Source organism: Capsicum annuum, unplaced genomic scaffold (genome assembly GCF_002878395.1).
Source record: "Capsicum annuum cultivar UCD-10X-F1 unplaced genomic scaffold, UCD10Xv1.1 ctg1715, whole genome shotgun sequence".
In the NCBI taxonomy this organism is placed as follows: Eukaryota; Viridiplantae; Streptophyta; class Magnoliopsida; order Solanales; family Solanaceae; genus Capsicum; species Capsicum annuum.
The window spans coordinates 288,708-432,886 of NW_025822796.1; the positions used below are offsets into that span (position 1 = coordinate 288,708).

The 144,179-nt window shown below is 34.5% G+C and overlaps 3 protein-coding genes and 1 long non-coding RNA gene across 11 annotated transcripts; 3 read left to right on the forward strand and 1 right to left on the reverse strand.

Annotated features, from left to right (window-relative positions):
- Positions 1 to 24,654: 24,654 nt before the first annotated feature.
- LOC124890413 (ATP synthase subunit a-like) lies at positions 24,655 to 25,787 on the reverse strand. Its single transcript, XM_047402254.1, has one exon. The coding sequence runs from the start codon at positions 25,537 to 25,539 to the stop codon at positions 24,685 to 24,687; it is 855 nt and encodes a 284-aa protein (XP_047258210.1). The 5' UTR covers positions 25,540 to 25,787; the 3' UTR covers positions 24,655 to 24,684.
- A 32,641-nt stretch (positions 25,788 to 58,428) lies between these two features.
- Positions 58,429 to 61,568, forward strand: LOC107858702 (E3 ubiquitin-protein ligase RNF185-like). 3 transcript variants are annotated; one of them, XM_016703465.2, is made up of 2 exons: positions 58,429 to 58,798; positions 60,654 to 61,568. In XM_016703465.2, the coding sequence occupies exon 2, from the start codon at positions 60,697 to 60,699 to the stop codon at positions 61,354 to 61,356; it is 660 nt and encodes a 219-aa protein (XP_016558951.1). In that variant the 5' UTR covers positions 58,429 to 58,798; positions 60,654 to 60,696; the 3' UTR covers positions 61,357 to 61,568. The 3 variants fall into 3 exon arrangements, with proteins under 3 accessions (XP_016558951.1, XP_047258205.1, NP_001311680.1); XM_047402249.1 differs by having other exon boundaries at positions 58,521 to 58,798; positions 60,113 to 61,568; NM_001324751.1 differs by lacking the exon at positions 58,429 to 58,798 and having other exon boundaries at positions 60,697 to 61,356.
- A 15,811-nt stretch (positions 61,569 to 77,379) lies between these two features.
- On the forward strand, positions 77,380 to 80,348 carry LOC124890415 (probable galacturonosyltransferase-like 1). Its single transcript, XM_047402263.1, has 3 exons — positions 77,380 to 78,106; positions 78,515 to 79,070; positions 80,110 to 80,348. The coding sequence occupies exons 1-2, from the start codon at positions 77,588 to 77,590 to the stop codon at positions 79,067 to 79,069; spliced, it is 1,074 nt and encodes a 357-aa protein (XP_047258219.1). The 5' UTR covers positions 77,380 to 77,587; the 3' UTR covers position 79,070; positions 80,110 to 80,348.
- Positions 80,349 to 83,260: 2,912 nt separating this feature from the next.
- Positions 83,261 to 94,695, forward strand: LOC124890416. 6 transcript variants are annotated; one of them, XR_007049166.1, is made up of 8 exons: positions 83,291 to 85,200; positions 85,398 to 85,466; positions 86,150 to 86,248; positions 86,349 to 86,443; positions 86,778 to 86,890; positions 86,970 to 87,367; positions 87,517 to 87,591; positions 93,443 to 94,695. It is a non-coding gene; the product is annotated as an uncharacterized LOC124890416 (long non-coding RNA). The 6 variants fall into 6 exon arrangements; XR_007049164.1 differs by having other exon boundaries at positions 83,261 to 85,200; positions 86,970 to 94,176; positions 94,294 to 94,695; XR_007049165.1 differs by having other exon boundaries at positions 86,970 to 87,591.
- Positions 94,696 to 144,179: the final 49,484 nt, after the last annotated feature.

The following is a 144,179-nucleotide window of genomic DNA, read 5'->3' on the forward strand; positions in this document are numbered from 1 at the left end:
ATAGTGCTTGGGTCAATATATAGAGGAGGTATTAATCTCCCCATAAGCTCTGTAGGAACAACCCAAGATTCTTTGAAAGGCACCAGAGTAATATGCCCACTATACACCATTTCATATTTTTTCACCGAATAATATTGAGAGGAGTGCTCGTAAACTTTAGTTCCATATTTAAGAAAATATTGAACTCGAAGCACTGCCATAGCATGTGGATAGAGTATTTTGTCCGAGTTAAAAACTCTGCACGTACAAGATCTTATTTGAAGATCGATCGTGGTAACATCACCATAACCGGTGATACTGAATTTGTAATCTTCTATTTTATGAGATAATAACCTATTCCCCAAATTTTCGTTCGTTGATATTATTTTTTCAATTTTGAGAACAAATTGGGTTCTTTTTGGGCCCTTGAACTGTACACGCCTTTCGTTAAAAAATCGGCTATACTTTTTATTTATTACTTCAAACATATCCATGATGGAAAATTCTCTTTCATCACCAAACAATGAATTCACTGATTCATCTATGTTTGATGTCATAATATTGTACCTATACAAAAGAATCACTTAGTACGACATCATACTAAACTTGTAACTCAAATATGACATTAAATTCATAAGAATGTACCAATCTGCTAGACAAAATGCCCATCTCCATCTCTCAAAACTGACACGTACAAAAAATTCTGCTACCTTAGGATTCACATCCATTATTTGATTAAATGGTCTAAAAACTCCTCTCTACTATATGCTTTAGCTGCTCTATAAAAAGGGTCACGACCCTTTCGTTGTGATAGTTGGTCCGAATGTTCTCTCCAAGATGCCTGATGCAACAACCAAAGTAAGCTGAAGTGAAAAAAATTGAATCCATCTTTGAAATACTTGGATGCCTATCCGAAACAAAACATAACTCTTCGGTATCTTTGACGCAGCTTCACAGTTGTTCAAAAATAAATCCATAAGAGGCATCACATTCCTTGTCCGCTACACAAAAAGCGACAGGAAAAATGTAATTCTCCGCATCCTGTGCCACCGCCACTAGTAGAACTCCATTATACCTACTCCTCAAGAAGGTACCGTCAACGGCTATGCCTTTTCTCAAATGTCAAAAACCTTGAATCCAAGCACCATAGGATACCAAAAAGTACTTGAACCTTCCATTTTCATCAACATGCAATGCCGTCTTACTTTCAGGATTTGTGGACTCAATTATGTAACGGTAGGCTTCCAGGACTGCATACCCATGCTCGTGTGTCCCCCTAACCAAGTTCTTGGAAATTCCTATGGCCGTATATATCTTCCAATAACTGACCAGGACACTCAATTCCATAAGGAGTTGATTGACTATAACCCTTGTTGAAAGGCTTTTGCCTTTGGGGAAATAACTCCTGAAATATTCACCGAGGACCTTTGCCATGGCGTGAGGATTTTGGCCCAAGATGTGCTCCGAACCACATGTGTGATGCTTTTCATATTTATGAATGATGAATCTTTCAGAACTTGCATACTTCACCACTCTCAACCACCACTTGCAGTTCGAATTAGCATATTTGAAGCAAAAAATACTGCTTAAATTAATCACCTTCTTTAATCTAAAATGTTTTTTCAAGCAAGAAATAAACAAAGTGGTAGATAGTTCATTCTTGTCCTTGAATGACATTCCAATAAAAAAGTCAATCCCATCGTCTTGAAGATTTCCAGATTGTGTCGATTGAGAAGAACTATCCACCTTATTGATCGCATTAACGGGCGCAGGTGTTTGATCATCATTTGGAATATTTATGTCTAGATCATCCAACCTATCATCAAAGATGTCTTGTTGTTATCTTCTTCTATGTTCTGGTTCTCATTCTCTCTCATCTTTTAAACTACGTACACCCTTAACACCGACCTTGATAAATCACTAAGATAAGCACGCAACCGAACCTGATCGGTTATCTTAAAATGCAGTACCCTTTGATTTTCAAAGAAGTTATGCATGTAGTTGATGACGAGTTCTTCCTATTGACAATTCAATCCATAATAACTGATGATTAAGCTCACAAAATCATCATACGAAACATCACTTTGGACTGTCATAGCTATCGTCTCTAGCATTTCACCCTCATTCCAATGCCATACATGTCGATTGCTCTTCTCGATCCATTGACCATGACAATCCACCCCTATCATTATTGATCCCTCCATTAGTGGTACCTAAATAAAGTCATTTGTTAAAAAAAGTTAATAGTGATTTCATAGTGCCGTAAATGAATCCCAACAGATATGTAATCAGTCGCAATAGATTACTTACTTGTTGAGATTCATGTTACACTCCCAAATCTAATTTCAACAGATGAGTCATCTCTTGTAACATCTGAATCATATGTTGCAACAGACTATATATCTGTTGGAATTAATGTTACAGTATTGAGGCACCTTTGAAACTGATTCCAACAGATAAGTGACATATTGCAACAAATAATTAACCTATTGTGACGGATGACTTACCTATTGCAACAGATAGAGATTTGTTGGAATTGAGGTTAGTTTTATTGAAATAGGTTACTAATAAGTTGCAACAGATATTTATCGTCTGTTGGAATCGAGTTCAGGTTTTGTTTCAACAGGTTAATAATCTGTTGCAACAGATAATACGTCTGTTGGAATCGAGTTCAGTTTCTGTTGCAACAGGTTAATAATCTATTGCAACAGATATTTATCATATTGTACTAGATAACTAATCTGTTTAAACAAATAAATCATTTGTTGCAACAGATGACCCATCTGTTCGGTTTATGTTACGACCTACAGAACCATAAACATGAATCCAACATGTCAGTATTTCATTGAAATAGATGTCTTATCTGTCACAACAGATGATTTATCTATTTAAACAGATGGCTCTTATGTTGGATTTATGATCGGGTTCTATCCATTGTTAGAAAAACAACATAATAGCAGTTACCCAAATGGCAAATTCAACTAAAAATCATAATTTGACTTACCAAAGTCTCCTATGAAGTAATGCCAAAGTGAAAAGTGATGAACGAAATAAAATTTGACCTAAGAAATTGGTCAAATAACAACCATAATGGTAACAACAACAATAACGACAATGGTCAACAAGAAGAAGATGAAGATGATTATGAAGTTGAAGATGATGATAATGAAGCAGAAGATGATGAATAAAGCAGCAACAACAATGAACAACAAAAATCGCTAAGAGAGAAAACAACAATGGATGAGAAAAGAGAGAAAGACATTTTTTTTCTTCCGTTTTTCATTATATTAGGTAAACATTTAGACCAAATTATAAATTTAAAAACTTCTGGGCTATTCTCAAACTTACCAAATTTTCTTAATCCATAATAAAGTAATTGTCACCTCCACTCAATAATTAAGACTTGTGTCACCTACACCTCATTTTAAAACTCTTTTGTCACCTACAACTCAAAGGTCCGAGCGTGTTTGGATAACATTATAAGTTGGTTAAAATGGCTTTAAAGCTACTTTTTATTTTTAGGAGTGTTTGACATGTTTCAAAATTACTTAGAAAAAAGCCAAAATTTACTTTTTATAAGCCAAAAACTAAAATCTTCAATTCCTAACTTATTTTTTTTTTTGTTTTTAAGCCATTGTAGTTTGACCAATTAAAAGACATTTTTGTCTCTCAAAATTCTCCCTTATTCCAAAATTACCCTTGTGTAGCCCAAAATAACTTTTAATGCTTAATGCTTGTATTAATTGAATATTTCCACTTTTTATACTTGTGGCGAACTTAACTCTAACTATATTAGTACTTCTTTCGTATGAAACTTCTAATTTATGAAATATGAATTTTTATCTATTATTCTCCTTCTTTAATATATTCTTTTAAATTTAGACAACTATTATTGTACAACATATGAATTTCTCTAATAAAAAATAATTCACCAACCAAAATATATGGAGAATACTCATCGAAGATATACAACTTCATCGATGATTAGTGAATGATCCATCTATATTTAACGATGTAACATTCGTATTCGCCAATGTTTTAATAGTGATAGTCATTACTCAATCAACGAGTAATATATTTTCTAATTAAGTGTCATTTTATCAAATAAATAGTATCATTTGTGACCAACTATTTATCTATTAATGTAATTACAATAATTAGTAACATATATATTTTTCTTAATAATTTAAACTCTTTTAACGAAAAAAGAAGGTTTTTAGCGCACAAATTAATAGTCATTCATGAAAATATTTTTAATATATATATATATATATTAATTTTAATTTGAATCATTTTAGAAATAAAAATTAACAATAATCAACTCTGTATATTGTTAACAGCTTTAAAGGTATTTCAAACAGTTTGACCCAAAAAAAGTGCTTAAAAGCACTTGTTTACCAAACACATCAATAACTTTTTTTCAGTTTCAACACTTTTATCCAAACACGTAATTGCTTATTTTTAAAATATGTTCACCACTTTCAAAAACACTTTTTAAAAATCACTTTTTTTCATCCTATTCAAATGGGCCCTTAATCAATAATCAGTTTTTTTCTTATTTACTTTGAAAATAAGAATAATACTGTACATTTTATTTTTTATTGTTACAATAAAATAAGCATCCACAAAAGAAAAGCATAAGAATGAGGTAATGATTGTTTTAAAAAAACATTGAATATGTGCATTACAATCTCTTCGTAACCTTACGAGAACAAGTGAAAAAGTAGTATATATGCCTTAACTCTTATCAATGAATTAAGAGAGAGAAGGTCTGACTTCTCTCTAGATTTCTACTCATTTAACTAACAGATACTATTAATCCTCATGCTCTCCATACAGCTAGATCCATCAGATCCTATGATCTTGGACAGCTCTAAGCAGGAAAATCCTGTCTCCAGTTCACAACAAAAACACAGCTACCTCAACGGCCTATCCCAAATAGTTACTTCCCACTCCGCCATGTATCCCGAGATTCCATCAGCTACTGATAATATAGCTACTGCCATAGGGTGCACTTATCAAAACATTGAAAATGATATGGAGTGCGCAGTTGATCAAAACCCAAATAGTATATTATTGACAAAAGAGGATGCAGATAGAATACACAAACCATGGTCTTACTGTTGGATTCGAAATCGAGAGGGCATCATGCGGAAGCTATTAGTTGCAAACTATTGAGACGATAAATCAGATGAAAAGAAAAATATACTAAAAACATGATGATTATATAGTTTGGCCAATTGGCCTACATATAAAAACCTAATATAAAAGAAAACATAAAACTATTAGAGAGAAAATCTCCCCCTAAACAAAACTCTTTAAACAACTACATTGTGGATGCTATTGTGTTATGGTATGAGAAGGGGGCCTTTTATTTATAGATGTCCAAAACCTTTTCTCCAAGAAAGAGGTTAGCCAAATATGAAAAAGAATTATATTTTTTTCTTTCAGGAAAAGTAAAAGTAATTATGGTAATTTTTATTTTCCTTTTAAGAAAAAATAAAACTTAAATATAGTAAGAAAATCAGGGCAAAAATCCTAACAAATCTCCCATTTTTTGCTTGATTTTCTTCACTTGATCCGTCTTCTCTTCATATCACGTGCATGAACTTCGTTCTTGATATAATCTTCATAACTTCTACTTGTCATGGTTAAAAATAAGGTTTAAAATATCATGGTTAAAAATTGGTTTAAAAGTTATATTTTATTTTTATTTTTAAAGATGCAACAGCAGGAGTGTTAAAAATATGGTTGAAACTTGTTCTCCACATGTAGTTCGACAAAAATCTTTATTATCATCCAAATTGTTGCAATTTGATTTCGAAACCGCTTTGAACCTGTTTAATCTCATCTCACCACACCATTGGGCCATTGAACCGTAAATTTTGATACCACTTGTTGGATTCGAAATCGAGAGGGCGTCATGCGGAAGCTATTAGTTGCAAACTATTGAGATGATAAATCAGACGAAAAGAAAAACGTACTAAAAACATGATGATTATGTAGTTTGGCCAATTGGCCTACATATAAAAACCTAATATAAAAGAAAACATAAAACTATTAGAGAGAAAATCTCCCCCTAAACAAAATTCTTTAAACGACTACATTGTGGATGCCATTGTGTTATGGTATGAGAAGGGAGACCTTCTATTTATAGATGTCCAAAACATTTCCTCCAAGAAAGAGACTAGCCAAATATGGAAAAGAATTATATTTTTTTCTTTCAGAAAAAATAAAAGTAATTATGGTAACTTTTATTTTCCTTCTAAGAAAATATAAAACTTAAATATAGTAAGAAAATCAGGGCAAAAACCCTAACACTTACTTGGTCATAGTAAAATTGACCAAAGTTAAAATCAATCATGAGTACCTCAAACACAGATTTAAACAGCTCTGAAAGCCAAGCGGAGATTTAATACTCATCGACTTGGGGAACAACTATTTCATTGTTAAATTCATGAAAGAAGAAAACATGGTTATTATAATACAAAAAGGACCATGGTTCATAAATGGAGCATTTCTTTCTGTAAGAAAATGGCAACCAAATTTTGTTGCATCCGCAGCTACCAAAAGTTACTCCGCAATCTAGCTACGGTTATCTGAACTACCTACGGAGTATTACAATCACAATATTCTGTCAAAAATAGGCAGCAAACTAGGCAAGCCGGTTAAGACGGATATCTTTACGTCAGCTATACTCCGGGGTAGATACGCTCGAATATGTGTTGAAGTGCCTTTAGGGATTCCGATTAAAACCCACCTCTACATAGGACAACTAAAGCAAAAGATAGTCTATTAAGGGGCGGACATACTTTGCACTAGATGTGGCATGATAGGCCACACCTTTACAATCTGCGTCTCACCACCCACATCGTCCCAACCTAAGGAACAACCAACAACGAACACTTCAACTTTAAATGAATGCCCAAAAGTCACAATGGATCAGCAATGGCAAGTGGTGAATTTCAACAACCGTCAAAAATTTAAGCAAAAAAAGAATAAGCAGCCAATAGAGAAAGGTAAGACACATGCACAAAATAAGAACAATTCAACGGTTTCCCATGCTCCGACTGATGAAATTAACGTCAAAATCTACGACACCGATACAGGTAAGTATCTCAATCACCAATTTTTAAATATATCGCTAAGAACACAGTCCCATTAATCCCTCGAACTCACATCACTAGGCAGACCCAAAGTGATAAACAACAACCAATTTCCACTGATAAGAAAGCTATCAGTACTTTTAACTCCTTTGACATTTTGCTTAAAGAGGCGGCGGGTTCAATTATCAATACAAACTTGGTACATGATACATGAAGATCACAAAGAGTACAAGGTATTGTCAAAGGTTCAAGTTTCGGATTGAAGACCCTTTTGGAGCCTTTTCAAGCCTTGTTCATGTAAATGGGAGCTTATGAGAGCATGATGCCTTCAACCAAGGGAGTGTATTTGCTAAAATGTGAAGAAGAGCTTTGAATACACTCCAAGATAGCCCTGAATACACTTCAAAGGCGCCTCAAATTAGGGATATTATGGTCTTTTGAGACTTTCTTTTTACACTCCAAAGGAGCACCCTTCATTAAGGGTATTTTAGACATTGTCTTGTAATAGTATAAATAGACCTTTAGCTTTCATTTTTCATTAGTTTTTGAAGAATATTGAAAGATTACTCTTTAGAGTGTAGTTCTTAGTCTTAGTGTAGAAACTGAAACTTGAGTGTTTTAATGTAATTGAATGGACTTCCATGTGTGTTGAACATTTGGCAAGAAAGGTGTGATTGAGGGAAAGTGAATTCTTTTGGTTAACCTAAGAGTGAGGTTTGATCTTACATTGGTGAGGTGTGTTTGAAGGTTTGATATACCTTCTTGTGTTATCCATTGGTGTTGGTGGGGTCTCATTACCTATCTATCTTTACATTTATGCAATCTTCTTCTTCATCCCCTTTCTATGTGTGGTTTTCTTTGTCTGGTGGTTGCTGATTTTTGTTAATTGAGTCCTTAATTTTGGTTTTTAGGTTTATTTTTGTATCATTTGGTATCAGAGCCATGTTTTAGAGTTGTTCTCACAACTCTAAGTCTTGGATCTAATAAAATCTCCACAAAAAAAAATCTAGAGTCAAGAAAATTAAAAAAAGAGTCCAAATTTGAAAATTCCAAAAAAAAATATTGTGTCACGTTTTTGTTTTAGATTTGAATTTTAAAACTTAGATCTGTTTTATTTTGTCTTATTTTGTGAGTTTCTAGTGCTAGATCTTTGTTCCCTAGCACTAATAGAGTCTAGATCTAAGTTTTGAGCAAGATCCGGTTGTGTTTGTGCATTCCACCATTGTCGAAAACGTGTTTGAAGCTTTTTGTGGGTGGATTTCATGTGGCTTATGGTATTTGTGACATTTTTTGTCTGGTTTTGTGTTGTTTGTGCTTGGTTTGGCAAATGGAACCTATATCTAAAATAAAAATTGAAGTTAGGGTTCATTTGCCTAGTGGTCAAACCTTTGTCAACTTTTGAATATTCATCTTGTTCATCCACCATCTTCAAATCTTGTTGAAGAAGAATATTCAAGTAGCTTGTTTGATCCAAAAAGGGAGAAGAAAGAGAATGTACTAAGTGTTTGTACAAGAGTATTCCCTAGCATATTCTGAGTCTTCCAAAAAGGAAGAGGGGACAAGGGGACAAACAAATACAATTGAAAGTATACTTAAGGGGACCAATCCATTTTGAATTCATTTGAAGCTCCAAAAAGGATTCAAACCTTCATTTTTTTCCCTAAAACTGAAATTCTTCTTCCCTAAAGGAGTTTTTGGCTGAAACAAGCGATTTGGAGTTGAAAATTTTAAAAGGTGACATCCAACCACAAACTGCCACATCATCACTTGGGTGACCAACCGAATTGAGTTAAAATTTAGATTTTCTAGTTTCTAATTATTGTTTCTAGTTTCAATTTTGTTGGTTCTATCACTAATTAGCAAACTAGTAAGTACCTACTAGGTTGGTAATTAGTCTAGAGTCCATTTTTTGTGTGTCTTTGATTTTTGTATGGGCTTTTTCATTTTTAATTCGTAGTAGTTTGTTGGTTCAAGTTCGTACATCATTTTTACTTGAGTCATATCAAACAAAAATTGATTCCGGACCAAAGCATTTTCACCACTCAACTCACTTGTCAAGTATTGCCAAGTATTCAACACTTGTGAGACCAAGTGAGATCCAGTGTGAGTGTGTGAGGTTATTTGAACTAACTTGTTTGTTTTTTGGTAGGTTTTTTTTTCTTAGGTACCTTGACAATGGAAGGAACAATATCATCCACCCCGGATAGTTGTGCTATTTATACTACCTCGGATCCTTTTGAATCTTTCAATCGGAACCTTGAAAGTCTAAACCAGTTGATTATTCAAGCATACTATCAAAGCCGAATCACCACTAACCAAGATACTAGCATTTTACCTAGTATCAATTCTTCTTGTGTGCAGGTTCAAGATAATATACTTCCACCGGAGAATTCAAGGAGAGTTCCTCAAGAACACATGGTTACCGACCAAACGGAGTTCTTGGCTAGGAATTCCAACTTTGGAAAAAATGATAAAGAGGTGATGCAAGGATGAATTCTTGACAAACTCCCTTGTAATAAGAGCTTCCCAAAGGAACAAATGGGCTACCATGATCCAAACCTAGGAGAAGGCCATACCTCATGTGAGCTAAAAGGTAACAATGCTATCTCCTACACTCCTATAAACTTAGAATGTCGTCATATAGCTAGTAGTAGCCAAGTGGATGTAGTTGATGGTTTGCTTGGAGGATAATTACATGAGTCTTCCTTTTGTGCTACTCTTGGTATTGCTAGATTACATGAAGACCAAATTCTTGTTGTAAGTTTGCCAGCACTAGTTGATCCTATAGATGACAAAACTGATTCTTTTCGTAAGAATAATTTGTGTCCGTATAGTGCTAGCACTTATAACTTTAATAAGGTTCCACTAGCAAGTGATAAGAGTATTCACACACTAGTTGACCCTTGTGAAAACCAAGGTGAGTCTACGTTGGTATATGAGTTGCCAACAACTAGTGAGGATGTGAATGATGATCAACGTACTTATGAATGTAGTCCACTACTTGAGCATATGTGTGGTGTGTGTGATAAGTCTCAAGTTAGTAATGATGTTGATGGAGTTGATCATGGTATTGGAGATAATTCTTTGAGCATGTTATATGATGAAAGCCATATCGATAGCTTTGCTCAAAGAAACCAAGAAAAGGCACAATCGGATGAAGATGATCTTGAATTGCTTGAATATTTAGAAAACCCGAATTGTGATTGGTCTTGTGAAAATATTTTTGTGTGTGATTCCTTTGCTGCTCATGGTGATTTATATCTATGTGGGGATTACACTTTTAAATTAGAAGGGGCTGCATGCTTAGAAATTCCCTCTACTTCTTCTTTGTATGTTTTCTATGTTGAGCATCCTAGTGGTGATGAACTTGGAACTAGTGAGTACTTTCATAAGGGTACCATAGTTGAAGTCAATTTGTGTGACACCTTTATCCACTCTCTATTTTCCTTTGATGATGTGTATACTATTGTAGAGAGTACGTCTTTTAGATTGGGTGAAGCCTATGGGGAAAAAGAGTGTTGTCTAGATCCATGTCTAAGGCTACTCTTTCCATTTGGCCCCGGTGCAAAATATGCATATGATGATGTTGGCATAACCACCTTGTTTCTTGGTCTACATGACAAGCAAAGTATTATTCTTGAAAATCCGAAGCTAAAAGTTTCATTGTCGTCTTGGGATAATGCTTCTAAATGTGCATCCTTGCTTGACACACTCGTGCTTGAATTGAGTGAATCCCAACTTGTGGATACCAAGTTGATGTTTTACTTAAGGGGAAAAATTCATATGTTCTTAATTAATTTAATTTCATCCTTGTGTGCCTTATATGTTATATCTTTTGGACCAAGTGACCCTCTTGTAGATGATAGCACCTTGGGTGATGTCTTCACACATGATTCCTTCCTATACTACCTCTTTGTCTGATGATAACCATTTCAATTTTGAATTGGTATTATGTAGAGGTAGTAAGCTTGGTGGCTGGTTTCCTTGCTTGAATGATGATGATTGTGAGTTTGGTAGCCTAGTGAAAGGAGTGGGTCACCTCAGATTAATCCCTTGCCTTCTACTCGCATTTGACCCCGGAATACTTTTGAGTTGTGGAAGGTATAGTTTCTTTTAATGCTCAATTCCTTTTGATGTTTATGCCATCCACGTCTTTACACCCTCTTATGCAAAGTTTTTCATGTCAAATTTTAAAGATATGTGGGTGTATATCAAGTGTGAGCAATCATGGGTTGATGATATAAGTGTGGTACTAATACTAATCCTCCTACCAAGAGAATTGTGTGCTTGCTTTCTTCTCTTTTTGGTTTTGCAAGGTATGAATTTAAAGACAAATTTCTTTCAAGCTGGAGAGGATGATACAAGCATGAAGAGCACAAAGAGTACAAGGTATTGTCAAAGGTTCAAGTTTCAGATTGAAGACCCTTTAGGAGCCTTTTCAAGCCTTGTTCATGCAAATGGGAGCTTATGAGAGCATAATGCCTTCAACCAAGGGAGTGTATTTGCTAAAACTTTAAGAAGAGCTTTGAATACACTCCAAGGCAGCCTTGAATATACTCCAAAGGCGCCTTAAATTAGGGATATTATGGTCTTTTGAGACTCCCCTTTTATCCAAAGGAGCACCCTTCATTAAGGGTATTTTAGACATTGTCTTATAATAGTATAAATAGACCTTTAGCTTTCATTTTTCATTAGTTTTTGAAGAATATTGAAAGACTACTCTTTAGAGTGTAGTTCTTAGTCTTAGTGTAGTGTAGAAACTGAAACTTGAGTGTTTTAATGCAATTGAATTGATTTTTATTTGTGTTGAACATTTGGCAAGAAAGGTATGATTTAGGGAGTGTGAATTCCTTTGGTTCACCGAAGAGTAAAGTTTGATCTTACATTGGTGAGGTGTGTTTGAAGGTTTGATACACCTTCTTGTGCTATCCATTGGTGTTGGTGAGGGTCTCATTACCTATCTATCTTTACATTTATGCAATCTTCCTCTTCATCGCCTTTCACTTCCATCAAGTGATTAACAAAAGAAGATGTATCAAATCTCCAATCATACCTCACCAATGGAAGCTCAAACCACTCTCTTAGGCGATCCAAAGGACTCACACTTCCTCAAGAACACGTTTCTTGCCAAATATCCAATACAAGTGAAATCCTCTTTCAATTGCATTTAATGTTCAATTTCGTTTTTTCCTCTCTTAAGGAGAAGAGAAAGACTACAATCTAACACTAAGACTACAATCTAAAAGTTACTCAATTCATTATGTCAAAACTAAAGAAAATAGAAGGCTACTTGTCTATTTATACTTATTACAAACAAAGACTAAAATACCCTTAATGAAGGGTGATCCTTTGAAGTGTAAATAGAAAGTCTTAAAGGACCATAATAGCCCTAACTTAGAGCGCCTCTTGGGTGTTAAAATATAAGGTCTTCAAATGAGGCGCCTCTTGAGTGTATTGATTCCCTTCTCCTTCTTCAACTTGACAAAACTTTAAAAGGCTCCAAACACTTGCTAATTTCAAAGCTTGAGCCTTTGACCATGCCTTGTATTCTTTTTTTCTCTTCATGCTTGTATCATCCTCTCCATCTTGAAAGAAATTTGTCCTCAAATTCATACCCTGCAAAACCAAAGGGAGGGAAAACAAACACATAATCCTCATGGTAGGAGGGTTAGCATTAGTACCATAAGTGAGGTAAATATGCTAAGGGGGTACACTCTTAGAATACAACCAACAATCCTTTGTGAGGAGTAAGAAAATCTGACCACTAACATCATAAAGGACACACTTAAATCAAACATCAATGAGTAGAGGATACAATCTGAAATCAACAAATAGGCCACTTGTTTTCAAGGAAAGACAAACACTCAAAATTGGACATCTATAGCTTAGAGAGGTTCCCTTAACAACACATATCCTATCACTCACTACATTTCTATGAACATGATCACTATGAAGCATACTACTATCAAGGTCTTCATCAAACAAATTCAAAGAATAATATTCATCATCAAGACCTACATTATAAGCATCTACACTAACTTGAAAGTTTTCAATCATACTATCCTCATGATCAAATAGTGAGCTATCCTTAGGAGCACATGATTCATTATACACATCAAGAGAACTAACAATGGGAGAGACATGCACATCTATAACAAGAAAAACCGAGATCATTTCACGATGAATCACCATTAGTACCACACTCATATCATCAATCCTTGGTTGCTCACACTTGACATACACCCACATATCCATGGTATTCAGCATAAAAAACTTAGCATAGAGGATACCAAAGAAGGGGATAGTATCAACATTAGAATATTATAAGCATGACCAAAAACTACACTTCCAACACTTCTCAAGTACCTCGGGGTCAAAGGGAAGTAGTAGACATGGTTCTAGGCCGAAACTACCCACCCCTTGTACTTGAGGATCAAAATCATAAATTCCCAAGACATTACACACAATTTTGACATACACATGGTCACATTAAACATTACTAAATTCATGTATTTCATCACACAAGTTCAAAAGACCATACTCGTTGACAAGATCAACATGACAAGTATCCACACTAACTTGAAGGTTTTTAATTTCACAATTCACATATTCAAGTAGTGGACCATATGTAGGGGCACATTATTCATGGTACCAATTAAGAGAGCTATTAAGAAGAGAAACATGCACCCTTATGTCAAGAAAACCTGAGACCGATACACTATAGGGTACATCACAACATTTCAAGGTCAAAGAGGGGTAATGAGTAGCCTTAAGAGTAAGTTTATCATTTTTCATAACAAAAGATCTACTAAGGAAAAGTGTATGCACTTGTAAACCCGAAACTACTTCACAAGACTCTAAATCATACCATTTTGAACTCAAGGAAGTGTAGAGAGTAGTAAAGTTACCTCAGGATAAGCTTGGGCAGTCCACCTTTTTGGAGCTTTTGGCCAAGGATGCCACTAGCTCATTTCTCTTGTTTTCATGTGGAATTCCTTTTAGATCCTTCTTAGATATCATATCATCTTGTACCTACAAATAAGAAGGATCAAAGCTAAGCAAAATGCTAGCATTTGGGTTAATGACTAACAAGGGTCCTTTGTGGGCAAGATCCACAATCAAGTGTTCTTTTTCCCTTCTAATTTCACTACCCTCGATTTCCCTTTCCCTTTTCTTCTTTTCTTCACACTCTTCTTTTATATCACCCTCAAATTACTCTCCATATTGATACCCAACCTCATCACCCTCGTATTCTATCACAATCTCTTCTCTTAATTGAGTGAAGTAGTTTTCGTTTAGTGGATCTTAGGGAGGAGACATTGGATTTGATTGGTGATGGATTTAGATTTGTGGCATGGAATTTTGTGGAGTATGGGGTCTTTGGTTTTGAGGGATTTGGACTTGTGGAGGTTTTGATAGACATGGCCTATCAACCCCTGCTTTCATTCTAGCTACACCACTCTTCAAAGCATCCATTTCACTCATCATGTCTCTCCTCATAGCATCTATATACCCCTTCATGTCTCGGGCAAGGGCTTCAAACCGAGCCATCAAGATCCCTACAACATCATTCCCAAGTGTAGCATTAGAACTCTTGGGTTTTATGGTCAAGATACCTAATAAACAAACAAACAACCTACCAAATGAACAAACACGTTAGTTCAAATAAGCCTCACTTCCCTCACACTCAACCTCACCTCACACTTGGCTTCACAAGTATTGGATAATTGGCAATACTTGGCAAGTTACTTGAGTGGTGAAAAGCTTTGGTCCAGAATCGATCTTTGTTTGAAATTACTCAAATAAAGTGATGTACAAACTTAAACCAACATAACACTATGACTTTAAAATGAGAAACGTACACAAAAATCGAAGACACGAATTAAATGAACTCTAGACTAATTACAATCTAGTAGGAACTTAATAGCTTGCTAATTAGTGTTTGAATTAGCTTAAAAGAAACTAAAATAAAAAAGGTGAAACTAAGAAATCTAATTTTAGAGATTAATTTGGTTGATCACTAGTGATGACATGACACAATGTGGTTGGTTGACATTTTTTCAAATTTTCAATTTCCCAAATCTTTGTTTCGGACAAGTATCACTTTGGGGAAGAAAAGTCTCGGATTTGAGGGGGTAAGAAGGCAATTTAGAGTCCTTTCAAGCCTCAAATTGAAATTGAAATGAAATGGTCCCCCTTTGTACTTGCAAATGTACTTAATTTGTCCTTTGGTCCCCTCTTTCTTTTGGATGAAGTAGGAATATACTAGAAAATATTCTTGTACAAACTACAAGCACACTCTCTTTCCTTCCTCCTTTTAGATCAAACAAATACTTTGAATATTCTTTTTCACTAAGATATGAAGATGATGGATGAACAAGATGAATATTCAAGTGTTGACCAAGTTTGACCAACAAGCAAATGAACCTTAATGTTAATTTTTCTTTTAGATCTAGGGTCCTTAGGCCAAAACAAACTCAACCAACTAAAAACCAGCCACAAAACTAGTACAAATCACAAGGTCAATTTTGGATCTAACTCAAGAAGCTTCAAAACACCATAGCCATGGTTGATCTTAGCTCAATCTCAACCAAACTTCACTCTAAAGGTAGATCTAGACTCCCGAGGTACTAGAGAGCAAGGATCTAGTACTAGAAACTTCAAAGACAAAGTAAAATAGTGTAGATCTAAGGTTCTAAGTTCAAATCTACAACAACACAAGACTAGACACCATTTTTTTGTGATTTTCTATGACTTTTTGACTTCTTTTTGTGAGTTTTTCTTAATAATGACACTAAAATCGGGATTTAGAGATGTAGGAACACCCCTAAACAAGGCTCTAATACCAAATGATAGCCTAAAACAAGCTAAAAAAGAATCTAAGGACTTAAGACTCAAAAATCAGCAACCACACAAAAAGGAAAACAATACACATAGAAGAAAAGAGATGCATAAAGTAAAGATAGTAGAGAAAGACCTTTACTCCTACCAAGTGATTAACAAAAGATGGTATATCAAACCATCAATCACACCTAACCAATAGAAGTTCAAACCTTCCTCTTAGGTGGACCAAAGGACTCACACTTCCTCAAGTTCACTTTTTTACCAAATTACCCAATACAAGTGAAAACCAATTCAATTGCATTCAAGGTACAAGTTTCGAATTTAAGAGCTAAAACTAGGAGACTAAAGCTACAAACTATGAGTAATATTCAATTTCATTCAAAAACTATTGAAAAGAGTAAAGAAATTGTCTATTTATACTATTACATGCCAATTGACAAAACTACCCTTAATGAGCTAAAGAAAAGGGGCGTCCCTTGAGTGTTGGAATATAAAGTGGAAAGTCTATTCTAGTCCCTTGTAGAATATACTCTTTAAGTTCCTTCTTCACAAATCAATGCATTTCCTCCCCTCGATGAATCTACAACACCTTCACAAACTTTCAAGTGTATGAATAAAGCTTGAAGTTGTTGAAATTCCTTAGCTTGGATCCTTGTAAAGGGTAAAGGAAAATCAACAACAGGAAAACCCAAAAATTCCCTTAGGTCAAAGAAGAGTGAGCGACCCCTCTTGTAGCATAGGCCCTACTATGACCCCTATCTTTCTTCTGGGGGACAAAAATACTCAAAATCCCCTTACTTCTGCCCCACTCACCAATAATAATATGACACACAATCATAACTCCCACGTGAGTAATTCTGAAACCACAAATTCAATAGTCCAAAATTACACTTTAAGTGGATTACCACATACTAAAAGTAGTACCAACAGTAAACTAACCTCTAGTACAAACCTACTAGATTTATCTGAGGGTCCCACTAATTATCATATCCATTCTTTTTCCAAGACTCAAGGAACATTAGAAACTAAAATAAATACTCACTCCCTTCAATATATCTCAGCAAAAACTAACGAATTCACTATAAATAACAATGCCAAGGCGCCCAAGACGCTCATTCCTTCATCGAGCTGCCAGAAGAAACCAAACGTACCAAACAACCATGAATCCTCTCAATCCAAACACGACCCAGATCTACTTACCACCAGTCCATCTTTATCTGGTACCAGGGCTGCCAGAGGGCTCAACACCAATTTAGTCCACATCTGTGGCTCCAATAAATCCAAACCCAATGTCATGCGTAGAGATGACCTTGCAGGTTAAAGCTCTAGTGATGCATGCATTCATGGAGAATAGAGAGGTCATATTCATAATACACACTCCGAAGCTACTTGCATACTTTGCTTCGAAGGGGATGAGGCGTGCAATGAAGTTGTACAACAACCATTTATGGATGTCAATGGTGCTTCAACCGCCGATGAACTTCAATGCTCCATTCCTACCATTCTTCCACATTCCAACTTGGGAGACCCCAACAGCACCGGTGCAATAACCTCCACAGCCGCCATTGAACCCAGCCTCTCCGCCATATTTTCCAACTTATCACATCTTCATGGACATAGATCCATTTTACCACCACTGGAAGATACAGAGGTCGGTAAAAGAGGACATGATGCCATCCCAGTCGAGCCCAATGGATCCATTGGAGAATGTACCTGCCTAAGTTCCAAAGAATGTTGCTTTCAAATCCATGTTATTGTCAAGGTAAGGTATAAACATGAATCCTGGCTATTTAGTTGTATTTATGCTAGTATATAGAGATACAAACTCAGGCTTTTGTGGCAAAACATTAAGAACATAAAGGACAGCTTTAAAGGTAAGTGGTTGATATGAGGGGACTTCAACGAGGTCCTGTCAAATATGAAAAAAAGGAGGTAAGTTAGTAGATCGCTCTCGTTCCTCAGATTTTCTGAATATGATTAATTATTGTGAGTTCATAGGCATGGGTTTTAAAGGTAGCAAGTATACATAGTTGAACAATAGATTTACAAATCATAGTGCTCTAATGCTTGCTAGAATTCTTGCTACAAATGACTGGTTAGTTGCTTACCCGAATGCCCATGTAATTCACCTACCTCGTATACATTTGGATCACTGTCCTTTGCTTCTTACTATGTACGTCGATGACCCCTCCTTAAGGAAAAAAAATTTCAAATTGAAAATGTGTGAGAAATGCACCCGGATTTTCCAACTGTTATTGACCAAGTATGGGGAGCCAACCCTACGCTAGAAAAGGTTGTCCATTCTTTTGGACGTGAAGTGACTACATGGGCATGCAGTAATATAGGCAATATCTTTAAGCATAAAAATAAGTTAATGCGTAGAATTCAAGGCATCCAAAAATCGGATAGCTACTACTATAGCACTTTCCTAAGGAACCTAGAAAAGGATCTTATAGCTGATTTTAACTTAATCCTTTAAATGGAAGAAGACTATTGGAAGCTTAAATCGAGGGTTAATTGGATAAATGAGGGAGATGCTAACACTAAATTTTTTCATACAACGACCCTAATCCGAAGGAAAAAATAGGATAGTATCTCTGAAGTTAGAAAATAACTCATATATCCAGGACCAAACGGATATTATTAAACTTACTCATGATTACTTTAATAACCTCTTTAAATCAAATCATCATAAATCCTTACATGTGAGCATTCCTAAAATTAAGATTTGTCTTTCAGAGTTAGAAAAGGCTGACCTTGAGAAAATTCCTTCTGAAACTGAAATTAAAAATGCAGTCTTTACGTTTCAGCTCTATAAATCCCCGGGGTCAGATGGCCTCCACCCTTTTTTCTACCAAAAATATTGGGGCATTGTTAGTCATTCGATTTTCAACTTTTGTTTCAGAGCTTTTAAGGAATCAAAAATTGAGGAAAACATTAATACTACTCACATTTGTCTTATCTATATGTGTAATAATGCCCAATCTCTAAATAACTTTAGACCTATAAGTTTATGCAATACCTCCTATAAAATCATAACTAAGATCATGTCTAGGAGACTTCGTCCACTGATGGATAAAATTATAGGTCCCTGCCAGAGTAGTTTCCTTAAAAATAGGCAAACTGCTGACAATGCTACAATAATTCAGGAAGTCATTAGACACTTTCGAAAAATGAAGGGTAAGATGGGTAACCTCATTATGAAAATCGACCTCGAAAAAGCTTTTAACAAATTGGAATGGACCTTTATTCACCACATTCTTCACTACTTTAACTTCCCTCCTAACATCATTAACTTGATCATGGCTTGTATTTGTACTAGCTCTGTCGCTGTCTTGGTTAACGGAACTAGGAGTGAGTTTTTTAGCCCATTTAGGGGTATTCGACAAGGGGATCCTATGTCTCCGTAAATCTTTATTTTGTGCATTGAAGTTCTGGCCCACAATATTAACCAAGACCTCAATTACAATAGGTGGGACCCAATAAAAATATCAAGGAAAGGACCGTCGTTATCCCACCTTTTCTTCTCTGATGACTTAGTACTCATGTCAACCACTAATAGGAAAAGTTACCTAACCATGAAGGATACTATAGACAACTTCTGCTTATGGTCGGGTCAAAGTATTAACGCGGGGAAATCTAAAATCCTTTTCTCTAATAATTGTGATGAATCATTAAAAAAGGATATATCCTCCATTTTCAACATTGGCCCCTGTAAAAGCATCGGAAAGTACCTAGGATTCCCTATTTTCAATAATAAAACAAGAAATAGATAATATCAATTCATTGTTGATAATCTAAAAAAGAAGCTCACAGGTTGGAAGACTAGATTTTTAAATATTGGGGGAAGAACTACTCTTGCGAAAGCTTGCCTCAACAGTATTCTGACTCACATAATGCAGTATAATATACTTCCCAGTAATATTACAAAAGTCATTGATAAAATTCAGCATAATTCTATTTAGGAAACTACTGATGTCAAAAAGAAATTGCACCTTATTAATTGGAATACTTTAGATAACCCCAAGGAGGTGGGCGGATTGGGTCTTCAAAACACTACTCTAAAAAATGAAGCCCTTCATGCTAAGCTTGCTTGGAAATTCTTAGTAAACCAAACTCGCTTTGGGCCTCAGTTCTAATCCATAAATACACTAGAAATAAAAGTCTTGATATTAATACTACAAATCATAGCAAAACATGTAGTAGTACCTGGAAAAATATCATAAATAGTTGGAATATTTGTGTGAAAAAACATGAAATGGGATCTGGGTGATGGACAAAAATAAATTTTTTGACAGATACTTGGTCGTCCTTCAAGGAACCAATTGTTAACCAAGTCTATAACCCCCTAAATAAGGGAGAAGAAGACCTCACAGTTTATGACCTTATCAACAATGGCGCTTGGGACCTTAGTATACTAAGTTATATGCTTCCGAATACTATAACGAGTACTATTTACGCCACCATTATCCCAGTCTTGATGGATAAACTTCAATGTGCCTTGGTCACAAATGGTAAGTTCTTAACATCCAGGGCCTATCATTTCCTTCTTAGTAAACAGAAACCGCAGCTACAACCCCACGATAAGTTTAGATGGATTTGGAAGTCAGAATGTTCGAACAAATTAAAGTTCTTCATAAGGCTATCCTACCATAATCGACTTCCAACTGCTTCGTATCTGTCGCTTATTGGCATGAATGTCTATCCCCTTTGTAAACAATGTCAACAACTAGAAACCATTGATCATATTTTTTGGTCTTGCCCTGCGGTAGTAGCTTTCTGGAAGAAAAATAACCTGATGACCTTACCAGATATGTTCAGTTTGTTAGACACCAAAGAGTGGCTAATTCAATGCAATAAGATGAAATACTTTAATGTAGTGAAGTACCTTAACTGGAGAGATGTTTTTCCATTTTACCTTTGGAATATTTGATTTACTTGGAATGATAATCTTTTCAACAACAAAAGAAATCTTATTCCTATTAATTTAGCATGACACCAGGCCCTTGAGTTTAAATTTTTAGCAGGGAAGCATATAATTACCAAGCATGGTCTCGATACTGTTAAACAACTTAGTTGGGTTCCTCCAAATGAAGGTTTGAAACTCAACATAGATGGCTCTTTTGACTATATCAATAGCATGGGAGGAGCTGGGGATTAATTAGGGATAAGTATGGGAATTGGGTCTGCAGGTTTAGTGCAAAATTTACTGCCCAATCGCCCCTTGACACTAAAACAACTGCCTTATATTTGGGACTTAAAATGGCCTTAAAGTTGAAATGCAACAATCTGTGTATAACCATTGATTCTGCAACCTTGTCTACAACTATAAATGATGCATTAGAACTTGATAAAAATTTAACTATCATGTGTAGGGATCTTCTTCGGGAGTTGGGGAATCCACTGGTACGCCATGAAGGTAGGGGGCTTAATAGAGCTTCAGACATTTTAGCTAAGGAAGGAAAAAGAAAGAAGTACACCAGTTTTTTTGAAGAATAAGCAGTTCCACCTGTGTTTATTCGTAAAGCTATTACAATAGACAAAGATGGAATTTTTTTGCAAGGCGGTCTATCGACATGAACCCTAGTGTGAACTCTACTAGTAATCAACCTTTTGTACGACATGGTTTGCCGATAACTTCTAATGTATGTAATATTAGTACTCTAGACAAAGGCCCTATAGGGTCTAATCCGCAACTTTGTAATATGTGCGACGCATATTAAGTAATGAATAAAGTCCGTTTCAACCAAAAAAAAAAATCTTATCAGAAAATCAATCAATTGTAGCTACTATATGGCTTTAGTTATATGCTTTCATTATTATTCAGGGTGTGTCTTATAGTGAGGTTTCTTATTTCTCCATATTTAATAGGACAAAAATTTTTAAAAATATTTTCTCTCTAGAAAGGTAAATTTCTTACAAATGAGAAAAATGACTTGCTTAATTAATGAAAGTAGAAAAAATAAATTTTATAAATGACATTTTATGTTTATTGCATCTCTATACACCCAATGCTGCAACGCTTCCAAACCCTACCGGCTACCCCTTGACCATCTCACTTTCGCCATCCCGACGCCCCATATCCCACCCTTTCCAACTCGGTAGCTTTTTGCTAGATAGCTTTGATATAGATGATGTTGAGATTATTGTGTTTACACTTTTTCACAAACTAAGTTAGGGTTCATGCGTTGCACGTGAATTTTAACGGATCATCATCAAAATAATACTTTTAATATAATACAAAATAAATTTAGAATTCTAAATTTGGATATTTAGAAATTCTAACTAATCAAACTGAAGCTAACACACTGAAAATATTCATAATCTAGAACGAAATAACACGATTATACATATAGAGTAAAAGTGAAAATATACTTATATATGTTTTAAACTAGCAAATGAAACTGAAGAAACTACTATGTTTGAAAAACCTAGGTAGGTGTATGATTTATGAAAATTTCTAGCAACAAACTATTGTTTGCTCTACTCCAAAACTACTACAGACATAATGCTCTCAGACTCCCTTCAAATTTAAATCTATTGATAATGATCAAGTCAAAGTATAACTACTTACTACCCTTCTACCCTAATCCGTAGTTTAACCCTTTATCCTAATTCATGAGCTCCATACCCTCCTATCTAATGCACTCATACAGAGAAGAATCATAAATTTCTTAAAACAAATATACTACGGGCATGCAATGATATTAAAACTAAGTTGCATATAAAAGTTACGGCAACAAAAAACATGATTCATAAATTAAAGGAATTTAACCTTCTATCCTAATATGTGGCCTCCAAACCCTTCTATCAATTGCACCTGTATAAAAAACACAAATCTCTAAAAATAAATATACCATAAGCATGCAATAATATTCAAACTAAATTGCACATAAAAGCTATGATATTACAAAATACATGATTAATAAATCCAAAAAAAAAAAAAATTAGCCTTATACCCCAGCAACGAGTAGAGTCCATTCTGAAATAGCACTTTTTGTGGTGTTTTAAATTAATCATTCACATTTTACATTCTTCAAAGTTATATTTGACAACTTTTAATGAGGAAAAAAAAGACTTAAGAAGGAGATAATGGAAAAGAAAACAAATTATTTTTTCACAAATATTTGCAGATGTTGAAACTACCAATTTTCTTTACGTTATGTTTTTTCTCTTATTTCTTACAATTTATATGATTGTTTTTTTTTTTCTTTCTATAATTACATTGCACAACCTAAGATAGAGCATAAACATAGATTTTTTTATTTTTATTTTTCACCCGATGTTTGATAATCCGATTGAAGTTCCGATTAATTCGGGCAGGGTTCATTTTGGATATGACGCTCAATAGGATTTTCTCCATACTCAGAGTTCGAACTTGAGACCTTTGTTCAAGGGTGAAGCAGTCTCATCACTGCATCACAATCCATGTTGGTCATAAACATGGATTTAAGTAAACTGTAAATAGGAAGATGATGCTTACACTAATAATCACCATTTAGTAGATAAAAAAATGATTACAAAGTATGAAAGTAAAAAAAGTACATGAAAGAAATTTGGTTGGTCAAGAGACTTACCACATTCAGTGGCGGATTCATATAAATGAGTTGTTTCTTCATGAGATATAATTTTTTATAAGAAAAACTTCCCTGAAATTGCAATAAAAATTAGATATGATCGACTGATAACTTTAAAAATATAATAGGTTTGCATATACCAAAAGCATCAAATGACATTCTCGTGGATAAAGCAGTCGGTGAAGCTTTTTCTTATGTTGTTTAAGACCCCTTATGGGGAAACTCTGGCAAGGTATATTATTCCTTTTTCCTAGTGGGTGCAGGCTTCATCGAAAGGCTCTCCGCCTCGTGGCATTATTAGGTTCGCTTGCAAACAACACTTCTCCTCTCGCCTATTCCTTTCCGTTAACTATTGAGATATATCACAATTTGCATTATCCTCCTAGAAAGGATTCCTTGTTCTGACCGCAGCACCATATCTTGACCCTTTTCTCGAATTGGTCCATTTCGAGTTGGCCCATTCCCCTTCGACCGGTCGTAAAAGGAGAAGAACTGAGAGAGTATGCTATGCGCAGACTATTGCTGCTTGCTTTCTTTGAGGACTCTTTTGTAATAGCTTGATAAGCTGAACAAACAAGAGATATTACGTTCTACTCTCTGCTTCGAGCCCGGCCGAGAGTGAGCTTCCCGATAGTCTCTTCCTTCCTAGAAATAGAACTCTAACTATCAAACCTGTCCCGTCTCCTTACTCGAGATATCTGAGATAGCTCCATAAACTAATAACTTCTAATAGACGAGCCCATTATCCTTATGTTCTGAACTTGCTTCTTGGTACAGGGGGAGGGGCGAAGAATTCGAGTTCTAGTTCTTCTTCTGCCTAATCTTTAGTACCGCTTTGAGATTGAATCTTTAGAACCATGTGCCTAAGAGGGCGAGGACCTTTATAGCCATAATTCTTTCCCCGGTTCTACCTCCTTCTGCAATAGTGATCTATCCCGTCAATCCCACCCGCGAGCTATCCATTCTAACCTGTCTTTGCCTAGAAAGATACGTCTAGTTCTCCCTCCGCTTGCCTATCTCAGTAGGAAATTGGAACAGTCTCCGATTTCAAAGAAAAAGCTGAGGCGAGAGCTATATACCTTCTGGAACTGGAGCAATAACTGCTATAAAGTAAGGAGATGCGCAGGAACGATCCCTAAAGAAAAGACTCGGAATGCTCCACGACTAAGTATACCCATTCAGACTCGCTTTTGTTCAATTATAAAAAAATAAGCACTTTGATGAAGATTTATAGCATCATTCAAGTAAATACAGATTAAGATCGTAGAAACATGAGCTTGTGATATAGCTACACCTAATTCCAGACCGATTAATGCAAGAACTATAAATAAAGGACCAAGATCCCCTATGAAATATAAAAGATCATTCATACATAGCGTAGTCCAAGCGAACCCACTTAAAATCTTTAATGAACTATGACCGGCCATCATATTAGTAAATAAACGTATTCCTGAGCTTAATGCTCGAAAACAATAAGGGATTAGCTCAAGGAGTACTAAAAAAGGTGCTAATGGCAGTGGGACTCCTGCAGGTAATAAGAAGCTTAAAAAATAAAGCCCATTTTTTTGAAATCCCACTATAGTAATGCCAATAAAAATAAAAAATGAGAGACCCAAAGTAATGAGAAAATGACTTGTAACTGTGAAGCTATAAGGTATCATACCCTGGGGATTACAAAATAACGAAAAAGTAAAAGTGACCGAGATGCGAGGGGAAAACTTTTGTTTAACATTTTCGGAAAGACCACCTATTTGTTCGTTTACCGGGTTCAGCACGAAATCATAAATAAGCTCTACCAAGGATTGCCAAGCATTTGGTACTGAGTTTCCTCCTCCCTTTTTAGTAACAAAATAAACCAAAAGTAGGACCAAACTGAGAGTTAGTAGCATAAACAAAGATGGATTTGTGAATGAGAAATATAAGTTTCCTATTTTCATAGGAATCAATAGGATTATATCAAATTGTTCAAGTGGGCTGGAGACGATCTGCGCTAGATCCAGTGTGAAATAAGTGAATTTATCTAGTTGAGGCATTCTTGATTGATTGAGACAAAACGATTCCCTCAATACAGCTTAACTCCGTCAAGCCTGTAGGAGTAGTGAAGAAGTATAGAGCACTTTAGTTGGTTGTTGACCAACGGAAAGCATGGGATCAAAAAAGGCAGAATTGAGAATCTCAAAAAAATCTCTTTCTTTCTTTTTTAGAATAGCGAACACAACTCTGGGGATCATCTTAAAGCGTCTTCTTCTTTGGCTATGTGTTCCTGTATAAGGGAGATATTTTGATGACGTCAGAGATATTTCAGTCACTCCACCTCGACCAACTCATTTCTTGGTTGATCGACTGGCAAACGCCCGAGGAGCAAAAGATCAATGAAAGGTCGATGATGTTTATAGCCATTCTTTCTTTGCTTTTTCACAACTTTACAAGGTAGCCATAGGGGAACCTGTGGCTGGATTGAATCCTTATTTTATTTCGGCATCCCCTTCCTTGCGGTTAAGGTAAGGACTTCGGGCATGGCCAGCTAAGGCTAAAGTTCCATTAAAGAGTATTTCCACGTGCTAGACCTATCTTATCTATCTGATGTCTACTATAACCTTTTAGAGTGTGGATTTCATAGTTTCTATTGGGAGTAGGCTTTCGAATATATAAAACTCATTTATGGTTTTCAATAATTAGTTCCAAGTCAGCCATGTACTACTATCGGTCATACAATTGTTTTTTAATTGTCTTTCTTTTTTTCTATGCCCGTGGGCCACCTAATATTTTGGATCGTCCTGCTGATTCAGCTCCGGAAATATAGGTGGGATTTGCCGAACTGCGTCACCAAAGCGACTCCTCATGACAGGAGAGAAAGAAATTAGGGGAATTTAGAACGGATTCCACTTTTCTATATGCTAATTCGAATCTAGCGGGTCGCTCCTTTCTTCGTATGGGGAGTCTCGTGAGCTCTTTATGGAAAACTTATTCTTATTATTCTCCTTCCTTTTTTCCTATCCTATGGATCAAAAGCTATAATTAACTCAGCTCTGACCTAGACTATAGTTCCCCTAAGGAATGCACATTCTCTATTCTATCCAAAAAATAGGGATGCTTATTAATAGAAAATTCTTAAATAAAAACTCAAACTTTTTTACCACGCACCAATGTCCGCCTTCTCGTACTGATGTGGCAAAGTGAAAGTGTAATTAAGCAAGATTGACTGCCCTTTCAGTAGTAGTAGTGTCTACTGCCTGTCAGAATGGCTACTGACACATTGCACGAGGTGTCTAACCCGCGGAATAGCTTTTGGGTCGGCAGAATCTAAATAACCCCAATGGTGATTCCGAGACTTATCCTACCTACTCAAGCGGCAATCAATACACATTCAGTGATTTCGAATATCACTTACGACATTTCGAAATCAGGGTTTGGGGGTTCAAGCTATATATTCATTGATATTGAGAAAGTAGAGGCAGATTAAATCTGTGCCATCAACTTGACTACATGGAACTATCAATGACGCGTTCAAAGGAATCCTTTCTATCCTGTGACCTCGAACCGGAAGTTCAAGCCCTGCTCTTTCCCAGTCTCCCTTTATACACTGCCTGCTTTCTTCTCCTGATCCTCCTTCCGATGCGGATCCAACTCTCTGTTTTTATGAACCAGTTAAACTCTCCATCTATGTCTGCATCCGAGCGAGAAGAGAAGTCGAGTCCATCTTTTTCTCCACTCAACCCTAGCTTGCTAAGCTGTTGATTTCCATGGATCCTTAGAAACTTTGAGTAATGATGGAAAACATACCCTTGTGAGAGATTGAGATAAAAGAAAGGATGCTTTTGATGCGGGGAAGAGGGGAACGAGATGGCTAGCAAAGCTGCTCCACCAGGTCTCATTTCCGGCCGGGAGATGGTTTGTATGGATGGTTCGGGCAGCCGATTCCGAAACCACGAGCTTCTTGAGAGAGTTTGAATTAGATTCATTGTTTGAAAATGTGGATTTGGTTCACTGTCGGTCGATTGACCGGTGGTTTGGTTGTTCTTAAGGCTAAGGGATAGTGGATGGGGGAAAAGAGGAGAAGGGCTAAGGCCTAAAAATTCCACTGATTGATTCTTTGATCCCGTCCACAGGTTCAGTGGTAGGTGGTTCCCCTTGACCTAGCTTTTTCTCCGCGGAGAAAGAAAGGGATCAAAAGCAATAAAACCTACGATGTATCCTCAATCTTACGAGGGGTATGAACCGGCATCGGAGTAGCCAATAAGATAATCCGTTCCTAGTGACCCATCTAATTGATTCGATCCAGTGCAGAAAGAAGAGAGTGAGCGGTAAATGATCAAATATCGGACCTGGTGAATATCTGTCTCTCAATCCCAAGATTCCAATCCAAATTATGCATTTCCTGACCGCACTAGATTTTTTGATTCGCTGGGAGAGAGTAGAGAGTCAAGGTTCGTTGGCAAGTACTTCCTTTCTATTAGTGTCACCGAAAATGATGAAAAGAGATAAGATGCTGGTGGTTAGCCTGCCCCGGACTCGTAATTGATAGTTTTTGATGAATGGAGATGGCTTCAAGCCTTCACTAAACGATGGGAATACCAATTGAGACTAGGAAAGGTGGCTTCATATCTCGTCCCTGGTTTCGGCTCTCCGAAAGCAGAGTATACGGGGGCGGCAGATGGATTTGAAGTTGAGGGAAACCTAAAGGACAAAAGAAAGAGATTCATTTTGAGATGCGAATTACCGCTTCTGAGCTTCGATGACCGGGAGGGCTTGATAGCTTCTATCCAGCGAAGGGCAAGAGAGGAAGAAATAAATGGAGAACTGGTGCCCCTTCGGATGGAAGTTGATGGCGGCCTTCAATGGTTCCCAAAATGGGCAGTTCCCTTCTCTTGGTAGCCGCAGATGGGCTTTCACACTCCTTTTCTATATAAGATCCATAGCTTGAATAAGATAGATGCACTAAGATACTCAGAAAGAAGTAAAGCGCATCCACAACTGCCGAAGAAAGAATAGGAGAATCTATACTATCTTCCGTAACTTCCGAAAGAGCCACATCAAGAACAAGAGCTGGTACCGCATGTGCCACAGGACAGGCAGGAATGGGATATATATTTGAAATAACAATAGCAAGGAGATTCGCCAACAGGAGAGGGCAGGCCCCCCGCGTTATTAGTGTCTTCTATATAAGAAGAGAGTCGAGTTTGATGAGTGTCAACTGAGGTTGCGCAGAGCAAGCAAGGCGAGTTGCTCGCAATGGTTGCTTGCGTGCGAGGCAAGGTAGCGCAAGCAAGGCCACGGTATAAGCAAGGTAGCTTGCAAGTCCCACCTCGAGCAACAGGTTACCTAAAAATAAATCAAATTAGATTCCTTGATTCATTGTTCAATTGTTGAGATCAAATCCGACGGTAGCCGAAGGCTACTACAATGTTTTGTAAGCTCAGGTTATCGGCAGAAAATGTAGTGCAAGTGGAATTCTCGCCAGACGATGTCATGCAGCCCAGATGAGTAGAGACAAGCGTCTAGCAAATTCGAGTGAGCGACAGGCGAGCAAGCGCAAGGCCAACCGAAGGAAGAAGACCAGCTGAATGCGAGTTCAATCACGAGGAGATGGTTAAGTCAAGCCTGCTGGTAGCCAGTATTCAAACTAGGGGCAGAAGTTATCAAGTTGCTTTCAGTCGTCCTTCTCCTTATGTACAAGGCACTAAACTAGTGATGTTAAGCATTTGCCCTCGAGTGAAGTTCAACTCAGTTGATTCTCAGATAAATCCCACATGAAGCGAAAGTCTACGCACCACTACATAAAAGATCTGACTGTCTAGTCAGAAAGAGTCTTTCTAGAAGCTTTAATTTAGAAGCGTTTCATCAAACTAGAAAGATATGAATCTCAGACAGATGGTCACATAAGTAGTGGATCTCACGTCCTATCCTCAAGTCTTCTTAGTGATCGTCTGCTCTCAATGAATCAATGCCTGGTGGCTCTGAATTCAATAGAAATCCCGTGAGTGAAACTCTGAGTTGAAAATAACTAAGCTTTTTGCCTTGACCTTGACACTAGTCTGAGCCTTTCCCAGGGCACCTTGCCTTCTTTCCTTGGCTTGGCGGGACACAAAAATGATTTTTTACTATCTACAGGGAGTTTCGATTCCGCAGAACCTATAGGAGCAATAGACGGAGTGGAGTGTGGCTGTGAGTCAGGCACAGTTCCTCACTGTTCTTGTTACAGAATCGACTCTGAACGCTGTTCATGGTTAGCTGTAAGAAAGAATAGCGATTGTTGAAGAAGTTTGCTCTTTCGACGACTCTTATTGTTCTAAATAAGCTCTCAGCCTTTAGGAGTGCAGGCACGACTAGCTTACTCCAACCTTCTTGTGTGACCGCATGTTGGAGAAAAGAGTTCCACATCTTACTCTAACGGCAATTTCAGGATCTCAGTCTATCTCTTTCTCACATCTGACACTCTCTTCTATAGACTGCTAAGTCACATCCAACTACCTGTACTCTAAGAATGAAGGTTGCAAACTACCTTAACAAGCGACCACTGGACTTGTGAAAGAGAGCTCTTCTTTGCATCGAGAATCGACTGTTTACCCTCTCTTCTTGCATCTGTGCATTTTGGGCCTTAGGCAAGCTCCCGACATTCCTGGATCAGGCCCCTCTTTGCCGCTGTCCAATCCAATGTCTACTTCATCAAATTCCCTGTCTACCGAAAATGGATGAACCTATCCACAGGGATTTTGAGCATCACTTCTTTTTTTTCCCCAACGATAAAGGAACTTACGGGCGGGCCATTTTCGGGGACTAGCCCGCTTCCCATTACTAAATAGGGCAATCCCTCGCACATAATTAAGGGAGCCATTGAAAGGTGACTAAAACACTAGAAACGGGGACTAGCCGAGCTAATGATAGAGGCAAGAACACTTTCTGGCCAAGTCCCATTAATTGATCATAACGATATCGTGGAAATGCTGCACGGACCCATATATATAGGAACAGAAAAAGAATCACGGGATGCATACAAATGCTATTGTATGCATCATATCATATTTCAGACCAACACATAAAGCTTTGTTCTCATTAGCAATGGTCTACAAATTTATCGAAGACATTCAATGTCAAACCATCATTATCAAGATGAATTGTCTTGATTACATAATTTGAAAGTTATAATCTTAACAAAATTTTACTGAGCAAGCAACTTTATGAATGTCAAACTGCAGGTTGACGATAAACGTACATGTGATTATTTTATTGATGCATCTTTTCAAAACATATCACATGATCGGTGAACGGGCCCTTATTCACACTTTATACTTTTCAGATTTTAAGGGATCAAATCCTAACATTAGTTGGTCCAACCAACTTATCATGAGAACAAACAACACTGATAATTTTTGAAGAATCTTCTAGTTCTTCATTATATGTCCAATACTCAATATGCACATCTTCGAGATATCACAATTGTTCATGTCACTTTATGAACTTTTATTCTAGCAAACTCCAAGTTTTCCATGACATGTGCCTTTTACTTTAGTAAATTTCAGATTTTCTATTATATGAATAAATTTTTGAATTTACTACTTCAGAAGTAGATGTCTACAAAACTGTTCTCAATTATTCCGTCTCATTCGGAGGCGAGTTTTGATTCACTATAATGTAAATACATTTATAACACACACACACACACACACACACATATATATATATACTAGTTTAGGATACGTGCCTCGCGTGTGTACCTCGATTTAATAAGTTCAATTTTATAAAACCACTTCGATATTATACAAGAAAATATGTTTTGATTAAAAAGTAAATAACGAAAGTAAATTTGATGACTTAAATATGTTATAGATGCTCAAGAATACATATACATCATCACATTCATATATATATATATATAAACAAAAATCAACATTCAAATAAACAAAATACAACTACATTATATCACAACCAAGCTACACAACACTTTCTAAGTACCAATTCAACTTTATCAACGTGTATGAAAAATCAAACATGGAAATAGTAAATACCTTGCAAACATGAAAGGAATAATTATATAAACATTAAAGAAAAGAGATATAACTATTGAGATAAGCAATATGAACAAAGTTAAATTCTTTCACATAGGGAAACGACGAAATAAATAAATAAATAAATAAATCAGGCTACACATAGGTAGTGATTTAAATGAGAAACGCCAATATGCATCTTTGGTAATACCTTTCACACCCACCCGACTCCACTATCATCCCAAATCCTTGCAATACATCATTATTGAAGAACAATATTTTTTTTGGTTCTCTATATATAAAGAGTCTTCAATCGAATTTTCTATAAATATGGCATATGACAATAGATCATATAAATATAAAATAATACTTCCATCAAAAAGATAGATTGCTTTAGTCCAATTGTTAATTATGATCAAGGTGTTCAAGCTCAATCTTTTAATAAATCAAAAAAAGAAGTTCAATTACTTGCAAAAATAAACCCAAAAAGATAAAATTAAATCAATAGCTGGTAAAGTAGCATGCTCAATCTTAAGTTTCATAACTTAAATTCTTCAATTCGTACTCAATCTTACAATAAAATTTAAAAAAAATGTAAATCATTTGAAAAAAATCAAAATGAAATTTCAGTGGGTAAAGTGTTTAATTGTGAGCACCACTTACTACTCCTATTCTTAAGATTAGTGGGATGTTATTAGGGTAAATTACTAAAGGAACCGTATAAGGTATAAAACTTAATTGTTCAAAATCCTAGAATTCAGAATTTGTTACTTAGTATAATAGGAAAAGTTTTATAGGTAAAATTTAGTAAATATAAAAAAATAGTGAAAAGACGATTTTGTCTTAAGCGGGATCTTTTAATAAAGGTAAAAAAATTCAAACTGTTATAAATATATTTACATTATAGTGAATGTATATCAAGATCTATCAAGATCTACTTTGATATCTATTAGGATTTGAAGCATCCGCCTTTTACTCAGACTAGGAGTAAATTTCCCTATAAATAGAGGAGTTTTGTTTATTGTATTTACAATCTTATGATCTCTCATCCCTCAAGAGAAATAAGAATTACTCTCTCTATTCTATCTATTCTTCTTCTTTATTCTTTATTCTTTATTATTTTATAACACGTTATCAGCATGAGACTCTGCCAAACAAGGTGAGATTATAAATTTGAAAGATTTCAAGGTTAGTAATTCTTTATGTTATCTTTCTTTTGCTACTACTAATATAATTATTATTGGATTTGAGAAAAAATAATTGGTTTGGAACCATTTATATTTTAAATTTATTCCTCAAGAACAATATTATCAAAAAGGATGATAATATGTTGGGTTCAAGTCCCATTGATTCATGCCTAAGACGTCTTTATATGGATCAAATATTGAGTTTGAATCTCAATACACCATATTGATGATATTGTGATGGCTAACACAAAATAATGGGTGTTTGATGAAAAGTCATGAAATTCGACCCATTGAATATGCTCCCTTCCATGAAGTGAATGTGGTAGCAATATATGATAAGTCTAAAATATAACAACTTACTTCATTCTTAAGGTGTATGTGGTAGAAGTGCATAATATGTCTAAAAGAAGACAAGTGATTGAATGTAAGAATATATGCGTAGAGAGACAATATGATAATGATCATCAAAAGTGATGATATTTCCATACGCTTATATGATTATAAGATATGCTAGAGAGAAAAAAATTCTCTATATCGTATATATGCCTCGATTTGCTTCTGAAGTAGCAAAATCTTGAAAGAGGTTATAAGCTATCATAATTTGATAGGCTTACGGTACAATTATATTCCATTCCTGGGGAATGAGAAACTTAGTAATGCAAACGTTCACTTGATTGTGATTGTATCACAACTCACCTCCGAAAGAGGTTGAATAATTTTAAAATCTACTTCTGAAGTAGTAAATCTGAAATTTATTCATGTAATATTAAATCTGAAATTTACTAAAGAAAAAGTACATGTCATGATTAACTTGGAGTTTACTAGAATAAAAGTTCATAAATTGATATGAACGATTGTGACATCTCGAAGATGTGCATGTATTGAAGAACTAGAAGATTCTTCAAGAAATATTTATGTCGTTTGTTCTCATGATAAGTTGGTTGGACCAACTAATATTGGGATTGAATCCCTTCAAATCTGAAAATTATAAAAGGTGAATAAGGGCCCGTTCACCTATCATGTGATATGTTGAAAAGATGTATCAATAATATGATCACATGTACATTCATTGTCAACTTGTAGTTTGACATTCATAAAGTTGCTTGCTCAATAAAATTGAGTTAAGAACATAATTTTCAAATTGTGCAATCAAAAAAGTTATCTTGATGATGATGGTTTAGCATTGAGTGCCTTGGATAAATAGCTAAACCATCGCTAATGAGAACAAAGCTTCATGTGTTGGTTTGAAATATGATATTTTGAATACAATAACACTTGTATGCATTAGACCAATAAATTATAATTATTCCTTCCCTCTCAATTGGTTCAAGGTCGGGAACCAATTATTCCATCTAATAATTTTGATGTGCGATATATGATTAGTGAATATACCATAATGCACAAAGATGGATTCCTCAAAGAAGTAGAGAATGTATGTTAGTTTTCCTAACATAAGGGGGAGATTATAAGCGCTATAAAATATGTTAGGAATTATCACCAGATCCTCATCCAAAATATAATTTAAGTCAAATAGTGAAAGCATCTCATATTAAGCACAAGTGCTCTTATTTTGTGTTTCTAAAGGACAAGTCTATGCATGCATGAAGCTTGGTATACTAATCGGTTTCAAATGAAATAGTCTTTGAAAAATAAGGAGAAAATAATCATAATAAGAAGGCAATGAGCTCTTGAAGAGCCTATGACATAACACTTCATGAAATCTTATGGTTCATGTACCTAAAAATAATGAAGTGAGGAGATATCAAAATGTTATGTCGCATTGTGAACCGATACTAAATGATATATCATCAATATCTTTGACACAATATTGGCGCAATATTGTGAAAGATTACGAGGATCTTAATTCTACGTTAGTTTAAGCATGCTGACATAGAAACATTTATCAAGTGACATGAAAGGATGCATCTTGGTAAGTGAAAACTTATTTGATTTGCAGTCCAGACACTTGAAGATGTCACACATAAAATGTTGAATATCGTCACTTTGACAAAATTTGTATGAAAACTTCTTTAAAGATTCAAAATATAAAAGTTTCTGGGAAACTTATTGATAATCCTTATATTGTATAAGCTTATAGCTTGAAAATTATTAAAACTCTTGGAGAGTTTTCAAAAGCAATAAGATTATTTGCTGAAATAAGAAATATTCCAATTTGCATTGGTTATGAAGTACCATATCTTAGTATAATTGGTGCACTCATGTATCTTGTAAAAAACTATAAGACCCAATATAGTCTTTCGCTCAATTTGTTAGCAAGGTATATTTCTACTCCTACTAGGAGACATCGGAATGGGATAAGATACATGAGTTTATTTTATTCTAAATATTGCAGTCCCGATCTTACTAGTCATGCTGATGTTGGGTACTCATCTAACTCACATAAATCTCGGTCTCAAACATACAATGTGTTCACATGTGGGGATACTGTCATATCTTGGAGATATACAAAGCAGTCTATCGTAGCCACTTTATCAAATCATGCTGAGAAAATAGCTATTCATGAAGCAAGCCGAGAATGTGTATGGTTGAGGTCCATGATACATCTCATTCGAAAAAAATATGGTGTGAAATATGACAATCTACCCACAATTTTATACAGAGACAATTCAGCATACATAGCACATCTTAAGGGAGGATTCATAAATGTAGATAGAACGAAGCACATTTTGCCAAAACTTTTCTACATACATGAGCTACAAAAGAATGATGATATTAACGTGAAACAGATTTGTTCAACTGACAATACGATTGATTTATTCACTAAGTCTTCTCCAATTACAACTTTTAAGAAGATGGTGCACAAGATTGGGATGCACAGGTTCAAGAATGTTCTCATTAGGGGGAGTTAATACGCGTTGTACTGTTTTTTCCTTACGAGGTTTTGTCCCACTGGGTTTTCCTTGTAAGGTTTTTAATGAGGCAGCCGAAATGCGTATTATTAGAGATGTGTACTCTTTTTCCTTCACTAGATTTTTTGTCTGCTGGATTTTTTCTAGCAAGGTTTTAACGAGGCACATTATCTACCAATTAGACATTCAAGGGGAGTGTTATAAATGTATTTATATTATAGTGAATGTCTATCAAGATCTATCAAAATCTACTTTGATATCTATTAGGATTTAAAGCATCAGTTTTTTACTCAGACTAGGAGTAAATTTTTCCTATAAATAGAGAGGTTTTGTTCATTGTATTTACAATCTTATGATCTCTCATCCCTCAAGAGAAATAAGAATTACTCTCTCTATTCTCTCTACTCTTCTTCTTTATTCTTTATTATTTTATAACACAAATAATATTTTTAAGCCCTTCACACTTTTAATATATATATATATATATATATATATATATATTATAGATTATAGATATAGATAAACCATAATTGCACTACTAAAACCTCTCACGCGAAAATTGTGACAATTTATGTGATTTTATGAGGTGGAATCATGTTTGAATAGCACGCACGTATCCCATTTGATTTTTGCTGTACGACAATTTTTCTTCCAGAAGTTCTTGGTAATTATTATTATTTTTTAAGAAAAAAAAAACTACAACAGCTTGGACTGCCTTGATTTTTACTATATATTCCAAGGTTTAAAGCCTTATTGTATGAACGTCATTCCATATTGATTAGACCCAAGAATCAGGGGATGATGTTTTTTTTTTCTTTTTTTTTTTGGTTGAAGTTTTTTTTTTTGTTGCTAATAATACAACACTTCTTACGTTAATTAAATAACAAGGGCAAAATAGTTTGATGGATTCTTGTACTATGTCGATTTTGTAAGTTGAACACTTCTACTTATATGTCTGTCATCTGGACCTCTGAATCCATTAAAAAGCAATATTTCAAACCCTTTGATCATTGACCAGGCCTATGTGACATTAAAAGGGCTGACTAGGACGAGGCGCGTGCAGGCACGTACCTAGGATAAGAGTGGGGGTCAATTTTATATTAAAATAATTAAAAAAATTAAAAAATAAGTCCCCCAACTATAAATATATTTTTAAAAATTAAAAATAATAAATTTAAAAAATAAAATAAAAAAGGCCCTCCCCTAAACCCCTCCCCCGTCCAGAACCTCCTATACCCCACCCTACTGCCGTCTACCAGTCCCCTACCTCCACCCCACCCCCACCAGCTCCGCGCAACAATAGCCATGGCCATCAACTTCCAAAATTCCAATCTTAAACCAAGAACAACCTTAAACAGCCATGGCCATCAACTTCCAAAATTCCAATCTTAAATAAAGAACAATCTTAAACAAAGTGTATAATAAAATCAAAATTTTAATTTTTTTCACAATCCAACTTCAAAATTGTGAAAAACAAGATATGGGTATCAAAGAATAATCTTAAACAAAGTGTAGAAAAACATCAAAATTTTAATTTTTTCACAGCCCAACTTTGGGCACAAAAGATAACAAGTAATGAAATTATATCTTGTTAATTTGCTCTCCAATCCAAAATGTTATCGTCGGTTTTATTTCTAAAAATTATTGATGATATCATCAATTGTTTCCTCCCAATTTTCAGTTGCCTCAAGCTTCAAGTGAGAACGTGTATTGTTATTGAGAAACCAAGAAAAATTAATGAAGAAGAGAGAGTGGAGAGATGGAGAAGAGAGAAAAGGAAGAAGTTCGGCCTTTTTTCTTTTTTTTTTAATTTTTAATTTAAATTTTTTATTTTATAAATTTTTAAGTGGCATTTTAAAAATGATGTGAAATTTAATATAGTATTTAAAATGACGTGGAAGCTGATATGGGGCGAGTGTGTTACACTCACCAAAAAAGTGTTTAAAATGTTGTTTTTTAGTGGATTCAGGGATCTAGATGACAAAAATGTAAGTAGAAGTGTCCAACTTACAAAACCAACATAGTATAAGGGTCCACTGAACCATTTTGCCAATAACAAAAATACACCCTCAAAAATGAATCTTTAATAGCGTCAACAGCTTGTTCATCACATTTTGCATCTTTTATACATTGCATTTGATATGTATTATTATTGACATACATTAATTAGTTTAGAGTACATGTATTATAGAGTTCCTTGAATATTTTAAGTGCCATTCATGTGAGAAGCCCTACTTCTCCGAGCATTCACTCTTTTTTCTTGAAAAAGTAAAAAGTGTATACCTTGAGCTCTCGATGTAAATTCAAACATTTAAATTGAAATTTCAAAAATGGAATAACATTTACCCACCACAAGCTTTAAATCAAATATGTTCATAACATTGTCTACTCTAGGGTAAATGACATTATCATTCCATAGGATACTAGAAATAGGAGGGTGTAGGGACACACCTTTGGAGCAAAGACTTGAGCTTGCTCTCGGCTTGCTGAATATGGTGAAAAATAAGTGTTTGGTTTGGATACCAAGTCCTTCTTCTTGAACCCGAAACTCCTCACCTTCATCATTTAGGTTCTTCTTCATCAAAAGATTAAAATTCAAGACCTCTCCTTCTTCAGGCAAAACATCCTCATTAGGAGATTTCATCATCAACCCACAAGGTACAAAGACATCTCCTTCTTCCGCTACCAATTTGGCTTCACCATTATTGCCATCATCCTCTTGAGGGATTTTCTCACTATTTAGGGTCACTTTACCCCCAACAAAGTAAGGATCACCCTCCACCAACACAATATTCCTTCAATTGGGGTATTTATTAGCCTTATAACACCAACCTTGACATTTAAAGTAAATAATTCCTTTAGGATTGAGAGTGGAGGATAGGTTACTTTCAAGCCGTGGTGGATACCTTTGGGTTTCCCTATCAACGGGCTTCTTTTCTAAGGACTTGTAGGAGTTCTTGTTCTTGTTCCATTTGAAGGTCTTCTTAGCATTATTGTTCCTTTCAACCTCAATGACCGCTTCAACAAGATCCTCTATTCGATCAAACTTATGGACAGCTAGTTGAGAGATAATTTCATAATCTAAGCCACTTTTGAACCGAGCTATGCAATGATTTGGTGGTTTACCAATATCAAGATGAAGGATCAAGTTTTGAAACTCCCCATAGTAGTCCTCCATACTTCTATCTCCTTTCCTCAAATTGTAAAGCCTTTTTAGTTGCTCTTGCTTGAACCTTTCCATGACATATCTCTCTCTCATAAGTGATTTCAATTCATCCCAATCCGTAAGGTCAAGATTGTCATTTCTATCTCTTTGTAACTGTTTTATCTCCCACCAAGTAAATGCATACCTTTCAAGTTGAGCAATAGCATCGGCGGCTTTCTTGTGGGGAGTTAACTCACTAGTTCCTTTAAAAGTAGAAAGAGTGATCTTGATGGAATTAAGACCTGTGTCTCTACCCATATTCCCCCTTGATCCGCTTGAAGTCCTTTTTGAACTTGAGGATGGTGTCTCAAGTTACCTTTACCATGATGAGCCAAACCAAACCTTCCCCCTCGGCCTCTATGTCCTCCTCCATGAGCCCATCTTCTATTTCTCATAAATTTCATAAAGAGAGCCACTTTATCTAATTCTCACCTTCATAAGGACCCTTACCATCCATATCATTAATTTACATTAGTTGGTTTCGATTTAGCGGGGATCTCGGTATTTCTAGGGGTTCTCGGTTTTGTGGGGCTTCTTGGTGGATTTGGTTTTGGTTGTTTGGATAAGTAGGGGCTGGTTCGCGTACTTGTCTAGGTGGATTAAATATTTGGTGAAGTGTATCCGGATTTATAGCAGGGAAAGTATTGGGAGCATGTCCACTAGATGAGGCATGGTAGTTTTTAGGACTTAAATGGTTGGAGTCTAGACGAACTTCCAAGGTGTCCATTCATCTTGAAAAAGAACCTTCCATCCCTTTCATTCTTCCTTCCATTATTTCCATCCTCCCTTCAAAATATCCCAATCGGCAATCCATGGAAATGACAAGCTTTTTCATGAAAGAACTAACCCAACTAGGCATTTCCCCTTCATCCAATATTTCACCTATCAACAAATGCTAAACAAAAAAGAACAAGTTAAGGTTAGAAAAACAAAAAAATCAGCCTCACAATCTCTCAAGATCACACCTTTGAAATATCACTCAATTGGAGTTGTAAGTATTGGTATCCCGTTTATACTCCAATGAGGTTACTTGGTTCCAATTGTGGCAGAAGGTCAGAATAGATTCTTGTTTGAAATGACTTAAGAAAAATATGTATGGACTTGAATCAAGAAATTACAACGAATTACAAAAAGATAAAAGCACACAACAAAAAGGTGACATGAAAGAAATGGACTCAAACAACTAATTCACACCCTAGTAGATGATTACTAGTTGCTAATTATTATTAGAATCAAATAATGTAACCAAAGAAACAAAGAAACGAAACTAAGAATCCAAAATTTTGAGCCTAAAACGTGAGTTGTACAGATTTAGTGACATGGCAGCCTTTGGTTGGTTGAATTTTTTTTGAAAAATTTCTTGTTTAAATTTGTATTGCTCAATTTTCAAGTTGGATGAGTGAAAAATCAGATTTGGAGGGAATAACAACAAGTTTGGGAGCCTTTTTCAAATTCAAAAAGTGTTTGACTTTCTTTGCATCTTTTGGGCAAAACACCTTTTTGAAAGGTGGTTGACTCTTTCCACTTTTGGTTAGTCTTGGAAAACCTCCTTTCTCCCTTTTTGTAACTAGTCTTTTGGAAGTATTTTTTGTCCTCTTACATCTTTGGTATATTTTGGGACTTTTTTTATGACAAACAAAAAGACTACACTCCCTTTCTCCTTATTTTAAGATCAAACCACCACTTTTTTCTTCAACAAGTTATGAAAATGGTGAAGAACACCAAGAACACAACTTTGAAAACTTAGAGTTCTAAGGTTCACGTTGGGCTCTCCAACATCAACAACACATGTTCAACCTCAAATTTTCAACAACGAGCATTAATTACACATTTTCAAGCCACCATTCTTCAACAACAACATCAAAAAAACACATTTTTTAAGCTCAAGACTTTAGATCTAGACTTAAATAGTATTAGTAATGAAAAGCCAATACTAGAAACAATCAAAACACACAAAAGACTCCTAGATCTAAGGTCAAACTTACGGGCAAGACACAACAACAAGAACAACTTTAATTTTGGCTAAGACACAACAACAAAAACAACTTATTTTGTAAGATTTTTAGATTTTCTAGGCAACAACCCCAAGAGTGATGTTGTTGGAACAAAATCAAGCCTTGCTCTTGATACAAAATGATAAAAACTAACTATCAAACATACGAGAAGGATACAAAAATAGCCAACAACCCAAACTAAGATTACAACACAAACACGAGAATAAGATGAACAAACAACAATAATGAAAGAATAGATAGATAACTTGACATACATATGCAAAAATACTAAGAACCAAAATGTGTATCAAATATTAAGACCCAAAGATTCATGCAAGTAACACCAAGTTCTTACGGCTCAAGGGAACCGGAATCCCCAAGCAATCACCGTTTCTAAACGGGTAACCAACGCCAAACAAATCCACGTTTGACCACAAGTGAATCCACACTTGTCAAGTGATTCCATACTTGTTTAAAAACTCAAAGAGTATTCTCAAAAATATGTTCAAAGTTGCTGTAAAATAACCTAAAGAAAGCTATTTAAAGACTTAGGTTAACTATTACATAGTAAAAAGACCAAAAGGCCTTTAATAAGGCCATGCACTCCATAGGCGCCTCTTTTCTCCAAAGAAATGACCAAAAGGCCCTTATGTGGGGTGACCTTGGAGTGTATTGTGTCTCTTGTCCATTCTTCACACTTGTGCTCTCGGTTTTGGTATTCGAGGTAAGCCCCAAGCTGGAAAATATAAAATGGGAGCAAGAGGAACAAAAGCTAAAATTCAGGCTCAAGAGTCGACCTTTAGGTACAGCAATCGTGACCAGTCAACAAGTCAACCAGAGGGTGATCGCGATAGGGACACCGCAATCATGGGAGTCGCGAATGCAGTCAAGTGGTGGAGATTGCGGTGGTGCAAAAAAGCTACAGGGGCAGAATGAAAATTTTACAAAGTTGCATCCCAAATCTCAAAAGGAAAAAATCCTTGCACAATTGGGGGATCTTTGAACCAATTTTCTAATTTTGATTAGTCAGAAGACATTCCAATTTTGGAAAAGAATAATTGATAGTAAATTTTCAAGAGATTTTTAGTTGTAATTTGAGATTGAAGTTTGAATTATTCTTGCTTTGCTTTTAAATGGATGCATTGAATGTCAACTTTGGTATATTTCATTTCTCCAATTTCATGAGTAGCTAAATTCTTATTTTAGAGTTATGTTAAATTAGGTGGTTAACTTTGTGTGGGTGTTAATTGTTAGTCAAAATAACTAGTTAAGGAGGTTGGGATTTCCTATTACTCTAGGTTTGAAGTTGAGAATCGTGGGTGAAAATCCCAATTGACTTGGATCCCATATCATCCTTGAAAGAGGGATATGGGTAATGAATAATAGTGCACTATAATTTGAATTAGCTTCTCTCATATCATTATCTTAGAAATAGGTATGTTGTGTCGATTTGCTATGTCCATAAGCATCATCTTAGAAATAAGGATGTTAGTATGAGGTATTGGATTGATGATTTTTCACGCTCATGAGGTATTTGAAAGAATACATGAGTGAAAATTAGTGTTTTGTTGAAAAACTAACACTAATACCTTAAATCTAGCCTACCCAAACCCTTAACTAAAACTCGAGCTAACCTTTGATTCCCACACAAGAATGACCCCTAAGGTAGCATAACACCAAGGTTTCTCTTAATTTGCTTTACTAGTCACTTGTTAAATCCCTCATTAGAGATTGTATGATTTTTATTGACGAAGATTTACAACAAACCCCCAAATTTTACTTTAATATTTTATTTTAGTTGCGCATTATGGGTTAACTTCTAGTTAACTCACAATACACAAATGGTATAGAAAGCTAGTTTGCACTCCTTATGGATACGAACCCGAATCTTATTGGGTTTATATTGACAATGACCGCCTTACATCAAAATAATGGTGTAAGTTGAGCATTATCAAAATGATACCGTTGTTGGGGAGTGAAACTTAGTTTTCTCTTTTGTGGTGTTGTTAGTAAACGTGGGTTACTCATAGTGATTTTGCTTACCATATTTATTGTTTTTGTTTTGATAAGTGATTTTCATAGTAATCACAACACCATAAGCCATAATAGGAGCAATGAAGGCTCATTTGATGGACACTTTGAGGATGAGGATCATCTTAATAATGTGGGGCGTACGAGTGCAATCTGCATCCCACCGGCCAAGGAAAATGAGGTATTCCATGTCACGAGTGTAATGCTCTACATGTTACAAATGAAAGGCTTATTTGGAGCCAAGCTCTCAAAGATTCAAACCTCCACTTGGAAAACTTCATTGAGGTGTGCGCCCCATTTAATATTGCTTATATTACTCAAAAGTCCATTCGGTTGAGGCTTTTCTCATTTTTCTTAATGGGTGAAGCAATTTTGTGGTTGATATCTCTATCTGTCTGATCTATTACATCTTGGGCCGAACTTATGGATGCCTTTTGGGATAGATATTTTCCTCCATCTAGAATGCTACAACTAAGGGATGAAATTATAAATTTCTGTCAACTTAGTGGTGAGCCCTTACATGAGGTGTGGCAAAAGTTCAATGACGAACTCAAGCAATGCCCGAACCATGAAGTGCTTTAGAAGATGCTCCTCTAAATAGTTTATAGGGAATTGGATCAACTAAAAAATACTGTGGTGGACAATGCATCGGGTGGTTCTCTTGTGAAGTTGTCATATGGTGTTACGACAAATCCACTTGAGCAAGTCACTAAGAAATATTGGAGATAGCATACTCGAGACTTCAAAGTAAACATAAGGTCTTCCGCCACATCTTATGTCAACAAATAACAAAGAAAGAAGGACGAGTAAAGATATGAAAAGATGCCCAAAGTAATGACCCAATTAGATCTCTTCACCAAACATGTAATGGGAGCACATCCCAAAGCGGTCAATTTAGTTGCCTTTCAAGGTGTCTAAAGTTATGATGAGGATGAAGATAAATCACTCAATGAAGAGATAATATTCTTGGCAAACCATTCGGGAGGTTCCCTCCTCACCTACCAAAGGCAAGGCGGGAATCAAGGTTGGAACGATCTAAACTGGGATCGTGATTGGCGTGATAGAGAGATGGATAGAAACCATGATTAGAGATATAAGAAGAGAACTTGTGATAAATATTTGTCCCCTCATGATCATTTCAAGGACAAGGAATCAAGCTCGGTGGATCCAAAAAATTTAAAACTAAGAATGTACTTGTTAGAATTTTAATGCATTTTAAAGGTACCAAGAAAATGGGAAAGGAGACGAAGAGCGCCTTTTCTCAACTTAACCAAATGTTCATTTCACATTCGGATTCCATCAAGAAATTGGAGATATAAGTGGGGAAAATTTTGACCCAACCCAATGCTAGACCAAAAGGAGGCCTACCAAGTGACACAATAGCAAATCCAAAGAATTATACCTAAGTTATGGCCATAGTTACTAAAAGTGGTAGAAATCTTGGTGAGCATGTAATTGAAATTGTGTAAAAGTCTCTTGATGATAAAATGAATGCGAAGAGAAAATAGTCCAGGAAGCCAAGTATTGGAGCTTCACAGTCATTTAAAGAGGGTGATGAGGAACCAATGATAAATGAAAAGAATGGTGATGTGGAAGAAACTCCTTAAGTGATTAGTGGTGATAACAAAATAGGGAATGAATCTCAAAATGCTCGATAACCTATAATGAAAATTCCTCCACCCTTTCCATAAAGGTTGAAGAATAAAGACAACAATGCCAAGCTCAAAAAGTTCTTTTCAAGTCCTGGCAACCTCTCAATCAATATTCCATTGTTAGAGGCTCTTCAAGAGATCCCGAGGTATCCTAAATTAATGAAAAACTTGATGTTGAAAAAATGGCTTTTGGATGGTGAGACTATTGAAGTGACCCATTGCTGTAGTTCTATCATGACTAATGTTATTGCAGAGAAAAAGAAAGATTCAGAGACATTCGCAATCCCTTGCACCATCGAATCATACGAGTTTGAAAAGGCATTGTGTGACCTCAGAGCAGGCATTAATTTGATGCCATATGTGTTGTATCAAAGGATTGGGTTGGGTGCTCCTACACCAATTACCATGAGACTCTTAATTTTGGATCTCTCAATTAAGAAATCGGTTAGAGTATAATACGATATATCGATAAAGGTTGATCGGTTCATCCTCCCAGCGGATTTTGTTATTCTTGATTGTGATATTGATTATGAGATACCAATCATACTTGGGAGACCATTTTTAGCAATAATAAGAGCTTTAGTTGATATACAGTATGGAAAAATAAAGTTTCAAGTGCATGATGATGGAGTCTTTTTCCGTGTATGCAAAACTAAAAAGCAACCAATAGAGCTACAAGTGGTGTCTGTGATCGATGTTGTGAATGAAAGAGTGGATATTGGGTCACTTAATCTTAAGGATCCATATCGATGATGGATGAACATTGTGCCGCGATAATAAATTAGGTGTTGGATGGGAGGAAACCCATCATTACCACTAAATTGGCTTGTATCCTTTAAATTTTGATTGATTAGAGTAGTTTGTGTTTTTATTTGTGATTAATCCATGAAAATTATGGTACCGTAAAGGTTAAATTGAGAAGTTGAGAGATAATACGTGAAGTGGAATTGAATTAGAGGTGTGAGGGATAAAAATAAGGGATGGAAAACTAGTCTCAAGGGCCGTGATCGAAGTCACCATATCTCGATCGCAAACTCGAGACTTAGTTTGTCTAGAATTAAGCCTTAGGTCCCGTGATCGTTGTGAGCTGATAGAGATCGTGATTACCGAGTGACCGCAATCGCGGTGGCTTAACTGTGATCTCAAAAATAGTTGTTATAAAATGGGAACCATCTCTCAAATGGTTCCCACACTTTTATCCCTTTAAAAAACCCAAATTTTTATCCATTTTCATCAGTTTTAAGAGGCTTTTAAGTTCATATCATCCGTTTTTGCAACCCAACATCCGGTGTGTGATTCTAATCTCCTCTTGTATGTGTATTTATGGGCCCTGGAATGCATGTGTTGAACAATAGACTAAATCTATGATTTATGTGTTTTAGTGGTGTTTAAATTGCTATTGAGTAATGTAGTGGCTATTTTTGTAGTATGCACTTCATTGGGGAATTCTTGAGTACCCAAAATTTCTTAAAATTAGCACAAATTATAGGTGCACACCAACTGTTCGGTGAAATGCCCGAATGAGTTTCTTGGTAGTTTTTCCATGTTTAAGGGGCATAATTGAGTGTTTGGGAATTGTGTTTTATGTTATTAGTGTCATTCACTTATTATGAATACAGTTTGGCATAGAAAATTTGCATCTTTTGGTTGATATCATGTTAATCCAGCAGTCTCAGGTATCGTAATCGCTGTCACCAAACTGCGTTCGCAGTCTAGTGACCTATGATCACAACATTTAAGGGCGGTATAGCAGATAGGTCCAAAATCCTGAAATCTTATTTTTATCCCAAATTTGATTCGAGAACCAGTTCTTTTGCCAAACTAAGTCACATTTAATAGTTTTCACATAATGATATTGATTTCTAATGTTGTGTTGTTTTCAGGTCATCAAAGATAACAATGGTAGATTATGATCACATTCGCTTCATCGCCCCTGAGTTTCAAACTTTGTATTATGGTGACTTGGCTAAGATGAAGTTACTCTCTAAGTGAGGTATATCTTTGGAAAAGGTACCCTGAGAAGCTCCCGACCTTTTATGATGGACTGTGGCCGCCGAGTGGAGGTGTTTTTCCCTGGACTGTTTTTCCCTGGACCCATTCCAAGTCAAATAGCATTGAGTTAGGGAGTTTTACACAAATCTCAATGTAGTATCTACCTCCAAACCAGTTATGAGAATCTGAGGGAAGGAGGTTCGTTTTAGGGCCAAATAGATCCATGATTTGTATGGGTTGTCGGCTATTAATATAACACAGTTTGAGGATAAAGACTATGCACCAGGGAGCTGGTTAGTTTAAAAATTGCGTTCGGGAAGAGGGGTCCCATGGGCTGCCACAAAAATAGTGATATCATTGTATTATTTCATGACTGAGGCTCGAATATGGTTGGCCATCATCTGTAGCCATGTTTCTCCATCCACTAACATGACCTATGTCCAGGATACACAAGCTAATATGGCTGCGTGCATCTTGGACAAGAGGCGACTCCCTACTTATATTTTCTTCCTTGATCACAGAATTATGCAAGAGGCCAGAGTTGAGAAGTACCCCAGAGACACTTGGGTACACTCGAAGACCCTCATTTACCCATTAAAGATTCATGGTGAGGTTGCTCCTTCAAAGAGTAAAAAGAAGAAAGTCAACTTGGTTAAGTCGGCAGATGATGATATCGACTCTTGTTGGCCATCCATAGAAGGTCTATTTGAGAAGCTCTCAAGTGAGATAAAAGTAATTCGAGAGCTTATGCCTAGGTTTCCCACGGGGCCGAGAGAGCTGTCTACCACTCGCCACTTCTATGTTGAACAAACTATCTATATGAGGTTTCTAGTAGATCAAAATTAGCAGGGAGCCACCATCTCCATACTTGAGTGAGCTTACTCTTCATTATCACGGTTGCATATGAAGCTACGAGTGTCTCACGACAAGATGATAAAAAAGAAAAAGAATAGAGATAAATTTTTCACCCACATATGGAAAGAGGTGAAGGGCTTATGGAAAGTCCTAAATCCCCGAGATAGACTTTTCTCTCCTAGAGCAGATGTGGATGATGACATTCCTGCTACATGGTCAGATGATGATGACGAGTCGAGATCTGATGATGCTGAGTATAACGCCTCGAGATCCCATCCCGAGATGTCACATGGTGCTTATGACCCAAAGGACCACAAGCTAACCCTTTTACTGATATCTATACCTGTACACTATATAATATCTAAAATAAATACAGAAACTAGCCATAAGGTTCAACACATCTATGAATACACAAAACTGAAAACTGAATACTAATACATTCGTCTAAAAAGCCTCTAAACTATCTGAACTATGGAGTTGATGGGACATGTCCTTAACTAACTCCGTCAACTGAAAGTAAATAAAATCTGATGCAATAACAGTAAACTGAGATTCGTCCTCTAAAGAAGAGGACTCACGACTATGGCTAATACTGCTAGCTAGGACTGAACTGCTGAGGAAACTCTGGATCCTGTGCCTCTGAACCTATGGTGTCAAATAGAACACCATAGAGCGAATACGTTAGTACAGAAATGTACCGAGTATGTAGACGAGGTAGGTTAAATGCAAGGGCTCATGCATGCATAATATCTAAACTGAATAATCATGAAAATACCGCACGAGAACACATACACATACATAAATGCATAGACCATAGTCACAATCATCACAACTCTAGAATCTGAAACTCGGATACTACCTTACAATAGACTGAACTTACTACTGACACTGAGATACTGGGACACTGAATCATTTAATACTGATGACCGAGAAACTAGATGTACTTACATCGATGACTGAATTCTGAGCTTACTGCTATCGACTGAAGATTAAAGATCAACCTCTCTAATGGATGATTAAGGAAACTATTATCAATGGTAAGGAAATGATCATATCTGAATCTGACAACAAGAATACTCAATAGAATCTGAGACTGTGATCAAGCCTATCTGGCAGCATATCTTTGAATATGATATCAAATAACTGTATATGAGACCAAGCCTATCTGACGGATGGTCCATGAATCAATGGAACTATCTGAGTTCCTCATAGAGATAAATGACTGTATCTGACAGCCCTGATTTCTGAAGATTGATACTGAGATTGAGACTGAATCTGAAACTGAAACTAAAACTAAAACTGTGGGAAGTAGTTACTTAACCAACATGCCCCAACCTACCACAGGTGGGGTCCAACCTGTAAACCCAGTTGGAAGGGTGTCAATATCGTGCCACGGGTAAAGACCTCTCTCTGGTCAATCCTCTCTGACGGATGAGCCTCAACAAAAAGTCAACCTAAGGCAATATCATAGTCAAATACTCTCTCTCTCTGGAGGTGACAACCTTTACAGATGGAAACTCCTGCATCCTACACTGGCTACGCAATTCTGGAGGTCAGAGATTGCTACTAACGACTCCAGCCTCTCTCACTAAACGGGAGAAGTCGTCATCCATTCCCTCGCTCGGTGCTAGTATATACTCCCAACTGAAAGACTCTAACTAAATTCTTAACTGAACATAACTGAATAAATCTGATACTGATCATGTTTCTCAAAAGATCTGACTGAGTTACGCTGATATCACTTAGTTCTGTATCTGACGAAAATAGTATTGAATCACGGTATCTGACTGACGATACAGATCTTAAAATAGATTGCTTGAATCACTTCTGAGATTATAATTACACACTTGAATACTATTAGATCTGATCTGATTACAGGACTGAGGCTAGATTACTAGCAATACGGAGATTACAGAGATAACTGAGACTATGGAGATTTATTAAGTTCTGTAACTGTCTAAGGATATAGCGTTCTATAATTCACTGAGTTCTGAGAGTCATGGCTTGACTGGAATTATCATGAAACTGACACAGGCTCTAAACAACGGCTAAATTATCGGGTATAAATAACCTCAAGACTTGATAACATAAAATAAAGCATAATCATTCCTCCATCATCACAACCATTCATTCATCATCATCACAATCATTCATTCATCATCATTATCATTAAAGCATCTCTTCAAGTGTTTAGGAAACATAACATACCTTCACCTTTACAATCATTAAGGCATCGCGTCAAGCATTCAGGAAACATCAACATATACTAGCGTAGGAAAACATGTTACTAGATTATACTTCCTTCAAAAAGGTCTTACCTCAAGTACTTCACACCTAAATCAGTCTTGACATGTATTTAGACATCGCATAATTTAGGGAAAACTTCATACTATCATGTCTCAACTTACTTGATAACCACTTGGCATGTATTAAAAGCTTAACATATATCAGAGAGCACATAACTGGGGAATTTACAACCATCATATCTCGACTTGTTCACTAAGGTCTTTCAACAACACTAAGAAAGTACGGGTTTACACCTGCTTGGGGATTTCATACTATCATGGCATATTTCACTCACTAAGGTATTTTATCAAACACTAGGCATGCATAGACTAGCTCCCAATTTGGGGGTTTCCTGTTCAAGATACTATAATGGCCCTTATGCTTCACCTAAGCTCTTTATCAAACTTATGGGGGACATGCTTCGCTTATTCAACCATTTCTACTCCTATTTAACATGAACACTTCATATAGGAAGCATTCTTAAGAAAGTTCATTACCACCCTCATAAGAATTCCACATACTAGGGTTCATCACCACTAACACAAGAATTCCACATACTAGGGTTCAAGTTCATAAATCTTGTAGACAAACATGAATCAACACTCAACAACACATGGAACATCAATTTCAACTCACATGAATCATTAACAACTTATAAATATAAAATCTTTGAGTTTTAGAAAAGGGTACTTGATCTTCTTGGATGAAAGGGACCCAAGAATCAACATCTATATACCTGGGGAAACTCTTTTCTTGAAGGTTCTTAGAAAGATTTATTGATTTCTCTTGATTTTTGTTGAAGAAAAAGAGAGGGTTTTGATTTTGAAAACCCTAGATTTTGGAGTGGAAGGAGAGAAAATGAGGCCAAATACCATGTAAGGGAGTATATATAGGGGTTGGAAAAAGCCCCTTTTCGCCCTTGGAATTAAACTAAAGAATCTCGATTTTACATGCTGGCGCGACGCACCATAATCACGTCAGTTCATTGGAAATTGAACAATTGGAAACCTCCATGACAGCGCGACGCGGTGGAAATTGTGTTCCATCTTGGTTGTGAACTGAAACTATACCGCGACGAGGTGGAATCATGGAGGCTCCCTGGAAATTGACAAATTCTGAAATTAAACCTTGGCACGATGTGCCATAATCGCGAAAGCTCACTGGATTTTAACGATTGCCATTTTGGCTGGCTCCGCGACGTGCTAAAGTGCCAGGTGCCACACTGTCTTACTAAAATGGCTCTAACTCTTCACACGAGTGTCCGATTTGGGCGAATTTTGTATCGATGGAAAGCTTATTCAATGATCTACATGAAAAAAAGTAGAAATTAGGGAAACTCCATACAATTCAAAGTATTTCATACTTATAAAGATATTTCTGAAACTTTTAGATTCGGATTTCCGCTTTACTGAATACGCTCTAAGGCTCAGACTGGAAGAGGACTTTGCAGGGTATTAAACTGAGACCGAGAGTGATGAAAATTCTTGATACGGTTATATGGAGCCTTTTTTACTCTTGCTATGCTTTCATGATTATGTAATGAGGACACTGTAAGCTGTTAGTTGGGGGTACTCAACTTTGTATTCATTTAAAATTTGATTCTTCGATCTATATGATTTGAATATTTATTTGGAGTTTGTTATATTTATTTGGATGATTTTACTTTATTTTTATTGGGTTGTAATACTGGACATCCTGATGGTGCCTATATTTTGTGGATTAGTCATTTTTGTTTTTCATTTTGAGCTTTTATTTGGTTCTAATAATGATGTTGGATGAGCATTTCATTATGATATATTGAGTGGTGACATTCTTAAGGAAAAATGGTCGTGTTTTTGGATTTTTGAGCTATAGATGCAAGGAAAGTCTGAGTATCCGTGGCATTATAGATTTGGGATTGCCCTTATTCCTATGGTGAAGTCTAAGTAACCATATAGTTTCCTTTGTGAGAGCCTAAATGTGAAATGGTGTCTTGATTTGGTGCTAACGATAGCCTATCTCGCGTGGTAAAATATGAAGCAAACATCCCTCTCTGTCTAATTTTTTTTTTCTATTTGAAAATCAAGGGCATGGATGTGAATGATTTTGTAATAACACTTTACCCCTTTTTGTGACTTCAAAATCTTTAGTTGGTAGTGTATGGTAAATAGCTCATGTTATCACTAGTAGGAAATGCAATTGAGTCTTCTTGCAAAGTTTGCACGTCATGTGCGGTGAGCTTAGTTATTTAATTCTCATGCTTACTTGTGTCATCTAGAACTTGCCCCATTAGTCTCTCGAAGCTAATATTGATTACCCATGGTTGGTGAAATGATCTTAGGCCTTCTTTGTGAATATGGAAACCCACTTTAGACTAAAGAGTCTATCCGTACATAGATAGTATCTCTAGTCACCCATTTTGAGCCTTTGAACCTTTTCTTTGGCAGCCTCATTACAAGCCATGGGCCATTTTAACTTTATCCCTTTTTAACCCTACCCTCCTTGAACTTAAAAATACAACTTGAGGCTAAAAGCCTAAATTAGGAGTGGTGAATCTTGGAAGAGGTAACCTTGGGCCATGATATTATAAGTTAGTGCCTAAAAGCTAAATAATGATAATAAAGGAATAAGAAAAAAAAAGGATCAAAATAAAGAAAAACATAAGATTGCACAAAAGAAAGAGATGGATAGAAAATGCTTTCATGAAATGGGTGAGAAAAATATGGTAAGAGTAGGAAAGTGAGTAAATTGAGGATAAATGAAGTGGCCCATGCTCCAAAGTTCGATTAAATAGTCTATTTTGCAGAGTTCAAGGAGGGTGAAGTCTTTTTAATCCCAAATGTTTATCTTACCCTTTCCCGAGTCTACATTATAAGTTTGAAAAAGTCCTTCGAGATCTTCAACCAAGCGTCTTTGAGTTAGTGGCGATTAAAAATAAGGGCAAGCATATGGCATAATACTTGTTTGCATTGAGAGATTCTTTGTGAGAGTGAGTATTTTCACTTTAGTCTCTTATTGCATGATAGATACTATGGTGTGTTGGAACTTTCTTTCGTGAGGTAGAATATAGAATAATTAAGGCAGGTGAAGTTGTCATCTTTCGAAAATGAGGCAAAAGAGTGTAGTTCAATCTCTATTGATAGAGAGTCACTTATAGAGAGTTAGTGGTTGTTGCTTGGTTGTTCTTATAAGTCGTTTGCATTCTTGAAAGTGTGATTGATTTTAAGGGGAGTTGCACTAATAGTTTTTTCCATACTTGAGAGATAATTGGTGGTGCTAATCAAGTTCAAAATTATTATGATCATTTGGTTGTATGAAGAGGTCTATAATTGCGTAGTGTCATTGAATGTAGAGTAGTGTTGCTTGAGGACAAGCAAAGTTTTAAGTTGGGGGTGTTGATAGTGACAAATTTTCCACTCATTTACATCCAAATTTGAGCACACTACGATGAAATAATTATGTATATGAGGCTAATTATCTATTGAAATGCACTAATTTTCAGTATTGGTGATCTCGCAAGGAACCAATGAAATCGAGTTGATACAAAGTTGGAAATAATAAAATGGAAGCAAGAAGAATCAAAGCTTAAATTTAGGTCCAGGATTTGACCCTCAGGTATTACGATCGCGTCCTGAGGGTCGCAATCGCCACCACTCAACAAGACAATCAAAGGGCGATCACGATAAAGACACCTCAATCGTGGAAGTTGCAAAAGTAGTTAAGTAATGGCGATCGCGGTGATGTGGCAAAGCTACAGGAGCAGAATAGAAATTTTACAAAGTTGAATCTCAAGTCTCAAAAGGGAAAAACCCTAGCACAAATGGGGGATCGTTGAACTAATTTTCCAATTTTGAGTAGTGAGAAAACATAATGTTGCAAAAAAATAATTGTTAGTAAATTTCTAAGAAATTTTTAGTTATAATTTGAGGTTGATGTTTGGATTATTCTCGCTTTGCTTTTCAATGGATGCATTGAATGTTAACTTGGGTATATCTCTTTTCTCTAATTTCTTGAGTAGCTAAATTCTTTTCTTGGGATTATGTTTAATTAAGTGGTTAACTTTGTGTTGGTGTTAATTGTTAGTCCAAATAACTAGTTAAAGAGGTTGAATTTTGCTATTACTCTAGGTTTGAATTTGAGAATTGTGGGTGAAAACCCTAATTGACTTGGATCCCATATCATCCTTGAAAGAGGGATATAGGTGATGAGTAATAGTGAACTACACTTTGAACTAGCTTCTCTCATAGAGTCATATTAAAAGTAGGGATGTTGTATGGATTTTCTATGTTCATAAGCATCATCTTAGAATAAAGATGTTAGTATGAGGTATTAGATTGAGGATTTTTTCACGCTCATGAGGTATTTGAAAGAATCCATGAGTGAAAAAATTAGTGTTTTGTTGAAAGACTAATACTAATACCTTAAATCTGGCCTACCCAAACCCTTAACTAAAACTTGGGTAAACCTTTGATTTCCCACACATGAATAACCCCTAAGGTAGTATAACCCCGAGGTTTCTCTTAACTTGATTTACTAGTCACTTGTTAAATCCTTCATTAGTGTTATTGTGTGATTTTTCTTAATGAAGATTTACACCAAACCCCCCAATTTTACTTTAATGTTTTGGTTTAGTTGCGCATTACGGGTTAACTCCTAGTTAAGTCACAACACACGAAAGGTGTTGAAAGCTAGTTTGTACTCCTTGTGGATAGATCCTGACTCTTATTGGGTTTATATTGATGACGACCGCCTTGCATCAAAATAATGGTGCAAGTTGAGCGTTATCACTTGGGCAAATTATAATTAAGATCGAAAATTCTCCCAAATTATTAGTCTTATTCGTAGGAAAAAAAACTCCATCAAATACAAATTTACTCATTTTGATTGCTATGGATAGTTGTTCCATATCTATAAAATGGTTGGTGTTGTTTATAGATTTAGTGTACTCCATATGATTTACCATTTTTACTTTGAAAACTTGTTGTATATATAAACTGGTTGATTTATTATTTCCTACGCCTTTTACATATACTATTTTTTGATATGAAATGTATATATAAATCGGTTTCATAACAATAAGTTAAGCTATTTAGTAGATTCCATATGATTTCACCATTTTTTAATACATTAAAAACTGGTTTCATATACCTTGTAAATTGATTTATCATTTTCATGTACCTTTTTTGTGTATATAAATTGATTTATCTTTTGCTTACACTTTTTTTGTGTGTATGAAATGTGTATACACATTGATTTTATATTGATAAGTTTACCTACTGTGTGAATTTCACATGATTTGTCATTCTCATACATAGAAAATAAATTTTAATATTACATCGCCGCTATCTAAGCCAGAAATCAAATATTTGACTAAAAAACCTCATCGGTTGAAAACATAATATGAAAGAGTTGTATATAAAATTGGGAGAGAAATTTCATAACAAATTCGATGAGACAAGATATAAAAAATAAAAACTAAAATTAAAATCACAAAATTCAAAAATCTGATGGAGATTACACTTGATTTGCATATTCTTGGAAAAGAGAAAAGATGGAATGAAAATATGAAGAAGAGTGGAGAGAGAAGTAAAAAGTTGAAATACGAAAAGAAGTAGATAAATGGAGGAGTAAAAAGAGGAGAACGATCTGTCTGAAATGAGATCAAATACCCACTTTTTACATTTCTAATGAATATATCCATGTTAATTTATGATAAAAAATTAAACTAATAAGAAATAAAATTATTGATATAATTTATCAAATCTGCTATGACTTTCAACTAATAACGCAATTATTTAATTTATCAAATCTGCTATGAATTGTAATTAACAACGCAATTCAATAATTATAAATAAATACAGTTTCAACTTACAATAAATGATTTAAAAAGTAAATGTAAGATAATGTCCCCAGATAATTGTGTTTCAGTTGGATCTATTTCAAAGTCTAGCTTAAGTCACTCTATTTAATTGATCCGTCACACCTCATACAGAAAGCCCGTGATCACCCTCAACCCAATAAAAACTCGTACTATCTTTGTTGTAAATCATGATATAATTGTTGTAACACATGATTTATCTGATGCAATAGATATATTATCCGTTGTCCAACTTAGTGTAAAAAAAAGGTTTCTGGAAAGAACTAATTATTATTAATAATAAAGCTGAAAAGTTATGACTTATCATAATATTAATTAATTTAACTAAATCATAATTTTTTACAGTAATCAAGAATGTCATTAATAAATGGAGGTGAACAATTGTGCCTTTAAATCTGCTTTATTAATTTATATAATTAAAAAGTCAGAAAATTTGAATGTCATGAAGATAATATATTTTTTAAAAAATATATATATATTATATGTTGCAACAAATATATTATCTTATGTAATAGGTTATCTATTTGTTGCAACAGATGATATATCTGTTGTAACAGATGATTTATCTGATGCAACAGATATATTATCTGTTGTCCAACTCGGTGTAAAAGAAACGGTTCCTGCAAAGAACTAATTATATAAAACTGAAAAGTGATGACTTATCATAATATTGATTAATTTAATTAAGTCATAACTTTTTACTGTAATCAAGAATGACATTAATAAATGGAGGTGAACAGTTGGGCCTTTAAATCTGCTTTATTAATTTATATAATTAAAAATTCAAAAAATTTGGATGTCATGAAGATAATTTATTTTTTTAAAAAAATATATATATTATATATTGCAACAGATATATTATCTGATGCAACAGGTTATCTATTTGTTGCAAATCATGAAATATCTGTTGTAACAGATGATTTATCTGATGCAACAGATATATTATCTGTTGTCCAAAATAGTGTAAAAAAAATGGTTCCTGAAAAGAACTAATTATTAATAATAATAAAGCTGAAAAGTCATATGTATTCATATATTATGATATGAATATACCACATCAATTCGTTATGTATGGATGATGCGATTCCATTGATACAGAGCCAACTCCAATAAGTCTATTGGAATTGGCCATTCGCGTGCATCCAGTAGGAATTGAACCTACGAATTCGCCAATTATGAGTTGGGCATGACTTATCATAATATTGATTAATTTAATTAAGTCATAACTTTTAACAGTAATCAAGAATGTCATTAATAAATGGAGGTGAACAGTTGCGATTTTTTGCCTAACTCATTCAAGTTCAATCCTCTATAAATAAGTTTCTCCTTACTCAATCTTTCGTTCTACTACACATTATTTATTCCTCGCTCTTGTTACACCTTCAACTACTTTCTCTTCAAGGACTTGATAGCTTTTTCCTGTCTCTGGTAAGTTTTTTTCTTGATTTTTGTGTAAATATACGTTGTATTACATTACATTCGAATTCTTTCTTTTCTTTACTTTTGTGTTTACGTGTGTGTTTTGTCAACTTATGCGTTTTTTAGATATGGTTGATCCTGTGTGGGATGTCGCTATTTTACGAGACTCCATGAGGGGACTGCAGAAGGAGGTTCATGACCTATATTGGGAGTTGGCCGCCGTCAGAGTAAGGATGCTGCGGGAGATCCGCAGGCTCCAGAGGGCGCTACTGCTGCCTTTTGAAGATTGACCGGCTGGCCATACAAATAATAATGATGTTAATAATGATGATAATAATAATTAAGCTTTTTTTCTGTTATCTATATATTTTTTTTGTTTGTTTTATACAAAATTATGTTTGATGCACGACTTTTTATTTCTTATTTAATTTTCGTGCTGTAATTTGACTCCAGTATCAATAACAAGAACATGTGAGTTATCTGTTAGTTTAGTTTTTATATGTGATAGGAGCTGTATCTGGATTTTGTTGTTCGAAACATATTAGTAATCTGATGAAACAGATTATTTATCTGTTGAAACAGATTACTAATCTGGTGCAATAGAATACTCATCTATTCGATTCATATTACGGGCACCTAAAACCCTTAAACATGAATCCATCTAACATGAGTCTAATGTTACAACAGAACATTTATCTGTTGCCGCAGATAATGGATCTGTTTAAACAGATTGCTCTTGTATTGCATTCATGTTCGTGTTTAAGCTATTGTTGAAAAAACAGCATACTAGCAGTTACCCAGATTCAACTAAAAAGCATAATCTGACTTACCAAAGTCTCCTCTCAAGTAAATTCCAAAGTTGAAAGTGATTTACGAAATAAAATTTGACATAAGAATTTGATCAAAGAGCAGCAATTAGGGTAACAACAACAACAACAACAACAACAACAATGGTCAACAAGAAGAATATGAAGATGATAATGAAGTATAAGATGATGATAATGAATCACAAGATGATGAATAAAGCAACAGCAACAATGAACAACAAATATCGCGAAGAGAGAGAAAATAATAATGGATGAGGAGAGAGAAAAAGGCGTCTTTTTTTCCTTCGTTCCCCGTTATATATTAACTAACATTTGGATCAAAGTGTAAATTTAAAAACTTGTGGGTTATTTTCAAACTTTCTTAATCCATAATAAAATAATTGTCACCTCCACCTAATAATTAAGACCTGTGTCACCTACACCTCATTTTAAAACTCTTTTGTCACCTGTGGCCTAAACCCTCCACTTACCAATTATCAAAAATTAATTAATTAAGCATGTATCAATACCTAAAGAAAATTTATTTTAAATTTTTAATGATCTTCAACAAGTGATGATATTTCTATGATTATTAAAGATAATCTAACGTACTAAAATTTCCATTATACACATAGTCCAAAAAAAAATCAAATCACAAAAATTTATAATACACCATTTTCTCCTGCATTTTTATTTGCAAGAGTCAGTTTGTACGACTTATCATAATAAATAAATAAATTATTTTTAGATATAAACGATAGTAGTACTATAAGCCTTTTATTAATGATGAAGAGTGTCATATGACCCATAAGGGGTGTATAGTTTTGTTAAATTTTAGAAGCACTAGTATATACCCAACACTTGTTTGGTTTTAACTGGAGTTGATAAAATAATGAGGCCCAAATAAAAAAGAGAGCTGAAGTTAGCCGAAAGCCCCTGGAAGCTTCCCATGCCGTGTCCTAAATGTTCTCCTTAGGGAGCTTCAATACAAGATTTACGTCGAATTCAAAGTATGTAGAAAGCCCTAGAATCTTCCTTTGGAACAATCCTTATATACATATATATTATTAATAGTATCAGAGATCAGCAGAATAATTACAATTTGAAATCGTCAACATCCGTTCCCCATTATCATTCTTCCTCATCCAAACAGGTAAGTTTGTAGTTCTTCATTATTAATCCTAAATTATTGATGTAGGTTTTATGTAATTCTTAATTTTAAATTTGCATCTTATGTGATCTGATCTGATTTTATGGGAATTACAAGCTATTTCTTTCCGTATCTGTATAGAGACATTTTTTTTTCCTCACAGTTCATAAGGTTGAATTATGATTATCACTTGATTTGTTTCAATAAAGCATTATAGATGATTCTTCTGTACATTATTGTATATGGGTCACAATTAAGATGATTCTTCTTAATTTTTCTTGTTTCATCTATGATTTGGTTGTCTTCCTTGTGTCTTTTTCATTTCGAAAAATCTTCGGGGTCGTCGGGTACGCGGGATCAGGTGGGATATCCCAAGCCCACGGAATGAAGCCCCAGACCTCTCACCTTATCACATCCAACTTGGTATTATTTTATCCCAACTTGGTATTATTTTATCCCATCTCCCAGGTGGGATAAATAATAAATTAATCGGATAATTTAATCCACGCACCAAACAACCCTTAAGAGTGTTTGAAAGTGAGATTGTGTTTTATCTTATTTGTAAAGCATGTTGTAGTTTTAATAATTACTTCATTTTAATAAAAATATAGAGAAATGCCATGTCATTTCAATTGTATCAAATACTTGCTAAAGAAAACGTTGTCATTTTTTGTTAAATGTTTGTAAAGTGATAGCTAGTTTGGTATGATGTGGGATGTCATCGACTTGTCGCAACTTAATCTTAGATGATGGAATCATCAAAGGTGACCTTTTGAAATATATGTCTATATAACTCACTAGAGGCCTAGGCCTGTCCAATGGATTTCTTGAGTGACTGAGTTTATGAATGGAATGAAAATAATGTAGGGGTCTAGCTTACTGAAAACCTGTGCTTGCAAAGTTAAAATATTTTTGAGTTGATGATTTAGGTTCAGTTTTTATTGCTCATGTACCATGTTTGCTGAAAAAACTCTACAATTGAATTTATATGAGGTCATGGACAGACATTTTAGCTTAACTTGTTAGATTCGATTATTAGTGGTTAGAATATTGTGAAATCAGTACACAATAGATTAATTAAATATAGTAGAACAAATAATAAAGCCATACGAAGCGTAAGAGCTTCTATAGTAGACGAATATGTTGTCGCCGCTGTTGTGTGAGTATTCCTGGCTTCCTTTCTGAGGATGATTCAATATATAAATGTTGTAAGGTAAAGACTTAAGGAAAAATTGGAGTACAAGAATGTAAATATACTGTTGTTGTATTGCTTTAAATGCGAATGCTATACAAATGAGGAAAATGAATTATTTATAGGTTACAATGGTTGAGCATCAGCCAATAGAAAAGCGTCACTCAAGCTGTAAAGTACCACATCCAATGAACGTTGTCCACGTAGCAATGCCGGTCGTGATGCCAACCAATATACCTCTGTCTCACCAGACCATTTGTACGATAGTATCTGGCGTATCTGTTCTTTCTGTCCTTTTGCCACGCCACTGGGACAAGAGCCCTTCTTTATTCGTCGGATCTCAAACTTTCATCGATCACCCGCTTTATGCTAGGGACTGGTGATTCCGGATTATTTTAAGGAGTCCCCTAAATATGTCATCGGTATCAGGATATCTCTCCAAACACCTTCCTTGAAAGTTGTCCGATGGTGCCTTGCATCTATCCCCTCATGCCGCCACGTATTCTAACAGATTCTATCCCATACATGCCATTTGATTGGTTTCTCTGGATCATGCTATCACATTCATAGTGCCTTTGGACCATCTTTTCGTTTTTAAGTTTGTCATGTGTATGTGTAAGGACCGTTGGTTGCTAATATTGTAATCAAATTTATTGCAATTGGCAGGTGAAGTGCATTTCTGTGTGCTAATTGAGACATTGAGTGAAATATGCAGAAGTCAACTGCTACGGCATTTGAGAATTCTTCGTCCTCGGGGAATGGCAGCAATGATGCTGGTGATTTTGAATGCAACATCTGCTTTGAATTGGCCCAAGACCCTATTGTGACCCTCTGTGGTCACCTCTACTGTTGGCCATGTCTTTATAGATGGCTAAGGCTTCACTCTCAATCCCATGAGTGCCCTGTTTGTAAGGCCCTTATACAAGAGGAGAAGTTAGTTCCTCTTTATGGAAGAGGGAGGACGTCAACTGATCCCAGATCAAAACCAGTACCTGGAGTTGAAATTCCTAGAAGGCCAGCAGGGCAAAGACCTGAAACGGCTCCTCCACCAGAATCAAATACTTTTCCTAATTCCGGGTTTGGCCTTATGGGAGGACTTTTTCCAGGAGCAACTGCAAGTTTTGGTAACTTTACAATGTCTGCTGGTTTCGGTGGATTTATCCCATCCTTGCTCAGTTTTCAGTTTCATGGATTCCCTGGTCCAACTGCCTTTGGTACAACGCCAAATTACCAGTATGGGTATCCTCCTGCCTATCATGGGGCGAATGTTCAGAATGCTGCACACCCGTCCCAAGGACAGGCAGACAATAATCTGAAGTTCATGTTCTTGCTTGTTGGATTTCTTGTATTCCTATATTTGTTTGGTTAGTGAATGGACTTTCCCCTTAGGCAGCTGTTGCCTGAATCTTACTTGTAGGTAATCATTCTTAACGGTTGTAAATATGTCGAATTCTTACACCTGAAGTTGCAACATAGAGATGAACTGATGTGATTAGTAGAGTTTGCACGTAGCTTCTTTCATGTAACATGTTTATTTTCTCCTTCGCATGCATGTTATATGAGTATGACACCTTGCCGTAACAGCTTGTTTTTCCTTTGTGGGGGTCAGAACACCCAAGAAATCTTTGTTCTAACCCTTGACTCATCTGTATGCATCCTTCATGTAAAATGGCTTGCTCTGATGGACATTTTACTTCTTTTGCTTTTCACTCGAGTGTCTGAATAGTGACAGGTCCAATCCTTTGTGACACTGGAATTCAGCGCAAGTGTTTGAATTGTGATTCTTGATTGTTCATCACAGTTCATTTACCATTCCATGTTTACTGAGAAAATGAGTTATAATGGTTATCAATGAGACAAACATAATTGCTTGTTCTGGTGTGCACATCTCTTTCACATTCATGTAGATTGAATTTGATTTGAGTGACATTGTCTTTGAAAGATGAAAACTGACAAAAGCACTCTGTGCTTACTATAGCAGCGGGCATGTCCCTACAATGTTTGTTGATGATGTGGTCTTCAGGGTGAGATGTTTACAAAATGAAATTTCATCTTGAAGATATCTTCATCTCTCTTTGCTATCGACCCCAGCAGAACTCAAGAGTTTATATGACGCAGCAAAGCTTCGTGAATCCTGTGTACAGTCTTGTCTGGAGACAGGTCTGTCACGACGTGCATGTATTGTTCGACTAACTTTCAGATAGCATTTTGGTAAATGTCAATTATGAGCAACAATGTCTGCGTGTATAGCCTAAGGTTGCAATACTACTTCTAGAGAAACCTGCAAACCAGTCGCCCACACCACATGCTCATGCCTGATAAGTAAACCCACCCCACCATTGATAGTAGATGTGTTAATGTGCAGTTTATTGTATGGCCAAACACATATACGGACCCTTAAACTTGAGTGAAGGTTGCAATATTTAAGGGCCGGATCAGAGGCTTCTTGTTGTGAATTTCCGGCTGTTGGTAAATTAGGATAGAGTATTCCATAAATGGCTTGATCAATTTTTATGTTTGTCGAAACAACAATTCTTCTGGAAATATATAATCTGCGGTTGAAATTTACCAAATATTCCAAAGGATTTTAGGCATAGTATGATGGATAGAAATACTAGCATTTGGCTTAACCTCTACAGTTGATTGTTGAGTCCTTAACTGCAATGCATTTTGAGCCAATCCATTATATTATATGACGGTCAGGTACAATATGGAAAAGAAAAAACTTAGTGTCAACCCTTGAGCAATCAAAAAAGAGATGCTTAATATCGCAGTGATAATGTAGCAGGTATTATTTGCAATAATCTTGGGATCAAAAACTAAATCTATCATTGGAATTATTTTCATGTGCTTAACAAGCCATAGATAAAAGTTGATTACATTTAGACAGTTTAACCAAACCCAGTTGAACGATGAAAGCAGTACTCATAATTTAGGAGTAGCATGTCGCACGAGATTGAATTTCATGAATGAAACTTGGATTTTTGCTTCTATGCATTTAAAAACTACTGATTTAACCGCATATGACTGACACGTGTAACATTTGATGATTTGAAATTAAATATAAAGATTTTTAATAAAGTGTAAAAGTTTAAATTTTTCAAAATTCTTTCACACTTTAATATAATAATGTAAATTAACATATAAACATATATATTTTAACACCAGAAGTTACAAGTGGTTGATGAATCTTCACGTGTAGCATATAGTACCTCTTTCCCTTGTTGTCACATGCTAAGAGAGACGCATCAATTTGAACAATATTTGTGTTACGATTATTTATATATATATATATATATATCAAATTTATTTGATTTAGAATTCTTAAACTAATGAAAAAAATATTAGTTGTTATTACTTTTGATGACTTCTAATAAGAAAAAATTTGACCATAAATATATTTAATTAATTTTAACTCTTAAATTAGAAAAAAAAATGGTGAAATTCTGATGACTTCTAATAAGGAAAGGTTTTACCATGAATATAGATAATTAATTTTCAACTCTTAAATATTAAAAAAAAATAGTGAAATGACGATTTTGTCTAAAATAAAGACTTTTAATGAAGGGTAAAATGTTCAAACAACATTTCTAAGGCACTTCACACTTTTAATATATTATAGATATAGATTATAGATATAAATTATAGATTATAGATTATAAATTATAGATTATAGATATAAGTTTAATGGCATTGGAAAAAAAATCAAACAAAAAGCTCATTTTAAATATGGAAAAGGGCTAGACATATCTTTTAAGTATAAAAATATCTTCCGATATCTATAGGGCTAAAAATACCCTTTCATCCACCTTTATGGCTTAAAAATACCCCTGCAACTAACGGTATTTTTTAAATTATAATTAAAAATTTTATTAAATATATGACAACTTTCTATTGTTCAAAACTAATCATAATTTTGATCAGTTTGGCTGCAGTTATGTATTCTAAAGAGTAATCATTCAGATGAACTGGAAGCATTAACACTAGATTCAATACTTTGATAAGAGAAAAGTCAAGTTGCATCAGATTGAAATTTCTAAGATAATTCATGTTGGTTGTGCTAGGTCGTCAAGGAAAAAAAAATACATGTAAAGTAACTGGACATGTATGAAGATGGTGAAGAGTAGCTCTCATATCACCAAAAAATTTGTGGCGTGAAGTGGTCTTGCAGGAGAAATGCACTTGCCAGTGGTGGCAACAATTTGATGTACATAAACAAAAATAGTGACAACTATTTAGGAAGAAATGAACTATTTTTTGAGATAAATTAAATGTGTCACGTAAAATAAAACGAAGGAAGTAATAAGATAGTGTTGCTTAAAACGTGGCATAACGAAGGTATTACAATTAGTTTTGCAAGCTAACACAAAGAAATAGACATCACAAAGAAATACCAAACTAACAATAAGTAGGGGCTAAACATTTCATTAGACCGACAGATTCTAATTACAACAAAGTTTCCGCATTTAACAATAGAAATCACTCATATGTAAGTACAACAGCATTTGACAACAAAAATCACTCATACTGCCGGGTGATTTTAGTTGGGCAAATTTTGTAGGATTTGAGTTTTAATTGGGTTGGAATTGAGTTTATCATTTTAATTAATTTAGTTTCGACCAACAGAAAACTATCACGTATTTAATAAAAAATTTAATTATAATTTTAAAGAGCTATAAAGATGGATAGAGGATATTTTTTGCCCAATAAATTAATGGAAGAAATTTTTAACCAATTCCAATATTAAAAGGATATTTCTAATCCTTTTTCGTTTTAAATATCTAGCAGTAACATATATGCGTACTAGCAGATATTGATTCGACATTTGTAAGTTGTAACACCATCAAATTAATTGATTCAATTCGTTATTTTGCACCAGCATAAACTATTAAACACTAATAAAGGCTACATTGTCTACTCGCTTTTTAACATGAAACATGATTTTTTTTCACGGAAATTAATTTGATAATTATATTTAATAATGTTGATCAAGATTTTAGGTTCTGTTGTATCAAATTGCATTCATTTTAGATTATAACGTGAATTGAGAATCGCATGGGCTTCTCTTTCTCTCTTTTGTGTGTTCTCTTTTGGAAAAAATACATAAAGTAGCATATTTAAGTATTACATTATAAAAAATAACAACCCTTTTATCAAATTACATTTTGTAGCATATGTATTTATATGTGTTTGTATTTTTGTAGCAACAGTTTACAAAAATATAAAATACATATTGATCATAAGGGCAGTAAAAATCATATGTATTTATATTTTTGTAGCAACAGTTTGCAAAAATACAAAATACAACTTGTTATACTATGTAATTATGAAACTGTTGCTATGAAACTTATAATTAAAGGAATAAGTATGCTATTTCTGAATTTTGCCCTCCTCTTTTCTACAACAAAATGAATCTAAACATAGGAAAAAAACAAACAACTTAAAAGGTTCGTAGCGATAAAGTTATCTCGAAATTACAAGCTTTAAATACTAACTTATTCCACTTTTCAGGTAAAATAATTAACATCAAATTTGAAGTACACATTTATAATTTACTACGTGATTACTTATTATATTTCTTTCAACCAAACAAAATATAAATTTAATCTCAGATTATATTTTGAAAGGGTTAAAATCGTTTATACTCCTGAACTTTGCTGTAAAAATCAAACATCCCTCAATTTCAAACAATAATCATTCTCCCTGCTTTTTCTTATTTTATTTTTTAAAATACCTATTTACCCTTATATTTATGTCAATATTTGTATCTCTTTTTTTAAAAAAAAAAATTATAAAAATATTTTTTTATTTTTTAATCTATATAACATATTTTCTATAAAACTTAAAAATTATTTTTAAGATAAAAATAAAAGTGAGAAATGTTAATTGAAAATATAATTTAATGACAAATTATAATGAAATAAACGAGCAAAATAGTAAAAATTAATTTTATTAAAAATCAAAACTCTAATATATATTTATACGTGAAAATAATAGGTAATTATAATTTTATAAATATATTTCAATGTAGGTATACAAATTCTCAAGTCCCCCTTTTAATATTATTAATAAATTATTTTATAATTAATTACAAAATCCAAAGGTACTTTTTACATTCAAATTTTTTATATTATATGTATTAAGTATGTACGTGAGTATGTAATTATGTATATAGATGCATATTTTAATTTTCTCTTATTCTTTAATGTCTATATAGATAAACGAGTTTGGGTTGTTAATATGAATTATTTTCTAAATTATAATTCAAAATCCATCAACAACAATCATTTGATTTGTAACAAATATACATCTACAACAACATCATATCTAATGAAAATTTTTAAGTGAGGTCTAAGGAGGGTAGGGGTACACAAACCTTACCACTACCTCAGAGAGGTAGAGAGATTATTTTTTAAAGATCCTCGACTATTAATTATTTTTGTATACCTACATTGAAATATGTTTATAAGATTATAATTACCTATTATTTTCATGTATAAATATGTATTAGAGTTTTGATTTTTAATAAAATTAATTTTTACTATTTTGCTCATTTATAATATTATAGTTTGTCATTAAATTATATACTCAATTAATATTTCTCACTTTTATTTTTTAATCTTAAAAATAATTTTTAACTTTTATAAAAATATGTTATATAGATTAAAAATAAAAAAATATTTTTATAAAAAAGTTTTTTTTTTTAAGAAAAAAAAGAGATACAAATATTAAAATAAATATAAGGGTAAAATAGGTATTTTAAAAAATCAAATAGAAAAAAAGAGGGATAATGATTATTATTCAAAGTTAATAAAAATATTTAATTTTTACATCGAATTTCGAAGGTGTAAATGATTTAACCTATTTTAAAATATCCCACTTTATCCACTCCAGGATCTGTTAAAAAGCTATAGTAGAATCTTAAAGCACAAACATGTGAAGGGCACATGCAATTTCAATCATTTGCTCACAATCATAAATTGGCCCTATATAATTTTAAACAACTCATAATTCATAGATACTAGCTCATGCCTAATTCTTTTTCATGTGTGAATATACCTTTATCAACAATTAGTACTATTTATTAACACTAACACAGATTTAACTTGCTGGAATAAAATGTGTAATGCTCACCCGAAGAACAGAGGTTGTGGTAGAGGGTGTAGCGGCTGCGAATTTTTCTAGAATTTCAAAAAGAAAAAAAAAAAAAAAAAAAAAAAGAGTACTTTCGTGGTTGAGAATTCCTTCTCCTGATCAGCTGGTCCCTTCAATTATGAGGGAGAACTATTATCTGATTGCACATCTTTGTTGTATTCTGATTCCAAAAAAAAAGCTAAATCCTTATCTTTCTTGTTTTATATGATCAGCAGAGTTTGTAGCAAGGTTGATTACCATTTTAGGAGGAAGTTAATATTTATACATAATGCACTGTTTTCACCCTGAACTGTAAACAAAATTATTGAGATACACTCCAGTTTAAAGGGATCCTATTACTCCTGGACTAATTAAAACTGTATTTTTGGCAACCTTAAACGCCTACGTGACACATACGTGTGCCTACGTGGACCTTCAGAATGTTGATTCACGCAGTGTGCCACGTAGGCCTTAAGATTGCCAAAAATATGGTTGTAATTAATCAGGGAGTAATAGGACCCCCTTTAAATTAAAGTATGTCTCAACAATTTCATTTATAGTTCAGGGTGAAAATAGTGCATTTTCTCTAATATTTATTGTAAAAGTTCACATGTAGTTACATTATAAATGATATGTATAAATATAATATTGATGCATAAAACTTAAATTCCAAGTCATTACAAAATATAATCCTCCTTCGTAATATTTGAAGACAGGAAATAAAACGTATTAAGATGGTAAAATCAAGGAAAAATTACTTAATATCACAATTTAATTTACCTAAACTATTTAAAATTCCTACCTTTCTAACGAATTATTAAAATTCTCAATTTACATTTTTTCTCTTCAAATTTTCAAATACATCACTCTCGCCCTAAAAATCAGAATACATTAATTATCCCTCTAAAATTTGGCTAAAAATCTTATTTTCATAAATTTAATATCCATTAATATCTAACCTCCTTCTTTTTCAAAAATTTTCCAGTAAACAAAACTACAAAAGAACCTCCATCTCCACCCTCCGCTTTCTCTTTGTTTTCTCTTCATTTGCTTCAATTCTTGTTCGATTGAATTTCTATCGGAAGACGTCGCAATCAATATAGAGAAATTGAGCGGTAGAGCGAGAAATTCGTGACACCATCAACTAATGTTGTTAGAGAATAGCCCTCTGAACGACATAAATGTCCACCCCTAAATAAGGTACAACAGTGATGCATATGACTGAGATTAAAGATCCTGATATATACATAAATATTTATGTATCAGAAGACGTAAGAAATGAATGTTCCGACTAAACAAAGCAAAGGCGTTGAAGATACATCAAGAGTTTTCGTTAAGAAGGTAATAAAGTTATGTATCAAAGATGCAAAATTCGTGCTTCAAAACGAAAAGAAGTTGAAGATACAACAAGAGAATCTCTTATAAATGTAATATTTGTTTGTATCAGAAATAAAATACTCTAATATGCATTACTAAAATTATAAGATACAAATTATATGTCAAATCTATGTGTCAGATACATCTACAAATTATGTATCTCTCTTGATTATATTTCAGATACATCTATGAATTATGTATTTCTCTTAATTTACGTCAAATCTATGTGTGAGATACATTTAAGAATTGATTTTATATGTTATTTTTGTTTATAGAGTAATATATTTCAACCAATAGCTGTAAAATGTAATGTATCTCAAATATTATAATTATCAGATAGATTTATTAACAAACTGATACATTAATTGATAAGTAACTAATAGTAATCTAAACTTTTATATTATAATGTATCTCGATGCAGGGTACAAAGTATGTTGTCAAAGAGACTCATTATGAATTGTTTAGAGAAAAAAAGGTGAGATACAAAGAATAGAAAAGAGAGAAGTTTGTTTTTGCTTTAAGAATGAGGATTCTTTTTCTGAATTTTAAAATTTGAACTGGTTAAGTTGTTCTTGGATTTTGAGAGTACAATACAATGGATGTCTTGTGATTTGCTCCACAAATAAATTTTTTTTCATTATTTTTCCCTTTTTAACGCACATTAATTTCTTGTTAGGATGTTTGATTGGCAAATTATGTATCTAAGAAATTAAAGTCATGAATTTTATGTAATTTTGTTAAATAGTAAAAGGATAGAGAGTACTTAGAGGTACACTTATTGCGATTTATGTAAGTTTTATTAAAATTAATTCTATTATATTACAATCATGCTTTAGACATAGTATTGGCCACGGTGTTAGCTTCTCCAATAATGTGTTGCACAGATGATCCTTCAAAATCATCAAGCAAAAATGCGCACTTAGCTAGAATATGTGAATATTTATCATTTACCCGTTGAGCATAGGATATACTACCTAAGAGTTGAATTCAATCTGTAAAGATGTGAGGTTAAAATTCCTGAAACATAGATAGAGTTTATCATATGCCAAAATGTGAGAAATAAAAAATTAAATCAAAGTGCACTTAGTATGAGCACAACAATCTGGTTAGATAGTCATAAATGTATATGAGGAGAGCAGTATATAATTTCATTCTAGCACGATTGAAATTTGCACATCAAAAAGATCTTGTTATCCTATATAATTAGGCACAATAACGAGTTGAAGCAGGTTGTTCATGGTAAACATGCCTGTTTCAATTGTGATTTTACTATATTATTCTTAATTAATTATTATAAGTTATTTATGTATTAAAAAATTAAAAAAAATTAATAAAAATTTTAAAATAGACATTTACGACTTGACTGTTTCAACCATGATTTTACTATATCAGTCATAATTAATTATTATAAGTCATTTAAGTATTAAAAAGTTAATAATATTTAATAAAAAAAAATAAAATAGACATAAAATAATAAATTATTTTTTGATGTTTTTGTAAGTCATTTAAGTAATAAAAAATTAATAATATTTAATTTAAAAGACAAAATAGGTATAAAATGATAAATTATTTTTTGATGTTTTAAATTAACTTGACGTTTTATATAGAGCCACTTACAAAAATTCACAAGTTTTTGTTATAATAATTTTACTATGTCACTTCTAATTAGTAGAATAGAAGAAAAAATATTATAAATCGCAATAATTAAAAACTTAAATTATTTAAAAAGTATAATTGACTATCAATGCCACAAAAGTTTAAACAACTTAAAATATTGTTACACAAATTTCATCAATCTAAATATAATAATATATGCCTAACTTAGAATTTATCAACCAAACAAATGAAGATTTTAATTAAATGATAGAATTATATATAATGTAAAATTTTTAAGAATTAACATTGGGTCATGCGTAGCACGGCGTAAGCCGACTAGTTCTATATATGGTTCATACGTTAATATTGGGCAACATTTAATTAAGAGTGTTTGGCCACATGGTAAGAAAAGGCGATAATAAGGGCTCATAATAAGGCCATATTAATGACTTACTTTTTTTTATGGCTAGTAGTTTCAAGGGAATAATTGACAAAAAATGCATCTTTCAAAATTAATTTGTCAAATGTCCATTTAATTTTTTTTGATTTATTTTTTAGATTTAGAATGTAAAAATTGGGGAAAAGTGAAAAAAGTGGGATTCACACGTGGATCAAGGGATCAATTCATCATTTTTATAACTTTACAACTTTAATATAATACACCTAACATGCTTCACTTATTTCAATATAAAAAAAGAAACCCTTTCTCCCTCTCCTCTTCAGTTCTCAACTCCCGCTTTTAAAACTTTTTCTCCCAAAACCGTCATTTATGTTTCTTCTTCTTCTTCAACTGCTAAGGGCTCGTTGTTGCTTCGCAAGGTTAGTTAAAATCAGATTTCGATCATTGTTAGATTCATTTAAACGATTTTCTTTGCTAATCGATTCGTAGCGATGTAGGAAATTTTTTTTTTTTTTCAAATTGGATTGATTAAGTAGTTAAAAAAAGAGAATTTTATAGGTAATGAGTTTGATTTTGAAGCAATGGTTGAGGTTTTATGCGACATTTTTGACAGATTTTTTCGTCGATCACGATGTTGAATTTTAAAACTTTTGTTTACGAGTTTTGGTTTAGTTCTGATTTTTTTTAGCAAGAAAGTGTTGAATGGTGGGATAATTGCTATTATAAGAGTTATTTTGGCATTTTGATCTGAACAGTAACCTGTTTCTGTTCGTAGATCCTGGTCTTTTCGTAGACCCGTGGTCTATTCGTAGACCCGTGGTCTATGAAATGAGAATGCCCTAGATTGAAATCAATTTTTAGACGTATGAAATTTTTTTAAAATATGATTGTTGAAATAGTAAAAATTAAAAGATTAATAGCTAATTAGTTGGTGCACTAATTTGATTTTTAGTAATTATTGTGTTTTGATACTGCATGTTGAATTTTGGTTCAATTATTGTATATTTGTGTAGTGAACTGTTTAATGGAGGGGTATTTCTTAATTTATTTATTTTTTGGGGTTCGTTTGAGCATTTAGTTATTTTTCTGTTGATAGACTTGTGGTCTATGAACTAAAAATGAAAGATTTGTTTTGCAGGAGCACATTGTGTTGAAAATGGCTAAACAAAACGTCCTTTCTAAACGTAAAGACGGTACCGCTTCTGATTCTGTTGGTAGCAGTAGAAAAAGAAAAGTTGAGGCAGTTGAAAATATCTCAAAAAGGAAGAAAATTAAAGAGGCAGTAGAAAAAAAAAGCTGAGACGGTTGAATGCTAATATTGTTAATGTGTTGTTGAATGATGAGTAGTTAAGATATGATAATTTTTTTTATTTCACAAATATGAAGGTTGAAGGATCTGGTGGTAGGATATGACAAACATTCTTTTATTTTATGAAATTTGTTATGATTCTGCACTGAATCTGCATGGAATTTGAATATGCAGGGTGTTGTCATAATTTGCACAGTGTATGCTTGATATCATAGAATGCATACTTAATCTTTCGTATACTGCATGCATAGTCTATCATTACCATGCTGCTCGAATTTTAGTTGACGTATTATTTGATCAACTATGATTCTATTAAAAATAGTGTTAACATTATAGAAAAGTAGAAGTATTATTATTTATTCAATATCACTACATCCATGTTACACTTTTCCAAAGAACGAATACTAGCATTATAGCACATAACATCATTTTTAGGCCATTCTCCCTTTCTTCGGCCAAAATCAATTTTTGTTTCAGTTGATCCCTCTCCATTTGCGTGTCATGTAGCAATACTTTAAAGTGATCCCTCTGTTCTTCGATTTCTTTGAACAAAGTCATGAGAAAATCTTTATTTTCTTTGCATTGTTGAAGCCTTTGTAGTAGATTAAATTTTGCCAAGCCTTGAAAATTGATGTCTCGGGTCCCGGACTCAACGTTGATGGACTGGTTGGAGGTGATAGCTCATCAAGCTATTTAACGAACGAGCATGTGCCTTTATCCTAGAAAAAAATAATAATTACATAACGATTAACTTAACTTTATAAAAAAGATACATACAACTCACCTTCGCAATTGCACAATTATAAAATTTACGACCTGAATTTGAATTCGTGTGTGACGTATTTTTAGAGTATTTTTAGAATTGGATGTTTGAGATGCTCGAGACATTGTAGAATTTTTAAAAACAAAACAAAGTGAATAAAATAAAATAATGAGGGATGTACACCTTATATATGAAGTAAAAACGAAGTGTTAACACTGATGGATTACAAAAGTAGCCGTTTATTACCGTTGGAACAGTAAATTTTTTTTGGAACTAGTGGTGACACTTAATAGCCTGTCGTAGATCATGACCTATGTCAGCCATCAACGAGATACCAAAGTCTACTGTAGACACTCGTAATCGATGGACCCTCAATAATATGTTAAATAAAAAATATTACAGTAAAAAATATACTTGTGCTTTGAGGATCCATCGATTCGATTGGTCTATCGTAGACTTATGCCTTAAGGAGTGCATCGATTGATCTTCTGATTATGCGTAGACCTCTGCTATAGACCAACACTTGAATGTTGTTTAAAAATGAGTAAATAAATTAAAAATAAATGTAGTGTGGGTTTGTACACATATGAAGGAGTGTAAGCAAATCACATAAATATATTAGAGCTTATACAAATTAGGGGAGGTGAATTAAGGAGTGTGTGGATGAGTATTGATCGAACAAACAATATCCTAAGAGTAATGATTGTCAAAGCACAAGTATATTTTGAGAATGATGATTGTTCAACCACTATCCATTCTACATACTCTTTTGATTTGGGGTGGTGATTGAAGGAGTACGTGGAATGGATAGTCATCAAATACAATCAACATCCTCAAAACATACTTGTGCTTCGACAAACATTACTCTTAGGACATTGTTTGTTTCGATCAATACCCAACCACACACTCCTTAATTCACCATCCCTAATTTGTATAAACTCTAATATTATTATGTGTCTTGTTTATACTCTTTCATATGTGTACAAACCCACACTATTTTTATTTTTAATTTATTTATTCATTTTTAAACAATATTCAAGTATTGGTCTATAGAAGTGTACATAGGTCTATGTAGTCTATGAATAATCAGGATAACAATCTATGCACTCTTGAAGGTATAAGTCTACGGTAGATCAAGCAGGTCGATGGACTCTGAAAGCACAAGTATATTTTTTACATGGATTTGACATGTGTCAACATTGATGACAGTTTATTAAGTGTCACCAACAGTTCTAGATTGTTTGTTTAACCACCACCAAATCATGTGATTATGTGTTTAAACCTTTTTAAATTTAATTATTTTCTTTCAACACCCCCAAATTATGTGATTATGTTTTTAAACTTTTTAAAATTAACTTATTTTCTTTAACTAGTCCCAAAACACGTGATTTATCTATTTAAATCTTTTTTAATTTAATTATTTTCTTTCACCAGCCCCAAAACATGTTATTATCTTTTTAAATCTTTTTAAATTTAATTATATTTTTTCACTAGCCCCAAATCATGTGATTATTTCTTGATTTTTTTTTAAATTTAATTATTTTCTTTCAAACTACAAGTTACTCATGGGCCATCGATTCATATAGTCTACCGTCGATTACTATGTTTAGTTGATACGAGACTGAGTCTAAGATCGATGATAGACTATTTATGTGATCTGTATTTACAGATGCATTTACTACAGATGCAAACACAAAAAAATAATAATAACCAAAAAGAGGAAAACAAAGTTTGAAAATAAAAATGCTTATATTAAAATTTTTTCATTGCACAATCATAAAAATCTTACATGAGGAATATTGGCACAGCGGCTAGAACAACCAAAATAAGCACAAAACGAAGAAGCTTTCTTCTAACAACAATCCTACCAAGAAAGCTTCTTCTGCAAGGTGTCATACTTTGTTGTCCGCAACAATCAGCCACAACCACGGAATAAGCATCTCACCTTCATGAATTTGGTGCAGCTCTTCTCCATATAGTAATCAAAAGACTGCCTCGTCATTACTGTGTCTAGTAGCATTTTCAGCTTTTTCTTATCGGCGAATATTTGACTACAATAGAAATTGATTCCATCGGTGAAGGAATATCCTGGTTGTGATCCCATTCCACAGTCTTCTTCATCATCTTGCGAGTTCGATGAAAAGTCTTTCATATGCATAGAATCATCTTTCATATTAATTGGATGATCGCCATTGTTCTCGTAATCATTCAAATCGTCATCGATCAAATCATCATCGACTGTCGGGCACCGAGGTGGGGGTGGTAATGAATTCAGCGGTCCTTCGAAAGACCTCTCAACCATATTTATCCTCAAAATAGGCCTAAAGCCATCTGCAGCAGCATCCATTAGGTATGTCAGCACACGTACATCGTTATTTATGATCGTAGAATTCACCTTTTCCCTCGAATGCATTAGATAACTAATCACCAGGTCGCTCGACGCGCAATCTAGATCCCCTCTCTGCATTACGCTTGCAACAAATTCGTTGTACGAACTGTTGTGAGAATTGTCACCTTGATAAATGATCTTCATTTCCAACATTTGTGAGTCTCCACCCATTCTCCCATGAAATCATTAGAAATCAGAACAAATTCTGCAATACACATCCTAGAATTAAACTTTGATCGACGGTAGATTATGCTTAGGGTCTATGTCGGGATGTATGCACGGTCGATGACTGACGATGACGGGTCGATGGTTGCGCAGATATCTGTACAAAAACTTGAAATTGCAAATATTGCTTCTAATCAATGATTGTTGGGTTTATGAAATAGAGAAATGAAATTAGAGTCGCCTGAGCTGCTGTAATGCATTTTCTAAAGTGGTTTTGAGTAATGTGAGTGATTTAAAACTTTTTAACAATGTTGAAAAGTGTATTTGAGAAGATAGGAAACAAATGGGGTAACAATGAATGCAATGAACAAACTTATGATGTTTGTGGGTTGATTTACAGCTGATCGTCGAAAAATAACACAAAAAAAGTGGCCGGAATTGGAATATTTTGGAGGAAAAAATAACCACCTTCTATTTTTAGCTTTTGAATTTTTTTTTTAATATTTTTGGAAAACATAGATATTTTTGTATATATAATAGTGGATGATGGAGTAGATTGAAGTATATTATTAAAAACTTGTGGGTGAATTTATTAAGTTGGAAGTATTGATATAAAATGAATTATTATAAAAGTTGTAGCTGAAAGTGTTAAGTTGAAAAAGTTAGGAGTGAGGTGGAATTAAGTGGATATATGATCAACTTTTTCAAACTTTTAGGCATTTATCAAAATAGTTTTGAAAAAGAGTCTTTTTGGCACACTTGTCCTAGTTTCTAGTGATCTTTCTAAAAATACGAAAAATATCATGTTCAGCAATTGACCCCTTTACATAGATGTTTGGTTGTGTGGATCCCCCGATATTATATACTCTCTTCGTTTCATTTTAGTAGACTTTTATAGACTTGGCACATCACGTAAGAAAGTTTTAGTTAGTGGTATATCTTACTAAATTAATATTATTAATGATGATTTGTAATTACAAATTTAACTCTTACTACATTACTTGGTTATTTGCTACTAAGGGTGGAACGAAAAAAATATACTAATAAAATTCTCTTGATTTCATTAAATTGGACAAGTAATGAAATAACTGATTTAATACAGGGATCAAATAAAATGAAACGGAGGGTGTATATCTCGCATGTCAATCAGTAAACAATCTAAGTTATATGGTGGAAGTGATGTGCCTTTATTCACCAGCCATAACAACCCTATAACTAAAGTTGATGAAATCTAAATGTTACGTAACGTCAAGCAGCTCTTTCTTTAAACACAATAGACATCTGTTGCATCGGTTAACCTTTTTCTCTTTATTTTTCTAAGATTTTTAGCTCTGTATACTAAATTGTAAAAAAAATATTTATATAGTAACAATTATTAAAAATCATAAATTTCAAATTCAAAATTTATAAACTTCATTCATATCATGCTATAGATCTTTATGATCCGGCTCATCTCTAAACTCTGCATATAACGGAAGTTTTATTGCACCGATCAATTCTATTCATCATACCCTGAATTCACCTGTGTCTCAGTGGAGCTACCCTGGACGTGGATGTGGTAACTAAAAGGTAGGGGAAAGAGGCATTAAAACAACATTGATAGGAGTATTTGCTTATCTATAAAGAAATGGACAAGTACACGTTGTCCAAAATGCAAAGGGATCCGCAACAAATACGTGTTAGCAGCGACATTGCCGCCACATGATGCACACCTACTCTTTCTTCGTCTCCCAAAATGTTATTTATAAGGTCGTCATATGTAAGTTCCACGATAATCATCACTACTCCTTAGTAAAATGAAAGCTTGGTGAAAAAAAATGGTAATTGATAAGTTATCACAGGTTTAAATACATTACTACTATTAAAAAAGTTAAAAACAATATCATCGTGTATTACATAAATCGTTATTACAGTGGGCGGTCCTTATATTTACCCGAGTTCAAGTTCTAAGCATTATCCACGACCAAAGTTAGGCAAACCCTTTTTGCTGGAAAATATGTTGTATGTATAGTAGCATTAAAATTATTTTATATTTATATGTATGTATTATTTTATTTATTTGCTTGAATTTCCGTATAAAAATTCTGAATCTGTCACTAAGTATATCCTATAAAAATATTTTACACAATCATGAGCCTATTTGGATGAAAATATAGGTTATAACTCAAAAGTTAAACGTCATAAGTTATGAATTTCAACTTATGACTTTAATTTGGCTTAAAATAAGTACTTGAAAGCACTTTTAAATCTTATTCAAACACTATTAAAGTCAAAAACTCTTTAAATTAGTTTGACTTAAAAACATTTAAAATAAATAAATCCATTCCGCCTCAAAGTCACTTATATATAAAATTAATTACAGCCCCTTTGGGATAGGCAGAGAGACTGAGCTTATGATATAGTACTCCTATATATAAAAGGAAAGTAGTGTGGCATGGCATCTATGTTTATGTAGCTCCCCTCCATAATGATAAAACTTGGAAGTTTCGTAATTTCTCTTTTATGGACCATCTCATTTGCAATTGCTGCACACGTTGGCTCTATCAAGACCAAAACTTTGCATTTCAAAGAAGCCCCAAAATTCTACAATTCCCCAACTTGTCCTTCTTTTAACTACTACCACTCCACCGACACGAATAATATTACTAACAATACACAAATTTGCTTCCAAAATGCAGTAAATGTTGCCATGACTCTTGATGCTGCTTATCTCCGTGGTTCGATGGCTGCCATTCTTTCTGTTCTTCAACATTCTTCTTGTCCTGAAAATGTTATATTTCACTTTGTGGCTTCGTCTTCTGCTAATACCGATTATTTAAATGTCACGCTTTCTACTTCATTTCCTTATCTTCATTTCACAATTTATCTTTTCCAAGATTCAGCTGTGGCTGGATTGATTTCCACGTCGATTCGCGCTGCTTTGGATTGTCCTTTAAATTATGCTCGGAATTATCTAGCTGATCTTCTTCCTGGATGTATCCAAAAGGTTTGTGTACCTTGCTCTAGGCCTTGGTTCTATGTTTTGATTATTTTCTACATTTTGATGTGTGAGTGCGTGTGAAATATGAATGCATTACTGCATATGAAATTAAGAATGATTAGTTAGGGAAATTTGGCCCTTTGAATAATGTTGTTGAAGGTAAATTAAAACTCGGTCGCTAGGGCCGTTTGTCCATAGAGTTTAATTAATTTCAAAATTTATAACACTCCATCTAGAGATTATTTAAATATATTATTTGCTTATTAAATTAACTAACTATTCCAATTTCATGCTTGAAATATATAATCTGAAGCTCGAAAAAATTCTGATTCGCCAGTGTCTACTTGATGTAATAAAAGAAAATCCTTGGTGTATGGGTCTTGTTCCTAACATATTTGTTTTGCACGTATGTAGGTTGTGTACCTGGATTCAGATCTTGTTCTTGTAGATGACATTGCCAAGCTAGCTGCTACACCTCTAGGTGAAGAATCAGTTTTAGCAGCACCAGAATACTGCAATGCAAATTTCACTACCTATTTCACCCCTACTTTCTGGTCAAACCCTTCTCTTTCTTTGACTTTCGCAAACCGAAAGCCTTGTTATTTCAACACGGGTGTAATGGTAATTGACCTTCAAAGATGGAGAGCTGGAGATTATACAACAAAAATTGTAGAATGGATGGAACTTCAGAAGAGAATGAGGATTTATGAATTGGGTTCATTGCCACCTTTTTTACTTGTTTTTGCTGGAAAAATAGCTCCAGTGGATCATAAGTGGAACCAACATGGTCTTGGAGGAGATAATTTTCGGGGACTGTGTCGTGATTTGCACCCTGGTTCGGTTAGCCTATTGCATTGGAGCGGAAAAGGGAAGCCCTGGGTACGGCTCGATGCAAGCCGCCCTTGCCCGTTAGACGCCCTCTGGGCGCCTTATGATCTGCTGCAAACACCTTATGTTCTTGAATCCTGAGGTAAAAGTAACACTACTTTTTATTAGAGTTTAAATTTCATGCATTGATGGAACATTTTTTTTCGCCTATTATCAAGTGAAATTGATAGAAAATAACAAATAGAAAAAAATACATAAAGTAGCATACTTAAGTATTAAATTGCAACACTTTTATCAAATTACATTTTGTAGCATATGTATTTATATTTTTGTAGCAACAGTTTACAAAAATACGAAATACATATCGATCATAAGGGCATTAAAAATCATATGTATTTGTATTTTTGTAGCAACAGTTAGCAAAAATATAAAATACAACTTGCTATATTATGTAATTATGAAACTGTTGCTATGAAACTCATAATTAAGGGGATAAGGATGCTATTTGTGAAGTTTACCCTACCAAATACTATTAATAAGAAGCATAATGATAAATTCATCAATAAAATAACACAATGACCTACTATAATTGGTTAATTCAATTGTATATATAGTATAACTATGTTTATATAACTTGAATCTTTTTTTATACTTATTAAAATATTTAACTTTTATATTTACAAGATAATATTCTAAAAATTATTTACATTATCTATGCAGTTTAACCGTTATAACATATTATTACTTTTTATGCCCCTTTTTGTGACACAATTGCTAGTTAAAGAGTCAAACAAGCTTCTCGATCTTAATTATTTCATGTGTCCTTTCAATATTTTGAATGGTTAATTATTATATGACTCGCAGTAATTTTTTACAAAGTTTCTAAATACGTTAATTTTTTTAAAAAAAAATTAAAAATTTTGCGTCCGAGTTCACACTGAAAATTAGATAATTTGATCTTCATATGATGAATCATGCCACATAAAATGGGATGAATAGAATATTATTTTCATAATATTATATCAGGTTTAATTTGCTATGATATATTATTACCTGGTTATTGATTTGAACGTCACGAATAATTCGAAAGTGCACTCATTAATTAAATATTTGTGATTATCTAATGTAAATATATATGTTGTTCGAGTTAGTTTGTAACGTACACTTTGGTTGATTTTCAGAAGCTATAAGAAGTTGGAGCACAAGAGAGAGTAGAGATCTGTGTACTCATGATTAGGAGATCCTCCTCATTGTGTTATGTACAGTAAGATTTTCTTTTCATGTCTAAGGTAACGGCTGTTTCTTGTATATTGGAGTAAGTATACAGTTTGGAGTTTTAGTGTGGTGCTTATTAAGATGAACTGTTTTTTGATAATTGTTTAATTGAGAATAAGTTATTTCGAGATTAATTATTTTGAAATTAATTATCTCATTTATGAAAAAAGAATAACAATATAATTTCGAAATAACTAATATTGGAATGAGTTATCTCATGTATTTTGTACCCATTAAATATTGAATAAACTCATCATAAAATAAATCTCAAAATTATTTCTCTCTTATTCTTTATTCCAAACTAGCATTAAACATGACTTGCATGACAGTTTACCAGGTGAATCTTTATTTTGACTGAATTCAATCGTTGATAAATGGTATTTTGGTGATTTCAAATATACACCTCTTTTCTCTAAGTGATTTTGCCATTAACTCTTTAAGGATTTACCTTTTCCGAATTTACTTTCTATCAAAATGAGTTTATATGAGCACCTTTTAACTTGTAAACTACTACTATCTTGTTTTGTTCAAATACAAAGACATTGGATCAAGGAAATTAGAATCAGAATTATTCAACTTCACGAAATCAATAAGACCGAGTTTCTCACTTTTCTCTTCTATAAATATACGCTGTATTAAATTAAAGTTACATTTATTGACTTATCTAAAAGAATTATATTTTATACGGTACATATAATGATCACAAAAATGAAAATAGTAATCTGAAAAAGAAAGATGGAGTACGACTTTTACACACGTTATTAAGCACCATCACATGATCTTCTTTTAAACTCTTCCCCTATTCATCTTGCATGCATTACTGCATTTCTTTGAGTTAAAAAAGAAAAAGACTTTTGTCTCATTCAGTAAATATCCTTAGTCCAATGATTACCCTTACGTGGTTTCATACCGTACGCATAACACATGAAGGGGTCGTTTGAAAGAGTATATAACATTCATGTAAAATATAGTGTATTAATACTATTTGTATTAATTATACATGTATTATTTTTTATATATTATTTAATTTGATGTATAAGAAATAATACATCTTACATAATTTTTATAAAAGAAATGTTTATTTATAAAAATAATCTTCTTTGATTTTGTACACTTTTTTGCAACAAAATTTTTTTATAATCTCAAATATAATTAGTATTGTTGAACTAGTATATAGAGGTTTTGGATTAATTGCAAGACATTCGCCTTTGCCTATGAAATATTACTCCAACGAATTAACATAGTCGAAAAAAAAATAAAATATAAGACGTAAAATTAAGAAACAGTCTCAATTTTATTTTTAATCTTTTTAAAAACCCTCGAAGCAAAGCAAAAATATGTTACAATTATTTAAATCAATTATTCATTGTTGTAGATTAAAATGATGAGAAAAAAATTGTGAAATGTTTTGAAAAGATTTACTAGTGCAAATTAAAATGGCGAGAAAGGGAATGATGAAATATTTTGAGAGGGAAATTGAGGGGTATTAAAGTCATTTAATAAGTTAATGTATGTATTAAAGACTTTGCATTATTAATATATAAAAAATGGGTGATATTAGTAATACACACCCTAATATACAATAAAGTGTATAACTAACTTGCATTAGTTATACATTGACTAAAAATTATACCAAACAAGATATTCTTAATACACATTAATTAATATATGCATTATTTTTATCAATACACTCTATCAAACGATCCCGAAATGTATGAAAAGAGGAAAAAAGGAAATTATTCTTTAAAAAAGGTAGGAAGTGTTCGGGAGAGAGTAAATTTTATGACTTAGATTCGAGAATAACCACATTCAATGTTAATAATTGGATTATCAATTTAACTATTTATTGATATTTTTTATAATTTATTTGACCTATTTTTCTTTTTAATTCGTTTAAAAAAGATTGATTATTTCTCTTTTTAGCAATTCTTTAATCCTAACTTTTCGTTTGATATTTTAAGACCACAAAATTAAAGAAAATTATGATACATTTGATATATTTTTAATTTCAGATCATAGAATTCATTTTTTCTTATTTTTTTGAACTCCATCTCAAATAAAAAAAAAAGTCAATTAAGTTGAAACAGAAAAAAATAATTAATATATATAAATATATAAATTAAAGATATAGAATGTGTTTGATATGAAAGGAAATAATTTTCTGAAAAATGTTTTTCAATCTTCTCATATTTGATTGGCTTAAATGTTTTGAAAACTATTTTTCAAATCAACTTATTCCTAATATCTAAGAAAAATTACTTCCCTTCAAAGAGTAAAGAAAATATTTTACAAAATTTTTCAAAATTTTCTTTCAACCTCACTCTGAAGTTGAAATATTCATACAACTCTCAAAATCACTCACCTCTATCCCGACACCCAATCCCAACCACCCCCACCCCCTACCACTCCCACACTCCTCATCCAAAAAACATATTTAATGTTTTAAAAATAGTTCAAATTTTTTTTTACCTTATCCCCTATCCTACCCCCTCCCCCATCCTCCCTCCTCCCTATCAGCCCCCTCTAAAAAAATATTATTTTTTAAAAAATAAATTTAAACTTTTTTTTATCCCACCTCCTACTCGACCCCACCCCCACCCTTACTCCCCCCTCCTTCCCCCCTCCCCCCCCCCCTCAAAAAATAAATTTTTTTAATTTTTTTTTCAGAAAAAAACTCAAAACACTTTTCACATCCCTCCCCCCTCCACCGAAAAAAATTAATTTTTTTTAAGAAAGTTTAAAACTTTTTTCTTATCCTATCCTTCTTATCTTTCGTCCTCATCAATTTTTTTAAATATAAAAAAATACTTTTAAAAAATATTTTTCTACTTACACAATGAACACAAAAATATAAGTAAGAAATAACTTATTTTCCTAGAAAGTGATTTCTGTCTTCATATTGAACACACCCTAAAAAAATTATTTTTCGAATTTAAAAATTATTTTTATAAAAAGTATCTTATACTTTTAAGTTAAATACTAAAATGTATTTTTTGAAAAATATTTTTTCGTTCACCAACCAAACACTAAAAAAAATATTCTTCATTCACCGATCTAATAAATAAAAATTAAACTTCTTTTTCGTAAAATTATTTTCTAAAAAGTATTTTTCATCAAAATATTTTCCTTCATACCAAACACACCCATAGAGTTCAATCAAATCCGTAGCTCAACTTCTAACTTTCCCCTAGAAGTGTCGGTAGAGTTTGTTTGTGTTGGGCGGGACAAGAGGAGGAAAAAACCACATGACGAAAACATGCAGCATAGCAAAGGCAACGCACAGTTGACACGCATATCAGTTCTTGGAGGACTAAAAAGGAGACCAATCATGTGGCACTTGGGTCCTACTACTAATTAAATTAATTTACTCCCCCTATCTCTTCGCCTAAGATAACGTTTATTTCATAATAATGAGTACTTAATACAAGTAAATAATTTATAACAATATGAGTTGATCACGTAATTTAATATTGTTTAGTCATGTGAACAATTTGTAACAATATGAGTTGATCATGTAATTTATTGTTTAGTACGTAAATAATCCATTTTAGTTATGAATTAAATGATTGGACTCAGGGGCGGCACAATAAATATGATGGCCTAAAGCAAAACTTCACTGAGGGGTCTTAAGATTTTATTACAAAATAATAATAACACGTTAGTATATAATATTACTTGGAGTCTATTTTTCTAGTTTCTTCCTCTATTCTAATTTATATGATATCTTTCTCTTTTCCGAAATTCAAACCTTTTGACTTTTAAAATGTGCTTAAACATAAATTCTTTAACTTTTTGAAAATTCGAAACGGCACATAAATTGAGATAAATAGTGTTTTATCCTCTTCATTTTGTTCTAAAATAGGTATGTATTGGAGATTAAGGAAAGAATTTGTGTAGTCTTTCAAAATTAATCTTGTTTTAGTACTTTCTTCATTTCATTTTACTTAACCTCTTTTGACTTGACACACCCATTAAAAAAAATATTAATTTGAGTTTATTTTGTAAAATTAACCCTATCAATGATGTCTTGAAACTCGAAATCTAACAATTACTATTTCCTTTAATCATTTAATACCGAGGGTAATATGGGAAAAGAAGTAATAAAACACCCTTTATTTGTGAAAAATGAACAACTAATGTGAAAAAACCATAGTTAGAAAGAAGATCAAGTAAAATGATACCGAGGGGATATATGAAATTTTATACCATTAAAGAGTTACTTTTTTCGTCAAGGCATTTAATTAATTGGAAGTAAGTTAGTAAAAATACTTTTTATTTTCAATAATAATTTATTTTTCAAGGATTTTCTCAAATTAGAAACACTATTTATTTATAAACGAAATTATATACACATATTAAAAAATTTAAGGGCCCGAAAATTCGAGATCTAAAGCAGCGGCTTTAGTTGCTTTAGGCGTGAGCCGGCCTTGATTGGACTCACTACTAGAAATTATCCCTATTGCAACAGATTTTTTAGCAACGGTTCCAAAAGCATTACCATAGAGGGTCTATTGCAACGGTTTCAACCGCTGCAAAAGAAAATTGTTCTAATATAACTATTTCATGCTATAACCGTTGTTATTGTTTGATAACCATTGCAATAGGGTATTTTATAGCAACGGTTGTCTGAACCGTTGCCATAGAATCAACTATGGCAACGGTTTTTTGAAAAAAAGAAGCTATCCCATCGGTTTCTTTATTCCCACCACAAAATTTTGTTGCCTTTTTATAATTTCACATTGTCTCAAACCAAAAAAAATCACCAAATCGAATCCGCCACTGCTCCGACCACCATCCTACTGCTCCGACCACCATACTTCGATCATCATACCACTGCTCCGACCACTGTATCACTACTCCGACAACCGCACCTTAATTTCGAAGCTGCTCCAACCACCACTTCAAAAAGCTGGAAAGTGTGACCACTATACCTCGATTTCAAAGTTGCTCCACTGTAGAACAAAACATCCATGTCTAAGCTTCGATTTAATGTTCAGGTAACTGTCATTTCTCAATTTTTTTTGTATTTATTTGATGTGTTTATCAAATGTTTAATGATTCATACCAATGAAATGATTTAATGCTTAGGTAACTGTCATTTCTCAATTTTTTTTTTGTATTTATTTGATGTGTTTATCAAGTATTTAATGATTTATACCAATGAAATAAATCTTTATTTTAAATTGTATTGTAGAAGATTGATGAATCATTGATGTTGTCACGATGAAAAATCCATATCGAACCTGGCACTCGCGAGAAAGCTGTGAGTACTTGTACTTTTCCAATCGACCTTGTTTTTTTATTGCACTTCAAATATCTAATTATACATTAAATTTAGATTTGAATAAAGAATTACTTGGGATGGACAATCGGTGTTATTTTTAGTATAGACCTATCCAGGACGAGTTGGGTGATAGTGTTTTTGATAGAGGACAAGGTGGGTGATAATGGTTTTGATAGAGGACAAGGTGGGTGGTAGTGTCTTTAAACGATTCTATCTGATTGATCGATACTCTGTTGTAGCCTCAAGGTTGATGGGGGCATATATTTACTATATCCAGTTAACATTGTGTTGATAATCATCAAAGTTCGAAAGTAGCTGATTTGTTTAAATCAGCTTACCAGAAAACATCTGATCTGTTGTAGTTTCTGCTAAGTAAGATGCTTATGAATTTTAAATAACATTGTGAATTATTTTAAGATAAAAAGTTTGTTTATTTATCATGGGCATAAGGTGTTGCAATAATAGTAATGAGAAAATTATAGTTACATTCTTTCTTAGTGGAATGTTAAGCAACAAAAAGAATGTGCAACATTACATTACACAGAATTTCTTCCATGTTACAGCATGTTAAAGAAGTATCAAATGTATTTAGTATAGCACGTTTTATCCTTGTAATCGGTAACTGAGTGATGGATAATTTTTATAATTTTGTTTGCTCCAAGGTCATTCTGTTGGATTGTTTAATCTTGGAAACACATGCTACACGACTCTACAACGCAATGTTTGCATTCAGATCCGGAACTGAAGTCTTCTCTGACCGAGTGAGAATTTCATTCTTGCACCCTTTATTTTTTCCTTTTATAGTGGTGATGCCCATTCCATCTTATGTGCACCTGTACTTGTTACTTTTGACTAATGCAGGTACCGGGTAACTCGATGTACCAAGGATTGGTCTAATGAGAAGAAATCACTGAGTGTTTTCTTTTCTGCTAAGATTTGAACCTTGGTCCCTTAAGGTCTGCACCCTTGGGGTCAATCCCTCCTTCCCTTTTTTGGGTAGTCTTTTGCTTTAGTATTGAGTTCCCAAAACTTAATTGGATTCAATCTGGTCATTTTTATAACCTGTAAGTTTTGTTTTGTCATTGGTTTGAATATCAAATAAGTTGCATTCTACGTAAATTGGTCGAAAGCTGCTTAGTTAGAAATTGAAACAGGAATCAAAAGTCTCTTTTTGATGGGACTAAATATTAATCAAACTTATTGTTATTGATGTGCTTTCGGAAGTGAAGATTATTCATTTTCTTAACTCTTAGGTTAGAGATATAGGTCTGATTCTTGATATGATGGCAGTAATGTTAGAGAACATCACAAGTATCCAAGTGGTAGCAAGAACTACTATTGCTGCTGTTTACCGTGCTTCTCAAATCATAGCTTTTATGCCAAATTTGTCATACCAAAACAAAGTAAGGCTGATTGTCATTTGAATTTATTAGACTGTTATTTTCATATTGAGCTAAGAATCTATCTTCTCGTTATGTTTAGGCATTCCCAGAGGATTTATTTCATCAGTTACTCCCTGCTATGGTCCACCTGATCACGAAACGTGCGTTGGAGCTCACCGAATCTTTTCTTTTGTCCTTGTTCCATCTTCTGTTTCCCCTCAGAAGGTATCGAAGGAAACCCGCCTAAGGAAGGCAGCAGATTTTTCAAGAGCACTCTCTAGAACTGTTTCTGTCTTCTCTTCTTCAGCTGCTCTTTTTGGAAAGTTAAGAGATTAGAGGTCTTCTTCACAAAGGTCTTCGTCACTCGAGAAGGGTAATATTGAAATGGAACAGAAAGGTAATAATAGTGGGATGCTCAATAGAATAAAGTCAACATATAGCGTGAGAGGGTCTCCTGCATCTGTTGAAGAGTCTACAAACAAACCAATTAGCTAAGTGGTAGGTTCTGTAACCATCTTCACCATCTTAGTACATATAGCTGTTACTCCTAGATTCCTTTGCATGATCCATTCCTTAGCACCTTTTGCATACGTATCTTATATTCATGCTTATTTATATCATTCTAATTGCTGGAAATTTCTTGAAAGGTGTTGTTCATATTGTAAAATATTGTCTGGAATAATCATTTGAAGCAAATCGAGGGCACATGTCAGAGATACAAGGTAAGTGAGGTTGATGTATGCATTTGAAGCATTTGGTATTTGTTGTTGTTGTTAAGCTGTTCATTTGGTATTAGATGATAGCAGTGTTACAAATCCTAGATGTTTATAATCCTTTGACCTGTTAGTGTAACATGAAAGTTGTACATCATTTTGATACCTTGTTTTACATGATTGATTCCCTACAATATACATAGGAGATAAGGTCTTTCAAATCATGGACAGATTTCAGCACCCTCTTGGTGATAGTTTTGTTGATAAAATGTACTAATAGAAAATGGATTACAGGAAATAGTCAAGAAAACTAGTAGTTATGCATCTCTGGCGAGTTTTGTTTCAGAGAGTGGAACTACAATATGCAAAATTAAGGACTACATTGATAGCAAATGACAGAAACAACTTGTAGCCCGAGTGCATACCAGTATGGGGCTTCCTTTGGCGCTTATTATGACCTGCAAGACATTTTCTGTAACTCTGTTTGCCATCATCGAACTCAGCCAGTAGATAAAACCTAAGTAAAATATCAAGACTAAATTCTGCCTTGGTAGACACAAGTAGTACCTGTTGTATTCTTTTAGCTGGAAAAATGGACTCAACAGTAGTGAAACTAGGCATACTCTTAGAGTACTTGAAGATATTTGCACTAACATGATCAGGAAACCTTCCAAGTTTCAAATCAATAAGTGATGAGTTTTTAGAAATTGAACCAGACTTATCTTCACCAGAAAGTACTCTTGCCACTGAACCAAAAATGTTGCCAACACCTCTCATTTAGTCACTAACATTGGTTTTCTCATCAAATTTTGATCTGAATAGCTCCTCAATTGTGTGTTGCATTTTGAATGTTTGTATCTAAATGCTTAAAGAATGTATGGTATGAACAGTGCCAAAAAAGCGTCTACTTGTTGTAGTACCCCGTTTTCTACGTGGAAGGCGGGATTAGACTTGACAAACTCTTTTTGGGATTGCGTTGAAAGAAGGGTGTGAGAGTCATCACCTAACGTATTAAGGTGCGTTAGGGCACCGGTCTAGGATACTACGAACCTATTTTTGGTTATTAAGTCTTAGTTCACCAGAGTTCGGGAAAGGGTTCAAATTACCTCAAAAGAAAGGTGTTAGGCACCTTTCGAGGTCCACAAAGGTGGTTCCTGGCCGAATTCATACTTTACGTGGGGATTGTGCGTGATCAAGTAAAGTCTCTTGTTTTATTATTAATTTAAAAGACAAGTAATGAAATAATTAACAAACAAACACATATTATTTGTTAATGCTAATTGTCGATTATCTAGGTGATAAAATAAATAGAAACATGGAAATAAGATAAGTGAGGAGAAAGAAACAACATAATTTATAATAAAAAGGGAACTGCTTTATAATAAACTAACTACCCCAAATAAACATGTAAAATAATTAAAAAGACTAAAATAAATTGTCCAACTCAAACAAAGAGATGTTTTGGTTTTATTCGGATCAGCTCCAACTTATTTAATCATTCAACCTAAGGGCCGAACTTGTAGACAAGTGAAATTGTCATTAGCCTCGCTGTTAATATTTTGTTGGGATCATCATTTCCGAAAAGAGCTACCCGTCCCACCCCACCTAGGATGGCTATCATGTCTAAGGTCGTTCTATGACAAGGATAAAACTAACGTTTTTAGTAATATTTAATGTCCCCACTTATCATCCAAGATGCGTTGGAATTTACTATTTTGGATTTATGTTCTAGACTAAAAGAAAGCTATGTTGCCTAGGACTCGAAGCGCGAACACATTAGACAACAAGTACCATGTAATAATCCCAAGTTAGCCTCTTGATTAGTTAATGTTAATTAATGTGATGACATGCAAAGATGAGAAAATTAAATTATCATTAACCTATAGGCATGGTGTCTAAATGTTCAACGAGTAGCAATAAAGGACGACTGTGATTCGCGTATGCAACATCATTATGCGTGTTTATGAGAGGTGTTAAAAGTGTGGTAAATGTGTCAAACAAAAATGTGCTTATGAATTGATTGTTGTAAAATATGAATGAGAACATAAGAAATCAACAAGAATATTAAAAGGCATTAACATGTTAAGGATGCCATAATACTTATTCTAGTGTTTAAACATATCGAAAAGTGCTCAAAAGTATGTATTTTTATATAACAGCAGTTGTATTATTGCAGAAATTTCATAGTGATATACTGAAATTAGATTTGTTGTGCCAAAATTGTATTCTTAATGGACAGTGAATTAACGCGTGGGGGGAGAAGAAATTTAATGTAAATACGCCAAACATGCTCAAATAAACTATTTAACCTACTGAAAGTCTGTTAACATGTTAAAAATACATTGACAAAGTTGTTTTAATATAGACATGCTGGAAACTTGATTTGTTGAAAAATATTAAATAAGTTTGTTCAACATGCTGAAAATGCTCAAGTAGACTATTTAACAAGTAGGAAATGTAATAACTTGCAGGTTAAGATATGAAAAATGCTTGAATTAATTGTCAGTCATGTAAGAAAATATTACTGGGTCTATGATCAATTTTAATGTACTAACATGTCGAAAATCAATTCAACGTGATAGAAATACATCAATATTCTCAATGTCGATATAAGGTGTCGATTTTAGTTAGATCAAGGATGATTAATAAATCATAGAAAATGATTCCTATGTTAACAAGTAATAATTTTGTGCCTAAGTGACCCATGTAGCATGTAATACACGCAAAGCCTAGATTGTGCCTATCTATGCCATTCAAAGAGCACGTAAATCCCCGCCCTCCAAAACAGTCCACAAACTTATATTATTACAATAATAAGAATAATGTTTTACAATAATGTTACAGACCAAAGAAAAATAAAGGAAAAACACCTAGTTTAATATTCCGGCGGCTCTTCGGTGCTTGAAACTTGTTAAACACAGTGAGACAGCATGGCAAGCACAAAGAGGCAAACGACAATATACGAATATGTCTCAGATAGTTGCACAAAAGAAGCCAGATCATAGCAAACAAGAACATCATTATTCTGCATTAGTCCGTATAGACATGCTTTCTATGTATGTAAGTACATCGACACGAAATTTACCAGCAAGTAGCAGTAAAAGAGACGATGAAATAAGAAGCAAAGTTAAGTTGAAAGTATCCTTTCCTATTTAGTTTCGGGATAAGTTTAAACTAGGGTCAACTTAAAATGAGCACTTGTCCTAGAATATAAGGAAATATGGGTCCTAATGCTTACCAAATTAAATATCTTTGAGGCTTATTTTCAACGCAATCGATCGTTCATCAATCCGCTTTCTGAGTAAAAAGTTATGACCGTTTTACTGAAGACTGTCCGTGTTGAAAAAGCTAAGGTCACTATAGCAACACACTTGTCCTTATAGTAATAGCATATTGCTATAGTGATGATACAACAGCTTATAACCCATTTTTGTTCGGTTTCAGCCCCCCAAACCCAAAATTTCACTCCTAAGTCCTAGAGGGGTAATTTTTTCTTGGTACGGGTGAAAATTCTTCATTGAGGTAAGTTTCTTTCGTCATCTTCTTCGTTTTAATTTCAATTCTTTAACATCATAGAATCATTAGAACAACCTTTAATGCTGAAATTCTTGGGAATTGAACGCTAAGTTCATGATATTTTGGGAAAAATTGATAGGTTGAGTTAATATCACCTAGAATCACTTTTAAATTGTTAATTAACAATCCCTAGCATGAATTAGTGATTCTAAAACATGAAAATTGATAGTTGGAGATCTTGAACTCAATAAAGATGGGACATTTAGCCTAAAAACTCCATTAATGGCGTTGGGTTGAGCTTGAAGGAACTATTTTGATGTATAATTGACCCTTGAGTAATGTTGTAGACCCCTAAATAAGGGTAGAACTAGCGGGTTTAAATTTTCAAAGTATTTATTTGAAGAGTAGTTTATTAATTACTCTTATAATTATTATTTATAGATGATTAGTCTTCGAAAATGTGAAAAATAAGGATGATCATCCATGACATGCATAGCTTACTTGTTGTAACAGCTTGGCGCCAGATAGGTGATGTCGCCTAAATTACAACTCTCAGAAAGTATAAAGCAGTCACTAAATTAAATATAGAATCCGATAAGAATGGGGTCTTACCCAAAGAGAATAGGATAAAATTCGATCACGTATTTGTCCAGGTAATTGGTAATTAAGTAAAAGAAGGAGGGATTTTTCTGAAATAGAAAACATCCGAACAGTTGTTGTTCTAATTTGTAATCAATATGAGATGAGCATTAGGATTGTTATCCCCGTGATTTCATAACTCCACAAATTGCTTGTGCTAGCAACTACCCTAATGCATTTCACGCAAAATCTAACAAGATAGGCTCATATAAACGTCTTCCAACCTTGATTAGATAAATTTCACTTGACTCTTTTCGGACTCGGAGTATTGCACAACTAACTCTTATTCTTGATCTTAGATTAACTATTCCTGTTACGGCTCTAATTATTAGATGAAGGTTGATAACTTCAAATCTTTATTGTTATTTTCTTTTCCTAATCTATACCTCTCTCCCATGCATGTTTTGAATACATATGAGTTCCTAATATATGCATTCATTAGACGAGCAATTATAATGAAGGAAATACCAACACATGAAAATGCAACAGTTTAGATTTGCCTCACACTTATTTTAATTTGTTAATTCACCATGATAATCAAAACCCTAGTTGTGGTTTTTACATACTAATAATTGCAAGAACACAAGAATAATTCATAAATGTAAGCACTGTCATGGACTTACAATGAGAATGAAACTTCAAAATTTCAACGTTAATTAAAATCCTAGAAATGATGTTTGAAATTTCCATGAATATGCCTTAAACCATACAAAATAATATTGTCAAATCAAAATAGTGTCTAACATGCACTACAAAAAAAACTGCGTTTAGCAAGAGACCGATAACATTGCTAATCAGCAGAAATCCATCGCTAAATCCATTTAGAGACGGATCAGCGACAAAATATTATTTGTTGCTATATTGCGCGTTGCTAACCATTTAGAAATGGAAAAATAAAATCCGTTGCTAGATTTGCAACGGAATAGAGACGTCCTATATCCGTTGCTATATTTTAGCAATGAATATATTCGTTGTTATATTTATAAGTGTCGTTACTAATTTCATGTTGTATTTCGTCATTTTGATTATTTTCTAACCAAATATTTCATTGCTAGTCCGTCGCTAGAAATTCTCAATTTTTGTGACAAAAAATATTTTCCTCAATCCGTTGCAAATGTTTTAGTTTGGTAATGAGTAATTTTGTCGCTAAATCTGTCGTCATTACTTTTCTTTCAATATCTTTTTATTTGTATTTTGAATATTAATAGAATATTATAAAATTCTTATAATACCCAGTATTCACATAAAAAAAGCCACATATATATAGATAGCAAAATCTTCTTATAATATCCAACATGCATATTAAAGAACCCATATATATAGATAGAAAAAGTCTAAACATCCTCAATACCAAACATAGCAACATCTAAACACGTAAGTATGTCCAAAATATCCTCAATACCTACATCCATCAAGTGTAATTTTTTGTTGAACAATTTTAAACGTTTCAATAAAATAGACCATCAAAAACCAACAAAATAGACCATAAAAAACTAATGCACTGATCGTCAAAGGTATCATAATTGATCAAGATCATTGCAATCATCATTTAAGGAATCGAGATAGTCCAAAGGAGTAGCCGGAGGTGTGACAACTGATCGTGAAGAAACCAACTTTTGTACCTCTTCAATGACAATAGGAAAAAATTAATTTTTAAGTGCGGAAATCAATCGCTTCACAAACTCATCCAAATCTGAATTTGCAGCTGGTACCGATTCATGTGAAGCTGAAGATGAAGTCTTTCCACAAGAAATTCACAGAGTTTGTCTGTAGTAGCCTTTGGCTTCAGATCCAAGACCAAATACTCTTCGCTTCTTTTCTCCTCTGGCAGCTTGGTAATATGCTTCAATTTGATCAATAATAGATTTTGATAATGTTTTTTCTCGTAATATTTCGTCAAATCTTTCCTGTAATAGTGGAAGTCAAATTATAATGGATTGTACTTACAAATGATTAGATACAAAAAGTACTTTAAACTAAAAAATGAGAATTAAGTAAACTATTACATTAAGGTTTAATCTTACATGGACGATTCGGGAACATTCATCAACGAAAGATTTTCCATCATTACCATGTGTGTGAACATGAAAATGTTTGCTGTCGGATCTCGACCCATTTCAGCAGCCTGTAAAAAAGAAGTGTTAAGCATTGTACTAGAACAAAACTGCTGGAACATTTCATGTAAGCTAGAAATATTTGCAAAGCCATAATTCAAGTGGAACGTAGTTGGTCATCAGGTAAATATTATTAGTCGCGCGGTCAGAACTATGTTATCCAGTTTACATTGTTCTTACTAAGCAATGATTGGAAAGAGATTGATAAATTTTATTGCATCAAAACTACTGAGAACATATGCTAATAATGAACATTTGGAAATTTCCAGTCAGATTCCAGTGTGAAGGCTATATAAGATGAAGACCAATCACATAAAACAGACAGGTAATTTTCAGAATCATAAGGTCTTGATTCTACCTAATACATCTCAAAGAACATGTAAATATACAAATCCTCAGTAATATACCACTCTGCGATATATAAGCACAGTTTACATTGCAGTTTTTCAGGTTACAAGACAACAACAGAACACAACATACCAAATACTACACAGGAGACAGAAATAGTGAGAAGTGATCAACATTTGTGATAAATAGTAAACAGAAACGCAACAATAGCATAACGTTGAACTAAGTTTAGACTGTATCACAACAAATTACAGTTTAATACTTGAAATATATACTTACAAGTCTCTTTCGGTACTTTCCAATTGAGATAGATCCTCCCGTGTGAGTTCCAGCAGCACTTTTTTGCCTCCACGATGATTCTGTGCATTTATTTTGGACTTTTCAACACACTTTGGATCTGCCCAAAGTTGCTGCCAGCTTTCCCAGACATCTTCATGTATAAAATCTTGCCTAATTCCTTTTTCTTTGATTTTAGCAATGAAATTTCTATACACAGTTGCTGCCTTACTCTGCCAGTGTTTCTTTACTACAACATCAATAATGGAAAAATCCCAATAGAAGTGTTTCTGAAATAAATTTTCAAGATAACACATTAATATCATATTTATAAAAATGAGTACACTTTGCAAAATCAATTATGATGAAGATGTATACCTTGAATTCCCCAAAATAGCCATCTTTTATGTCACATGAGACACCTTTCCGATTGACTCCATTGTGATCAAGTTCACTTTTGAAAGACTCGTGTATCCTATTGGAGCATGCTTTAGAAGGTTGCAATCTATATCAATATGAAGACATTATTTAGAGGTTACTATAAATAAAAAATAATATATAATATTAATAGACAAAAAATGGACTAACTCCGCAGAAGTTATAGTAACAAGGGTCCGCACATAGCTCCGACTTGAATTACGTTCTACATTTGTGTTGCTACGAGATATGTCCTCACCTACTTGGTTGGTTTGTGAAGACGTACCTACAATTGTTGGGTTGGTCTAATTTGGAGTAGTAGGAGATATACTACCATGATTAGAAGTTGGAGTACCTACACCACCAGCTATTTATGGCGCAACTGTAAGAGTGGGAATAGTAGGCATGTTTGCAGTACGAACATGTATATTAGTCGTAGCTGCTGACTTGCCCGCACTCCCTATGGTTCCTTGACATGTACCTCTTCCTCGAGTCATATCTATTAAAAATATTATACTAGTTAAAGTGGAAAAAAGATGCAAATTTTGCACAAAAAGTCACAACATCATATAATATTCTAATTTTGAAATCCTATCCAACAAAATACCTCACAGCAACATACCTCACTGTCATTCTGGAATCCCATGTAACATTGGAATACTCACAATAAGAACCAAGAACAGATCAAGAAAAACCAACATAATAAGAAGCACTAAAATACTCACAACAAGAAGCACCAACAGATCAGGAATCACCAACAGAACCACCAAAATACAACAAAATACTCTCATTGTAATTCTTCCTATAAGAACTCCTCCCAAATAAAGAACCAACAACAAAACAAAAACCACCAATAAAATCACCAAAATACTCACAACAAGAACCACCAACAGATCATGAACTACCAACAGAACCACCGAAATGCTACATAATACTTGCTTCAAGTAAGCTTCACATATAGAACCCTCAACACTTGCTTTATTCCCAATCATTCTTTTAAGACTTCCAAGATACCTAAATAGAAAAATGGATAAACCATCATATTTGAAAAGTAAATAACAACATTATTCTCACAAGTTAAACTTGAAGTTTTGCATTACCTTTCAAAAGGATGCATCCATCGATATTGTACAGGTCCAACAATCTTTGCTTCATATGTAAGGTACACAGGCATATGTTCTATTGAGTCAAAGAACCCAGGAGGAAAAATATGTTCTAACTTGCACAAGATTTGTAGAATATCTCCCTGTAATCTCTCCATTTCATCCACTCAGAGAGTAGTCGATGTAAGATCTTTAAAGAATAAGCTCAATTCTGTAAGTGCCTGCCATACATTATTTGGAAGTAGTTCACGAAAAGCAATAGGCATCAATCGTTGCATGAACACATGACAATCATGACTCTTCATGCCAAATAACCTTTTCGCAGATGTGTCTGGGCATCTACCCAAATTTGAAACATACCCATCTGGAAATTTTAAGCCTTTCACCCAATTAAACAAGATTGTGCTTGCTTCCTTGTCTATTGTATATACAACTTTGGGATATTTTCCAGAAGCATCCTTTGCCAATTGAGGTCGATCACAGTAATTAACCATATCTAGACAAGCTTATGGATTGTCTTTGGTTTTCTTATCAATATTGAGGACCGTATTAAATACATTATCAAAGAAGTTTTTCTCAACATGCATGACATCGAGGTTTTGTCGAATCATGTTAGAACTCCAATAAGGTAAATCCCAAAAGATGCTTCACTTTTTCCATCCACAAGAACTACATATTCGTTGATTAACTTCTTCTGCATCTAACTCTGTTACTTTTCTTATCCCCAAATCACAAATTTGATTCAATATCTCTTCTCCGGTTCTGGAGGGTAGTGGTGATCTTTTGACATTTTGACCTTTAAGAAAATTTTTATGATCTCTCTTAAATGGATGATATTGGTCAAAGAACATTCTGTGACAGTCAACCCATGATGTTTTCCGACCATGTTGTAATCTAAAGGATTGGATTTCCTCCATACAATAAGGACAAGCAAACTTACCTGCAGTACTCCATCCCGATAACATAGAATACGCTGGAAAGTCACTGATTGTCCACATCAAAGCTGCCCTTAATTGAAAATTTTATTTTTTGGAGATATCAAATGCTTCTACACCTGTCTCCCACAACAACGTTAATTCCTTTATTAGAGGCTGCAGATAAACATCAATTTTATGTTTGGGATTATTTGGCCCAGGAACAATGACAGTTAAGAACATATAAGCCTCTTTCATGCACATCCCTGGAGGTAAATTGTATGGAGTGACAATTACTGGCCATGACGAATATTTTCTCCCAGACTGACTGAATGGTTGGAAACCATCAGTACATAACCCCAACCTAACATTTCTTAGTTCATCGGAAAAAAAAGGATGACTTTCATTGAAGTTCTTCCAAGCTTCAGAGTCTGATGGATGACGCATTACTCCATCCTCTTTTATATGTTCATGATTCCATGTCATTTCAGCTGCTGTAGTATGGGATGCATATAATCTCTTCAATCTAGGAATCAAAGAAAAATAATACATCCTTTTGTAAGGGACCAATTTCCTCTTACGAGAGCCAACTCAACGCTTATACCTCTCTTTGCCGCAAAATTTATAAGAGGTAAGATGTTCATGGTCTTCCCAATACAACATACAACCCCGATTCACAACAATCAACCTTTTCAACTGGTAAACCTAAGCTATAGTAATAACTATCAACTAATAGGTTATCTTCTGGTAAAGACTCTTTAAACAATTGCATCATTTGGTTAAAACCCCTCTGTGACATATTATTTTCCATCTTAATAATTAACATTCGAGAGATTACTGAAAGTTGAGAGAGGGAAGAACCAGGATACAATTTTGCATCAGCAGAGTGCAACAATTCATAAAATTTTTGGTACTCTAAATTAGGCTCCTCCTCCATCGAAGTTTCATGTTCCTCCTCAATTGAAAGTTCATACAGATGAGATGGTCCAGATTTAATATTGCTGTAACCATGGTTAAAGTTGGAACCAACAGCATCCAAAATCATTTATCGATATGGATTATCATATCCCAATTCAAGTTGAGCACCATTGATCAAATTATTACCGAAAGAAATCTCACCAATCAGATTTGCTTTCCCTTGATGTTTCCAAACAAAATAGTCCTTGACAAATCCATCATGAAGAAGGTGATATCTGTCCATTTCAACATCCTTGTATTTAATGTTGCGATATTTTGTACATGGACATCTAATGTTGTTACCACTCATGCAATTTTGTTGAGAACATGCAAAGAGGATAAAGTTATTCACACCAGTAATGAATCTAGAGTTTATAGCCCCTCGGCCATCCAACCTATCATACATCCATCCATGGTCAAGATTATTCATATTCCTATTAATATCGACATAAACAACATAGTTAGAGTTTTATATTTTACTAATGCATACATCCAGGATTACCACTAAAGTGAAGAAATAATTAAATATCTTAACAAACAGGAATACATCTTTCGATTTTTACAAGGAAATAGAATATATCAGTCATTTTTCTTCTAAATAAACAAGAAATCACAAACACAACATATCATTCATTGTCCTTCTTAATAAGTGTTAGCGAAAAAGTTTAATTACATACAAAACTGAAACTTCTATCATTACAATCATAAGGCATGAGGCAAAGCTCCCGACAACAAGATTAAAACATCAAATTTCAGTAAAGTACATACCTAAAATCTGAACATTAAACAAAACCTAGAAATAAGTTGCAACTTTGTTGGCAAAAATAAACAAATAAAGTCTACAACTTTAACACAAACTTACATCACAAAAGTTAATCGGATTTAAAGCAAATCTTTAATCGGTAAGTAAAAGAAAATAGAGACAGTTTCACGAATAATGAAGAACACAAACAACAATAGAGAAACATATGAAAAACTAATCGAAAATAATTTAAAAGGGAAAACGTTATAGTACCAGATATATGCTAGCTCACTTTCTGGCATTTGCTGGTATCCTTAGTGGATCTCTCTGAAAACTCAAAATATAACATCACAATCAGATTAAGAAAAAACAACAATATATACCAAATGTGATCCCACAAATGGAATATTTGGAAGGATAAAGGCTAAACAGTTAACACAACAAAATAGAAAATGATTATGACAATTACACAATTTCAAAGGAACATAAAACATACTACAGTTTATTGTTTACAAAAAATCAAAACAACAGTAAGCAAAAGTGACTCAAACTACTCTATGTTTTCTAATTTTTTCAACATGCAACACACTAAGTACAACCTTACATAAACCTGTACATAAAAAAGACAAAACTAAACCACACAAATGAAAAATTTGTTGAAGAAATCAGAGATTAATGAACCTGGAACAGAAAATATAAAAAAAAAACATAAATAGAAGTTAAGAGGAAAAATATTATTCTCATTTCGATTAAATAACCACTAACACAACATTTTAACACAACAATCGAACAAACAAGATTGAAAAAGATCAAAAAAACCACAAATAAAAAATCAAAAACCCTAACATAATCAGTGTCTGCAAAACACGGAAAATTAAACCACAACTAGAAATTTTATTGAAGAAATTTCAGATTAATAGACATGCAACATTGGAATATCAAATAACCCATAAAAAATAATTCTGAGAGAGAAAATGCGGTTCCCATTTTGAGTAAATAACCATTTATCGATTTTTTTAACACAATAATCGAAGAACCCTAACTGAAATAGCTTAAAAAACCCTAAACATATCATTAACACGTCACTTCTAACATAGTAAATAAGAAATTAAAAGAGGATAAACAACTAAAATTATGAGATATAAAATCTAACCTCTAATTTAGATTCAAAATTCGCCGATTGACACTCTTTTCGACTGATATTGAGCGTTTGGGGAGAGAAAAGAACAAGGGGACTATTTTTGGAGAGAGAGGCGGATGATGTTATGTTTTGGGAATAAAGTGAAATAAAAGACATAGCCCTAATATTAGGTTGGTAGGGTGACAGATTTAGCAATGGATATATAATCCGTTGCTAATCATTAATTAAATATATACCTAATATATTATTAAAAATGATAAAATACTTCCAGTGACAGTATTTTCGTTGCTATTGCCGTCTCCACCATGTCAAAAAAAATTCCCCCCATTTTTGTCGCTAATTTTGTCACCAAAATAAACGCACCAATATTTACCGCCAAAAATTAGCAACAATTTTATATTCCGTTGCCATTCCGTCACTAATTAGTCTATTAATTTTAATTTCATTTATTTAGCTATAAAATTTCTATTTCGTTGCAATTCCGTCGTTAATTAGCAACGAAAAAACCTTTGTTGCTATAAATCTGTTACTAAACGCAGTTTTTTTTGTAATGATGCAAAAATAATCCTACAAGAGTATTTATAAATAAAACAAATCATATCCTGATACTGAAAAATAGTGTTGGCTGCCTCAGATGGAAAGAAGGTACAATCGTGATTAGAACCTATGATAGTCCTTTGACTTTCATGTTTTGTACTTGGACTTGTCAGCTTTTAGGTCTTTGATAGTACGATGCTCATTATGGATTCATGGTATCAACATATAACCGTGGAAAGCTATCATCTGATCATTCATGTATTGACGTTTCTGCAACTTGCAAAACTAAAACCTCTTCTCACGACATTATTATACGATCGTGCCTTTAAAACACGGTCATGAGAAGCTATCGTCTAATCCTCTTATCCTTTTGACTCCTATAGATTGTATTTTTCACTTGTTTCTCACGATCACATAGTAAGATTATGACATCAACTCACGATCGTGGTTCCTTACATTTAAGATACCTCTAATTGTAGCATCTCTAATTCAAGGTACAAAAGCCTAGGCATGATCGTGGTTAGATTCCATGATCGTGGTTAGGCTCATCTGATTCCCCTTTTGTCCATTCTTCAATAATTTTCTTTTCTGAGTCCGTAAGGCCCAATAACACCAGAAAACACATCAAATTCACAACAACATGCCCTTATACTTATAAACATCAAAATTCTCAACTTAAAATATTTGCATGTCCTTAGGAAGACACAATACTAACTCACCAAGATGCTTAACTTAGAGCAGAATGAAGAGCACTACGATAGTCAATTTTACAAAATTAATTTTTCACATAGGCAAACCACATAAGTAGATTCAGCACCCTCCATTAGTAGATTCAACATCCTCTATTCTTATCATAAACAATCAATGCAGTATATATGCAATACAAGTACTTCTAACACAACAAGATCAGGACATGGCATTACATTATGAATAGTCAATCCAACATATTGACCAATACACTAACTAGATTATAGCTCATATTCCCTCACGTCAAAGAAGTCCTCAATCACTTAGTATCTGTGATAAAATTTATTACTGGATCAATTCTCTCATTCCCACAAAGAAGTTTGTTTGTGTGAGTTTGATAACATAAATTTTTACTTATTTTCTATGCTTCAACTTTCGGAGAATTGAGTTAGGATTAATATGGGTTTTTTCAGGGCTTATAATGTAGGATTTAGGAACAACTATGGTAAGTTTGGGTACAATAACTTATCCTTCCTTGGCACTACACTATTTTTGACTCCACTTTCTTATCTTATTTCATTATATCTCTTTTTCCATTTTATTTCCTTTTGGACCTCGAGTGCAGTTTTATTTTCATATCAACTCTCTATTTTTTTTCCCTTTTTCTTTTTTTTTTCTTTTCTTACAGATTTTCTCTTTCTCTTTTTTCTTCTTCTTTTCCTCATATCGTACCCAATTCCTTTCTTCACTACTGATTCTTCAAACCTTCTTTTTACGCAACCCTATATAATAGCCACTCTCAACTTAATCGATTTGATTAAGTTAAGGTACACAATGTCCAAGGAGGTACCAAAGAAGGTTCATTGTAAAAATTGGAATGATGAATTGGGTAGTTCAAAGAAAAGGTCTATGAAGGCTCAAAGTTTGGATTCAAGGGATACATAATTCCTTGGCAAGTCATTTAGGCTAAAGTGGACTAATTCAAACACGATCTATGATCCTTTCCTAACCTCCTATCCTATAAATTTTAGCGAGACTAAGCAGATAAGTTCTATCGACTAGACATACACCCCACTCACTCATAGCTCAGGGCTTTCGTGTAAGTTACTACCTATTCAGTTCATGCAAGGTCGATCAGGTTATCCTATTAATAATCCCAATTCTATAGCTAGATCCTAACATTGGTTACAACACAGTACACACAAATACTATATCATAAAATCTTTTTTGAAGGGGTATCAATTTAAACACATTAAGAAAAAAGATGGATGCTTTCATAAATATGATTGCATCAAATTTTCTAAACTTACTTTAAATTACACAAAAAGCACAAAACAATGCAACAATAAAATAGTAAAATACCTAAATATGTTGGTTCTAACTATGATAGCATGACCAAGGAAAAAACACAATAATAGAATCTCTCGATTGTGGTACACCTCCATAAATAATTTGAAAAAACCATGTAATTTCCTATTGCACGAAATCATAGAAATGTAAAACTAGGGTAAGGTACATACTTGAGGCACTCTTAGCATCGGTGGAATTCTAATCACGTAGGGATACATATGGGTCCCAATAATCTCCTCAACTCTGGTGGCCTTGACTATGGCCGAGGCACTCATAGACAACTTGACATCGAAGGCGGCCAGTGCGCTCAAAGTATCCGGTGAAACCTTTGTACCCCCTCCAACTGTCACACCCACCTCTGTGGTAGGTGGTATCCTCGGGAATAACTACTTCAGAGATCTGCTCGACATCTTTTTCATTTTTTCTTCTTTTTTTTCTTTTCAGATCTTTTCCCTCTTTCTTTCTCAGCCTCATCACCCCTCCTCCATTTTCAAGGCTTCAAGTCACGTTCCACCTTCTCAACATCTATCTCCTTAATATCTAGGGTAGGAGTATAAAAATCAGGAACCAAGGAGTCCATATCTACCTAAAGAGTTAGCATTGAAGGCATAGATGGTGGTGGAGAGGGTGCATCATCAACTATCTCAATCAATACCCTGATCACTTCTTTTAGTTCAATGAATTCTACTCTAATATCCATCAAATTAGGTGTCTGGACTGCATCCATCCTAGTTGTTATAGGCTCTCAAATTTATCTGCTCGTGTCTGGACAATCTTAATTATACCTCATATATTATCACTTGCATAGTACTTTATCTCATTTCGAGCTTCTAATCTGGGCATTATATAACAGTAGGCTTCACATAATGTCTTTCAATTGTGAAGTTAGGATTATTATATAACCCACAAGAACCAGTGGTCAATAGTGGATGGATCTTGCTGGTGCTGAGGATGAAAAGGTACCAAAATCAAATGCCGGTATGTCACTATTTGTGGGCAGCCCAACTACATCAAGATTCTCCATACCTCTTGCTGGGGCATCCAGGTTGCGCATATTCTTTTTCAGTGTCATGTCTGTAATCTTTGTTAGCTGAATCACCAAGTCCACTGCAGAAATAGTTTAAACCTGTGCACTCCGCATCAACTGAGTCACACTACAAGGGAAGGGCAATGTGGTGTTGAACTGAAGAATCTTGTCTCGAATCTCCTCCGTAATGATACGCGGGATATTCAACTCTACTCCTGCAACCAGGGCCGCTACCAGGCAGGAACTGGTAATACCTAATGCGTTGTCATTGGTTGTGGGTACCAGCTGATGCCTAACTACTAACCGCCACGCCTTTGCGGTGAACTTCAAACTATTTTTATAAATAATGGCTTCGTTGACCTACAGGTTATTCTCACCATCTTCAGCAATGTAGCCCTTCAGCTATCCGTAGTGCATGATCTTATCATCATTGCTTAATTTTTGTCACTCTGTTCAGGTCATTCATCTGAAAATTGTATTTTAGGATCTCCTCAACTGGTATCAACTGAACAAGGCTCTGGAGATGGCCTGAGCGGAGATATCAACTTCTTTGTCTTTGACCTGAATGGTATCCAATCGCGGTTGCTTCTTCATATATTTATGTTGCGCCTTATTTTGAACTGGTCAAAACAGCACACAACATATGGTGGTCGTTGCGACTCTTGGGTTTTGAAAATTTATTTCTTAGAGTTGCCACCTAAATTTATTAGGAAAATTAGAAAAAAATTATTTATTTAGGTCAAACTTTATTTTGGTCTTTCAAAAATATTTTGAGATTCTGAGTAAGGGGTTTTGGTTACTCATGGGGAAGGTGTAAGGCACCCCTCAAAGCCTATCCGAAGATAGTCCTTAGACTCAGTTTATAAAAATATTTTAAAAAATATTTGCTTCATTATTTTCTAAAATTGTGATTAGAAAGCCTTTGTTGTTATTATTATTATTATTATTGTTATTGTTGTTGTTGTTGTTGTCGTCGTCGTCGTTATTGTTGTTGCTGTTGTTATTTTATAAAAGGAAAAACTTAAGGTATAGTAAACATGACGCTACCATGTATATGAAAGTGGCATAGTTATTGCAAAAATTGTATAGTAAACATGACGCTACCATGTACAAGGAAGTGGCATAGTTATTGCAAAAATATACATGTAGCCTAAATATGAAAAGGATGGTAATATAATTTATACATATATTAGAAAGTAAAAGTCTTATAATTCTATAAGAAAGTTATATAAAGATATGCGAATTTAAGTATATAATTAAAATAATTATAGAGTAAATAAAAGTATTTTCATGGGCGTGAGAATTTATTTACAAAATATATATTTAAGCATATGTGAAAAAGATGTGAAATATTATGTATATATTGGAATTAAGTAATTAATATATATATATATATATATATATATATATATATATATATATATATATATATATATATATATATTAGCATGTGAAAAAGTTGAAACAATGTACAAACCGTAACAATAATAATTAAAACAGCAAGAATAATTGTAGTAGAAATAATAATATTTAATAAAATAATAACAATAGTTATAAAATATACCTCTTATATGTAGCATGATTACACGTATATTATACCTTCGATTTGGGATCTTTCAAAATCTGAAAACTCAAACAAAACTTGCGACATAGAATATCAAGGTTATTTGATTTATTGAATCAAATTGAATTTAGCGGATAAACTCTTGTAAAAAATCTGAAAAATTGTTAGTGACTTATTCTTCTACCGAGATAATATTTGAAAATTTCATTTTGTTTAACAATCGGTTAGATATGTGATGCCTGCTTTCCTTAACAAATCATTTTTTAGAAAAAACAATCATTTAAAAAAAAAAAAAACTGAGCCAATTTTTTTTCTTTAGAAAAAAGTGAGCCAATTTTTTTTTTTTAAAAAAGATATATTGGTTTTTCTTTTTCAAAGAAATATTTTTTCCTTTTTTGGTTATCTTAGCCATGTTACTGACAAAATTGACAGTGAAATGTTGAGATTTACCTTCATTAATGGTAGAATATTTTCTTTTTTTTTTTTAGTTTAAAATATTTTACATTATTTATTTTCATTTGACTCTAGGGTTTATTAATTACAGAATATTTAGTCATTTTTCATATTTATTTTATTTAGTTTCTTATAAATAGAGATGTACTCTGCTCTTTGAATCAAGGAAAATAATCAATATCAATGTCAAGAGTTATCATTCAGTTTCCGTATAATTGTCTTTCTTGTCTCTTTCATTCCATAACGGTGGTATCAGAGCCTTCATCGATCCTCTTGGATCCGTGAATTTATTTAAGAAAAAACCTTCAACAACTTTTAATCCATACCTATTTTCAAGCTATTTTTAATCTTACTTTTATTTTTAACGTAAAACTATTTTTAACCTTTACTTTTATTTTTAACGTAGGGCTATTTTTAATTAATTTTTAACCCATATAATTTTAAATCTTATTTCAAACCATGACAAGCAATAAAATCTCTTTCAATGCCCCACAAACCTTCAAACACATCTCTCTACCAATCTCTACTTTGGAAGAATCCAAAGATCTCTCTGTCATCCCTCTTGTTGTATTGATAAACTCTCTTCAAACACAAGAGCAAAGAAGAGACTACTGAGAAGAAAAAGTTGTTGAAGATATTTTTTACGTGAACCATCAAAAAAGAAAAGTTGATTATCCATCTTACAAATATTGTAAAAATAAAACACACTTGAAAAATTTTGTTAGTGAAAATCCGATGCATTATGTGGAAGTTACAAACAAAAAGGTCATGCCACAAAAGTATGCAAGTTCAAACACACTCAAGACAATTCAAAAGCACTAGTTGTGGAAGAAGAACACGAACACGAGGAAGACCAACTTTATTAGATTGTTGCAACAAAATCAAGAAAACATGCATTTTTTCAAAAATAATTCAGTGTTCAAATTCAAGTTGGATACACCAACTTGAGTTTGAGGGGGAATGTTGAGATTTACCTTCATTAATGGTAGAATATTTTCTTTTTTTTTTAATCTAAGAATATTTTACATTATTTATTTCCTTTTAACTCTAGGTTTTATTAATTAAAGAATATTTAATCATTTTCCTTATTTATTTTATTTAGTTTCTTATAAATAGAGATGTACTCTCCTCTTTGAATCAAGGAAAATAATCAATATCAATATCAAGAGTTATCATTCAGTTTTGGTATAATTTTCTTTCTTGTCTCTTTCATTCCATAACATAAAAATGCTGATCTATTTTAACAGGATAAATCACAAGTATTAAAGCAACAAAATACAATAAATAATTAATGATTCTTTAAAAAATCATAAGAGAAATAAAAATACTTAATTATCCAAGTATCAAGAGCTCCTAACATGCCATCGATAATAAATAAGAGAAAGAGGGCTAAGAGATACTACACTTCTAATGGAGTTTGAATTTCTAATTTACGGGGCTTCGAGGCTGCGATCCTAGTAGTGGTTGACCCGATGTTGGATCAAAATGGAGTTCCACTGAAACTTCAACTCCCAAGTTACATGATACAAAGAAACAAATAAGGATTAGTAACTAATCAAAAGATGATGAAATAATATATGAAAGGAGAAAGTTAAATAAAAGCATGATAGAACCATGTCTCTATGTTGGTATTTAAACTTTATTAGCGAAAAAGCTTCCTTACCTTTCAAATAACCAAATAGCAAAAGCCAATCAACTTAACACCCATAGAACGTAAATAATTAGGAAACCCATGACTATTGCTTTACACTATGTTGGACAATAAAATTCTCGAGGTCAAAAATAAATAATTCGAGACAAAAAAATATGGAAACAATCAATTTTATTGATTTCAATGCGAGTGTTACAATCTCTATGAATCCTCTGATTCGCCTTTTCAAATATAAATTCAAGGGCTTGAAGCTTAATCTTGAATTTAAATTTGATTTGTTGATTTGAGGGATTTGATCTTGACTTGTGCTTGAATTCAAGGGCTTTTGAGCTTGCTCTTGAATATTGCGGTCTTGATCTTGAATCTTGATGAACTTGATTTGAATGCTTGAGCTTTTTAGAGAAATTGCAGCGTTTGATTCACGAGTTTTCTCTTTCTACTTATTAGAGATCTGGGGGGTCCTTTTTTTGAATTATGAGACTCCTATTTATAATTGTAGGAAAGGAAGAGTCATGATGAATATGAACTCTTTTGACCAATCAGATTTATGTGATGTGGTACCTTTTATTTTCTTTTATTTCATGGGTCTGCTGCATCAGTTTGACATGTAGCAAGGTCCTATTGGCTCTTTCACTTGACTTGACATGTCACGTCATTTGACATGTGGCGCTTATTTGGGTTTCTAGAATATGACAATATCTTGGGCTCAGTAAAGTGGGCTCATCATTTGTAGCCCAAATTAATGGACTAACCCAATAAATATTAGGCCTTATTTAAATCCATACCTATTTGAACTTAAATAATTAATTCAATTATATTAATCCACAATATTTATTTGGGACTAATATATTTTGAATTTAATATAATCCAAATTTCTTACGAATTTAAATTTAATAAAATTGCATCACCCACAAATGCCCCCTACTTCAAGACTTGTCGAGACATTTAATATTTTAGAGACTAGCCTTGAAGTATGATTATTTAAACATATTTCCTTCGTGCTTCAACGATTTTCCATACATAAGAACACCTCATTCAAAAACTTTAAAGCCGAACCATATTGACATTGTCTCTCAAAGCTCTCTTATTTTTTTTCACGAATCTCTATACTTAAGACTCGTTGGTGAGACATGATATCCAATTTCAAACAATTTTGGAAGACCTTTTCATTGCCTTACTTAATCAGGTATAAAGATCTTTCAATTTAAACTTAGATTGGAGAAGGAAACAACCTCCAATTTGACTTTGTATGGAAGAAGTAAATAACCTCCAATTTGAATTTATGTGGAAGAAGGAAATCAATCTCTAATTTGAATTTGCATAGGAGAAGGAAATAACCTCCAATTTGAATTTGTATGCGAAAAGAAAATAATCTTCAATTTGAATTTGGAGATAGAAGTTATCCCAATCTGAATTTATATTGGAGAAAGAAATAATCTCCAATTTGAATTTGGAGATGGAAGTTATTCCAATCTGAATTTATATTGGAAAAGAAAACATTCATCCTACAACTCTATAAAAGAAGGTAGTTTTCTCACTTTTTCAATATCAATTTTGGGGTTTTCAAGCCATCAACAATATTGAGGTAATTTCTTTCCCTCCTACTTTTCTCTTATTTTCGTCACTTTTTTCAGCACAACATGTTAGTGGTAGAAAATTCATATCTAATTGTAGGAATATTAAAATTATGAACCGTTTAATATTACAAAAACTAGACTTCGAGATATATAACATATCCAAAATTTAGATTTAAATTCCTTCAATATAATTATCGATAATTTTTTAAATTTAGCCCTAAATTTTATCATGCTGAAAATTTCAGATCTGCACGTCTTTACTAAAACTTTCATATCTTGAAGTACGAAGGATGAAATCATAAGACGCTTGATTCTTGTGAAATTAGACACAAATATATATAACATATCTAAAATTCATTATTTAATACAATTTTTATATTTTCAGGTGTTATCCCGAAATCAACATTGAGTTTTGATGCATCAACAATTTCAGATTTACGCGACATCACCAAAAAATTATATCTCAATGTGAGAGTACCAAAATTATGATCTGCTTGATCCTATAGATGTCGGAAACATGCATGTATAACATATCCAACATTTGAATTTTAATACTTTTTTATTGTTCTAGATGATTTTGAAGTCGATCTTATATGTTGTCCGACAGAGGATTCCAGATTTGTATTGCCTCACCAAATAATTTATTTCTTGATGTGGGACCATCACCACCAAAGGGCATTTTGATTGCCTCAAACTAGATTTTGAGGGCTTTATTCTCATCAAGGCATCTTGTCTCAATCCAAGTTGGTGATATACAACTTTTAAGATCACAACACTTTAATAGGTAACATCCTTTCTATTTGTGTTTTTTCTGTCTTTCTTGTTTTTTTTTATGGAGAATTGAAACAGATAGCAATATGCAACAATCGGTTTAGGGTGCGAGAGTTTAACGTCACCTCCGTCACCTTAAGTCCGACCAATTTTACTTGAAGATGGTGGACATCGGTTTAAGGTGCGAGAGTTTAACTTCGCCTCTGTCACTTTAAGTCCGATCAATTTTACTTGAAGACGGTGGACATCGGCTTAAGATGCGAGATTTTAACTTTGCCTCCGTCACCTTAAGTTCAACCAATTTTACTTGAAGATGGTGGACATCGGCTTAATGTGTCAGAGTTTAACTTCGCCTCCGTCACTTTAAGTCCGACCAATTTTACTTGAAGACGGTGGATATCGGCATAAAGTGCGACAGTTTAACTTTGCCTCCATCACCTTAAGTCTGACCAATTTTACTTGAATACGGTGGATATCGGCTTAAGGTGCGAGAGTTTAACTTCGCCTCCATCACTTTATTTTCGACCAATTTTACTTGAAGATAGTGGACATCGGCTTAAGGTGATAGAGTTTAACTTCGCCTCCATCACCTTAAATCCGACCAATTTTACTTGAAGATGCTGCAGTGATTTTCTTTAAGTATGGGCCCTTTTCAATGTTCAGCTTACGGTACAAAGTGGCAAATCTTGTCCACCTTAAGGCATGAAAATTTTGATATCCTTTTAAGGATAAATCTGTGAGAGGCCAGCTTAAGGTGCAAAGGGACAAATGTTGTCCACCTTAAGGCATGGAAATTTTGAGATCCTTTTAAGGATAAACTTGTTAGAGGCCAGCTTAAGGTGCAAAGGGACAAATTTTGTCCACCTTAAGGCATGAAAATTTCGATATCCTTTAAGGATAAACCTGTTGGAGGCCAGCTTAAGGTACAAAGGGACAAATTTTGTCCCCCTGAAGGCATGAAAATTTTGAGATCCTTTTAAAGATAAACCCGTTAGAGGCCATCTTAAGGTGCAAAGGGATAAATTTTATCCACCTTAAGGCATGAAAATTTTGAGATCCTTTTAAAGATAAACCCATGAGAGGCCAGCTTAAGGTGCAAAGGAACAAATTTTGTCCACCTTAAGGCATGGAAATTTCTATATCCTTTTAAGGATAAACCCGTTAAAGGCCAGCTTAAGGTTCAAAGGGACAACTTTTGTCCACCTTAAGTCATGTAAATTTCAGTATCCTTTTAGTTATAGGCTTGGACAACTTTAGCATTCCAAATTCCATTGAAGGAACTCTTTTTCTTTTCGACAGGTTGCCCCCATTGATTCACAAATATTTGGAGTAAGTCCAAAATTTGATTAGAATAGTTTCATACTTGGCGTTCATATGACAGACATTGTAGGAACATATTTTTTTTTGACACTCATGCAACTGAACTCGGAATGAGATTTCAAGCGCCTACGTACCTCAATGAAGAGGATCAAATCACAACGTAGTTCTGGGTGAGTGTTTTTTTTTTGTGTGTCCTAAGTTTTGCCTAGTCCACCTCTTTCAAGGTTTTCAACCTAGCGGACATTTATTTGATTTTTTTTAGCCGTTCACAGTTTATACTCTTGCGGGCCAAGAGTAGACATGCAATTTATACTCGTGCCTTAAGGAGTGTACATGCAGTTTATACTTGTGCCTTAAGGAGTGTACATGCAGTTTATACTCGTACCTCAAGGAGCGTACATATTTCTTCAAGGATAGTAATTCTTCAAACACTTGGCGTTGATGGGGCCAACCCTCACGCCATCTGCATCAACAAGCTTGTAAAAACCATTTTAATATGCCTCTTGTATGGCATATGGTCCATCCCACTTTGGGGTGAATTTGCTCCCACACCTACGAGAAGTGATAATGGGTCTCCTTACTGTAAGGACTTAATCTTCAACTTGGAAGCACCTCAAGCAAACTCTTTTGTTAAAGAAATGAGATAGACAGGCTTGGTAACATTCAAGATTTTGTTGAGCCTCTAGACTCTTCTCATCAAGAGCTTCTAACTCCGCAAGACGCAACTTAGTATTTTCTTCATTAGTGAGCCCTTCTTAAATAGCCAGTCTTAAAGAAGGTATTTGACGCTCAAATGGTAGTACTGCTTCAACTCCAAAAGCAAGTGAGTATGGGGTTGTTTGCATCGGTGTATGGTAAGTTTTCCTATACTCCCATAAAGCTTCTTTCATTCACTTATGCCAGTCTCGTTTGGATGTGGAGACAACTTTCTTCAGTAAGTTTCACAAAGTTTTATTGAAGGCTTCAGCTAGACCGTTGGCGATAACATGGTACATAGAAGACTTACGCTGCTTGAAGCCAAAGATATCACAGATTTTGTTCATTATCTTATAATCAAATGGCTTTTCATTATCAGTTATTATGTACTGAGGAATTCCAAAGCGGTAGACGATATTCACTCGGATAAATTTACAACATTTTCTTTCTTTACTTCCTTGAGAGCAATAGCTTCGGCCCATTTTGAGAAGTAATATGTCGTGGCCAAGATGTATAAGTCTCCACCAGAAGATTTTAGTAGTTGACCAACAACATCCATTCCCCAACCATTGAATGACCAAGACGCTACAGTTGGGTGTAGTACCTCTGGAGGCTGATGTATGAAGTTTGCATGGAATTGGTAAACTTTGCATCTTCATGCATAGTCCAAGAAATCTTTCACCATCGTTGGAGCTTCGGTCCAGGCTGATGCGATCCACAAACACCTGAGTGCGCTTCTTTCAAAGCTTGAAATATTTCTTCCTTCCCCAAACACTGTAAGAGTACTCCTTCAAATGATCTTTGGTACAGTGTGTATTTGTAGTAAAGGAAGCGAGGTGCACGACAACGGATGTCAGTCCTTCTCCTTGGATCTTCTGGAAGTATCCCATAACACAAGTAGTCAAGGATAGATTATCGCCAATCCTTCTTTACAGCTTCGAACACAGCTACGAGGTATTCAACCTTGTTATCTAAATCCTCATCTGACGGCGGTACTACTTATTTTTGGTGGATAATAACTTGGGTTTGATTTAGAAGAGTCAGGGTTGAGGCCAAGGTAGCTAGGGCATCAGCTTACTTATTTTCTCTCCTTGGCACATATTGGAGGGTTACTTCTCCAAGCCACCCCATCAACTTTTGTGCATAGTCATGCTTTTTGACTTCATAACTTCCCAAAAGCTATTTGATCACCAATTGAAAGTTACCAAAGACTTGTAATTGTAGATGTTTCATGTCAACTGCCATCTCAAGTCCAAGTATTAAAGCTTGATATTCAGTAATATTATTAGAGCAATGATGTGTTAGGGTAAAAGAGTATGTGATGACCTCTTCTTATGGAGTGGCGAACACCACACCGGTACCAGCTCCATCTCGATGTGCGGCACCATTAAAGTACATATTCCATGGGGGTCTAGCTTCAATGACCAATTGCATCTTCATTAGAAAATTCATCACTCAATTTCCAATCATCAGGTATTAGGTGGTCTTCCAAGAAGTCAGCCAATATTTGTCCCTTTACGGCCTTTTGGGGAACGTACACAATCTCAAATTATTGAAATTGAAGGTACCATCTTGTAAGTCGGTCACTAAGGACTGGTTTTGACATTACAAACTTAATGGGATTCACCCTAGACACAAAACAAACAACATGATCTTAAAAGTAGTGTTTTATCTTTTGAATTGAGAAAGCCAATGCCAAACATAACTTTTTGATTGGAGAATACTTCATCTCATTTGGTGTTATCATTCTGCTCAGATAGTAAAGAAATTTCTCTTTGCCTTCACTATTTTCTTGAGCCAATAGTGCTTCGACTGACCTTTCTTGTGCCGCAATGTAGAGAATCAAGGATTTTCCAGGTATGGGTGCTGCAAGAACTGGTGGCTTCATTAAGTATGATTTGATACTCTTAAAGACATTACTACAAGGTTGGTCCCATTTGAAAGGAGTGTCCTTCTTTATGAGATGACTAAATGGTTGATATTTTCCGACCAAGTTTGAGATGAACCTCCTTAAATATGTTAGCCTTCCTTGAAGGCTTTTTAACTCATGAATATTTCAAGGTTCGGGCATCTTCAAAATTGCATCAACCTTGTCTTGATCAACTTTAATTCCTTGGTGTCGTACAATGAAGCCAAGAAACTTTCTAGAAGTAACTCCAAAGGCACACTTCAATGGATTTATCCTAAGTTGATATCTTCCAAGTAATTCGAATACCATTCTTAGGTCTTTTAAATGGTCGTCTCTCTTTCTTGGTTTCACCACTAGATCATCCACGTAGCATCCAACATTTTTATGGAGCAGGCCATCAAGATGTTCTGCATAGCCCTTTGATAAGTGGCACCAGCGTTCTTCAAACCAAAAGCCATCACCTTATAGTAATAAATACCTCTGGGCGTATGAAATGTAGTGAGTTCTTCATTCTTTAGCGCTATACAGATTTGGTTGCAGCCGGATGAACCATCCATGAAAGACATTGCCTCATAACCAGTGGTGGCCTCAATCATCAACTATGGTATGGGGATTGGAAAGTCAACTTTAGGGCAGGCATTATTGAGATCCCAAAAGTCGACACAAACTAGAATTTAGTCGTTCTTCTTCCGTACTAGAACAATACTTGAAAAACATGTGGGATATTTAACATCGTGAATAAAGCCAGCTTTAATGAGTTTGTTAACTTTATTTTGATCAATGGAACCAACACTGGCCTAAAGCGCCTTTGGGCTTGCTTAATAGGATGAGCGCCATTCCTGACGGTCAACTGATGGACCGCTACTTTTGTATCTAATCTAGGAATTTCCTTATAACTCCAAGTGAAGACATCCATATATTTTTTAAGTATGTTCATGTAAGCGATTTCCTCCTCCACTTCTACTAATGCACTCAAGTAAGTTGGTCTTTGATCTGTATTGGTTCCAAGATTAACTTCCTTCAAGGGATCTATTATGGCCGTTACTCCTTTTTTAAGTTGCGATGGAGCATCTCCAGCATCTTCCTCCTCTTGAGGATCATTGTTGTTAATGGATATGTGGTGATAACAGAAAGTATCTTCTATCTCTTCATCAACCTTCATTTGAGATGAGGCCTCATTCTCATTTTGGACCGTAACATAATATGAGGAGTCAGCACTTTCTTTATCTTCCTCTCATTTCCTGGTATACACCATGGTATGAGCTTTATATTTTAGCACCTCATTGCATGAAACTACCAATTCTGTCTGTCGCCTCATTCTAGGAGAAATCAAACTTTGGAAATCCTTCTATATTTTAAGTAAAGAGTGTATCATCGTGCTTTGACGACTTCTCTTATGCTTGTTGCTTTTGTTTATTTAGAGGTCCTAATCTTTCGAACACAGAAGTTCTTGCAGTTGATCTTCCAAGTCGGTCAAATACAGAGGGTCTTTTATTAGTAATAGTGGATTCTTCTTCCACGGTGATGTAATTACTGACTGCTCTTCTTATGGAGATGCGAATTAGAGGTGACTGCGTTTATCCTAGGCCTTCATGTGCCTAACTGGTTGTACCCTCCGACAAAAGTTTACCCAAACTTGATGGCTCATTAGGATTGTATCCAGCTTTTACAAATAGCTTATATGCATTTGGGTCAAAGCCTTCTTTCGTACGCTTCGTAGGGAGCGTCATATCTTATAGTTGATTTTAAGCCACATACTCTTCAAAAAGTCTTGAGAATGGATTTATTGCATCAATCTTACTGATAGGTAAAGTTAGCCCCTTTAGCACATTATTTTAGGAATCCGATGGGTGATCTTTCTCTTTCTTTACCTTTAGTACATAGCGAAGAACAAGAGTTACCTTTTTTTTCGTAGAAGCGACACTTTCTTTATTTGAAGTGGAGAGAGGCTTCTCGATAGTAACTTTTTTTACAGTCACCGCTACCTTCTTAGATGCAAGATCATCATACTTGGTCTTGGTGACATCTTTAACCCTTTTCTTATCTACAACATGCTTCTTTAAGTAGAATTTTACATCGGCAATATGTGACTCAGCTTCAGTGAATGGCTTGTCATCGGTAACTATCTTTCTTTCCACTCTGCCTTCAAGGTACTTCAAGCATTGATAGTCAGAGAATGATATAATTTTGTTGCCATACCCCCAAGGCCTACCAAGCAATATATTATATGAAGTTTTGGCATCAATCACATGCATCAATGGGTTTGATTAAAAATCATCCATATGAATCCCCAACTTGATACATCCCATGTCCCTCTTGCCCCCTTGGTTGAATCCTTGGACCATTATACAACTTTTTTCTAGTTCACTAAAAGTGATGCCAAGTTCCTTCATCGTGTGGATAGGCAGGATGTTGACTCCAGATCTCTCATCTATCAAAATTCTATTGATCTTCTTTCCTAGAATTTGACCCACTATGTATAAGGGACAGTTATGTAGGGCCTCACCAAACAGAAGATCATTATTTGTGAATGTGATTTTTGTATCACACATATGTGACTCTTCGCTAAGAGTTTCAGCAAGCTTTTTGGAAGGTTAAGGAACCTCCATGGGTAAATTCTCACCCTTTGCCCCCTCTTTGGTTGTATTAAAACAAGACGCATCAAGGTTGACTTGGCCAGTCTTTACACGAAACCAACTCGGTAAGAATTCTTCTAAAGTCACCAGACGTCGAAGTTTTGGGGGGTGAAGCTCTGTGGCGGTCGTCCTTTTTAGAAGTTCAACCAGTTTCTGTTTCCTTGGTTTCTTCACCAGTCTCCTTCTGGTTGGCTGCTCGGATGACTTCTTTCGCAGACTCATCCTCCTACATCTGCACCTCATCACCAGAGTCCAACCTTCATCATTACCTTCGTCAACTGAAGACCTGTCAGGCTCTAATATTTTCTCATTATGCTCTTTAACACATATTTGGACTAGGTCGAGCGAGCCAAAAGTAATAGAGATTTGATGAGAACTGGCCGTCTCATCATCAAAGTAGATCTTCTTCTCTTTTGCCAGTTGCATGACTTTATCTTTAAAGACAAAGCACTTTTCCGAAGGATGACTTACGAGTCTATGATATTTACAATAATTAGGGTCATTGGTCTTTCCAACTTCGTTGGGACGCTTCATCTCTGGGAATTCAATGAGCTTATGTTCAAGGAGTTTATAAAAAATTTCAGTAACATCAGAATCAAGGAAGGGATATTCCTTTTCTTTCATCTCCTTTAAAGTTTTTTGATTTGGACGTGCTCCAGAAGTTGTCTTCTCACTTTGCTTCTTGCTTACCTTTTTGGTGACCTTCATAGGATACACATCAATATTCATGGACTCCTTGTTTTTTTTGGGGACAAACTTGCCCTATCTTTTGGGTTCCTGCTTATTCTTTCCCCTTCAAGGGTCATGAATAGGCGTTGCCCCCTTTCCAGCAGAAGATATGCTCAACTCCATATCGTGAGTACAGGTAGCTAGATCTTCAAAGGGTTTAGGCTCAATGCCTTGCAAGATGTAGAAAATCTCCCAGTACATTTATTAGATGCACATCTCTATTGCAGAAGCTTCGCTGAGCCTATCTTTGCAGTTTAGGCTAGCATTTCTCCATCGATTGATAAAGTTAATGACTGGTCCATCCTTTCTTTTCCGAGTATTTATGAGTTCTACCATGCTCATAGTACTTTGTGCTATAAAAATAATTTAGGAACTCGTGTTCCAATTTTTCCCAGCTATCGATGGAATTAAACTCAAGGTCCGTATACCAATCAAACGCATTTCCCCTTAGGGAACGAACAAACTATTTTAAAAGATAGTCACTATAAGTTCCAGCATTGTTACATATTTCAACGAAGTGTGCGACATGCTGTTTTGGGTTTTCTTTGCCCTCAAATTATTGAAATTTGGGGAGTGGATAGCCGACAGACATTTTAAGGCTATCAATCCTTGCCGTGTAAGGTTTGGCATAAGCAAGGGAAGACTTAGCAACAACATCATACTTGTCTTTGAGGGTCCCTTCAATGAATTCCCTCAAATGCCCAATCAAGATTATTCCCTCATGAACCTCAGGAGATTTTCCAAGTGCATGTTTAGACTCTCCGTCTATCAGACCTTCCACCCTATCTACTATCTTATCAATTTGAGCATCTTGATTCTGAACATATTTGGTTAGGCCATCAATTGCCTTTGCCAGATTCCCAAGCTGCTCCTCCATAGCACGGATTATTGCATACGTTGATCTTTGAAGTTCTTAATTTATGCGGTGTATCCAGAGTATTTGGAACTAAAATGCTCAAGTAGAGCTAGAGTCTTCTTAAGCGATTCTGCAAAACTACTTTCTCCTTCCGAAGCATTTGTATTGGACTTCATTCCCTTTGGTGTTTAAGATCCAACAACTGGAGTTGGTGCGGACGACACTGGATGTGTTTGTTTTCTCAAATATCCTACTTTGCTACTTGTAACAGCTCCTAAGCTTCCGAAAGTAACACCAAGAAGGCTCTCTACTTCATCAGAGAACTTTGAGTCAGCAGCCTTGGAAGCAGTTGATTGAGAGTTGACATTCTTGGAAGTCATTTCGTTGTTCTTAAACTTTGAAGTATAAAAAGTTGAGATGAGAGGTAGAGATTGTCCCACTAGGCGTGCCAGAATTTGTTGGACAGTTAAATTTTTTGGGCCAAAAATAAATAATTCGAGACAAAAAAATATTCCAACAATCAATTTTATTGATTTCAATGCAAGTGTTACAATCTCTATAATCCTCTGATTTGCCTTTTCAAATATAAATTCAAGGGCTTGAAGCTTGATCTTGAATTTGAACTTGATTTGTTGATTTGAGGGATTTGATCTTGACTTGTGCTTGAATTCAAGGGCTTCTGAGCTTGTTCTTGAATATTACGGTCTTGATCTTGAATCTTGATGAACTTAATTTTAATGCTTGAGCTTTTTAGAGAAATTGTGGCATTTGATCCATGAGTTTTCTCTTGCTACTTGTTAGAGATCTGGGAGGGGTTCTTTTTCTGAATTATGAGGCCCCTATTTATAGTTGTAGGAAAGAAAGAGTCATGACGAATTTGGACTTTCTTTGACCAATCAAATTTAAGTGATGTGGCGCCGTTTATAGGCTTTTATTTCATGGGTCTACTGCATCAGTTTGACATGTGGCACGGTCCTATTGTCTCCTTCACTTGACTTGGCATGCCATGTCATTTGACATGTGGCGCTTATTTGGGCCTCTAGAATATGACAATATCTTGGGCTCAGTAAAGTGAGTTCATCATTTGTAGCCCAAATTAATGGACTAACCCAATAAATATTGGGTCTTATTTAAATCCATACCTATTTGGACTTAAATAATTAATTCAATTATATTAATCCGTAATATTTATTTGGGACTAATATATTTTGAATTTAATATAATTCGAATTTTGTACGGATTTAAATTTAATAAAATTGCATCGCCCACACATTAATCTTAAAAGAGGGATGATTAACCTATTCATTTAAACTTCTTGTATTAATGATGAATTCAAAATTTATTCGTGATCACGCCAAATAAATTTAACAGATTTAATAAAAAAGCTAGAAGTTAAAAAAAATTAGATCCTTTATTTGACTTGAATTTAGGAAAAACACAATAACATCTAGAGAGAAAGAAGGAGAAAAAAATATTTGAGAATGACCTTTCACTAACAGTAAAGCATGATTTTAGTAGAAATACTATGAAACTAAAGGCCAACCAATTCACTAGTTTAAACGACATCACAAGTTATGCTTCCAGTCACCTCTCTTATTTTTTATAAACTTACTAATCAGTCGGGAAGATAAACACCTCCTTTCATTTAAGAAGCTTACTGAACAACCGAGAAGATGAATAGAGAAAGGAAAAGGGGTTCTAATTATTGATAAACTAAACGCACATATGTAGATTATAATTTGGATGGTGCTGGAATAATAAAAGATATGACAACCTAGGACATAAGTGTAACACCTCAAGTTGTGGAACTCTGAAATTTTGTTGATGAGTTGATCACTGCTCAGTCCATGACTTACGTGACGAGTCATAGTCACTCGCCATGAGTTGTATGATGACACTCATAGTCCAACCAGTAGTATAATCCAGTGTTTCTATTGGGACCATGATTTGGCTCTCAAGAGTCATAGGGTGAGGTTACGAGTTGTAGAGTGGGACTCGTGACCATTCTAGTGACGTGGACCTAAGTTTCTTCCCGGGATACGAGTCGTGGTGAAGACTCATAACCGATGACCATGAGTCATTACCTGACCCATAGTGATTGGCCGCTATATTTTCTGCTCATTTTCACTAAGAGCATTATGGTCTATTCCTCTTATCCCACTATTTCCCATGACTTAAAACTCTTCCTTTGGCTCTATTTTCACCAGTTAACAAACCTAAACATTATTCTCTCCTCTCTGAATTCCAAAATCAAGAGCAAAGCTAGGGTTTCTAAGGATTGATCACCTAACCATCAATTGGTGGTTTTCTCTCCATAATTCTTGGTATCCCAGGCATGTATCTCTTTCCGTAATTATTTTTATACCAAGCAAGTGTTAAATTATTATTCATGTGGTTTTAATTATAGGATTTTGAATGTGGATTGAGGGATTTGGAATGGTTACCATATGAATTGATTTTCCCATGGGTTTGAATTGGTTATTTATGTTTTATCTTGTGGGCTTGAACTAAATAAATACATAGGTGGGGGAATTGGAGTGGAGAACATGGATTTCCCCAAAATTTATGGTTTAAGGGATTGGAATTAGCTTTACCCTCATCCCAACTTGGCTAATTGATTTTGAAACATGGATACACGCATAATTGAACTCACTTTTGGAACCTTACATTGCACAAAAGGTAATGGAATTTAAATTATTTTTGAAAGGCCTTGGTGGCCATGGATTGATTTTAAATTGGAAACTTTGGAGTCAATTTGGCTAATTAATTTTGGAATGGCATAATGGAACTGGCTTGTAAGCTTAACTTTATTTTATATGACGATACCAATTGTAAATGCCTAACTAAAAGACTCCTTAATTAATGGATGGGAATATGTAAATGGTTTTAATTTGGTCTTAAAGGGGGGTTGTATCGCTTGCCGTGGAAGGTGGATATCCCAGGGGACCGATATTAGAAACCACATTTGCCAGCGTAGTGGTCTTGGTGACCGTGTGCATAGTTCACACTATATATATATTTTGGGATGGTTGGGGTCGTGGATTCCCCGACACTTCCTCGGATTTTCCTGGTTCGTGTTGCTAACATGTTTTGGAACCCTTTCAGTAGGGGAAGATAAACCCATATAGCCCTTGGGTGCCCTAATGGTATTTATAGCTACAGAGTCCAAGTTAATGATTTAAAATCTCATGCTTAAACATTGTTTCCTATCCTGGCATCTTACATATATGTATATATGAATGTGTACATATGATTTTTGAATGGTTTTGGACTGTTTTGATTATGACATTATTTTATTCTTTCCATGAATTACATTCTAGTGTTCATCCCACTAACCGTCCCCAAACATTGCATCGTTTCATGATGTAGGATCCTAGGGGCTCTTCGATTACTTTGTGCAGAGTTAGGTGGTTCGATTTCGTTCATTGGTCAGCTTGATGTGGTAAGCCTCCATCTTCCGGAAGGCCAGATATTTCACTGCTTTATTTATATTTTTAGAAATCCCATCAATTTCTTTTCATACTCTTTAATTGTATTTTGACCATGGTCGAGTGCATGTCCCGACCTAACTCAGTATTTTGATTTAGAGGCTTTGGTGGACAAAGTGTGAGTGGTTACTATTTATTGACTCTTAGTTCCTATTGAGTTATCTATCTATCTTTTACGTTATGTTTGGGTTACTTCCGCTATTGTATTTATTATGCTCAGTGACTAGTTAAAGACGGTGGTCTCCGACCCTCAGTGAACTTGAGTATCCGTCGCGACTAGGATCAGGGTCGGGTCATGACAACAAGTCAGACATCCTTCTTTTTTATATTCGTGTTTAATAATTTAAATATTTATTATTTACAGGCTGTCGATACTACAAAATACGAGATACAATCAGTCATATATTGAACTACATCATTCTTTATGGAAACAAATTGAAAGAAAAATAGAACGTCATGACCAGCCCAATATCACACAATTTAAAGAAAGACCGAAAAGACGAATGTCTCATAGACATCACATATTTGAGTATCAAATCGGTTGCATGGGATAGTTGAAATTAAAATAAAATTATGCGGCCAAATTCCGTAAATGAACAGTTATACAATCAAGACACAATGGGAAATTATATATTTTTTTAATTTATGATACCATAGTAAGCACATATTTGAAATTCTGAAAATGAATTAAAGAAGGGTGGGGCTTTCACATACGCACACTCACAGATTCATTCATACACACGATGCAATTGCAAAAGATTATATTTCTTGGCAAAAGCAAAAATAGGCAAAACGATCAAAACTCAAACAAAATCATATCTGTGGAAATCCCTGAAAAGGAAAGAAAAGAAAGAAAGAGATATGAGAGTTGAACTAGAGAGGGAATTCGCACCTTGTGTGATGTAGCAAGACTGGGGCTTCGAGGACAAATATTTTTCGGCGAAGAACTCAACTCTGAGGACTCCGAATTTGGACCAAAATTGAAAAGAAATTAACAACTTTGAGACTTTTCTGGGAATTTTTTGCTTGCTTCACTCATTTTTTTCTCTGTTTTTCAACCTTTCAAACTCTTTTTAAAAACTTTTCTTTATATTTTCACTCATTTTTTACACTATTTTTTCACTCTTTTCTCATTTTTGACCTTGTACTTTCCCCCTTTATCCCTTTTTACGACTTTTTTTCACCCTTTATCTCCTTGTTCTCAATGGGAATGGAAGACCCATATTTATATGCACAAATTCAAACTTCAAAGTCTGAATTTAAAATAAATATTTGTAAAAAAATATGTGAAAGAAGAGGGAGATTCAAAATTCTTGAGTGTCGTCCCTTTAATGGATGTTTTCAAGGTCCAAATTTGAAATTTTTGCATGGATTTGGGGTTAACTTTCTTCCATCGATGGTTTCAAGAGTTAGGACAACAAAAAATAAGAGAATCTTGACAGTCCAAGCGGCGAAACTGGTGGCTGCTGTGGCTGCTAGGGTATTTGTAACACCTCGTATTTCCCTAGCATTGTCTAAGTCCCCATACATGAGTATTCATATATGAAATTTTTGAAACACTCATTATTTTTCAGTTTAGAGCCTACCACTGCGTAGAAAATTCAGTTAGCTTTCCAACGGTATAAAATTCGCCTAAATCCAATAACCGGGAAAGAAGTTATGGCGATTTTAAGTTTCAGTTGTTAAACACCATTATTTAAACCCTTAGCGCATCGTGTAGATAGTCCAATTGATAACTGACAATTTTCAGTGTGACTCCGCAATCATGGCACGTCACGGAGTAGGACAATTCCAATAGGCCTCCACGATCATGGTGCGTCGCGGAGGTGGCCAGAATGGCATCCACAAGCTTACCGCGATGTTGGCGTGTCACGCCGTTTGTCCAGGTACCAGTTGTTTCTTTTTCAGTGGCTTGGCGCGATAGTGGCACGAAGCCAAAAATCGAGATGGACAATTTTCAACTTCCATTTTTAATTTTATTTAAGGTTATTTAGGTCTTTTCCCACAGCCGTAATCCATTTAAAACACGAGATTTAACCTATTAGTGACCTAAGTACTCATTATTATTCAATGTTTCTTCAAAATTAAATATCCCCTTTTCAAGAACAAGAAACCTTAGCTCTCAAATTCAAGGCAATTTATTAAAAACTCTCCGTTCATCTCTTAAAATTCATTAATCCAGGTATGTTAGATGTTCATCCATGGATCCCTTTCATCCATGGAGTCCAAACCATTTTTAAATTATAAAATTGTGATCTTTTCAAGTTATCATGTTTTAAATTATGATTTCATCCATGAATCTTCATGTACTATTGATTTTATACCATGTCACCATGAAATTATTGTTATTATTCAATCTTCTATGTTTTAATATTATTATTTACTGAATTAAACCATGATTTAATGCTATTATGATGAATTCATGCTCTTCCTACAAATTCTCCTATGATTGTTTTAAACCATGAACCACAAGTGTTTGATAAAATGCCTACAAGAGTGATTTATTTAATAAGAGCCTTCATGTCTTGGTCTTCAAGCTCTAATGTCTTTTCAGTATTGTTGTTTTAAGTCCTGGGGTATTGAATATCCAAAAATCATAGTTGTTTATTTAGTATAGCCTCAATACGTTACAAAATAGTCTTCAGATTATATTATGAGCATTATCAGAATAGTCAGATATCAGTTATTCAACTTAGAACAGTCTAGTATCTCAGTGTCTTTTAGTTGGGAGTAGGATTTATCACCGAGCGAGTGTAGGGATGGCGACTTCCCCGTCAGATAGGAAGAGTCGTTAGTAGAAGTCCCTATACTCCAGAACTACGTAGCCAGCATAGGATATGAGTAGTCACTCGTTAAATTAGGCTTGACTATCTCACAGGGTTTACTCGTTAGTTCAGGCTTAACACCCTTAGTCCTTTAGACATTATATCAATTTAGTGGATCCACACAACCATTGTTAGTACCTGTGGCATAGTATTAACACCCTTCCAGCTGGGGTTACAGGTTGGACCCCAATTAACTCAAATTGGGGAATGTCGATTAGATGATATCTCCTACAGTCTCAGATATAGTCTCAGTTACAATCCTAGCTCAGTTATTCACTATTAGTATTGTTTGCCCTAATCGTACAGATTTCAGTTTACAGATTCTACTCAGTTAATATTATATGCTTGGTTATGCACCCTCAGTGTTCACAGATTTGCATGCATTATCAGTAACTACAGATTCAAGGCTCTCTACTCAGTACTCCATTCTTTACAAGAATATCCAGTTTAATTATTAGTTATGTTCATGAAACCATGGATATCAGCCTATCTCATTTAGCATAGCAGTATATTCAAAGTACTGATTGCATTCCTTTCTTTTGCGCTATGGGGCCTAATATCATAGGTGCTGATGCTTAGTTCCCCGGCTCATAAGTAGACTTATTAGATCCTCAGCAGTAGCAGTGGTGAGTCCTCATACTTTGAGCACAGGCTTACTTTATTTCATGACTCAGTTAGTCGTTAGTTGGAGTTAGTTGGGGCCTATCCCATCAACTCATATTCAGTCAGTCAATTTTAGAGGCTTTTCAAACATTAGAGTCAGTTATTCAGTATTCAGATATTACAGTTAGTTAGTCAGTTTATCATTATTTTATCAAATTCAGTTAGTTTTTTTTATCAGATTCATAATTCAGTAGTTATTTTATTATTAAAAACTTATGGCATTTCAGTTATTCTTTCGCGTTCAAGATTATATTATTCAATGCTCACAGTAGATACCAGCTCATGGGTTAGCTTGTGATCTCTCGGGACCGTAAGCACCGTGTAACGACTAGGGGGTAGTCTTGGGTCATTACAAACTTGGTATCAAAGCCTAAGGTTGTAAAGTATCCTAGGAAGTCTGAAAGCCGCATTGAGTAGAGTCTTGTGCATGGGTGTGTAGTGCGCCACACTTATGGATGAGAGGCTACAAAGCATTTAGGAAATGTTTCCCTTCTTTCAGTATTCATGTCGTGCGAGTGAGCATGAGCTCAAGTTAAACTCCCTATCTAATCCATTTCTTTCTTCTGTTTATAGAACATGCCTCCCAAGAATAACGAAAGAAGAACAGGTACTCAACCAACCCCTCAGCCCGTCCGGGCAGATCCTTTGGACGAGTATGTCTCTCAAACAGCATTTAGGGTTGCGTTTACTACTCTAGAAAACTCCATAGCAGCACAAAATGAACGTTCGACTGCTGTTCCAGCCAATCCAGTGGCCGTTACTACTACAACCAGAATTTAGGATTTCACCTGGATAAATCATTCTTCCTTCATGAGATCCAAGTCTGAAGAGGATCCACAAAAATTCTTAGATATGGTTAGAAGGTAATGAATGCTATGGGGGTGACTTCTAGTCAGAGTTTTGAGTTGGCTGCATATTAATTACAGTATGTAGCCAATACTTGGTTTAACAGTGGAAAGTTGAATGAGGTGTTGATGCAGGGCCTATAGAATGGGAAGAGTTTGTCGCAGCTTTCTTAGATAGATTCCTTCCATTAGAGTTAAGGGAGTCTAAGGTATTAGAATTTATTAAGTTGAGGAAAAGAAGCATAAATGTGAGGGAGTCTTCTCTCAAGTTCACTCAGTTAGCTAGGTATGCTCCTCATGTGGTAGCTGACAGTAGGTCCAAGATGAGTAAGTTTGTGTCTCGCATATCTGATAGTGTAGTCAAAGAGTGTAAGACTGCAATATTGATTAGTGAGATAGATTTTTCTAGGTTGATGGTCCATGCTCAATAGATAGAGAAGCAAAAGATTAAGTAGAGGGGGAGAGAAAACAAGAGGGCTAGGATGGGTAGTTTTTATTTCAATCAGCCAAAGTCAGAAGGTGGTGACCGTCTTCAGTTTCATTAGAGATCTTTAGCCCCAGTACCTTCTTCATCCAGTGCCCCAGTACCCAAATTTAGAAACAACAATAGGGATAGGGCCCAAGGTTCTAAGTCCCAGGTCAGTGCTAGCAGTGCTTGTACCAATCCTTTATGTCAAAAGTGTGGCAGACACCATCAGGATGAGTGCAGAGCAACTAGTGATGTGTGCTTTGGGTATGACAATCCAGGCCATCGAATTCAGGAGTGTCGGGTCGCTGTTCAAAAAGGTAGAGATACGCGCCAGTTGGTTCAATCCCATCAGTCTTCAGTTCCATCCAGCCACCCAACTCAGCAAGGTTCCACTTCCAGTGCTACCAGTAGTCAGCGTCCGAACAAATTATATGCTCTTCAGTCCTACCAAGATCAGGGAAATTCTCCTGATGTAGTTACTGGTACGTTGCAAGTATTTCACTTATATGTTTATGCTTTACTAGTCCCTGGAGCTTTTCTTTCTTTTGTAACTCTATCTATAGCCGTCAATTTTGGAGTCAGTCCTAAAAACCTAGGAGAGCCCTTTTCAGTGTCTACCCCAGTGGGCATTTCTATTATAGCTAAATAGCTATACAGGAACTCTTCGATCACAATATCTCAAAAAGTTACTTTAGTTGATCTCGTGGAGTTAGAGATGATGGATTTTGACATCATTCTTGGCATGGATTGGCTCCAGTCATGCTATGCCTCAGTTGATTGTAGAAACATAATAGTTCATTTTCAGTTTCCAAATGAAACAGTCCTTGAATGGAGGGGTAGTACTACAGCTCTTAGGGGTCAGTTGATTTCTTACCTTAGAACTAGAAAGATGATATCCAAGGGGTGTGTCTATCATCTTGTACGAGTCAAAGACTCTAACTCAGAAACTCCTACTCTTGATTCAGTCCCAGTAGTAAATGAATTCTCAAATATTTTTCTTGAAGATCTTCTCGGAGTTCCTCCTGAATGGGAAATTGACTTCGAAATAGACCTTCTCCTAGATACTCAACCTATATCTATTTAGCCATTTAAAATAGCTCTAATTGATCTCAAAGAACTGAAAGAATAGTTGAAGGATCACTTAGATAAGGGATTCATCAGACCCAGCATCTCCCCGTGGGGTACACCTATTCTATTCATACATAAGAAAGATGGTTCTCTCAGAATGTGCATAGACTGTCGTCAGTTGAACAAGGTTACAATCAAGAATAAATATTCACTTTCTAGAATCGATGACTTATTTGACCAACTTTAGGGTGCCAGTTACTTTTCCAAGATAGACCTCAGATCAGGCTATCATCAGCTTAGAGTAAGAGAACGTGACATTCCAAAAATAGCTTTCCGAACTTGGTATAGTCACTTCAAATTTCTAGTCATGTCCTTTGGTCTTATAAATGCCCTAGTAGCCTCCATGGACTTGATGAACCGAGTGTTCAAGCAGTACTTGGTCATATTCATCATAGTCATCATTGATGACATTCTTGTCTATTCTCGTAGCGAAAGCGATCAGCAGACCATCTTAGCATAGTGCTTCAGACACTTAGAGCTCATCAGTTGTTTTCTAAATTTAGTAAGTGTGAATTTTGGCTAAGATCAGTAGCATTCCTTGGTTATATTATTTTTGGTGATGGCATTAGAGTTGATCCTCAAAAGACTAAAGTGATAATAAACTTGCTTAAAGCCATCTCTCCATCAGATATCAGGAGTTTCTTGGGTTTACCTAGATATTACCATCAGTTTGTTGAAGGGCTTTCTTCTATTACATCCCTCATGTACAGATTGACTCAGAAGAAATTTAAGTTTCAGTGGTCAGATTCATATGAGAAGAGTTTTTAGGAGTTGAAAACTCGACTTACCTCAGCCCCAGTCTTGACTCTACCAGACGGTTCAGATGGTTTTATTGTGTACTGTGATGCATTCAGAGTAGGTTTGGGTTGTTTTCTCATGCAGACGGGTAAGGTGATAGCCTATGCCTCTAGATAGTTTAAACCCCATAAGAAGAATTATCTGACTTATAATCTTGAGCTACCAGCTATAACATTTGCCTTAAAGATTTAGAGGTATTACTTGTATGGGGTCCATGTAGATGTGTTCATAGGTCACAAAAGCCTTCAGTATGTGTTCTCTCAAAAATATTTGAATTTGTATCAGAGAAGATGGTTAGAGTTATTGAAAGATTATGACATGAGTGTTCTGTATCATCTAAGCAAGGCCAATGTAATGGTTGATGCTCTCAATAGAATGTCTATTGGTAGTGTAGATCATGTTGAGGATGGTAAGATGAAGTTATCTCAGAAAGTTCATCAGCTTGCCCGACTAGGTATTCGTTTACTTGATTCAGTAGAAGCTAGTATGTGGGTACATAGTATCTTAAAATCATCTCTAGTCTCCGAGGTAAAGGAAAAGTAGGATAGAGATTCCAGTCTAGTTAAGTTGAAAGAATCAGTCAGAGATCAGAAGGTGTAGGTTTTCTCCCAAGAAGGAGATGGTGTTTTGTGTTGTCAGGGTAGATTGTGTATGCCTGGTGTAGATGATTTGAGGTAACGAATTCTTATAGAAGCGCATGGGGCGCATTACTCTATTCATTCAGGGGCCACTAAGATGTACCGTGATTTGCAGGAGATCTATTGGTGGAGTGGGATGAAGAGAGATATTACAGAGTTTATAGCTAAGTGCTCTACATGTCAACAAGTTAAGGTTGAGCACCAGAAACCTAGTGGGTCCATGGAGGAGTTCAGTATTCCCATATGAAAATAGGAGAAAGTGAACATGGACTTTGTAATAGGTTTGGCTCATACCCGTCATCAGCATGACTCTATTTGGGTTATCGTAGACAGGATGACCAAATTAGCTCATTTCTTGCCAGTCCATACCACTTATTCAGCCGAGGACTATGCCAATCTTTATCTTAGAGAGTTTGTTAGGTTCCACGATGTTCTCTTATCTATCATCTCAGATAGAGGTACTCAGTTTACCTCTCACTTCTGGAAAGTATTCCAAAATGTTCTTGGTGTCTAAGTTCACCTCAGTATAGCTTTCCACCCTTAGACAGACAGTCAACCAGAAAGGACCATTCAAACTCTTGAGGATATGCTGAGGGCATGCGTTGTTGATTTTAAGGGTAGTTGGGATGACCATTTTTCTTTGATTGAATTCGCATACAATAACAACTTTCACTCTAGTATCTGTATGGCTCCATTTGAGGCTCTCTATGGTAGGATATGTAGATCTCCAATTGGTTAGTTTAAAGAAGGTGAGGCTGCAGTAGTAGGTCCTGACTTGGTGTTTGATGTGTTAAAAAAGGTTCAGTAGATCAGAGGGAGGCTTAGGGTTGCCCAGAGCTGACAAAAATTGCATATTGATGTGAGGAAAAAGGATCTCGAGTTTAAGGTTAGTGACTTTATGTACTTAAAATCTCTCCCATGAAGGAGGTGAAGAGATTCGGCAAGAAAGCGAAACTCAGTCCTCGATATGTCGGTCCCTTCAAAATTCACAGTTGTTTTAGAAAGATAGCTTATGAGCTTGAGTTACCTTCAGATTTATCCTCAGTACACCCAGTGTTCCATGTCTCATTTTTGAAAAAGTGAATTGGTGATCCAGTTGTAGTTGTTCCCTTAGAAAGTGTAGATATTCAAAACAGTCTTTCCTTTGAGGAAGTCCCAGTCGAAATTCTTGATCATCAAGTTCGTAGACTAAGGAACAAAGAAGTTCTACTAGTCAAAGTTCTTTGGCAGAATCAGTCCGTTGAGGGAGCCACTTGGGAAGCAGAGGCATATATACAAACCAAGTACCCTCATTTCTTCTCCGCGAATCCAGATTCAGAATAAAGTACTAATCTTCTTAAGATTTTTTTTTCTCTGTCATGCTCAGCTTCAGTCGTACATAATGTTGCTGTCAGTCATGCATTCATGAATCATTTTATTCATGCATTCCATGCATCAGACATGCATATTCAATGTGTAAGCTCAGTCCATCAGTTCCCTCAGCTTAACCAATTTTATTCGGTGACGAATAATCCCAAGGGGGAGATATTGTAACATCCTGTATTTCCCTAGCATTATCTAAGTCCCCATATATGAGTATTCATACATGAAATTTTTGAAACACTCAGTATTTTTTAGTTTAGAGCCTACCATTGCATCGGAAATTTAGTTAGCTTTCTAACGATATAAAATTCAGCTAAATCTGATAACCAGATAAGAAGTTATGCCAATTTTAAGTTCCAGTCATTAAACACCGTTATTTTAACCCTTAGCGCATCACATATACAGTTCAAATGACAATTGTCGATTTCCAGTGTGACTCCGTGATCATGGCGCATCGTAGAGCAGGCTAATTTCCCATTTGTCAAATTCAAGTGGGCCTTCATAATCATGGCGTATCGTGGAGGTGGCCAAAATGGCATCCACAGGCTTACCGTGATGGTGGTGCATCATGCCGTTTGTATAGGTCCCAGTTGTCCCTTTTCCAGTGGCTTGGCGCGATAGTGACGCATCGCGCCAAGGCCAAAAATCGGGATAGTCTGTTTTCAACATTCTTTCTAAAAAATTTTTAAGGGTATTTGGGTATTTTCCCATGGACCTAATCTGTCTAAAACACGAGATTTAAACTATTAGTGACCTAAGTACTCATCATTATTCAATGCTTATTCAAAATTAAAGATCCCCTTTTCAAGAACAAGAAACCATAGCTCTCAAATTCAAGGCAATTTCTCAAGAACTCTCCATTCATCTCTTCAAATTCATTAACCCAGGTATGTTAGATGTTCGTCCATGGATCTCTTTCATCAATGGAGTCCAAGAAACCCTTTTTAAATTATAAAATTATGATCTTTTCAATTTATCATATTTTAAATTATGATTTCATCTATTAATCTCCATATACTATTGATTTTATACCATGTCACCATGAAATTATTGTTATTATTCAATCTTCCATGTTTTAATATTATTATTTACTGAATTAAACCAAGATTTAATGCTATTATGATGAATTCATGCTATTTCTACAAATTTTATGACATTCTTATGATTGTTTTAAACCATGAACTACAAGTGTTTGATAAAATGCCTACAAGAGTGATTTATTTAATAAGAGCCTTCATGAATTGGTCTTCAAGCTCTAGTATCTTTTTAGTATTGTTGTGTTGAGTCCTGGGGGTATTGAGTACCCAAAAACCATAGTTGTTTATTTAGTCTAGCCTCAGTACGTTACAAAATAGTCTTCAGATTATATTATGAGCATTATCAAAATAGTCAGATATCAGTTATTCAACTCAGAATAGTCCAGTATCTCAGTTTCTTTCAGTTGGGATTAGGATTTAGCACCGACCGAATGTAGGGATAGCGGCTTTCCCATCAGATAGAAAGATTCATTAGTAGCAGTCCTTATACTCCAAAACTACGTAGCCAGCTGTAACACCCTGATTTTCTGAACTGGAATGCTACACAATGCTCATGACCCCAAAGGACCACAAGCTAACCCATGACTGATATATGTACCTGTATACTGCATAATATACATAAAATGCGGAAAGATGAACATGAAAAGCCATAAGGTTTGAACTGAATAAATGTCTGATAACAACATGTCTAAAAAAGGTATAACTGTACCAAAACAAGTCATAAATACTGAAAATAATGAGATCTGAATATCTAATCTGACATCTAGTCTAAAAGCCTCTAACTGAACTGAATAAGGAGTTGAAGGAACATGTCTCCAATTAACTCCATCTAGCAACTAAATAGTAAATATAGCAATAATCATATCATCCTCGAATGATAAGGACTCACTGCAAACTCTGAACACTGGAATGCTACTACTGATCTGGAGCTCGTGCCTCTCAACCTATGGTGTAATATAAGAGAAAACATCGTAGCATAAATACGTTAGTACGTCTAAATGTACTGAGTATACGAGTGAGGTAGGCTAAATGCAAAGGGTTATATGCATGAACAATGCTAACTAATATGAATGTGAGAATACATACATGCATAAATAACTGTAAGTAAACTCGTGATGATGCTGACTACTGAGTCTGAATGCTGACGACATGACTTTACTGTTACTAAGGTACTGAATAGATTATTGACTATTTCTGACAGTTCAAATTATGAAGAACTAGTTTGAATTACTGTGTCTAATAGTCTTGAAATTGAATACTGATAACGTGAGCTATGACAACTGATATAGCTGATATAACTGAAATGATTAGACTAATCGATATAACCAATACTGAACGACTGTAGCTGACAGTCTAACTTCTGATGGAACTATCTGAGTTCCGTTCTACTTGGAGTAACTAAATCTGAGATCAGTCCTATCTAGCGGGTGATCATGATTATACTAATAATAAGGATGATTTGACTTAGTCTGAGATCAGTCCTATCTAGAGGGTGATCTTTAAATTTAATGATTTTGATACTGATTAATCATAGTTGAGATCAGTCCTAGCTAATGGGTGATATTGAAGTCTATTTACAATGATAATCATTGATTGTATCTACCAGTACTGAATCTGTACTACTAAGCTGAGTTAACTGTGTCTGGAAGCCCTGATTTTGTAACTAAAACTGTAGGATGTATTCATCTAATCGACATGCCCCAAGCTAAGCTGACTTGGGTCCAATCTTTGCCCTGACTGGAAGGGTGTCAGTACCGCGCCACCAGTAAAGACATCTACTGTGGAGTCAGTCCTAATCTAGCGGGTGACTCTTGGGATCAGTCCTATACATATAAATGTGCTAACTGGTGACCCCTGAGTATGTCAGTCCTATCTAATAGGTGACATCTCGTACCTATGCTGGCAATGTAATTTTGGAACTTAGGGATTGCTTTTAGAGATCTCAGTCCTATTCTAGCGGGTGAGCCCTCATCCCTAGGTTCGCTTGGTGCTGAATCCTACTCTCATCTGAAATACACTGAACTGAATAACTGGGATGAACTAAATAACTTAACTGAACTGATTTGCTAAACTGATACTGATGAACTGAACTGATACTAGTGGTATTGTTTAGCGGAGCTAAAAATGAGTTTACTGGATTTTGATGACAGACGGAATATAATGAGTTCTGAGGACTAATTAAGAGTACTGTAGTTACTGAGATTTACTGTGATTACTAAGGTTACTGAGTACTGAGATTATTGAGAATACTGAACTACTGAGATTACTAAGTTTCCCTGAGTCACATAACTGACTGATTTCTATAGATTATGGCTTGACTGAGAGTATCATGAAAATATAACTTGGCTCTAGGCACACAACTATATTTTTCGGGTAAAAGTACCCCAGCACTCGATGGAAGGAAACTGACACACATGACTGACTTGATCATAAGAGTAGAGTCCATAATCCACAATATCATAAATAAGGGATTTCATACCAAGAATGGTTCTCAACAATCTATTTCATGGAAGGGAATTTCATACAATATGCATATACTTGCATAGCTTTCAATATCATGCTCATTACATATTACAACCACAATCCATAATATCATAACTTGGGGAATTTCATAAAGTACATGGGTATTCTACATCTTGTACATGAGTGGGTTTTGCAAGTAAGCATAGCATAATTTCATAAGACTAGTTCATGAGTAATCCAACCGTGTTCACAAGACACATTATCAACATGGATGACATTGAATCATAGAGGCCAATCATGAATCCTTCACTTAGTCACAATTTAGCTATAATGCATAATTTCTAGTCTCTTAGATATTTTATCAAACACCTTACATGCACTCTTTAAGGCATAGGTGTATTCACAAACTTTCACCATTTCAATCCACCCAAATTCATGGGTTCCAACTATTTGACCACAATTTTCCTGGAAGTTCATCAAATTCCCACTCTATAACACAAATTACAAAAAACAACATGAATACAACCATATCACCACAAAACATTCATGATTTTGTTATTAAAGATTTATTCTTGAACTCTACAGACGAAAGAAATCCATGGATGAACACTACACATACCTTAATGGCGATGAAATTGTTGAAAGATTGGACCTTCAAGCTTAACTATGCAACCCTAGTAGTTTTTCTCCTTCTTGTGCTCTTAGATAATGAACTTAAGATGTTAATAGGGTTGTAATGTGATTAGAAGCTATAAATTTTGTGAGGTTAAGTATTGGGACGTGTAAGGAGTGTTAAAAGACTTAATTATCCTCAAAATAACTAAAAAACTAAGTGTTTTTCGTGGCTGAAATCAAAAGTGTGCGTCGCACACCTCATCGCACATGCAAAGGTGTGCGTCGCACATCCTATCACATAAGCTAAGGTGTGTGTCGCACATGCTATCGCACACTTGAGGTTATGCACCGCATAACCTGTTGCACACTTGTTCCAGTAGCCATATGCGATTGTTTATACGTCGCACTCCTACTTTTCAGGGGCATAACTTTTTGCTCGGATGTCAGATTTTTATAAAATTGGAATTTTTGGAAAGCTAATTCGATTCTTTACAATTTGGTGGGTCTAAATCTGCCAAAATGTTACATATAAATCAAGTTATCCTCGTTCAAAGGTCACTCTTGCGGAATCACACACTAAAACTTGATGGGTTCAAAAGCTATTAGCTTGCCTTACTCTGAGTGACTCACATTAGCATGCTTAACACATCATAAGGTATCTTATCGCTAGGATACTCATTGTAAATCATGTACTCAAATATGAATCACAGGATATGAGGTTTCATACGTAGGAGAACTGATTTATTTCCTATCTTGGAAATATATGGGGTATTATAATATCTCCTCCTTGGGAACATTCGTCCTTGAATGTGTAATACCCAGGGAAATTTTTCATTAAAATTTTGTGCGTAAACATGTTGGGTTCTATCTTCTCGAATGAATTATAAATTTTTTCATGCAGAATGTCTTAGATTATGACCCACCATTGCGTAGAATATCAAATAAACTTTTCAACGATATGTGGATCATCCAAAACAGACACCCGAGCGATGAGTGATGAACATTCCGATCGAACCGTGAATAGTAGTGAACACTAAAAGGTGCAGGAAAATGTACTGAGGCCTGGCGTATTTTTGCTCCAATTTTAAATGATCATAACTCCTTGTACATAACGATCTGGGTGATCTACGATATACCAATGAAAATCTCTGCGAGTCCTCTTTCCAATGAAATTGGTTTCATCCAATTTGTCTATTGGAGCAAAAAGTTATGGTTGATCTACTTCAGCCTATCAAAAGTGAATTTTTAGGTCAACTTCAAACGATCATAACTCCTCGTACACAATGATCTGGGTGAGACACTATATATCAACGGAAAGATATGAGAGTCCTCTTTCTAATGAAATTAGTTTCATCCAATTTGGATACCGAAGTAAAATGTTTTGGTTGATCTACTTTAGACTATCAAAACAGTCCACCAAAGGATAAATTCAAGAATTATTTGATTTTTAGGGGCATTTTGGTCATTCCCCCTCACCCAAAATTTGTCCAAACCCTATATTAAAGCCTATTAGAAGTATTATATGTTATATTTCATCAAATTTCCTCAAAAAGAAAACCCTAAGCTCCTACATCCAACTTCAAGAACCTCCAAAGTTCACCATTAATTTTGCAAATTTAGTCAAGATTCCAAGTTCCTAGTTCAAGAACTCAAGAACCATCATTCAAAGGCACGATTAACATCTCAAAAATGAGTATCGATCTAAAGTTCATCATTCAAGGTATGTGGGGTTTTTCAATAAGAACTCTCTTTCGTTCTTGTGCTCAAAAGTAATTTTCTTTACAAAGGCATAATTTTTATTTGATTTTTATGAATTTGAAGCATGAACACATATCTTATGATAATTATTATGAAATCTTGATGTTTATGATTTTAAAAGATGAATTTACATATGTGGAGATATAAAACATGAATCTTGAATGATATTTATCATGATTTTGATATTTGGGTCGTGAATCCCCATTGAAAATTGTGTTTTTTTGAGAAAGTGTGTGCTATAAGCATGTTGATGTTGAATATTTGAGATATTTTGAATGATTTGACCTTTTGATCTTAATGGAGTTGTTTTGAACTCGAGTATAAAAGAAATCCACAACGTGATTGATTTTGATAGATGGGAAGCATGATGGCTCCCGATGTATATTTATATATTACTGAAATTGTTTTGTTGTGGATTGTCTTTGAAATACTGAGCTAAGTCCGAGAGAAATCTTTTGCACCGAGTGGGAGGTATAAAGCGACCTTACTTCCCTAGAACTACGTGTCCCCATAGGATTGAGCCTGAGGTTGATTTATAAAGTGATCACTAGTTTGTGTGGATTTGATATCAATAGTCCTACTCTGATGGAAAGGATAGGACGGCTCTCCCCAACGTGGGTTAGACATTGGACTCCATGTAGCTCACATGGTTTATGTTGGTTATAGGATCTCCCAGTGTGTGTGTGTTTTCTTGTGTCTATGGTGAATGGTGAAGTGATTTGAAAGTGGAATTGTGAAAGTTATTCTTTCGAAAGATTTAAATGATATTTACATTATGAGAATTGATAGTCTTGATGAACTGAAAGTGATTTACAAATTATATGATGACTCACATGTGTTATTGTACTTATTTCATCCTCTCATGATTATGATGATTTTCTTCAGACTATGTGAGTCTTTCACACATCCTGTATATTTTTTATAAATATTTATGAAGATGATGTTTATACAACTACATACACCCCCATATACTCGGTTCCTTTTCATGGTACTGACCCACATCTTTGGATATGGGCTGCATTTTCTCGAAATGTAGGTTCAGGTGCTCAGTTCTAAGTTCTACAATGATTCTTCAGACACGCTGTTCTACATCCTCTATCTGAGAATGAATATCTGATGCTTAACTGATAAGTTGAATCCACGCATATCTGATGCATGATTATATGACTGACATGATACGTGAATGCATGACTGAAAGTACTGACAAGCTAAAAGTGTATATCTGATGCGTGAATACATAACTGAACTGACTCACGAAATGCGACTGAACATGTAATGGTAAAGTCACTAAGATTGAACTGAAACATGAAAACATAACTGATTTTGCTACGTGACATATGGACTGAACATCATGAACTGAACTGAACCTCTGAATACTTGACTTACAGCTGAGGTTTAACTTGAAGGTCGACTTATGAGTACCCTCTATTCTAGATTGAATTCATTATGCAAGGAGATATTGAAGGATCCAAGGCATGAGAGTGTTAAGAGAAAGTGGGGTATCTCCCCCTTGGGACGCTATGTCCCTCTAAGAACGCTTACCTTATGGAGATACTGGGTGATGCACAGGGCATCTACAAACTAGATTATAACTAAACTTCGGGAGTCAGAAACTGATGAATGATGAATGAGATAAACTGAACTTGAAACTACTAGGAGGTTCTTCCTTGAAATTGTTACATTCTCTAAGGTTTTGGATAGCATGAATAGATGCAAGGATGAGAAAACAAACTATACAAATCTGACTGCTCGATTGCTAAACTGACTTGCTGGCACGACATGAATATTGAAAGAAGGGAAACTATTCCTAAAATATCTCATAGCCTCCTGCACATAAGTGTGGTATACAACACATGCATGTACAAGACTCTACTAGATGCGGCTTTCAGATTTTCTAGGACTCTATTGAACCTTAGGCTCTGATACCAAGTCTGTAACACCTTGATTTTCTGAACCGGAATGCTACATGGTGCTCATGACCCCAAAGGACCACAAGCTAACCCATGACTGGTATCTGTACCTGTATACTGCATAAAATACATAAAATACGGAAACGTGAACATGAAAGGCCATAAGGCTCGAACTGAATAAACTTCTGATAACAAAATATCTAAAAAAAGGTATAACAATACCAAAACAAGTCATAAATACTGAAAATAATGAGATCTGAATATCTAATCTGACATCTAGTCTGAAAGCCTCTAACTGAACTGAATAAGGAGTTGAAGAAACATGTCTCCAATTAACTCCATCTAGCAACTAAATAGTAAATATAGCAATAATTGTATCATCCTCGAATGAGAAGGACTCACTGCAAACTCTGAACACTAGAATGCTGCTACTGATCTGGAGCTCGTGCCTCTCAACCTATGGTGTAACATAAGAGAAAGCACCATAGCGCAAATGTGTCAGTACGTCTGAATGTACTGAGTATACGAGTGAGGTAGGCTAAATGCAAAGGGTTATATGCATGAACAATGCTAACTAATATGAACATGAGAATACATACATACATAAACAACTATAACTAAACTCATGATGATGCTGACTACCGAGTTTGAATGCTGACGACATGAATTTACGGTTACTGAGGTACTAAATAGATTATTGACTATTTCTGACAGTTCAAATTATGAAGAATTGGTTTGAATGACTGTGTCTAATAGTCCAGAAACTGAATACTAGTAACGTAAGCTATGACAACTGATATAGCTGATATAACTGTAATGATCGGACTAATCGATATAACCAATACTAAGTGACTGTTTCTGAAAGTCTAAATTCTAATGGAACTATCTGAGTTCTGTTCTACTTGGAGTAACTAAATCTGAGATCAGTCCTATCTAGCGGGTGATCATGAGTATACTAATAATAAGGATGATTTGACTTAGTCTGAGATCAGTCCTATCTAGAGGGTAATCTTTAAATCTAATGATTCTGATACTGATTAATCATAGTTGAGATTAGTCGGAGCTAATGGGTGATCTTGAAGTCTATTTATAATGATAAGCATTGACTGTATCTAATAATACTAAATTTGTACTACTAAGCTGAGTTGATTGTGTCTGAAAGCCCTGATTCTATAACTGAAACTGTGGGATGTGTTCATCTAACCAACATGCCCTAAGCTAAGCTGACTGGGGTCCAATATTTTCCCTGACTGGAAGGGTGCCAGTACCGCATCACCAGTAAAGACATCTGTTGTGGAGTCAGTCCTAATCTAGCAGGTAACTCTTGGGATTAGTCCTATACATAAAATGTATTAACGAGTGACCCCTGAGTATGTCAGTCCTATCTAATGGGTGACATCTCGTACCTACGCTGGCAACGTAGTTTTGGAACTTAGGGATTGCTTCTAGGGATCTCAGTCCTATTCTAGCGGGTGAGCCCCCATCCCTAGGTTCGCTCGGTGCTGAATCCTACTCTCATCTGAAATACACTGAACTGAATAACTAGGCTGAACTAAATAAATTAACTGAACTAATTTACTGAACTGATACTGATGAACTGAACTGATTCTAGTGGTATTATTTAGCGGAGCTAAAATTGAGTTTACTGGATTCCGATGACGGACGGAATATAATGAGTTCTGAGGACTAATTAAGAGTACTGAAGTTACTGAGATTTACTGTGATTACTGAGGTTACTGAGCATTGATATTACTGAGAATACTGAACTACTGAGATTACTGAGTTTTCCTGAGTCACATAACTGACTGATTTCTATAGATCATGGCTTGACTGAGAGTATCATGAAAATATGACATGGCTCTAGGCACACAACTATATTTTTCTGGTACAAGTACCCCCAGGACTCGATGGAAGGAAACTGACACATGTGAATGACTTGATCATAAGAGTAGAGTCCATAATCCACTATATCATAAATAAGGAATTTCATACCAAGAATGGTTCTCAACAATCTATTTCATGGAAGGGAATTTCATACAACATGTATATACTTGCATAGCTTTCAATATCATGCTCATTACATATTATAACCACAATCCATAATATCATAACTTGGGGAATTTCATAAAGTACATGGGTATTCTACATCTTGTACATGAGTGGGTTTTGCAAGTAAGCATAGTATAATTCCATAAGACTAGTTCATGAGTAATCCAACAGTGTTCACAAGACACATTATCAACATGGATGACATTGAATCATAGAGGCCAATCATGAATCCTTCACTTAGTCATAATTTAGCTATAATGCATTATTTCTAGTCTCTTAGGTATTTTATCAAACACCTTACCTACACTCTTTAAGGCATAGGTGTATTCACAAACTTTCACCACTTTAATCCACCCAAATTCATGGGTTCAAACTATATGATTACAATCTTCCTGGAAGTTCATCAAATACCCACTCTATAACACAAACCACAAAAAACAACATGAATACAACTATATCACCACAAAACATTCGTGATTTTGTTATCAAATATTAATTCTTGAACTCCACAAATGAAAGAAATCCATGGATGAACACTACCCATACCTTAATGGCGATGAAATTGTTGAAAGATTGAACCTTCAAGCTTGATTATGCAACCCTAGTAGTTTTTCTACTTCTTGTGCTCTTGGATATGAACTTAAGATGTTAATAGGGTTATAATGTGATTAGAAACTATAAATTTCGTAAGTTTAAGTATTGGAACGTGTAAGGAGTGTTAAAAGACTTAATTATCCTCAAAATAACTCGAAAACTATGTGTTTTTCATGGCTGAAATCATAAGTGTGCGTCGCACACCTCATCGCACATGCTAAGGTGTGGGCCGCACATCCTATCGTATAATCTAAGGTGTGTGTCGCACATGCTATCGCACACTTGAGGGTGTGCGCCAGACAACCTGTCGCACACTTGTTCCAGTAGCCATGTGCGATTGTTTATGCGTCGTACTCCTACTTTGCAGGGCCATAACTTCTTGCTCGGGTGTCGAATTTTTATAACATTAGAATCATTGGAAACCTAATTCGATTCTCTACAATTTTGTGGGTCTAAATCTGCCAAAATATCACATATAAATCAAGTTATCCTTATTTAAAAGTCATTCTTGCGGAATCACACACTAAAACTTGATGTATTCAAAAGCTATTAGCTTGCCTTACTCTAAGTGACTCACATGAGCATGATTAACACATCATAAGATATCTTATCGCTAGGATACTTATTGTAAATCATGTAATCAAATATGAATCACAAGATATGAGATTTCATACGTAGGAGAACTGATTCATTTCCTAGCTTGGAAACATACGGGGTATTACACCAGCATAGGATATGAGTAGTCACCCATCAAATTAGGCTTGACTATCTCGCAGGGGTCACCCGTCGGTTCAGGCTTGACACCCTTAGTCCTTTGAACATTATATCAGTTTAGTGGATCCACACAACCATTGTTAGTACCCGTGGCATGGTATTAACACTCTTCCAGTTGGGGTTATAGGTTGGACCCCGATTAGCTCAAATTGAGGAATGTCGATTAGATGATACCTCCCACAGTCTCATATATAGTCTCAGTTATAGTCCCAGCTCAGTTATTTAGTCTTAGTATTGTTTGACCAAAGCGTAAAGATTTCAGTTATCTCAGTATTTCAGTTTACAGATTTTACTCAGTTCATATTATATGCTTGGTCATGCATACTCAGTGTTTACAAATTTCCATGCATTATCAGTAACTACAGATTCCAGGCTCTCTACTCAATACTCCATGATTTACATGCATATCCAGTTTAATTATTAGTTCTGTTCAAGAAACTATGCATATCAATCTACCTCATTTAGCATACTAGTACACTCAAAGTACTGATCGCATACTTTTTTTTTATGCTATGGTGTCTCATATCATAGGTGTTGACGCTTAGTTCCCCATCTCGTGAGTAGACTTATCAGATCCTCAGCAGTAGCAGTGGTGAGTCCTCATACTTCGAGGACAGGATTACTTTATTTCATGTCTCAGTTAGTAGTTAGTTAGAGTTAGTTGGGGCCTGTCCCATCAACTCATATTTAGTCAATCAGTTTTAGAGGATTTTCAGATATTAGAGTAAGTTATTCAGTATTCAGATATTATAGTTAGTTATTCAGTTTATCATTATTTTATCAGATTCAGTCAGTTGTTTTTATCAAATTCTTAATTCAGTAGTTATTTCATTATTAAAATCATATGGCATTTCAATTATTATTCTGTGTTCATAATTATATTATTCATTGCTCACAGCAAATACCAGCTCATGGGTTAACTTGTGGTCTCTCAAGACCGTAAGAATCGTGTAGTGACTAGGGGTAGTCTTAGTAATTACAGTATTCCAGCTTGGGAAGTGGAGGAGAACGGTAGAAGGAGAGAGAGGATAAGTTTATCTGATTTTTTTGCTTTTAGGTAATGGGGATGGAGACCCATCAATCATTTTTTGGGAAGGAAGAATACGCGTGATTTTGATTATTTTTTTAGGGGGGGGAGGGGCTGAGAAAAGTGTGTCATTGTATTGATTATGTTGACTGAAATATGGTCCATTCGATCATTTGATCGAACGATGTGTGTGTGTGTGTGTGTGTATATATATATATATATATATTCATAGAGTTGAAAATTTTGGAGCCCTTGGATTGGAAAAGAATTAATGGACTAGATGATTTTGTGTTTATTGGGTGAGGATTATGTTTCTTTGCTGACATGAAGGTGCAAGATTGGTTAATATGATGTGGGTTGGATTGATAAGTAGATGTGGGAATTGAATCGGGTTTTGGGTCAATTTTTGAACTTCTTGGCTGAAATTTATAAATAAGAGTTGGGTTTGGGTAAGATAAAGTTGAAATTGAATTAATGTTGGCCCAAATACTCTTTTCCTAGAAAAATTAATTTTATCGATGCTTCTTACTACCCTAAAAATTATATTTTGTATATCTATATATAAATTATATAAATAATTTAATATGCACATCTAATATAATAATTTGTAACTTATTGTATATAATATTAACAAGAATATAATAAACACACATATATATGTATATATATACACACAAGTATAAATAAATAAATAAATAAATATATATATATATATATATATATATATATATATATATTAAGAATATAAACACATACATATCTTCCATTTTGCTAATTTTCCATTAGGTATAGGTTTCTGAAAGATGTACTTGAGGGAATCCATTCTTGAAATCAATTACATGGTATATTCAGAAAGATAGTGCCTCGGTTTTTGTGTAACCTAAGTCAATGCACAACAGGTTTGCTCCAACAATGTACACCTTACCTCATACGACGTAAACTTTTTGTTCATGTAGTAATAGCTAACTCTTTCCTTCCTGTCTTATCATGCTGCCCTAACACACATCCAAATGCACTATTTATAATAGATAGGCACAATAGCAACTGCTTCCCAGGATCTGGTGGAACCAATACCGGTGGGTTGGACAAGTACTCTTTAATTTTGTAAAAAGTCTTTTGTCATTCTTCAGTCCATCAAGTGGCAGCATCTTTCTTCAATAACTTAAATATTGGCTCACATATTATCGTAGACTGGGCTATGAATCAACTGATGTAATTGAGCCTTCCCAAGAAACTCATTATGTCCTTTTTGGTCTTAGGGAGTGGTAAGTCTTGAATTGTCTTTATCTTGGATAGATCCAAGTCTATACCTCTCCTACTAATAATGAACCCTAATAGTTTTCCCATGGGAACCCCAAACGCATATTTGGCTAGACTCAACTTTAGGTCGTACTTTCATAATCTTTCAAAGAACTTTCATAAGTCATCCAGGTGGTCCAAACTCTTTTTAGACTTGATAATGACATCATCCACGTACACCTCGATCTCTTTGTGGATCGTATCATGAAGATAGGTATTAATGGCCCTCATGTAAGTTGCAGTGATATTTTTTTAGTCCCAATAGCATTATCCTGTAGCAGTATACTCCTCACAAAGTGATAAAAGTTATTTCCTCTGCATCATTCTCATCCATCAAGATTTGATAATATCTCGCAATCCAATCAACAAATGAATGCAACTCATATTTTGCACAATTACCAATGAGAATATGAATGTTAGGGAGAAGAAAATCATCCTTTGGACTAGCCTTGTTGAGATCCCGATAATCTACATATATTCTTATATTTACGTCCTTCTTCAGCACTGGCATGATGTTGGCCAACCATGTGGTGTGATTTGTGACCCTTATGATGCTAGCTTCTATCTGTTTGGTCTCCTCCTCCTTGATTCTTAAACTCAAATCGAGTTTGAATTTCCTTATTTTTTCCATAACCGGCAGACATATGGGGTTAATTGGCAGTCGATGTGAGACAATATCAGTGTTCAAATCAAGTGTCGCGTAGGACCAAGCAAATACATTGATGTATTTCTTGAGTAGTCTTATCAATTCTTGCTTCCTTTCAGCCTCCAAGTGTATTATAACTCGCATGTCCTTTACCTCTTCTTTATCATCCAAATTGATGACTACAGTTTTGTTCATATTAGGCTTCTTTTGACTTTCAAGTTGCTCGATTTTCGATGGTAGGTTTTCAGGCGTCATTTTTTCATAATACTTCTCATAATC

What these genes read in the sequence shown, in the direction of transcription:
- LOC124890415 (XM_047402263.1), top strand. Translation starts at nt 77,588, where the DNA reads ATGATAAAACTTGGAAGTTTCGTAATTTCTCTTTTATGGACCATCTCA. An exon ending in TTCCTGGATGTATCCAAAAG is followed by an intron (nt 78,107 to 78,514) that starts GTTTGTGTACCT and finishes GCACGTATGTAG; the next exon opens with GTTGTGTACCTGGATTCAGA.
- LOC107858702 (XM_016703465.2), top strand. Translation starts at nt 60,697, where the DNA reads ATGCAGAAGTCAACTGCTACGGCATTTGAGAATTCTTCGTCCTCGGGG.
- LOC124890413 (XM_047402254.1), bottom strand. Translation starts at nt 25,539, where the DNA reads ATGCCTCAACTAGATAAATTCACTTATTTCACACTGGATCTAGCGCAG.